Raw genomic sequence first — 144,179 nt, forward strand, 5'->3', positions numbered from 1 at the left:
AGCAAGAAATCGACCCACCCAAAAATCGTGGGATGCGTACCATGGCTGCCTAGCAGCACTTGGGAGATGCGGCTGCTTGTGCTAGGTGCTGGCATGCATGCCCAACAACGCATGCCACACTTGCTGGCACCAGCAGCTTGCTGCGCATGCTACGCATGCTGGCTGCTTGCTAGCGTTGGTAAGCGAGTGGCTGGCTTGCTGCCTCGCTGCCCAGCAGCACGCACAAGCATGGCCAGCAGCCATCCGCCATGCACCACGCACATAGCAGCACACACACGAGCCCAGCCACACAGCATCAACAACATTTTGAGGTGGAGCACACTTGTGCGCACCCAAGGCAGCCACATATGGGCTGCGTGAGCAGCCCGGCTAGCCTTGGTGGCGTTTGGGTGTTTTGCGTGCTTTTTCTCGGGATTTTAATCCCGTTATTCGTGTGACATAAAATTAATTCTAAATTTATTTTAGAATCAATTTAGGCCAAAAATGAAATTAAAACAAGTCCAACTTAATTAAATTCAATTTTTAATGGTGCACAAGCCTAAATTATTCAAGAACCATTCTTAAAACAATTTAGATCTTTCTTTATGCTACAAAAATTGAAGGGCTACACTCATAATTAATTTAATCAAATGTAAATTAATAATGAGAATTGACAAAATTAAAGGGGTTAGAAAATTAAACCCTTTCATCCAATGAAAAATTTTCCAACAATAACTTGTGTAAAATTGAAAAATTACATCTTCCAATATGAAAATTAATCAAAGTTCAACGACAAGTTTTGAACTTTAAGGACTTTAATCAATCATAAAAATAATTAAATCCAAAAATTAGTTCGACATGGAATTTAGCAATCAAAGTTCAAACCAAATAAACAATTAAAGACTGGATCTTTGAAATTTTAGGGGCTTCAAAATTGCAAGTACACCATAAACATTCACACTTGAAGCAATTTATTTGCAACAATGTGGAAAAATCAAGTTTATGTGAAAAATGAACACACCAAATTAAGCACCAATTATGACTTCATAAACATGCTTAATGAGGTTTATAATTGCAGTAGATTAGGGATGCAACCATACATTTAATCTACCTTCAACATGCAATAATTAAGCAAGGTTAAAAGATTTAAAAATTTTCGTCAAAAACGAAAAAAACCCTCGAAAAACATATTTCTGGGTGGATTTTGGCTTTTGGACAATTCTAAAAGGGTTAGAAACAACTTAGAACATCGATTCCACCCAAAAAATCACTATTTTGGAGTCGAAATCTGGGTTCGTTAGCCAAATTAGTAAAAATACGAGATTAAAACGAGCTTCTAATCCAATTAGAAAGCACAATCAGAAATATAAATCCATTTTAAATCACCTTAACTAATTATTAGTCACAATAATTAAAGTGAGCGCGACTCCGATATCGCTGTTGGGTTTCGTAGAGTCCGACTCTACGCAGAAGAGAAACCCGCCCAAGACCCGCACACTAATTAAAGCGACTAAGCATGCAATCACAAATTAAACAACAAATAAGAAAGAGAAGGAAAAGACATTCTTACCCTTGGCGCGTGCTTCGCTCGAACCCGAGCTCTTACTTCAAAACTTGAACCCCGCAAATGCGAAGGTCTCCGATGGCTCGTACCCACGAACCCGACCTGAACGATCCAAGTCCCGAAGGTTAGTCGGGACCCGACCAATAAAACTAGAGTTTTACGAACTTAAGGTTTTCTTACTTTTCTAAGGAGATGCCTTTTTAGTTCCACTCAAGTGTTCTTCCAAAATCCCAAAACCTTGGTATTTATAGGGAAATGAACCTTTAATTCCCACTCTCAATCAATGTGGGAGATTTGCAATTTTCCCATTTTATTTTAATAAAAACAAAAATAAAATTGCAATTCAATCAATAAGTTACAAGTGGCACAGAGAGGATGAGAGATTAGGTGAGGACCATTTCCGGGGGGGGGGGGGGACCATAGCCTTGCTCCCCAAGGCAAAGCTCACACCCTTGGTCCCACAAGCAAACCGGCTCCCCATCCAAGTGGCTGGCTGGCAGCCTGCCTTGGCTGCCAGCTGGCGCCTAGCACCAAGGCTGGGCAGCCTGGCCAGCCAACCAACACATCCAACCGCAAGCATACGCAGCCAGCCAGTGCATGCGTGCTGCTAGCGAGCCACGCATGCTGGGCGCTGCTATGCGAAGCACACGCACACACACGCACAACCAAGCACGCTGCTGGCTGGTGCGTGGTGCTGTGCGATGCTATGCGAGACACATGCACAACACACACATAGCCCAGCACGCTGCTGGCTGGTGCATGGTGTTGTGCGATGCTATGCTAGCAATGCGCCCGCGCCTAGCATGCTAGCAAGACCTAGCCTTGCGATGGCTGGGCACATGACATGCTAGCACACACGCAAGGCTGCGATGCTTGCGGTGGCTAGCTAGCATACATGGGCCTAGCACGCCTAGTATGCTAGGCTTGTGACTAGCATTGCGATGCACATGCTAGATCGAGATATCCTAGTCCTCGCATGGCTAGGCCAATGCGAGGCTACGACCTAACTCGAACTTGTAACTTGATTGATGTCATCTCTCGTCGATTTCTAAATTCGACTCGACTTGCGACGCTCGGTCTCGACGCTCTAATCTCGATATCTGACGTCTTTGTTCGTAAAACTCTGACGACTCATCAAATCCTTCGGATTGATTCATCGTCTCAGATCGGTTTTTCGATTGGGTTCGACCCGAAGGGTTTAGTCAAGATTAAGCTGTGATATTAATTGGACATTAATATTACTGATCGGAAGCTGCCTCCACCTAGGCATTCCGATCACTTGACCTTACTGAAAAATTAGCGTTGCAATAATTCTGAACCCTCTTTCGTAATACACTTGTTGGAAGGACACCATTCCTTTCAGATGCATGTAGCAAGTGGCAAGTGTCGGGCCTGACTTAAAATTGGAAAAATTGAGGGCGGCAAACAATGAGATGTTGCCGGCACGATGGAAACACCGGTGGTGATGATGAGAAAAGAAACACGATTATGAAATTTCATAGATCTAATCCCATAAAAACAAAAGATCTAAAAAAACTTTTGGCTAAACCCTTTTATGGAAAAAGGAGAAAGAACAAGGAGAGGCAAGGCAAGAAATATTTTAGATCTATTTCCATGAGAAGGAAAGAAAGAAAGAAGAAAGAGGCAAAAGAAGGGCGGTGGAAACGGATAGAGAAAACCTAGAGAGAAGGCAAAGCCTCTCTCTCTCTCTCGAAATTCATATTCTTATTTGTTATCTTTTTTTACTTTTTTACAATATTCATATACTAACGTTGATCATCAATTTTTAGAAGCGTATAAAAATCAAATTCTATCGTGAAATATATTGTTAAATACAAAGTATGTATTGATATAATGTTTCACCAAATAAAAGCCCGTGCGATGCACGGATTTTTAATACATAAATATCTAACCTTGGTATTGGTCTTTCGACTAAATTTTCGCAACGGATGCACCAAAAGTCTGTAATCTTGGAGTGATGCATCTTTTACAACCCGAACAGGAGATATAATACCAACCATTCTTATCATGATAACATGCACTTTAGCATTACAATAGAAGATTAAATCCTATATTTTCAAAATTACTAGGAAAAATTTGTATGATAAGAATTTAAATATTAAAAAATGCTTCAAAATTATAAAACGTATGTTTTTATATAATTACCTTTTCAACAGTATGTTTTTATATAATTACCTTTTCAACAATTTTTTTTTTTTTGATATGATTCATAAGGGTTGAGATATCAATCTTGTTGGAGATAATTTCTTCTGAGTCCACATAAGTACATTTTATCTCAAGTTTTCTAATAGTACTATTTCCCGATTATTCGCTACAACAAAAAAAAAAAACAAAAATTTATAAAAAAAGATGTACTCTATAATGGGTGTATATGTATATAAGAAAGATATCAGTCATAATTCCAAATGACTTTTACGTCTTGAAATTCTAAAAGTTCTACATTTGTATAGAGTTTGGTCGATGACGAATTGCGTAGATTAAAAGTACCTATATATGAGGTAATAATAAATAAATAGATAGACAAAATAAAATAAATAAGTGAAACAAAAGATAGCAATAAAGTCAACTTACCATTAAACTCTTTCACCATTGCGACGTAACTACAATAGGAATAATTTTAGTGAAATCATCAGTTGGTTATTCTGTTTCCTATACTCAACAAAAACATTCTTCCAAAGCTTAATTTGAACTCGTTTCCCCTCAATAAATATTTTGATAAGAGCACTAAAAAATACACATAAGCATATGTAACAAAAATTATTAGATACGTATAAATTTATGTAAGAAATATTATCACAAAAATCAAAGACATGCATACTATTTATCTTCTATTTCGATAGAATCACCAATTTCGTTCACAACCATACCTATTACATCTAATAAAGTGGATAAATAGAACACTAATATTTTAGTAAAAAAAAAATTGTTATAAAATAGTTTTTTACATTTATATTGCGAAATTGATCTAAATATTATAATTGTATAAAATCAAATCTATGCATTATAATTTTTTCATCATTCCCAATCGCTCAAACAATAGTTTTGTTGAAAAATTGAATCAATTATTTAGTTGTCACTAACAACAAGATACTGCTTCTTATTTAGAACGACTGAAATGTATCTAATGGAGTAAACTTTTCCTTCAATCAATTTTGGACGAAAGTTTTGAACAAAGGTGACTTTAATTGAGGCATGAACGTAATCACCCTGTAATTAAAAATAAGAAATCAAGTTAATTTTTTTTTGGAAACTAAAAATTAAGTTGATTTAAAAACTTGATTAAGCCACCTAAATTACAATATTATATTTGTTCAGAAAATTAATTAACAAAAAATAGAAACGGTTCATTAAAAATTTGATAAATATAAACGGTTTAAAAAACTACCTCCTCGTTCAATAGGACTATATCCAAACTTATTAAGCTATCTTGTTTGTGGAAGTTTGGTATGTCAAATAGGTAAGAAACTCGTGAAAGGAATGGTGTCTTTCGAACAAGTGTATTATTCCAATAGAGGTCAAGTGATCAGAATGCCTAGCTGGAGGCCTCTTCCGATTAGTAATATTAATGTATAATTAATATTACAGCTAGCTCTTGACTGAACCCTTCGAGTCACATCCAATCGTGTAACCGAACCAAGGCGAAAAATTAACCCGAAGGATAAAATGAGTCGATAGAGATTTTACGAGCTAAGACGTCGGTCTGAGCTTAGAGCGTCGAAGCCGAGCGTCGAATGTCGAGTCAATTTATGCAATGGACGAGACGACAAAATTAGTCAAACAACAACTCAAAGCGCGCAAAAGTCCTAGCCTCGCAATGGCCTAGCCATGCGAGGGCTAGGCAGGCTACGCAAGCTAGGCTAGCAAGGCTGTTAGCCATGTGCACGGCTTGGCCGCAAGCCCAGCAGCCACGCATGTGTGCTGCGAGGGCGAGCTAGCTGAGAGCACATGCTAGCAGCGCTAGCCCCGCAAGCATGCGTGCTGGCATGCTAGCAAGGCCAACACCAATCTGCATGCGCCAGCCATCCCAGCAAGCAAGGCCAGCACCAAGCGAAGCTCCCTAGGCCTTGCGCGGGATAGCAACAGCAGCGCGCAACACATGGAAAATTGATGATAACTCTTGGGAGCATTTCCCTATAAATACCCACCTTGGGTAATGGGATTTCTCACTTGGGTAGAAGTCAAAAGGTATCTCCCAAAGAGTGAGAAAGCCTTAAGTTTGTAAAGCTCTAGTTTATTTGATCTAGCCCCGTCTGAGCAACTGGGTAGGGGCCGGTTCGGGCACGAGCTCGTGATACGAGCGAAGCACGCATCAAAGGTGAGCTATTCTCATTCTTACGTTCTCTCTCTTCCCTTTATGTTTTTATGCTTCTAGAAGTCAAATGCCACCCAGAAAGTGGTTTTTCGAAGTGTTTTTCGTTTGTAATGAAAATTTCTAAATCTTTAAACCTTGATTAATTATGACATGCAATTGTTGGATTATGTGTTTGATTATACCATTAATATTTGCAATTTTTTCTCTTGTTAAGCATTTTTATAATGTATATTGGTTGCTTAATTTGGTTAGCTCTTAATTTCACATAAAGTAGGAATTTCTCATTCTTACAAATCAATTGCTTGTAGTGTGAAAGTTTATGGTGAATATGATTTTTGAAGCCATAAAAGAGTTAAAGATTCTATCTTTAATGGTTTAAATGGTTGAATTTTAACTTGCTAAAATCCACAATGAACAAATTTTGCTTTTAATCCATTTGGAAGTTGATTAAAATCTTAAATGTTCTTACTTGTGCTTGAAATATTATTATTCTTCATATTGGAAGGTTGTAATGTTTAAATGTGCATGAGTAAGTGTTGGATAAATTATTTCATTGGATGATTGTTTATTTATCAACTATTTTGTCAAATCTCATTATTAATTTATGTTGGTTAAATACATTATGAGACTAGCCCTCAATTGTTGTTGCATCAAGGTGAGCCAAAATAATTTAAAGAGTGGTTCTTGAATTAATTTTGGTTTGTGCACTAAAATGGAATTTAATTAAGTTAGACTTGTTTTAATTTCAAAATTTCTTAATTATTAGTTCTAAAATCCAATTTAGAATTAATTTAGAGTCAAACAAAAAAGTCGGAATAAAATTCCGAAGCAAGAGCACAGAAAATCAAAGCTTTAAGCTTCGAGCACCAAGCTCGGCTAGCATGGGCTGCTGGCACATCCCAACATGTTGTTGCCAAGGCTAGGTGTATGCGTGTGTGTGCATGAGAGTGTCGCTATGAGCATATTTGATGCAGTGAGGGCTAGCAAAGGTTGTACGTGTGCACGTTCCAGGTCGCGCGCAAACGCTGCTGGGCCTGCCTTGGCGGCGCCTAGCAGTGCGGTGGGTATGAGCTACTACCTGCCTAGCACCAAGCACCAAACCAGGGCTGCGGAGTAGGACATGGTTCCAGCGCTAGGACGCGCTAATGGCTGGGCAGTCGCAAGGCATGCACCTGCCTTGGTGCGCTGCTAGGGCCGTGTGACCAACGCTAGCCATGGTGCCTAGCAGCCCCTAGACATTGGCTTGGGAGCTAGGTACTTGGCTCGGTTTTTGCATTTTGCGTTTTTTTAAAACGACGCTAGGCGTCGGTTTTTCCATGTACTTGCAAATATTTTGACGAAATTTTATTTCATCGGCATAATTAATTTTAATTAAGTTGGATGTGGAATTTAGTGAGAGCTTCATTAATCGTTTTGAGCTTAATATAGTCTTGATTGTGCTTTTGTTATTGCATTAGTTCACATAATCAGATAAACACTTGACTTGTTTTAATTAGGCATGTTAATCAGATTAATCACCAAAGTTATTAACTAGTATGCGCTCGTTTTGATACAATGTTTTGTATTGTAGCTTGAATTATTTGTAAAATGCATGGGCCATTCACTTTAGAAGTGAATGGATGAATGGAATATTATAGATGTTCTAATGCAGGTTTTACAAAATGGCAACTAGTATGGCCCGACTAGAATAGTAAATACTGACTGCGTTCCGTTTTGTATTTTTGTAAATCTAAATACGGACTACGTGCCGTTAGATTAGTCATAGTTTTTCTAATAGTTGCATAATTGGTGGTGATGTCTCAAAGACGGCGTTTCTAAGAAGACGAAGCTAAGAAGATGCAATGAAAGCCCTTGAAGATTGGAAGCTTCAAGTTTCAAGGGGTCATGCTAATTTGCCAATGCATCTTTATTTCTGCCTTATATATTTTGCTTATATATAATTGCGATATTAGATGCATGTTTAGGATTTCGAATGTTGAATGATTAGTTTAGTTCACTTAAATAAACCAAACATAGAAACCCTAAGTCCCTATAAAATTGAGTTAAAATTTGCCATTCCAAAATGACACTTACCGAACTAATGAGAATAGTAATGTGCTATGCCAAAGAAAGAAATTAATACTTTCCTAGGGACATAAGGTACAATAAGTATACACGTTAGTTTTGGTTAAACTTAGCGATATCGGTAAGGAGTCCTTAGATGTCGTGGCAACAGAGATAAATGTCGACAATGTATTAGACGTGACGTTTTATCGAACTAACAATAGCTTAAAGCTATTAGCAATTGGATTGCTTACCTTAAAATATTAAGTGTTAAGACAAGCCAAAGCATGCTTAATCACTTTTTGATTTTTGGGCTCTTGGAATTGTTTTATTCTCGCCTAAAAGGGACAATTTTAAAAGTATGGATAAATGCTTAGTAAGATTGAAAGTTTGCATGTATGCTTTAAATTTCAAACCTATTGGTTTCATGAATGTTCTTTCATTGAAAATTCTTTCAAATTGAATTTGCAATGAAAACCCATTCATAAAACCAATTAGTGAAATTTCTGCAACTAATACTGACAACTACATGTGCCGAGAACTCCCGGAAAAGTTGGCATTTGGCCTAAACTTGGTTAACTTCAAAGAATGGGAGGAGGAACTCCGGAAAACTCTTCGGAATTGTTCCATGGAGTACATTTTGGATACTCCCATTCCAAGATTCTACTCGAAGGGACTCATGAGTGATGAATCTCATAAAGCATGGTTTTCCGATTGCAAGAAAGTCTCAAGACTAATGGCTAATTCCATTCCGGAAGATTGGAAAAAGAAATTCTCCTCTTATATTCTGGACATGTTCCTCCAAGCACTTAAGGACGTTGTCAATATGAGAGTCACCAAGAGTCTCCATAGCAACTATGATGGACTGGTGTTTGACGTGACTAGATCACTCTCAAACATGAAGATAAAGCCACCAGAAGAGGGTTTCCTAGCTAAAGAGAGGTACCAAGTGTGGACCAAAATCTACAATGCTAGACTCAAACCCGTCATACCCCTTTAACCTTATGTGCTTCAAATGACTAGGCTCTTCAAGAATATGGAGCTTCTTGGTATGCCATTTTTAGATGAAAGAGCAGGTCACTTGCTACTAATGAATTTAGAATGCACTTGATGGCCAGAAAGGAGAAACACTCATTAATTGAGGTGGTACAAGAGCTTCGTAAGGCTGACTCACGTGGGGCTACCAGGATTTCCTTGAGAGCTAAGAAGAAGGAGTTCAAGAATAAGGCAAAGATGCGATGCTTCTATTGTAGTGGGTAAGGCCACTACAAAAAGGAATGCAACGTCTTCCGAGAAGATGAGGAAAAGGGGAATGTTCCGTCCTCCTCAGGTATCTTCATTATAACCTAACAATTGGGTATTAGAAATTCATACGTATTGGATACCACATATGACTCACTTTAGAGGGATTTGAAAGTGGATGTGCAAACTACAACCAGACATTGAAGATGGTCCTTCCGTCGTGTTTGTAGGCACATTGTTTGTTTTTGGCTTATAATAGAACTATTTTTCATTTTATTATGTTTTGCTTACCATAGAACATATTTTGATCTTTGGCGTTGGACATCGAGTAGTTTTGATCACAAGACTATAACAATGGTTGTTTTTGAATGTCTTGCTTATATGTTTTACTACATTACACGTTTTTCCAAATGTGTTTTCATTAGACAAAAAAATTTATAATGTTATTGATACCACCAAAAGGGCTAAGACCATTGAGTCAAATAAAATCCACTTGTGGCATTGTCGTCTTGGCCACATAAACATCAAACGCATCAAGAAACTTCTTCAAGAAGGGATTATTGATTCATTCGACTTAGAGTCTTTTAAAAACTGTGAAGGATTCTTACTTAGCAAGAAGATAAAACAGCCATTCTCCAAGTTAGGAGAAAGGGTGGTGACTTGTTGGGACTCATTTAGGATTAAACTAAGCAAGCGAGAGTTGGAATCTGCGATCCGATGAAGCCATCAATAAGTTTGGTTTTATCAAGAATCTAGATGAGTCTTGTGTTAACAAGATGGTTAGTGGGAGTGACATCGCATTCCTTGTCTTATATGTCGATGACATATTTCTCATTGGAAACATCATTCCAATGTTGGAGTCTGTAAAGACTTGACTTGGAAAGAGTTTTTCATTGAAGGACTTGGGAGAGGCACAGTACATATTGGGCATCAAGATCTATAAGGAGAGATCTAATAGGATGATTGGATTGAGCCAAAGTACTTATATTTATAAGGTATTGGCACGTTTTAATATGGTGGAAGCCAAGAGAGGCCACATACCTTTCTCTCATGGCATAACTCTCAGCAAGAAACAGTGTCCGAAGACACCTGATGAGCGAGAGAGAATGAGTCAAATTCCATATGCTTCGCTTATTGGATCAACCTGTATGCCATGACATGTACAAGGCCAAATGTATTGTACACCTTGAGTGCTACGTGCCGATACCAATCAAACCTAGGAGAGGCGCATTGGACTACGACCTAAAATATCCTAAAGTACCTGAAAAGGAACAAGGATAAATTTCTGGTCTGTGGTGGAAGTAAGGATTTGGTTGTTGAAGGTTATACTGACGCAAGCTTCCAGACTGATAGTGACGACTTCAAGTCACTGTCAGGATATGTGTTTTGTCTTAATGGATGAGCGTTCAGTTGGAAGAGTGCTAAGAAAAGCATGAATGCAAATTCTACAATTGAAGCTGAATACTTGGCAGCTTCTAAAGCAGCTAAGGAGGCAGTTTGAATTTGTAAGGTCGTTGGTGAATTTGGTGTTATGCTCTCAACATAGAGACCGATAGACCTTTTTTGTGATAATAGTAGGGCTATTGCTCAGGCCAGGGAGCCACGGGAACAACAGAAAGTAAAACATGTCCTGAGGCGATTTCACATGTTAAGGGAATGGAAGACCGAGGGTGAAATCTGAACTTGCAAGATTGGAACGAACTACAATTAGCCAATCTACTCACTAAACCTTTGCCTCAAGTGAAACAACAAGCACATTGAGACAATGGGAATATGGTAAATCAGAGATTGGCGTAGATTTCCCAATTTATGTGTTTTAATTGAGTTTTGGAGAACTTAATGTAAAATACTAAGTGTAGGCATCATTCGAAGTGCACCTATTTTAAGCATGTTGTGAATATGCTTGGCACTCATAGGAAGTGGGAATGGACATATACGATTAGAGAAAACGACTAGGGACAAGGAAAGTAGGGAGCCACCAACAAGTTTTTAAGGAACTTGTAAACCGTTCACGGATCATTTAAGGTAACCACGAATATGGGACAATAAAAGGCAACAACGATTGACCCGTGAAGGTTACATCGCATTCATAATCCATGAGATTACTAACTCCATATGGCTCGGAACCACGAAAGGAGGATCGGGGATGATGGTACGAAGTGAGTCATGGAGCCACATTCGCCCGTATTGGCCTCTACTCGAATATTTTTTTTTGAAAAGTGATTCCTATGATCTCAAAGGCATGAAAACAAAGATTCAATTTGCTCAAAACTAATATTAAGCTAAATTGTTTTAATTTTAATGCAACATATGATTCTAAAATATCGTGATCACTTCGATTAAACAACAAAATTAAAAAGGAACCTAAACCGGTCGTCTAAATTATCTTATTAAGCATGAAATTCAATTACATATTCCCTTTAAACAAGCTATACGGTGATCAATAAATATAATGGAATCAACATCAACATTGGAAGCAATTTAACCATAATAACGTTAGCCAAATTAAATGATGATAAACCTAATCATGATACTAGCAACAAGAATAATAAAAAGAGTAATTAAGTGAATTAAATACTCACGTCCCGCATTTCCTTGAATTGCTACATCATGAATAAACTGTTAGTAACTTTAATAAATAATAAATCAAATTGAATTAAATTAAATGAAAAGTAGAGTTGATTTGGTCCAAACCCTCAGTTAATTCTACCTTTCGCGCCTTGGTTTAAATATAGAACTTCGGGTTAAGTATGGACTCCTTGGAGTGCTTAGGGGAAGTATTATGAGAGAATAGGGTGGCTAGTGTTTATGCTAAAGAAAGAAGAGAATGATTGTTGGTGCAGGGAGAAAGAGAATGATTGTTGGTGCCCCGAAATTGGAGAAATCTGTTTCGTCTTTATGGAGAAAATATGAGGGGTGAAATACGGAACCCTAGAAATGAAAAGGCGCTGCAGAGAAACCCTAGAAAAATGCCGCGCCACGGCATGTGTGCCGCGACACGGTGCAGAATACCATGACACGATGCAATATACCGCGACATGGCGCGGAATACCGTAACGCGGTGTGTCTGCCGTGACACGGTGCACATATTTTCCTGAAAACAGTTCAGATTCATTTATTCCTTGCTTAATGAATAAGAACGTGATATTTTATGCACCGTTTTAGCTATTCCGGATTAGTTTCATGCTTAGGGTTTTTATTATTTATTAATCGGGCTTAATTAATAAATAACACGAAATGAATTAATTGGGTTTGGGCTAAGATATGAGTTGGACTGAGTTTGAATAAATGGTTTGACTAATTTGTTGACTGAATATGTTTGACTGAACATGGGTTTTAAGCACTCCCAAGGTTAAATACTCGACCCGATCAATCATGGCGGTGAAAGGTTGTTCATCATCAGGTTTGGTTTTGGGGAGACATTTTCAGGTGTCTACACTAAGTTAAACCATTCATTTATGGAGTAATTAATTTTTCCTGAAATTATTATTCCATATTTATTTAATTGTGGTTTAGAATTAAATAATGAGTCCATTAAATTTGAAAATAATCAAAATAGGTATCAAGACAATGTCTTGGATAAAGAAACACCTATTAAGTGAACATTGAATATTATATCGAAACAATCCCTTATCGAGGTTATTTGAAAGTTGGACATCTAATGGCCATGCGAAGTGTGTAGTATGATTGATTAGAGCGGATTAGATTAGGTCGTTGGACTAACTATCCCTCTACCAAACAATATTTATATAATTAAACCTAAACTAGACAAGTCTAATGGTAAGTAAAGGGTCGAACCGCAGAGACGGCTAAACTATCGTCAACACTACCACCAACTAAGCTTGGTTAAAGGAGATATGAGGAGTGGATTAAAACAAAAGAGGGGAACTAACTAACTACGGAATCAGAACCTAAGAAATAAAGTCACTAGGAAAGGGGAATCAAGCATAATTAATGTGACGAGCACAAGCATATCAATAAGCATGGATATTCGCAATAAAATGCAAGGGGAAACTCTTAATCATCTAGGTCTCTCCCGAGCACGCTATACAATTAAACACCCAATCCCGGCCAAAGGCTCGTGATCAAGTCAAGGGGTTCTCCTCTACCTATATAGCTCTTTTCCAAGCAACTAAATAGGGTAGCAATTAAATCATGCATTTAATTAGGCAAAGTGAAAGCAAGTATTAACACACCTCAATGAGCACTTCCAAATAATCAAGAAATAACCATACACACCGATATACTAGCACTAATCAAACGCAAACAAACACTATTGATTATCTAATCGGTCAAGTAGTTGAAATTGGAGAATTGCCTAACAACCTAGGTCACTCTAGCACACACTAGGCCATTAGACTCTCAACCCTGCCTATGAGGTCGTGGTCAACCAAGCAACGAAATTCTTCTATTAAACTAGCTCACTCTTGCACAACTAGCATAATAACGATTAAATCATGATATCGATTGGCTAAAAAGACACCAAGCATTAAGCCCTTCATTCTTAGTTCAATACACCAACAATCCCCATGAATAAAGTGTTCATTTTGCACATTAATCAACAATCATCCCTAACCCTAGCTAGGAAACTAAACTAACATGACTAGATAAAAAAAAACAAAGAAACTAAATCCATCTAAACTAACAAGAATAAAGAAGAACAATCAAGAAACCAATTAAACCAAACTAACAAGAACAATTAAACCTAAACAATTAAACTAAGTAAAAAAGAAATTAGGGAAAACATTAAACTAAGAACAAAATCAATAACAAGAGCAACTTAATCAAAGCAATAATTAAAGAAAACAATAAATGAGATAGATTTTAGAATGCTCATTGAAGTATTGAAAAGGAATCCAAAACAATGTCACATTTTGCATCTTCAACCTCTTCAATCCACCATTGAAGCTCTTCACTTTCTATTTCTAAACTACTCTTAAACTAAATTACAAAACAAAGATAAAACTAAATCTAAGCCCTAATATAAGTGATAAAATGATGGAGAAGGCAAAGGGGTTTCATCCCCTCAAAGAGGAGAGAAGACCCCAAAAACTCCCCCCTTAGGAAGTCTAAGAAGTGCTCTATTTATATTACAAGAAGAGAAAGAAAGAAATTCGAAAATTAAGCTCGTAAAAGACCCAGAACTCCACGCCCGCGGTACCCAGAGTCGCGGCCGCGGCAAGGCATCTCCAGAAAATTGCAAAGTTGGGGAAAGCAGAGGGCCGCGCCCGCGGCACCATGGGCCGCGCCCGCGGAGCCTGGCAGCGTCTTGCAGATTCAAACGGCTATAACTTCTGTTTTAAGAAGCCTCTTGGGATGTGCGACCTACCGTTAGAAAGCTCTTCAAGTCTAGTTTGTAACGCAATTTGAATCGCCTCAATCCGATGAGTAGATCAAACGTTATGGCTGAAAGATTAAACAAGACTCGGTTTAAGGCCTTCTACGAGCTTCAAGCTTTCTTGTCTCAAGCTTCTTAGCTTCTTTCTTAGCTTCAAGCTTCTTCTATTGAACTTTCTTGCCTTTTCTCGGGTCATAAGAATCGAAGAAAGCGTCAAGCACCTACAAAAATATACCAAGAGAGAAAAGAGTGAAATAACACATAGAAAAACATGCAAATCAAGCTAGAAACCGAGCAAAAAGCATATTATTCACAACTAAGGCCTAAAACCATAAACTAAGAAAACGATAACTAAAACAAGACTAAAAGGAATAGAAGTAACAAAGGAACACCGAAATAAACCTAAAACTAAGGGAGAAAAACGCCCTAATATGTGTCATAAATGACACTTATCAATGATTTATAGCACCGTTTCTTGTGCTACAAGGACAAGAATGTCATGAATCATTTGCACATGTATTAGTATAGAACTATACCAGATCGACCTATGAGAATATTCAAGAGATTTATTTATCGTCAAAGTATATTACTCATTATGGCTATGGGAACCTATTTCCTTAACCATGAGTATTGTAAGTTCTCTTGTTTGAGTACTAGTCCATTTTGATGTTATCAAACGTCTTCCGTACTAGGGGATTATAAAGGCAACACTCAGGTGGCTAGGGCCTCTTAGTAAAGGAAGCTAACAATGCAAGACTGGGATTGTCCCCCTATTAATAGTAGGGAACATGTGTTTGTTGTTTACAAGGCCTCTTGAAGAGCGAAACTATGAAAATGCATGTCGTGCTCAGATGGATTTTAGAAATCATCTGCTTATTGACAATCGAACTCGGAAATCGAGAAACACTTCAAGACGTAATAAAAATGACTAAGAATCTTACCTAATAGTTCATGAAGAGACATTAAGTGACATAGGAAACAGACTATACACAAAAAGCACACTTGTCTGGAAGGACAAGTTGGAGATTGAAAGGAATGGTGTCCTTCGAATAAGTATATTATTCCGATAGAGGGTTCAAAACTAATTAGGAAAGTGAGGCAGCCTTGATGCCCAAGGCAGGCTACGCCAGCTGGCCTCTTGCTATTGGGGCCGGCTTTTGTGAGGTGGGTTGGCTTAGGGAGCAAGGGAGGAGTGGTCCTCCCCTTGTGCGCCTTACCTTCCCTCTTTCTCTCCTTGTGACACTTGTTGTTTGCTAATTGAATTGTAATTTAATTTTATTTAGAATTAAATTAATTCATTCATTTTCTCATTTCAACAACTCTCCCACATGGAAAGTTAATGGAAACTCTTGGGAGCATTTCCCTAAAAATACTTATAGGTGACATTCGAAGCGCACCACGTAAGCATGTTGTGAATATGCTTGGCACTCATAGAAATTAGGAATTGACATAATACAATTAGGGGTAAATCAAAGTAGGGAGCCGCCAACAAGTTTTTAAGGAACTTGTAAACCGTTCACGGTCCATTATAAGGAAACCACGATAAAGGGACAACGATAGGCAACAATGATTGACCCGTGAAGGTTACACCCCATTCATAATCCATGAGACTACTAACTCCATATGGTTTGGAACCACGTAAGGAGGATAGGGGATGATGGTAAGAAGTGAGTCATAGAGTCACATTCGCCCATATTGGCCTCTACTCGATTCTTATAGTGAAAAGTAATCCCTCCGATCTCAAAGGCACATAGACAAAGATTTAATTTACTCCAAACTAAAATTAGGCTAAATTGGTTGAATATTAATGCAACACACAATTTTAAAATATTGTGATCACTGGATTAAGCAAAAAGATTAATAAGGAACCTAAACCGGTCGTCCAAAATTATCTTATTAGGCGTTATATTCAATTACATATTCCATTTAAACAAGCAATATGGTGATCATAAATATAACAAATATCAGCATTAATATTGGAAGCAATTTAACCATAATAACAACGATTAATAATTGACAAACACAATAAAAAGCGTTAGAAATATAATAGGAACAAAAGGAACATGATTCCTTACTTTGATTGCGTCTGCTTGCAACTACAAAACAATAAACGCGTTCGTAACTTCACGGAAATTGAATAAACGCGTTAGTAAATTTTAATGAAAGTAAAGTTGATTTGGGGCTAAACCCTTAAACAGTTCTACCTTTTACGCCTTGGTTTAAGCGTAGAGCTGTTGTTAAAGTATGGACTCCAGGGAGTGCTTAAGGGATGTATTGTGAAAGAATAGGGAAGGCTAGTGTTTAGGCTAGAGCATGAGAGAGAATGATTTTGGTGCCCCAAAACTGAAAATTCAGCTCTGTATTTATAGAAAAAATATGGTGGGTGAGGTACAGAACCCAAGAATTCATGGTGCCGCGAAACAAAACCCTAGAAAATTGCCGTGTCACGACAAAAATTGCCATGTCGCGGCGAAATTTGACGTGGCACGGTGGAATTTGCTGTGGCGCGGCGGAATTTGCCGTGACGCGGTAGATTCCTTTTCTTGAATTACGTCTAAATTCATTCTTATCTTTTTATTTAGCGTTAAGTGCAGGATAATTAGGCGCCATTTCAGCGTTTGGAACTTATTTTAGGTTTAGGGTTTTATTATTTATTAATCGGGCTCAATTAATAAATGGAATGGATTAAAAAGGTTTGGGCTAGAATGTGGATTGGACAATGTTTGAATAAATGTTTGGACTGATTTGTTGACTGATTTGCAAAATGTATTTGACAGAACATGGATTTTAAGCACACTTGAATACTCGACCCGATCAATAATGGCGGTGAAAGGTTGTTCATCATCAGGTTTAGTTTTGGGGAGATATTTTTAGATGTCTACAGAATCCTCCACTTTGACTGAGTTTTGTAGAAACGTATGTTTCGAAAACGATATTCAAAGTAGTCGATAGGGACGGAGAATGATTTAAGATGTTCTGCGATCCTAAATCACTCTGTATACGCCAATACCTGTAGAAAAGTGTTAGTTCCACAGATAAACAAGTAATGGAATAGAATGGGTATCTGACACCATTGTGTTGGCAGGAAATACGTTTGGTAGCATTATTCGCCTTGAGAAATCTACCGGATGATAGTGATCCGCACCTTAGGAATTCTATCACAAAACAATGGGCCTCGAGTGATCCACTGAATGAAAAGTGACGAGTTTTCGCGCCTCGGGAAACATGACGTAGACTTCTACGCCTCAAGCAGCCTATTGAATGATGATCTTCTGTGCCTTGAGAAGATTGATCTGAGATAGTATCTGCGCCTCGGGAATCCTATCGTGAGCTCCTACGACTCGAGTAACTCACAAGTGAAATTCCATACTCTTGGAATAACACTAAGTGTCTGCGCCTCGGGACACAATTGCAGACCTCTATGCCTTGAGAATTATGAAACAACTGACCATTTTCCGCAAAAACATGCCTGTTGATAAAAAATTACAAGTCTCTGCGCCTTAAGAAACTTGAAACGTGAGTTGTCCGTGCCTCGGGATGATCATTGAGTGTTTGATAAATGATAATGGTTCGATTTTCCCCGAACATGGGCTGTAAATGACAATGGTTCGATTGTCCCCGAACGTGGGCTGATAATGGTTCGATTGTCCCCGAACGTGGGTTGTAGATGGTTTGATTATCCCCGAACGTGGTGAAAGGAATGGTGTCATTCCAACAAGTGTATTATTCAGAGGGTTCAGAATTATTACAGAGCTAATTCTTCAGTAAGGCCAAGTGATCAAAATGCCTAGGTGGAGGCCGCTTCCGATCAGTAATATTAAGGTTCAATTAATATTACAGCTTAATCTTAACTGAACCCTTTGGGTCGAACCTAATCGAACAACCGATCCGAGACGACGAATTAATCTGAAGGATTTAATGAGTCGACAGAGTTTTACGAATATAGACGTCGGATATCGAGCCTTGGGCATCGAGACCGAATGTCGCAAAATCACAAGCAACAAGTACGAGCATAGCCGTAGCTAGGTTAGGCTTGTTTATCGCAAGCCTAGGCGCACCATGGTGTGCTAGGCGCGCCATGCGTGTTAGGTGCACTAGGCTGCCCATCGCAGCACCACCTGCGTGTGTGCGTGCCTTCGCATGGCACTGCAGCATCGCAGCGTGCGTGCATGGGTGCCTAGGCACTATCGCAGCCCATCGCAGCACAAGCATAGCACCATCGCATGGCTAGGCCTGTGTGTGTGTGCGTGTGCTTATGCCTTAGCCTATCGCACCATCACAGCAGCATGGCTGCGTATATGCGTGCCTTCGCATGGCAATGCACCGCAGCATGCGTTCTAAGGTGCTAGGCACTATCGCAGGCCCCTCGCACAAGCACAGCACTATCGCATGGCTAGGCCAGTGCGTGTGTTCGTGTGCGTGGATGGCATCGCAGCAGCAGCACAAGCCTTGCTCAGTGCGTGTGCATACAAGCCATCGCAGCATCACAGCACCAAGCATCGCATGCTTGTGCGTGTGGCTGGCGAGGCGATGCCCAGCATGCGTGGCTCGCTAGCAGCACGCATGGTTGGAGTGCGAGGGCCTCGGTGTGCATGTGCGTGCAAGAGCCTGGTAGCCAGCAACACTTGCTAGCAGCGCCTAGAGCCTAGCAAGAAGCAGCGTAGGCATCACCCAGCAATAGCACACAGCACGCATGGGGCTGGCTGGGCTGATGCTTGCTGCCTTGTGCTGGCTGGCTTGGCTATGACGGTTTTCTGAGGGTGGGGACCAAGTCTTGGGGAAAGCCTTGGGGAGCAAGGCAATGGTCCCCCCCACCTCTCTTGGTCCTCACCTAACTCTCTCTCTCCCCTTGACACTTGTTGCATAGTGATTGCATTTGATTAATTATTTAATTTCGAATTAAATAAATTATCAAAATTGCACATGATCCCACATTGATCATGAAATGGGATCAAGTTACCATTCTCTATAAATACCCATTTGTTGGGATTTTGAGAAGTAGACTTGAGTGGAAAAGTAAAGGCAACTCCATTGTTGAGTAAACCTTGAAATTCGTAAAACTCCAATTTTATATTTGTCCGGGCCACGACTAACCTTCGAGGCTTAGGACGCTCGGGTCGGGTTCGAGGGTACCATCCCGTTGGCGACCTCGTATTTTCGGGGTTAAAGTAAGAGCTCATTGTTGAGCGAAGCACGCATCAAAGGTATAATCTTTTATCCTTTCTTGTGTTTAATAATGTTTTGCTTGTTAATTGCATTTATTATGGGGGCGGGTCTAGGCGGGTTTCTTTCCGCGTAGTGTGGGTCACTACGAAACCCAATAGCGGTATCGGAGCCACACTCCTTTTCATTTTTGCAATTATTGATTAATTAAGGTGTTTTAAAGTAATATTTTAATTTCTGGTTTTGCCTTTCTAATTAGATTAGAAGCTCATTTTAATTAATTTTAAAACTCGTATTTTTTATCGATTAGGCTGTTGAACCCAGATTTTTGCTCAAAAATAGTGATTTTTGGGTGGAATCGACATTCTAAAACAAATTCAACCCTTTTATAGGATTGTCCAGAAGCCAAATTCGAACCAAAAACCCAAGTTTTTGGGGTTTTTCGTTTTTTCAACGAAAATTTTAAATCTTTTTAAGCCTTGATTAATGCAAACATTACAAGGTTAGATTAAATGCATTATTGCATCCCTAATCTACTGCTATTTTAATTATCCATGAGCATAATTATGGAGTTATAATTAGTGCTTGAGTTGATATGCTATTTTTCACACAAACTTGTTTTTTCACAATTATGCAAATAAATGACATTAATGTGTGAAGGTTTGAAGTGAATGTGTAATTTTAAGTTCCTAAGTATGTTAAAGTTCTAATCTTTAAAGGTTTAAATGATTGGAACTCTAACCCTAAATTCCATATTGAACAAAGTTTGGATTTTTCATTTTGGTTGATTAAAATCCATGAAGTTCAAATACTTGTGAGTAAAATTTTGATTAATCTTCATATTGGAAGATGTAATCTTGGTATTTTACATAAGTATGAAAGTTGGAAAATTTTATCATTAGATGGTTAATTTATTTTTTTATTCCAACTCCCATTTGTCAAATCCATTATTAATTTTCATATTGGCTAAATTAATTATGGACATAGCTATTTCAATTTTAAGCATAAAGGAAGACCTAAATTGTTTCAAAAAATGAATTTTTGGATAATTTAAGCTTGTGCACCGTTAAAATTGAATTTAATTAAGTTGGACTTATTTTGTTTTCATTTTTTCCCTCAAATTAATTCTAAAATAAATTTAGATTAATTTTATGTCACAGGTAAATCGGGATTAAAATCCCGAGAAATGGCACGCAAATCAAGGCAAAAACACCAAAGGGCCACCAACGCTAGCCGGGCTGCCTAGCAGCCCACATGTGGCTGCCTATGGTGCGCACAGGGGTGTGCCTTGAGGGGCTGCTGTGTGGCAGTGGGAGCAGCGTGCTGCCGTAGTGCTAGGTGCATCGCAGGGCTGCTGGAGATGCTTGTGCGTGCTGCTGGGCAGCGAGGCAGCAAACCCCAGCCAGCCTGCCACACGCTGCCAGGCACCAGCTAGCAAGCTAGCATGCGCAGCATGCGTAGCGAGCTGCTAGTGCTGGCTGGCGCAGCATGCTACGCTGGGCGTGGATGCTGGCATACAACACAGCAAGCGCAGCACATGGGCTGCCTAGCAACCATGGTGCGCACTCACCAAGTGCTTGTGTGGGCTATTTTGCTTAATTTTTGAGCTATGCAATTTTGCAAAAATTTTGCCGTTTTAAATAATTTATGTGATTATTTTAACGAGGTTAGACCTCGATTTTTCCGGCTTTTGGAAAATTTTTGATTTTGACAAATCATGGGTTATGCCGACTTAATTAATCGGACTAATTAAGTGTGGATGCGGAATTTAGTGGGAGCTTAGTTAATTACGTGAGCATTTTGCTTTCAGAAATAATGGATTAAACAACTTTGACTAGTTTTAATTAGGCGCGTTAATTGGATTAACCACCTAGCAAGTTACTAGTTTTGCGTGTTTAATTATGTATTTCGTAATTTGCATGGGTCATTCACAAATAGTGAATGGGTGAATGGAAGATTGTTTTCAAAACAGGTTATTGAAAATGGCAACTAGTGGGGCCCGACTAGGATAAAAAATACGGACTGCGTTCCGTTATGTATTTTTGTAAATCTAAATACGGTCTGCAAATTGTTGAGTATTTTTGTACTATTAGATTAATCTTAGTCGTACTAGCTAGTTATTTTATTTTAGCCAAGATGTCTCAAGACGACGTTTCGATGAAGACGAGCCAAGATGAAGACCCATGGAAATTTAAGATTTCAAGGGGTCATGCTAGTTGCCAAATGCATCTATTTTATGCTTTATATATATTATTGTTATATATGAATGTTAGATGCATGTCTAGGATTTCATATGTTGCGACGATTAGTTAAGTTCACTTAAATAAAACCAACATAGAAACCCTAGGTCCCTTAATAATATTGAGCTAAAATTTGCCGTTCCAAGAACAACACTTATCGAACTAATGCGCGTATGTGATGGGCTACGCCAAAGCGAGGCATCACTACTTCCCTAGGAACGTAAGGTATACTAGGTATACATGTTGTCTTGGTTAAGCTCAACGATATCAGTAAGGAGTCCTTAGATGTCGTGGCAAAAGAGATAAAATGTCAAGGATGCATTAGATGCGACATTTTTTCAAACCGAGAGTAGCTTGGAGATATTAGCAATTGGATTGCTTACCTTAAGATATTTAATGATTAAGACAAGCCAAAGCATGCTTAAACATTTCTTGATCTTTGGGATCTCGTAATCATTTTATTCTCGCGCATAAGGGACAATTTATTTATGCGTGGATAAAATGCTCAATAAGATTGAAAATATGCATGATCGCTTTTAAATTTCAACTTATTGATTTATGAATGGTTTTTCATTTCAAATTCTTTTAGTTGTAGAACAATGTCTGCAAGTAACTCAAACAACAACCAATTCTCTTTACGCTCAATTCTTGACAAGGAGAAGTTGAGCGGGCCAAATTTTCTTGATTGGCAATGAAATTTGCGCATTGTACTAATGCAAGAGAAAAAGGAATACGTCCTTGATAAGGAAATGCCCGATGCTCCCAATGAGGAGGTCACTCAGGCTGCCCTTAACCGATGGCAAAGTGCCAATCTGGATGTCAAATGCACCATGTTGGCCACTATGTCTCCGGACTTTCAAAAGACTTTCTTTGAAAAGGAGACGACTTTTGAAATCATTTTTGAGCTTCAGAATATGTTTCAAGAGTAGGACCAAACTGAAAGGTTCGAAACCCATAGGCAGATCCTTGAGAGCAAGCTCAAGAAAGGAGAGCCAGTCAGCCCGCATGTCCTCAAAATGATTGGATTATTTGAGAACATGGAAAGGCTTGATGCTGGGTATTCAAACGAGATGGAAATTGACATCATTCTCCACTTGCTTCACAAAGGCTATGATTAGTTCAAGATGAACTATAATATGCATAGCATGGAGAAAACCCTCACCGACCTTCATGGTATGTTGAAGCAAGCCGAGCAAGCCCTCAAGGATGAGGGCAAGCATGACATGCTCATGGTGAGGAAGGCAAGCCATTCAAACGTCCGGGCAAGAAGAAGAGCTTTAAAGGGAAAAAGAGAAATTTTCCGCCTAAGTCAAACACTGCCAAGCGCAGCAAGGACAAGAAGGTAGCCTCTTCCAAGTCCGATTCCGAATGTTTCTACTGCAAGAAGAAGGGACATTGGAAACGGGACTGCCTCAAATTCATCAGGTATTTTGTTTATAGACTTAAACTTCGCTAGCAAAACATCATGAGTATTAGATACCGGATGTGGCTCACACCTTTGTTCCAATGCTCATGGACTAAGGATAAATAGGAGGCTAGAGAAGGGAGAGGTCGAGCTTCGGGTCGGCAATGGAGCAAGAATGTCTGCCGTCTCCATTGGAACTCTCAGTTTGTCATTGCCCTCTGGGATTATTTTAGAACTTCATAATTGTTATCATGTTCCTAGAGTTACCAAAAACATTATTTCAATATCGGCGTTGTACGCTAAAGGTTTTGAATTTTAAATTAAGAACAATAGTTGTTCATTTTATTTCGATAATGTTTTATATGGTAAAGCATATTCAGAAAATGGTCTTTATGTGCTTTCTCTTGACAAACAAGTCTATAACATTGATGATACCGCCAAAAAGGCTAAGACCATCGAGTCGAATAAAACCTACTTGTGGCATTGTCTTCTTGGCCATATTAACGTCAAACGCATCAAGAAACTTCTACAAGAAGGTGTTCTTGAATCATTCGACTTGGAGTCGTTGGAAAATTGCGAAGGATGTCTATTAGGCAAGATGTTAAAACAGCCGTTCTCCAAGTTGGGAGAAAGGGCAAGTGACTTATTAGGTCTAATACACACTGATGTATGTGGACCAATGAGTACACCCGCAAGACAAGGTTACCGATATTTCATCACTTTCACCGACGAATTTAGTAGATATGGTTATATCTACTTAATGTCGAATAAATCTGAATCCTTTGACAAATATAAAGAATTTCAGAAAGAAGTTGAAAATCAACTTAGCAAGAAAATTAAAGCACTTCGATCGGATCGAGGTGGCGAATATTTGAGCCATGAATTCGACGATCACTTGAAAGAAAATGGTATTCTTTCAGAGTTGACACCTCCTGGAACTCCTCAATGGAACGGAGGAATCGAACCTTGTTAGACATGGTTCGATCAATGATGGGTCTTAGTGAACTTCCTATCTCTTTCTGGGGACATGCGCTACAAACCGCGGTACTAACACTGAACCGCGCTCCGTTAAAAGCTGTTGAAAAGACTCCATATGAATTATGGACTACGAAACCTCCTTGGTTGTCTTTTCTCAAGATTTGGGGATGCGAAGAATATGTCAAGCGATTAATTTCGGACAAACTTCACCCCAAATCAAATAAGTGTTTCTTTGTGGGATATCCAAAAGAAACCAAAGGGTATTATTTCTACAATAAATCCGAGAACAAAGTGTTTGTTGCTCGTGATGGTGTCTTTTTGGAGAAGGAACACCTTTCCAAAATGACAAGTGGGAGGAAAATCGAACTCGACGAAGTTCGAGAGGACGAGCAACAATGTGAACCTAATAAAACTGACAATCTAAGTGCTTTGGAAGTAGCTGGGAAGATTGGTCAGAATCAAACAGACAATGTAAATGCTCAGCCTATTACCCTTCGTAGGTCGCAATGGCAAAGATCTCAACCAGACAGATACCTTGGCATTGTCTTAACCGATGATCAAGATATCCTATTTATGGATGGAGATAAGCCAGCGACATACAAGAAAGCTATGACGAGCCCCGACTCTGCTAAATTGCAAGAAGCCATGAAATCCGAGATGGACTCCATGTCTGAAAATCAAGTCTGGTAATTGGTGAATTTGCCCGAGGGTTACACACCCATTGGTTGCAAATGGATCTTGAAATCGAAGACAGACAAGGACGGAAATATATCGATATACAAGGCTAGACTGGTGGAAAAAGGTTATAAGCAAGTCCACGGGATTGACTATGATGAAACCTTTTCACCGGTTACAATGCTAAAGTCTGTCCGGATTATTCTAGCGATTGCTGCATATTACGATTATGAAATATGGCAGATGGATGTCAAAACCGCCTTTCTAAATGGGATTTTGGAAGAAATTGTGTACATGACACAGCCAAAAGGTTTTGTCGATCCGAGCAACGCTAGAAAGGTTTGCAAGCTTAAGAAGTCCATTTATGGACTAAAGCAAGCCAGCAGGAGTTGGAATCTGCGATTTGATGAAGCCATCAGCAAGTTTGGTTTTATCAAGAATCCAAATGAATCTTGTTTATACAAGAAGGTTAGTGGGAGTGACATCGTATTCCTAGTCCTATATGTCGATGACATACTGTTCATTGGAAAAAACACAAAATTACTGGAGTCTGTAAAGGGCTGGTTGGGAAAGTGCTTTTCAATGAAGGACTTAAGAGAGGCACAGTACATATTGGGCATCAAGATCTATAGGGATAGATCTAAGAGGATGATTGGATTGAGCCAGAGTACAAATTACTTGCACGATTCAACATGGTGAATGCCAAGAGAGGGCATCTACCCATGTCCCATGGCGTAATTCTCAGCAAGAAACAGTGTCCACAGACACCTGTTGAGCGAGAGAAAATGGATCAGATTCCATATGCTTCGCTAATTGGGTCGATCATGTATGCCATGATATGTACCAGGCTGGATGTCTCGTATGCCTTGAGTGCTATGAGTTGATACCAATCAAACCCAAGTGAGGCGCATTGGACTGCGACCAAGAACATCCTAAAGTACCTAAAAAGGAACAAGGATAAATTCCTGGTTTATGGTCGCCATAATGATCTGGTTGTTGAAGGTTACACTGACGCTAGCTTCCTGACTGACAGAGACGACTTCAAGTCACAGTCAGGGTACATATTTTGCCTAAATGGAGGAGCATTTAGCTGGAAGAGTGTCAAGCAGAGCACAACTGTAGACTATACAACTGAAGCCGAATACTTGGCTGCTTCAGAAGCTGCTAAGGAGGCTGTTTGGATTCGCAAGTTCATCAGTGAACTTGGTGTTGTACCCTCCATCAAGGGTCCGATAGATCTCTACTGTGATAACAATGGAGCTATCACTCAGGCTAGAGAGCCAAGAGAGCACCAGAAGGTCAAACATGTCCAAAGGCGATTTCACATGATAAGGTAATGGAAATCTGAAGGTGAAATCAAATTTAAAAGATCGGCACGGATGATAATGTAGCCGATCCTTTCACTAAACCTTTGACTCAAGTAAAACACAACAAACACGTTGAGGCAATGGGAATCAAGCACGTTGGAGACTGGCTTTGAAATTCCCTGTACATGTGTTTTAATTAAACTGGTTGTTTTAATGTAAAACACTGTATTGAAACCATTCATTAATGGAGTAATTAATTTTTTGTGCAAAATTATCATTCACTCCATTGCTATTTAATTGTGGTTTAGAATTAAGTAATGAGTCCATTCGATTTATGGAAATATTAAAAACAGGGTATCAAGACCATGTCTTGGATAAAAGAAACACCTGTTAAGTGAACATCAAATATTTAAATCGAAAATTATCCCTAATCGAGGTCATCTAACTGATGGACGATTGATGACCACCAGAGATTAGTGTGTAGTATGATTTACAACATTGGTTCTTGTGTTGCAAGGACATGATGGTCATAAATCATTTGCACGGGTGCCAGTTTGGAACTGCACTGGATTGACCTATGAGAGTACTTTAAAAGATTCAAAATTGTCATAAGTACATTTCTCATTATAGCTATCGAAACTCGTTTCCTCGACCATGAGTGTTGTGAAGTTTTCTTGTTTGAGAACTAGTCTCTTTGATGTTGCCTAACGTTTGCCGTAACTAGGGATCATAACGGGAACACTCGGGAGATTAGGTCCTCTTAGTAAGAGAAACTTACAGTACAAGACTGGGAATGTCCCCCTATCAAAAATAGGGAATATGTCTTTGTTGTTTAGAAGGCCGCTCGATGAGCGAGACTGTGAAAATGCATGGCCGTGCTCAGGTGGATTTTAGAAATCATTTGCTTATTGACACTCAAACTCGAAGATCGAGAAACACTTCTGAACGTAATAAGGATGACGATGAATCTTACCTTATAGTTCACGAAGAGACATTAAGCGACATAGGAAATGGGCTATACACTATATGCACACTTGTCTGGAAGGACAAGTGGGAGATTAAAAGGAATGGTGTCCTTCCAACAAGTGTATTATTCTCATAGAGGGTTCAGAATTATTATAGAGCTAATTCTTCAGTAAGGTCCAGTGATCAGATCGGAATGCCTAGGTGGAGGCCGCTTCCGATCAGTAATGTTAAGGTTCAATTAATATTACATCTTAATCTTAACTGAACCCTTTGGGTCGAACCCAATCGAACAACCGATCCGAGACGACGAATTAATCCGAAGGATTTAATGAGTCGACAGAGTTTTACAAATACGGACGGCGGATATCGAGCTTAGGGCGTCAAGACCGAGCGTCGCAAAATCACAAGCAACAAGTACGAGCATAGCCGTAGCTAGGCTAGGCTAGCTCATCGCAAGCCTAGGCGTACCATGTGTGTGCTAGGCGCACCATGATGTGCTAGGCGCGCCATGCGTGTTAGGTGCACTAGGCTGCCTATCGCAGCACCAACTACGTGTGTGCGTGCCTTCGCATGGCACTGCAGCACCGCAGCTTGCGTGCATAGGTGCTTAGGCACTATCGCAGCCCATCGCACCATCGCAGCACAAGCACAACACCATCGCATGGCTAGGCATGTGCTTATGCCTTAGCCTGTGCGTGTGTGTGTGCGTGTGCTTATGCCTGTGCGCGTGTGTGTGTGTGTGCTTATGACTGTGCGTGTGTGCATGTGCGTGGAGGGCATCGCATCAGCATCACGAGCCTCGCTCAGTGCGTGTGCATACAAGCCATCGCAGCATCACAACACCAAGATTTGCATGCTTGTGCGTGTGGTTGGCGAGGCGATGCCCAGTGTTTCGGGGTTTTCTGATGTCCTGCGGGAGAGTTACAATTCCGAGACTGGAACCGGGAGCCTGTACCTGCAAAACAAACGGATGCTCCGGATGATTGGAGATCCGCCTCCGACGGTCAAGTTAGTACTTGATTAAGGAGTAATTAATGGTGAAATTAAAGTGATTGGGTCTCTCTAGGTGAGAGAGTTTAATTTGTGTAATCTGCGCAATCTCCCTTAATGAGGATTAAGGGAGGTATTTATAACCTCGAGAAACGTGCCAATCTAGGTTTAGGTTAATCTTGGGCTGATTGGGCTTCCCACGGAAGTTGGGCCTAGGTGACCGGTTATCCTGGGTGTCATGGGAAGGACACATGTCGTGTCGTAATTGGTCCATAGTGGACAGATCATTGCTTGACACGTGGCAGGCTCCTATTGGCCCATTTGACAGACACATGGCGGAACCTGATTGGTCCACTTGTTAGATGGTGATTGGTGGGGAAAAATCCCCTAATCATTTACCCCTCACAGGTGGCACGTGACTGGTCACGTGTTACCTGTGACAGGTATCGCCCTGTAACAGGCGACGGCCTGCTACAGGTGTCACTCGGCGAGAGGCCGAGAGATTCTCCCGCCAAATTTTAAAATTCTGGAAGTGACCCTTCGCCTTCTTACTTTGCCTATATAAAGGAGTGTTGACTTCGGTCATTTTAACACTTGAAAACTTTGTGAGAGAACATTCGGACCCCTGAACTTGCTCTGACATTTTGGACCCTTTCTGCCTACCGCCTGCTCTAACAAGCCGACTGCAAAGGATTTTCAGAACTTTATCAATCGTCACTCGTTCAGGTAACCGTCAGTTCTCTTACTCTTAATTTTCTCATTACTTTATTCTTTTTTTGAAATGGCACCACGGAAGCACACGACACGACCTAGGTTAGTGATCAGCCGGTCACCGGGGACGGCTGAATCTAGGACTAGGAGTGTCGCCTGCCCTTTTCTGGACCCATCTTTGCCCTTTATACAAAGTCCGGCTGTATCTGTGTCTATGCAGAGCATGATGGCCAGAACGAAAAAGACTGCCAGGATCTCAAACTCAGACGGCTCCTCCCACATGGTGCCGATTAGTGAAACATCTGACCAGGCGCCAGATGTGGAAGTGAAACAAAGCGGCTTGAAAGCCGGCAGTTCTGAGGGAGGAGTTAAAGTGACCCCTTCCCATTTTACAGTTGACAATTCTACATTCTCTCCTGCTCCTTTTAAAGGAGAGGAGGCGGGCCCCTCCGGGAGAGGGGAGGAGTCGTCCTTTTCGGACTCGTCAGAGGACGATTCCGAGTCTAGCTCTTCTGGCCATGCTTCTCTGGACACAGAAGAGAAAAACAGTCGCCTACAAGAGGCGAGGCTTTCTCACGCAGTTGAGAAGAAGGACGATTGGGCGGAGCCATCCGCCTCTCACCGAGAGCAAAATACCCCCTACTACTGCACGGTACCTCGGCTTTTTAGTGTGGAGAGCTTTATCGCAAACCACACAATGGGCCCCGGCTTTTTAGTGTTCGTGCCGGATCCAGAAGACACAATCGTCTGGCCGGCTGGTACCAGTTATGATGGCGCCTGCTTTGGCCGCTACGAGGCGGCCATCAAGGCTGGGCTGCGCTTCCCACTACATCCGGCTGTTCAGCGGATCTTGGATGGGTATGAGTTGGGGTTATGGAAGTTAGCCCCGAACTCCTAGGTCAACGTACTTGGCTATGTGGCCGGGTGCGAACTGCACGGGGTGGAGCCGAACTTCTAGGCTTTTGCCCACATGAACTACCTCAGCCGGACCCCTAAGGCAGGCGGTACCGGCTGATATCAATTGACTAGCCACAGGGGCTACCTCATGACGAGAGGTAAAGCAAACAAATGGAAGGACTGGCGGAGCACCTTCCTTATCATTGAGAGTTCAGACACAGAGCTGAACAAGCGCTTCAACAGGTGGAACAGGAATCCGCCTCTTCTTGCAGGCGGCCGCAGCATGCCGCCTGTTCCCCCAAGGCTAAGAAAGAGATCCTAGTTAAAGGACTCTTCAAAGTAGAGTCAAAGGTGAACTCTACTTCAGGGGTACGTGAGCAAGTACCCCTGCACTGCGTCCCGAGCTTCAAATGGCTCTACGACGAGTACTTTTTGGCCGCATGTGGCCTCAGCAGTCGGTGCTCAAGAGGTAGCCGACCTGTCGAATACTCTGTTTTTCCATGCATTTCTTGTTATGAATTTTATTAACTTTGCTATTTGTTTTTGCAGCGGACGCCATGAGCAAAATTACCGCCTCCAAGACTGCGGCGGCCATGTTGCGGGCCTCCATCATGCAACAGTCTTCAACCGACTCCCCCAACAAGGGGGCACCCTTGGTGGGCTTCGAACCTTTCACCCTCTTTTTGGAGTTGTGTTTATGCATATACTGACTATTTTCTTCTTTTTTAGACGGGCGCTCCAAGAGCTTCTTCTTCCCAACAGCCGGACCGCAAGGCCCGGAAGACTATTGTTGCGAGCTCTCCTGGTTCTCTCGGGAAACATGTGGCGGCTGAGAAGCAGCCGGCCACTTCTTCTAAAACTCCAGCTAGGCCACCTAGAAGTATGAAATTATCCTTGTAAATTTTAGACTTGCTCTCTTCTTTACTAGGTCTAATCCGTTTGTTTATGCTTGATGCAGCCGGCCCTCAGGAGCCTGACTTGGTCGAGGTGGCCAAGTCTGTGATCAAGGTCGTTCCTCCAGCTGAAAGGGAGGTGGTCAGGGGTGTCGGCACCCTTGACCTAGACGGGATTGCAGGGGTCCTGGCTGAGGTATACTTAGCATATTTTTGAGTATTTAAATTCCAGGACGCCTGTTTTCTTTTTTGTTTGGAAACTGATGCCTGTTCCCCTTTTTACTTAGGCCCTGCTCCGAGTGAACGGCCTTCGCAAGCCGCTTGACCGGAAGAACAAAGAGGTAAAGGCTGCAAAAGCTATGGCCGCCTCTGACTGTGATAAGGCAATGTTTCAAATTGCCCAAAATGAAGTTCTGACCATTGATATTCTTTATTATCAGGCGCAGGCTACCGCCGCTATCCGGGCTCAGTTAGAGGCGGCCCAGAAGAGGAATAGCGAGCTGGAGGCGACCATCAACAACCTCAAGGCCGAGCTGAGACCTCTTCGCCAAAAGATGTCCTCATACGAAACCTTGGAGAAATCCTTGGCGAGCGTAAAGGTACGCCTGGTGACCCAGGAGAAGAGTCTTACTCAGGAGCTCTCGGAAAAGGCCGAGCAAGAAAAGAAAGAGCTGGTCCGGGAGATGATGGAAGACTCTGCTCAAATCCAGCGCATGACTTGGGGCCGCCTCTTCCTCAATGCCGACTTTGCCTCATGGGAAAAAAACATACCGCCAGTGTTCTGATAGATATAATCAAGAGATCCTGGCGGCTGCTGAGGAAGAGGCGTTGGAGGAGGAGGAGCAGCCGGTAGTGGCGCTTGTGCCGCTTGGGAGTCCAGCAAGAAGAGTGCTGACCAGGCGGCAGCTGCTAATATTGAAGATCTGCCCCCTTCTTAAGCTTTATGTCTTCTTTCCACGGCCTGCGTGTCGTTTGTTTGTATTTACCCGGCCAGGGGGCTGGGACTCTGAATATTTTGCCGGTCTTTAATGACCGGCTTCTTTTTAATGAATTTTTTTGTTTTGCTTCAAATTTGTTCAAGTATTGAATTATTCTGATATCCAATTGTACACTATACCGACTGTTTTACATGGCCGATAGTTGCAGACAGGTACGGATAGTTAGTCACGCTGCCTATGCCCCTGAACGACAGGTTGTCTGTTTCCAGGCTAGACGATCAGTCGGCCATTTATCCAATCGGTATTCGAACCATTTTAAAGACTGGATCCCCTTTAGGCAGGCGGTCCTGTCATTTGTAAAATTAACCAAGTAGGAAAGTTGTTTCCTACTTGTCATGCTTTTAGGCTAGAGACTTTAGGCCGTCTAGGCCGACTGTTTCCCGCCATATTAAATCTAGTGTGAACAGGTGCTTTATGAACACCTTTTTAGTTTCATACTAAAATTTTTAAGGAGTGACCAAGTAAACATGATTGTTACCTAGTCGCCAAGTAACTGAGTAGTAGAGGTATCAAGCGGTGGGTACCGGTTGTTCCCCTTTATTCGCCAATGTTTGTTGGCTTTTAACTGATAGGTTGTTAACCTAGCAGGAGTAGTGGTTGAGAGCCCCTGTTTGCTAAAAATAGGCGGACGACTCATACCTTTTAGGCTCCATACTAAGTTTGAGAGAGTGACTATAAGTTAACTTTGGTGTTACTCAGTCGCCGTCACTCCTGCTTGAGTAGTAAAGGTACCAGGCGGCGGAGGCCGGCTGAACCTTTTGATTCGCCAATGTTTGTTGGCTATTAACTCAAGAGGTACCCCCTGCATTTATCCCAAGTAATACAGGCGGTCATCTGACTCAGATGCCAACTGCTACCACTGGTTTGGTTAGTGATAGAGTTATCCTTGTCCCAAAAACGGCTATGTGGTTGCCCTTGGGGACATTCGTATAGGTGCCGTGTAATTAGTTTATAGAGCAATGTTCCACCCAAAAGGGAGCTGCTCTCTGCGACGAATTTCATCCGGAGGGATGCCGCCAACGCCTGCTATGATGTTGGGACAGGTCGTATTAGTTTAAAGATTGGATCAGTTGGCTTGGCGCTTGGACTGATCATTCGGCTTGTGGAATTGGTTAGTTCTTGGTGAACGTAGGTGCTAAGTAAGAGGAGGGTAGCCGATAAGAATTAAACATGGAGAGTAGCCGACTGTTTGTCAATAGGTATGCCCCTCTTAAGTAAAAATGAAAACTGAGTATGGAGAGTAGCCGACTGTTTGTTAGTAGGCGTGCCCCTCTTAGTACAAAATTGAATATTAAGTATGCAAACTTTTATTAAGTAGCCCTTGACTATTTACATCATTCAAAAGAAATATTTCTTAAGATTATCTACATTCCAAGTTCGAGGCAACGGTTGTCCGTCTGGTGTTCCCAGACGGTAGGTACCGTCTTTGACCTCTTCACAGATTCGGTAGGGTCCTTCCCAGTTGGGAGTTAGTTTGCCAGACTCATTATCCCTACCAACTGCTTCCATATTTTCTAAGTACAAAGTCCCCCACTTTGAGTGGACGCCTGTGTACTTTTTTGTTGTATGATCTAGTCATTCTCAGGCGGTAAATTTCATGGCGCAAGACAGCATTGCCTCTCCTTTCAGGAAGTGAGTCTAATGCCAGGCGCATGGCTTCCCAGTTTGTCTCTTCGTCATATAGCATTACTCGAAGAGTCGGCTCGTAGTGTTCTATTGGAAGAACAGCTTCCGCACCATAAGTTAGGAGGAATGGAGTTTCTCCAGTCGCCCCTTTCTCAGTCGTCCTAATGGCCCAGAGAACATGTGGTAATTCATCCGCCCATAGGCCGCCTGCTTCGTTCAATCTTTTTCTTGAGACCGTCTGAGATGATTTTATTAAAGGCTTCTACCTGGCCGTTTGCTTGTGGACGGCCGACAGATGCAAAGTAGTGTGCAATTCCTTGCTCAACCAACCAGCTTTTGAGAACAGGCGTCTCAAATTGGGGACCATTATCAAAAACCATAGACATGGGAACCCTGAACCGAGTGATGACATTTTTCCAAATGAATGAAATTACATCCTTCGTCTTGATTCCCTTTACAGCCTCCGCCTCTACCCATTTAGTGAAGTAGTCGACGGCAACAAGTATGTACCTCCTTCCGCCTGTAGCAGGCGTATATGGACCAGAATATCCATGCCCCACTTAGCAAACGGTAGTGGGCTATGAATGGTAGTGAGGTCAGTAGCCGGACGGTGAATTAGCTTGCCAAACCTTTGGCACTTGTCACATTTTTTCACCATCTCCATTGCATCTGCTTCTAAAGTAGGCCAAAACTAGCCCTGCCGCCTTGCCCGTTGAGCAAGCGTCCTACCGCCTATATGGGAAGCACAGTAACTAGAGTGAAGATCGTCTAGTATCTCTCGTCCCTTTTCTGGAGTAACACACTTTAAGAAGGGTTGAAGGTACCCCCTTTTGTGAAGTTCTCCCTTTATTATTTCAAAACTGGTTGCTCGTTTTTTCAGTGCTGCCGCCTGTTGATGATCATCTGGCAGGGTACCGTTTGTCAGATATGCCCTGATTGGATCCATCCAGGTTGAGCTTCTGTCTAGGATTCCAATAGGGTCTTCCTCGATGCTTCTCTTCTCCATTACTTCCCAAAAAACAGTTCGAGGAGTATCACAGGAGGCGGATGATGCTAATTTTGACAGTGCATCCGCCTGGTTGTTTTCTGATCTCGGCACTTGGGTCAGATGGAAATCCTCAAGGGAGCCGACTGCTTGTCGGACCGCCTGTAAATACTTGATCATGGCCGGATGGGTTGCTTCGTATTCGCCATTGTACTGACTCACTATCAATTGTGAATCGGAACAGGCGTCTATTTTTCTTGCCCCTGCCGCCTTGCACATGCGGATTCCAGCTAGTAAAGCTTCATATTCTGCCTCATTGTTTGAGGCCTGAAAACTGAAGCGTAGAGCATACTCGTACCTGTCGCCCTCTGGCGACTGACATATGACGCCTGCTCCACAACCATTTGAAGTAGAGCTTCCGTCCACATATACCTTCCAGACTTGGTCTGTAACTTGAGAGTCAGGAGGACGAGTCATCTCAACAATAAAGTCAGCAAAGGCTTGCCCCTTCACTGCTTTTCTAGGCTCGAAAGTAACTTCGAGGCTCTGTATTTCTATGGCCCATTTGATCATTCGGCCTGACGACTCCATGATGGTCAGTGGCCGCTTGATAGGTTGGTCTGTATACACGACGACTGCATGTGCCAAAAAGTAGGGCTTCAATTTTTTAACAGCCATGAAGAGTGCAAGACCAAATTTCTCCACTAAGGGATACCTCAACTCGGCATTTTTCAGTACATGACTGACAAAGTAGACCGGGAGCTGACAGCCGTCTCTTTCAGCAAGGAGAACAGCGCTTAACGCATGATCAGAGACGGCCAGGTACATGTAGAGTACTTCTTTGGGCAAAGGGCTGACCAGCTTCGGCAAGGAATGCAAGTGAACTTTCAATTTCTGGAAGGCCGCCTCAGCATCCGGCCCCCATTCAAACCTTGCCTTTTTCTTAATTGCCTGGAAAAAGTATAGGCATTTGTCGCCTGATCGGCTTAGAAATCTTCCCAAGGCCGCCAGACAACCTGTTAACTTCTGAACCTCTCGGATGGTACGAGGCGACTGCATGTCGATGACCGCCTGCACCTTCTCAGGGTTCGCCTCTATTCCTCTCTGATTGATAAGGAATCCGAGAAATTTCCCAGACTCAACTCCAAAGACACATTTATTGGGATTGAGCATGACATGGTGCCGCCTGAGTGTGGCGAAAGTTTCTCGGAGGTCCGACAGATGATCTTTCTGAAGTTTAGACTTGACAATCATATCATCAATATATGCCTCGACATTTCTCCCAATCTGATCAAAGAACACAGTGTTTATCATTCGCTGGAAAGTGGCCGGGGCATTCTTAAGACCAAACGGCATGACCGTGTAACAGTATAACCCCTGATCAGTGACGAAGGCCGTCTTCTCCTGATCTTTCTCCCATAAAGGAATTTGATGGAAACTAGAGTAGGCGTCCATAAAGCTCATCAAAGCATGGCCGGCTGTTGAGTCGACCAGGTTATCAATTTTAGGCAGAGGGTAACTGTCTTTGGGGCACGCCTTGTTTAAGTCTGTGTAGTCTACACACATTCGCCAGGTGCCATTCGGCTTTTTAACAAGCACCACATTTGCAACCCAGTCTGGGAAGTAACATTGCCGAATGAACCCTGCATCAAGTAATTTTTTAACTTCGGCGGCTGCCGCCTGACTTCTTTCTTCGCCATGGTTCCGCTTCTTCTGCCGTACCGGCTTCTTTTTCGGATCCACGACCAGTTTATGTACCGCCAGATCAGGACTAATGCCTGGCATTTCATGGACTTCGAATGCAAAGATGTCCTTGTATTCTTTCAATAGTTTTGTGAAAGTCGTCACCCAGGTCCCTTAGAGCAGTCGTCCCAACCTTGATTGTTCTGTCAGGACGCGAGTCATCTAACATCAGGTCCGTATGCTCACCAGCTGGCTGAGGGCGGAATTCATCCGACCGCTCCTCTGCCAATGATTGCTATTTTCTGTCTTTTCTTGCGGCCCCTGTCTGGGATGCCTTTCTCTTCTTGCCGCCTGCTTCTTGAACAGGCGCACTCTCCTTGACATTGTCAAGGTCTATTTTTCCACCGCTCGACATAGTGGCCATAACAGTGGGCTTGACATCCGAGAGATAGCACTCTCGGGCCATCCTCTGATCTCCCCTTAGGGACCCGACTGTTCCATTATCCCTCTCAAACTTGAACAACATAAGAGATGGGATTATAACAGCCTTGGAATTATTCAGGGTTGGTCGTCCCAGAATCATGTTGTAGGCCGAGAGTTCTTCTACTACCAGGAACCGGACTACCATGTGTCGTCCTTCCCCTTTTTCACCCAGGCGGATGGGTAAATCCACTCGTCCCACTGGGTGGACGACTCCTCCTCCAAACCCTACAAAAGGGTGGGATGCCGGATGTATGCAATCAGTATGATATTTTAGTTTCGACAGACATTTGCTACTGATGAGATCTGAGGAGCTTCCGGTATCTATGAGGATTCGGCCAACTCTCTGGTTGGCCACTTTACATTCAATAACGATAGGGTCGTCATGCGGCCCTCTTACCCCTCCTAGATCTTCTTCAGTGATGACAATCTCAGGAAATGAATATTTGGAGGGCCGTTCTTGGTGAACGGAATTTACATCTAACCGTCTGATATTGTCTTTGTTGCCCCTAATAGTGGGGCCGCCTCCTGAGAAGCCGCCTGCAATGGTGTAGACGACTGCATCATCTGTATCGGAACTGTCGGCCTGTTGATTCTTTTTGGCCGACTGCTTTTTCGAGGAAGTGTTCCCCGTAGATTTCTTGACATAAGTGTCAAGATCACCTTGCTCAGCCAGGCGGTCCAGATACCGCATGAGACTGATGCATTCATTGGTGTGATGACCAACATCTTCATGATAATCACAGAATTTTTCTTGGTTCCGGTTGTTTGCAGAACCCTTCATGGGGACCGGCTTCTCAATTGAGATCCGTCCCTTGATTTCCTTTAGGATAAATTGGCTATCCTTGTTAAACGCATACTTTGGGGAGTATGGTTTGAATTCTTTTTTCTTTTTCTGGGCCGGCTGTTTAGAGGAATCAGCCGCCCAGACCTCTTTTCTCTTCTCGTCTTTGTTTGACGACTGTTTCTGTCGTCCTTCTCTTTTGTCGGACCTTCTCCCGTCTGACTGTTTTACCGTACTACAAAGATCAGTCGCCTGTATATAAGCTTCCGCTTCAATCAAGGCCTCTTGAAGAGTCGCCACCCTCTTTCGGACCAAATCAAATTTGAAGGTCGACCCGTCTTTGAGACCTCTGAAAAAGTCAGTATAGGCTACTTCATCCGGTAACCCTTGAATCTGTATTCTCATCAGGTTAAACCGCCTGATGTAAGAACGAAGCCCCTCCTTCTCGCCCTGCTGAATTGTTCCTAAATCAAGGGTCGTCTTCTTCGCAGGGATGTTCATGGCGAAGTTGGAGGTGAATAAGTAAGCAAGCGTCTTGAAGTTATTTACACAACCAGTCGGCAGGTTGCCGAACCATTGTTGTGCGATTCCTTTGAGAGTCGCTGGGAAACACTTGCACCAAGTGGGATCATCCAACCCTTGAAGGTACATCAGGTTGGTGAATGCCATCAGATGGTCTTCTGGGTTAGTAGTGCCGTCATAGGCGCCTACTAATACATTTTTCACTTTGGCCGGCTGAGCGGCTTCAGTAATTTCCTTGGAGAAGGCCGACGGCTGTTCACCAAGTCTAAGCAACCGTAGCTGCCATTCCTTAGGTTGGACATTTTTTGCTGCATGTCCACCAAACGGAGGTGGCTGTAAAAAATACTGTTGTTGCGGTACAAACGGTAAGTTTGGTACCGCCTGGTCGCTATGAAAGCCGGACTGACGGGAGGTGCCGCCTGACTAACTCTCATGATACGACTGAGTATGCCTCATCGAGGTATTTCGCAGACTGTCTAAGAAGTTTGAAGTAGAGGCCGACTCTGACAATCGGTCACTCTTCTTCTGCTCTAGCAGTAGCCGAGCGTCTTTGTATGTTTTCCTCGACCCGTCCGCCTGAATATGACGAACAGGTTTCCTATTTCCTGGGTAGGAAAACGGTATTTTGTGAAATCAAGGGCAGGTGGCTCCCACTTCCTAGATTTAGGATGAGGGGTCGCCTCTCGCCCTTGAACTGGCTTCCTCTTCCGTGAAGTGGAGGGTTTCTTAGCCGACTGCTCCTTGTCCAGAGCAGGCGGCTTCTTGTTGATCAACTCTTGAATTTCTCCCTTGAAGTCCCTCATGAAGGTCATGAGTTCGTTCCTTGTGATGGGAGCAGACCAATCAGTCGGCTGCTGCCGAACAGGCGGTGCGCCTGCTGGCTCGCTTCCAGTTTGAAGATGTTCCCGTTCCCTCCTTTCGGTATGACGGGTACGTCGGGCCCTTAGGGTCCCGTCTGAAGCTGTGTGAGCTTCAACTTCAAATTCCTTCTCAGTATCGTGGTCCGACTGAACTAGAGGGTCGTCCAGGGGACGTCTCTCTTCAGGAGCCGGTACAAACGTGGATGCCATCTCAGAAGTACTCTCCCCACAGACGGCGCCAAGATGTTTCGGGGTTTTCTGATGTCCTGCGGGAGAGTTACAATTCCGAGACTGGAACCGGACGTCTGTACCTGCAAAACAAACGGATGCTCCGGATGATTGGAGATCCGCCTCCGACGGTCAAGTTAGTACTTGATTAAGGAGTAATTAATGCGGAAATTAAAGTGATTGGGTCTCTCTAGGTGAGAGAGTTTAATGTGTGTAATCTGCGTAATCTCCCTTAATGAAGATTAAGGGAGGTATTTATAACCTCGGGAAACGTGCCAATCTAGGTTTAGGTTAACCTTGGGCTGATTGGGCTTCCCACGGAAGTTGGGCCTAGGTGACTGGTTATCCCAAGTGTCATGGGAAGGACACGTGTCGTGTCGTAATTGGTCCATAGTGGACGAATCATTGCTTGACACGTGGCAGGCTCCTATTGGCCCATGTGACGGACACATGGCGGAACCTGATTGGTCCACTTGTCAGATGGTGATTGGTGGGGAAAAATCCCCTAATCAATACTATTAAAGAAAACAATACTGCAACAAGCCAAGATAAGGCTAAAGCTATGATATTCCTTCGCCATCACCTTCATGAAGGCCTTAAGACTGAGTACTTGACTGTTAAAGACCCACAAGTCCTTTGGAGTAATCTAAAGGAAAGGTATGACCACCAGAAAACTGTGATATTACCAAAGGCTCGTTATGACTGGTTACATTTAAGATTACAAGACTTTAAGTCTGTGAATGAATACAACTCAGCCATGTTTAGAATTACATCACAATTGAAATTATGTGGAGAGAAAATCACGGATGCGGAAATGTTAGAAAAAACATATTCTTTTTTTCATGCAAACAATGTTGTCCTGCAGACACAATACCGTGAAAAGGGTTTTACAAAATATTCTGATTTGATATCTTGTCTCCTTGTGGCTGAGCAAAATAATGAACTATTAATGAAAAATCATGAATCACGCCCAACTGGCTCTACTCCATTCCCTGAAGCGAATGCGACATCCCATAGTGGGAAAGGGCAAAAGGCTAGAGATCACGCCAGCAGTCGTGGTCGAGGTCGTGGTCGCGGCCGCGGCCGCGGACGTGGACATGATCGTGGTCGAGGAGGTCATTTTAAGAACTCATACTCTCACCAGAAGTGGGACAATAAAAATAGAAATAAGAATGAGAAGGATAAATATGAAAATATATGCTACCGTTGTGGAGGAAAAGGCCATTGGTCTCGTGTGTGTCGTACACCAAAACATCTAGTAGACCTTTATCAACAATCAATCAAACAGAAAGGAAAGAAAGTGGAAACAAATTTGGTGTACGAGGATGGCGAAGGTGATTTTGATTACGGTGATACAACTCACCTGGAAGCGGCTGATTTCTTTCCTAATCCTGAAGAAAATAATTGAATAAATTATGTCCCATTGGCGAATAAACTCTGTTAATTAGCTTGCATTTATTATAGAATTTTATCGCAGTACTATGACTTTTATGGAACATTTGTTTTTGGACAATTTTATGTTTTTGGACATTTTATGTTTCGCATATTTTATTATTTAATTTAAGTTATTTGATTTAGTGAATCTTATTTTAGTTCCTTTAATTCTATTAGAATATGAATCCCTTTGGAGCTCAATCATCGACCAATGGTGAAGATTTATGTCTAGTTGATAGTGCTACCACTCACACCATACTTAAAGAAAAGAAATATTTTTCACAATTGGTGATGAAAGAGATTAATGTGAGTACTATATCAGGTAGTACAAGAATTATAGAAGGCTCCAGAAGAGCAAATGTATTATTGCCAGGGGGAACAAAATTGGAAATTATTGATGCATTATACTCCCCTAAGTCTCAAAGAAATTTACTAAGTTTTAAAGATATTCGAAAAAATGGATATCATATTGAGACAATTAGTGAAGGAAATAATGAATTCCTTCAAATCACAAGTATAACTCAAGGCAATAAACTTATTGTGGAGAAATTACCTACATTCTCTACTGGTTTGTACTATACAAAAATCGATACAATTGAATCACATGCTATAGTAAACCAGAAGTTTACTGATGACTTCAAAGTTTGGCATGACCGGTTAGGCCATCCCGGTTTAATAATGATGCGAAAAATAATCGAAAATTCATGTGGACACTCATTGAAGAGCCAGCAGATTCTTCATAATAATTTTTCATGTGCTGCTTGCTCAATAGGCAAGTTAATACTCCGGCCATCACCAGCTAAAATAAATTCCGAATCAATTACTTTTCTAGAACGTATACAAGGGGATATATGTGGACCAATTCATCCCCCGTGTGGGCCATTTAGATATTTCATGGTTTTGATAGATGCATCAACTAGATGGTCACACGTATCATTGTTATCAACTCGCAACCTGCCGTTTGCGAGACTACTTGCTCAGTTGATCATATTACGAGCACATTTTCCAGACTTTCCTATTAAAGCTATTCGTCTTGATAACGCTGGTGAATTCACATCCCAGGCCTTTGATGAATATTGCATGTCAATCGGGATTAGTGTTGAACATCCTGTAGCACATGTTCACACACAAAATGGTCTTGCGGAATCGTTAATTAAACGTTTACAATTGATTCCTAGACCATTACTTATGAAATCTAAACTCCCAATCTCTGCTTGGGGGCATGCTATATTACATGCAGCAGTACTAATTCGCATCAGGCCGACAAGTCATCATAAGTTCTCCCCATCACAACTGGTTTTTGGTCAGGAACCAAATGTATCCCATTTGAGAATATTTGGATGTGCAGTATATGTTCCAATTGCTCCACCACAACACACTAAAATGGGCCCTCAAAGAAGACTAGGGATATATGTTGGATATGAATCTCCATCGATAATTAAGTACCTAGAGCCAACGACAGGAGATTTATTTACGGCTCGTTTTGCAGATTGCCGTTTTGATGAATCAGTTTTTCCAACATTAGGGGGAGAAAATAAACAGCTGCAAAAGGAGATTAGTTGGAATGAATTATCATTATCTCATCTAGATCCTCGTACCAAACAATGTGAATTGGAAGTCCAAAAGATAATTCATTTACAAAACTTAGCAAATCAATTGCCAGACTCATTTGCTGACCCAAAGAAAGTGACAAAATCACATATACCAGCTGAAAATACTCCGATTAAAATTGATGTCCCAGAAGGACAAGTCCAAGTTACAAATGATTTTAAAACACGCCTGAAGCGTGGTAGACCCATCGGTTCCAAAGATAAAAACCCTCGGAAGAGAAAAGGAGCAACCATTGACAATGGCCAGACCGAGGAAGCTATAAATTTTGAAGGATCTCCAGAAGAGACCTTAGACATGATGGAAAAGGATATTCAGGTACCTGACAATGAAGAAATTTCAACAAATTTCATCATGTCTGGAATTACATGGAACCGAAACCAAATCGACGTCGATGATGTTTTTGCATGCAATGTAGCATTAGATGTCATAAATGATGATGAGGATCATGAGCCAAAATCCATTGATGAATGTAGACAAAGAAGTGATTGGCAAAAATGGAAAGAAGCAATTGAAATTGAATTGAAATCTCTCGAAAAAAGAGTAGTATTCGGACCTGTAGTCCGTACACCTGAAGGTGTAATACCAGTGGGATATAAATGGGTCTTTGTACGAAAAAGAAATGAAAATGGTGATATTGTAAGATACAAGGCCCGATTAGTTGCACAAGGATTCTCACAAAGACCCGGTATTGATTATGAGGAGACATACTCTCCCGTGGTGGATGCAACTACTTTTAGATTTCTAATCAGTCTGGCAATAAGAGAAGGACTTGATTTACGCTTGATGGATGTAGTCACAGTTTACTTATATGGCCCACTGGATAATGACATATACATGAAACTCCCAGAAGGATTTAAACTGCCAAAAGTAGCAAATGGAAGTTCTCGAGAACAGTACTCAATAAAATTGAATAGATCTCTATATGGATTGAAACAATCAGGGCGCATGTGGTATAATCGACTAAGTGAGTACTTGTTGAAAGAAGGGTATAAGAATGACTCTATATGCCCATGCATTTTTATAAAGAGATTTGTATCAGGATATGTCATAATTGCAGTATATGTTGATTATTTAAATATTATTGGAACTCCTGAAGAGATTTCAATAACAATGGAGTGCTTAAAGAAAGAATTTGAAATGAAAGATCTTGGAAAAACTAAATTTTGCTTAGGGTTACAAATTGAACATCTAAAGAATGGAATCCTTGTGCACCAGTCAACATACATAGAAAAGGTTCTTAAAAGATTTTCTATGGATACAACACATCCACTGAGTAGCCTTATGGTTGTTAGAGCACTTGATGTAGAAAAAGATCCCTTCCGACCTCGGGAGAATGACGAAGAAATTCTTGGTCCTGAAGTACCATATTTAAGTGCAATAGGGGCATTAATGTATCTTGCTAGTCATACACGACCCGACATATCATTTTCAGTAAATTTGTTAGCAAGATTTAGCTCATGTCCCACCCGAAGGCATTGGAATGGGGTTAAACATGTACTTCGTTACCTTCAAGGTACGAAAGATATGGGTTTATTTTTCTCTAACCTATCCAAAGAAGTTTTGATTGGTTTTGCAGATGCAAGGTATATGTCTGATCCTCATAATGTTAGATCACAAACTGGATATGTGTTTATGTGTGGAGGTACTTCTATTTCTTGGCGTTCTATGAAACAAACAATTGCAGCTACTTCTTCTAATCATGCAGAAATTTTGGCAATCCATGAGGCTAGTCGTGAATGTGTATGGTTAAGGTCTGTAATTCAACATATACAGACAGATTGTGGCATAAACTCCGAGAATGAAGTTCCAACAACTTTATATGAGGATAATGCAGCATGCATCACCCAGCTTAAGGAAGGGTATATCAAAGGTGATCGAACAAAGCACATTTTACCAAAATTCTTCTACACTCATGATCTACAGAAGAATGGTGATATAAAAGTCCTTAAGATTCGCTCGAGTGAAAACTTGGCAGATTTGTTTACTAAGGCGCTCCCAACCGCCACATTCAAAAAGTTAGCTTACGGCATTGGATTGCGCCGTCTTAAAGATCTCAAGTGATGTAGTCATGAGGGGGAGTTAATAAGCGCTGCACTCTTTTTTCCTTAACCATGGTTTTTTCCCACTGGGTTTTCCTGGTAAGGTTTTTAACGAGGCAGCATCCTATGCGCATTACAAATTATTTTGTACGGGTTTTTTTTTAGTAAATTTTAGTTATCGTTTTATAGTCATCCAAGGGGGAGTGTTATGAAAATATTAAATGTTTATGACTATTATCCCATGTATTATCTAGAATATTCTAGAGTTGGGTATTTGATTTTATCCGATGATGGAACCCTAGATAATATACATGTATATATATCCCCACTCTATGGAATAATAAACTGATCTATTTTCTCTCCATCTCTCATATTTTCTCCTTATTTTTATAACAATTTTCTGTTTTTTTTTTTTTTTAAATAATTTTCTGTTTTTTAAAAGACCCATTTTCTGTTTTTTTTTTTTTTTATAAAAAAATTAATTTTCTGTTTTTTTTTTTTTTTAAAAAAAAAAAATTCTGTTTTTTTAAAAGACCCATTTTCTGTTTTATTTTTTAATTTTCTGTTTTTTTTTTTAAAAAAAATAATTTTCTGTTTTTTTTTTTAAAAAAAAATAATTTTCTGTTTTTTTAAAAAAAAAATTTAAAAAAAAAATTTTAAAAAAAAATAATTTTCTGTTTTTTTTTTTAAAAAAATAATTTTCTGTTTTTTTAAAAGACCCATTTTCTGTTTTTTTTTTTTTAAAAAAAAATAATTTTCTGTTTTTTTTATTTAAAAAATAAATTAATTTTCTATTTTTTTTTTAAAAAAAAGAAGGACCACTCATGTGGCGACACGTGTCCAGCAACCTACAATAGAAGGTTGTTAACTTTTATTGACCGGTTTGGGTATGAAGAATGAAAACACACCTCAAAGTTGGGATTATTGCAGAATATTCCAAAGTTGGGATTAATAAAATGAAATCGTGCAAAGTTGGGATTAATAAATGCAATTTTTCCTTAAATAAATAGATAGATAAATAAATAAAGTTGAATTTGCATTATGTAACTATTTTTATTCCGTATATACATGTATACGTGGACAAAGTTGAGGGACTACACGTGGCGAAGTTATTGTTCTTATAAGTTGAATTTGCATGAGGAATGAGGATGGGGGAGTGAAGGTCAAACACGGTCGCTAAACTAACGTATTTGTAGCATTTTAGTCTCTCAATTATTGAGTGAGGCAATTTGGTCCTTTAGCCACCAATGAGTACTATTTCTGGCTAAATAGTTTAGGGATCTTGCTTAGTCATCAATAGTTTATTAAGGACCTGCAATGTATACTTAGCAATAGTTTAGGGACTTTATCTACTTAGTCATCAATAGTTTAGGGACTTCCCTAAAAAATGCATATAATTACATGAAAAAAAAAATGCTGACAAACTAAATTAGTCAATAGTTTATGGACTTTGCATTTAATGTATCAACATATTTCTTGTACTGCAATCCAAAAATTTATTTAGTTAAAAAAAAAATAGTTGTTACAAATTAAAATTTGGCTACATATAGTTGTATGTTCTTCAGATTGTTGTTGATCATCCACAAATTTCATATGCTCAAAAAATTTGTTAAAAAAATTTGTTATGGGTGCATTAGGAACTCAAATACCTACACATATAATTATCTCAATTAGAAACTGTAATATGAATGGACTATTTTTGCAATTGTAGCAGTTTCATTTGTTCTGTATGTTATTAAAAAGCATGAAGAGTAATTATATTTGCATTTACAATTGATGGTGTCAACTAATTAATCAATAATCAATAATAAAAAAAAATTCACATCAAAACTCTAAAAAATTCAAATCATACCTCACAAAAGTTCATACGATTATCAAGAACATCATAGATAAGCATAATTTAAGTAAATCAACAGCCAATTAAAAAATTTCACATCAAAACTCTAAAAAATTAAAACCCAAGAGCTCGTATTAGCTTCGCGATTTTCGGATCCTCTCCTTCTAATAAAATGATTCACCAAATTTCCACCCAAACATAATAATTAATGGAGCTCGTGTTTTTTTTTTTTTCTTTGAGTTTTTGAAGATGAAAAGGCACTTTCAATATTCTTTTTTTTTTTTTTTTTTGTGTTTTTTTTTTTTTTTAAAGAAACTCATTTTCCAAAGTCTTCTAGAGTACGAGTAAATTAAAAGGTGCCTAAACTATATTTGTTATGACTGCTTTTGCCAAGTCAGTCGTGTACTCCCTAAACTATTCTCTTAATTAATTAATTTGGCAAGCCCCTAAACTATTGTAATAAAATAATAATTAAATTTTGCCATATAATTTTAAATGGTCCTTAAACTATTGATGACTAGGCGAGATCCCTAAACTATTAGACCGGAAATAGCACTCCTTGATTATTGAGGAACCAATTTGCCTCACTCAATAGTTGAGGGACTAAAATGCTACAGATACGTTAGTTTATGGACCGTATTTGACCTCAACTCGAGGTTGGGGGTTCGATTCTTCACAGCCCCCAAACCTGTGATAGGGTGGGGGACTAGGGGCCTTGTAGTTTACTCTTTAAATATATAATAAAAAAATAATTTAAAAAAAAAAAGTTAAAAGTTAAAATTGCATATTCTGCATTATGTAACTATTTTAATTCCGTATATACATGTATACGTGGACAAAGTTGAGGGACTACACGTGACGAAGTTATTTTTCTATGTGATTAATCTTGCTACTCAAAAATATAATTTACTCTCTATCACATTAATCTACGTATAAAATCATGTTGCAAGCATATGGTTTTTGAATTCCACTAATTTTTGACGAAAAAATTCCACTAATTAAATGAATACGTAACACCCAAATCCTACTGAAACATCATTTGATACGGAGTATGATGTTTCACATAATTTATGCAAGTATAACTTTTGACTAATAACTTTTATGTAATAAATTAATAAATAATGATAATTAACAAGTCATTACTCATAAAGTCATAAGTCATAACTCATAAGTGTAGGCCGGCCATTCTGACCATGACCAAAAAAATGTAATACAATGCTTGGCAAGACCTTAATGAAGCAACCTGCTAGAAATTTTTATGTTATTTTTTTTTTTTTTTTTTTTTGACAATCAAGTATACATTTTTTCGAAGAAAGCAATTGCAAGCATTGATACTTTGATAGAGATATGGATCCATGTGATAAGGAGAGATTGAAAAAAAAACAAGTGCAAATAGAGTAATGTTGCAATTTTTGTGAAACTTCCTAAAATGATAATTGTTGCAACATTAAGGGAACAATTAAAATAATGTCTAAGGTATAAGTAATATAATATATGCATTGTTTCACAATTATTACTCGTAGTAAAGTAATTAAGCAATACAACTACTACGTATTAAAAATAGGGTTGTTCAGAGTGTGGTCTAGATCGTACTAACCACAATTTTGCGGTTTGAAAATTGCAGTGCGGTTTTCGAAAATGATCAATCGTGGTTTGATGCGGTTTCTAAAAAAATTTAGACTAAACCGCACCGCAAACCGCACTTTGATGCGGTTTGCGATTTAGACCGTCAAACCGCAAACAGTTAAACCATTTTTATACTATTTCTATTATTAATATATAAAATAAGTTTAAAATATGATGTAATTTTTTACTATAAGTTGATTAAAAGTATATTTGAATTATAAGTTAATAATCACAAAATAAAATAGAAATTTATAATTTTAAAAAATGTGGCTAAACCGCACTACACCAAACCACATTTTACGGTGCGGTTTGGTTATAAGTGAGGTTTCAAAAAAAATGCACACCACACCGCAAACACCACTAATTAAAAACAAAAGGCAAGATTTGACTTACTTGGTATGAGACTTATCTTAGGTCCTAGAGATTTAATTAGTGTTCGAATTTCACCAAATGCGGGTATGTGGAGATATGGATCCCCAATCTTAGCATCTACTTTAAATTATTAAATGGCTAACCCCATTGTAATTTTGGTGGTTGATGTATTTTTAAGGTAAGATACATGGAGAAAATTAGAAATGTCTTCTCATAAGAACGTGTCTTTTTATCAAGGAAATTATAATAAGAAAATTTACTATCAATAATAAGGTCGATATCTCGATAAGTCGGAGTAGAATAGCCGAACATAATCTACTATATTTCCTTCGCGAAAAGTATGTCGGGACTTGAAATACGTGAAAGATTCTAGAATGAAAAATGATGGGGTCATTTATGTATAAGAAGACAATCACGAAGTAGCATGGTGGAAGATTGATTTGGGCAGCAATGGTGCCTTGCAATCAACGTAAACAGTAGCCTTTTGAAAAGTGAGTACCACAACCATATTATGTGGCATGATTTGATTGAATGTACTATGCCATGTAATTAATCTTTGACTTTTCAAAGCATATATTAATTAAAATTCATTTTTGTAATTTATGAAATTCTCTTTTTATTTTCGAAAATTATATTTCATAATTTCTGAAATTCTTTTTATAATTTCAAAAAATCAAAATTAAATTTAAAATAAAAAAAATTAAAAAAAAATGTTCATCTTGTTCTTCATCCAAAATCATAATTTTTCAAAGATTTGTCACTTTTTATTCAACAATTCGTTTTATTATTTAATGTTAGGCTCGATCCATTCATGTCGTTCATCAATTCGTGCGGTAGCGTTTTGTGTTTTTCAATTTTTTATTATTAGGTTTTTCTTATTAAAAAATCTCAACAACAATTGCATTTTTAAATACTTGTTAAGGAAGAATTACCTACATAGGTGTTTGACAATATCGCGGTGGCCGACGACAAAGTGATTAAGGCTGAACGATTGGTGTTCTTCCGATTGTGTTATCAAAGAAGACGTTCGTTAGTTTGTTCTTCCGACTATGTCCCAACTTGTTTGTGCCTAAGGTGATGACCTAAATTGTCTTAGGTGACCTAAAGTAGTTTATGTCATTACCTAAGACACAAACAGGTTCACGATAAATTAGTTACATGTTTATGGGTCAAAGTGGGACTCGAAAAAAAAAAAGAATGAACATTTTCTCCGATTACACAGCCGGGAGAACACTATTCATTCGGCCTAAATCACTTTGTCGTCGGCCACCACGATATTGCCAAATACCTATGCAGGTAATTCTTCCTTAACAAATACTATAAAATGTGATTGTTGTTGAGATTTTTTTAAGAACAAAAACCTAAAAATCAAAAACTGAAAAAAACGAAGCGCTACAAGTCTACAATGAACATGAATTGATGAACGACATGGATGGATCGAACCTTATAACATTGAAACATTGAACAAATTGCCAAATAAAAGTGACAAATTTTCGAAAAGTTTTGATTTTGGATGAAGAACAATGAAGAACAGTTTTTTAACTTTAATTTTTTAATTTTGATTTTTAGTTTGATTTTGATGAACGATTTCCATCAATATAGCTTAAATTAAAATTTAATCCCTGTTTGCTTCGGTTTAAAAAATAATTTACAAAGTATTGTCCACCTAGGATCGGATAGTATTTTAGTTTTTTTTTTTTTAAATTTTTTTAAAGTAGTAAAACCGCAATCACTAACAGTGGTTCTTATTCTTTTAATAATTACACTTAATTCTTCTTTTCCAGTTCATTTCATTCTATTGACACAAGTAGTGCTTTTTAAAAATAAAAATAAATAAATAAATAAAATAGCAACGTTAAAAAAAATCGACCACCATTGTCCTCTCCTCCATTACGTTTCACGGCGACCACCAGCTTCTCACCATCATAAACGCGTTGCGTTGTGGCCTGGATTCCTTCCCCACCACCTTTTCCGACCTTCAATTATGTTTACTATGTTATTTGGTTTACTTGGAGCATTATACTTTGAATTTTTTATTTTGAGTAATTAAATTTGCCTTGGGGAAATTAGGTTTAGATTTTTGAGTAATTAAAGTTGCTATGTTATTTGGTGTACTTGGAGCATTATCAAGATGTGTTGTATGCCTTTTTCTTTTTGCAAAGTAATATAATAAGCATCAGTGGGTAGGGAATACTAGTTAATATAAGTGACAGGGAGTACAGGCTGAAATCGCAAACTACATCAGGGCTTCCATTGAAGATAATATCGCAATCTGTGATAGCGGTTATAAACTATAAAACCGCTATCGTCGATTACGGTTCTTGGTTGAAGTAGGATTAAAAAAAGAAAAAGGGTAGTTAACAGATCTACGTGCACAATACTCTGGGAATTAGTTTATAAACCAATGCAAAGTGGGAAATAATTTTGGATTGAGCCATTTATAGGGAAATTGTTCGATTTTGATTACAAAAATGAATTTTAATTAAAATATGCTTTGAAAAGACAAAGATTACATGGCAAAGTACATCGAATCAAATTATGCCACATAATAAGGCTTGTGATAGTCAATTCTCAAAGAGCTATGTAAAATTTTCAAAACAAAAATGCCTTTGAAGTTTGAACTAGATCTTAGGCTTTACTTTAGGTAGATGAACATTGGCACCTTATATGCTTTTTATGGGGAAAAAAAAACGGATCATAGCACTTGCTACATGTCAGAAACTCCATTGCTACAAGGACATCCTCCATTGCTCCTCAAATAGCTTGAGAACTCGACACTTCGATTGGATTCTATCCAAAGCACAACTGTACTTTGGTCAAGCTAAAGTCTCCCATCACATGATCGATGTGTCTATCAAAAGCACGGTTATACTTGCCTTGTTTATACTTAATACAGTTAGTCTATGTTACACGTTCAAGTGTCCGATCCGGCAAGTTCCAAAATTTTAGGACACGGGTACGGGAACACGTCAATACGTCACTTAATTTATATAAATAAATGCCTTTTGGCCCGTGCAATGCACGGGTTGTTTATAGGTGTACAATATAAATTTGGAATAATAGAAATAAATAATCCCACCTTTTTGTGGTCTAACAATAACAATCCCACCTTTTGGTTATTACGAGGCAATCCCACCTTTATATGTCATCTTCATTTAACAGACCTTTTTACCTACAACCTGTTAAACAGGTTAAAATATTTTTTTTTTTTTTTTAAAGCCACGTGTCACTGAATAATTGGTCAAAATAAACAAATCACAGGTAAAAAAAATTAAAATAAAAAAGAAAATAACCAACCACCCACCCTTACCACCGTGAAACCCTAACCTTTACCCTAGCAAAGCGAAAACCGGCCGGCCGCCACCCTAAACCCTCGAAAACGGCCGGCCAGAACCCCCTAATACCAAAGCCACCCCCAAAATCACCCCCTAACCCAAATCCCACCCACAAATCCACCATAACCACCACAGCCACTGTTGAATATATAGAGTATATGTGGAAAGCCGGATAGCCGCGCCCGCGGTACAGGGTGCCGCGCCCGCGGCATGGGCGCGGCCTGGCATCTCCAGAAAGTTAGGTGAAATCCATTTTCACCTTTTCCGTGCTCGCGGCCCTTTAGCGGTTGCGATTTTCGTTCTTTTATTTCAAAAGAAACGAAGGAAAGAGGATATACAATATCAGCTTTTGTTTTTCTTCCCAAAGAGATTCTCCACACTTTTCTCTCAAATTTCTTGCAAACTTTTGTGAGCAAAACACTTGAAATTTAATCAATCTTTGTTAATTATTCATTGCATTTCGATTCTAGTGCTAAGAATGAAACTTGCTGTCAATTGTATCTCAAAGAGGATTTCCGGTTTAACCCCAGCACCGTGTGGGGGAAATTAACCTCTTTAGGAAAGTGTTTACACGCCTTTGACAGTGTATCTTTGTCTTACGGCACACCGGTTTTTCTCATGTTCATGCTTGGAATTAACGGCTTGGAGGAAAGGCAAGTTTGATCATCTTCACACTAGTGTAATCTTTGTAATTTTCAGTAATTTCTTAGATATATTTAATACTCGATTGTGATACATTGAATTGTATTTGACATTTACAATTATATTGTAATCATATTTAAGGATTTGTTCCCACACATTGTTTTAAGTGTTTTCTTGATTGAAACCACTGAAATCCTAACAGCCACCACCCTTAAAACCACAACAACCGCTGAAAACCCCCTTCTAATTGCTGAAAACCCCCGAAACCTCTATCCCAACACCGAAAAACCACACCCAACCTCCCTAACCACCCCGAAAATCCTGATCTCAGCCCCGATAACCTCCTTAAACACCCTAAAAATCGTTTCCCTAATGGGGGGTGCCGGTCGGCCGTTTTCGGAGATTAAGGAGGGCGGCCGACAGGTTTTGGTGGTGGCTGGGGTAGGGGCTATGGTTTCACAGTGCGGGGTTGGTAGCTGGAGTTTTTTTTTTTCTTTTTGTATTTTTGTACTTTTTGTTTCTTTTATTATTACAAAAATGAAAGAACCATAAACTTAGACACGTGGCATATAACCTACAAAAATCGGTCACCAACAAGTCAAGGTCTGTTAAAAGAAGATGACATTATGACATACGAAGGCGGGATTGCCTCGTAATAACAAAAAGGTGGGATTGTTATTGTCATACAATGCAAAGGTGGGATTATTTATTCCATTTTTCCTATAAAGTTTTAATTTATATTACTCTATATGTTTTAATTGGAAAATGAATAATTTATAAAGGAGAGAAAGGGGTGAAAATTGAATGCATAATTGATAGGTGTGTCGTGTACCTAACAAAAATAACCTAACAAGACCACTAATATGTAGATAGGCAAGTAAGGATCGAATCCCAAGAGACTATGGTTTGACTAATTAAACAGACTCAAATAAATACTAAGCAAGTAACCAATATAATAGTGAGAACTAATAACTAAAGAGCTAAATAAAGCGATTAAATCTAAATAATATAATAAATCAAATGCTAATAACATCCAAGATCAAGCATCACCACGAATACAATTAACGCAATAGTCGTTCTACCCCTAACATATAATTCAATTGATTAACGAGGAAAAGTAATCCCTAAATGGTACCAATGGTCTCTCCTGAGTTATCAATGGCTTCTCTAATCACAATCAAGCCTACTTCCATGGAATCATGTAAATTAAAGACTTTGAGCACATTACTCTAACTTCCTAATCATCCATTCAACTGCTCCCGTGATGAACTTCAAACCCTTAATTGATTTATTCAAACCCGTTAAAACTCAAATCCCGTTGCGATTAAAACAATGGATTAATAACAATACTAATTATCCCTAATCTAGTATTGGCATGAGCACAATCAATTAAGCATATCAATTGCAATTATCATTAGAGAATTTAAAGAATTAAATCATGCATTAACCATATTCGAGTTCCGCTAGATCTTGGAATAAAGAAACTACTCACACATAGTCATGAAATCAAGAATGATATTCAACAAAGAAAACATAATTAACAATAATAAAATAAGAGAATTGAGAAAAGAAATCAATACTTGTAATTATTTATGAGATCTTGAATCTTGAAAGTAAAACCCTAGAAAATATTGTAGAAGAACGTAATACCAAAAACTCTAAAATAATGTATGTAAGTGATAAATAAAAGAGTATTTAAAACCTATTTATATCCTAGCATAAAACTAGGTATTTTTATCTTAATAGGATTCCTATATGCTGCCAAAACGAAACCGCCACAACCAGGCTGTGGCCGACAGGTTGCACGCCACAACCAAGCTGTGGAGTAAGCTTCTATGACGCTTCTTGGATGCTTGAAACACTCCATATGAAAAAGTATCTCGCGACCAAAACAAATTCCATGCAAATCGATCCCTATTCCTACAAATACAAAAACAAACAACCGAGAAGAGCAATATTGAAATAGGAAGAATAATAGCTCTAAAAGATTAAGAGAATGAAGAAAACACTATAAAATATTATCAAATATAACATATAAATCGTGTATAATATCGTGTTATCAAATTCCCCCACACTTAACCTTTGCTCGTCCTCGAGTAAACAAAACAAAAACTAGCCTACAAAGCATTGTCGTGCAACAAGCCCTTTAAACCCCTAGGTTACCCTAGTGGACGAGTTTGGTCTCGTAAAGGTTTTTAGAGAGAGATGTAAATTTGGGAATGTGGTGCTTAAAATCAATCCAACAAATAAACTCATACATAACATCTTTAAATATGATATGCACGAAATCAAGAAATATCAACCATGAGATTACAAACAACAAATTGCCAACAATAAATGCATTGCTCTTTCTTATCAACTCCAATGATTCAACAATAACATTCGCCCTTCTTTATTTTCTTTTTCATTTCAACATTTTTTTCCATCATTTTATCATTTTTCTTTTTCTTTTTATTCTTTTTTTAATATCATTTTTTTGATCCCAACTTAGACCAATTTATTTTTATTAATCCCAATTTTGGATTATTCCTCAATAATCCCAACTTTAAGGTGGATTATCATTCTTCATACCCAAACCGGTCAACAAAAGTCAACAACCTTCTATTGTAGGTTGTTGGACACGTGTCGCCAGTTGAGTGGTCCAATTTGTTTGTTTGTTTGTTTTTTTTTTTTAAGAAAAAAACAAAAAAAAAATTTCCTTTTATTTTTTCATAATTTTTTTTTATTTCCTCCTCCACCTCCATTAATGGCGGCCACCTCCAATCCACATTCCCCTTCTCCCTTTCCCGACCAACCCTCACCTCTTTCCCTTTTAGTAGCCTGGGTTTCAATGGGTTTAGGGGTTGAATGGGGTTTTGATCTAGCACGGGTTTCGATGTATGTGGCCAGTCTGGTTTTAGGGGGTATGGTTCCGATCCAACGCGAGCTTCAGTGTGGCTGGGTGTGGTTTTATGGCAGCGTTTGTGTTTCGAAGTGGTAGTGGGGTTTTCGGTGTAAGGGTGGTGTTTTAGGGGCGGCTAGGTGATATTTCATGGTGGGGTGTGGTTTTAGAGGTGGCTCGGTGGGGTTTCAGGGTGGGGATAGGAATTCCAATGTGAGGGTGGGGGCGGGTTCACAGGTTAGGCTAGTTTGAGGTGAAGGTGGTGGTTTTCGGTTGGGTTTATACGGTGGGGGAAGCGATGGTGGTTTGATGGTTTAGGGGGAAGGGAGTCGCCGGCGTGGGGAGGGGGATTAGGGTGCGGCAGGGGTGGCGGGATGAAGACAGGGCCGTGGGTGGTGGTGGGTTGGGTGGCTGGGATTGAAGCAAATTTGTATTTCTGATTTTTTTTTTTTTATTTTGTTGTTTTTTTTTTTATTAAATTTTCATTAACCAATTAATTTATGACACGTGTCACTTTTAAAAAAAAAAAAAACAACCCATTCAACCGGTCACCGGTTTTTGGGATTGAAGAATGATAATCCACCTTAAAGTTGGGATTATTGCATAATAATCCAAAGTTGGGATTATTGCATAATAATCCAAAGTTGGGATTAATAAAATGAAATGGGTGAAAGTTGGGATTATAAAATGGTATTAATCCTTTTTTTTATATTACATCTTTATTCATCTTTTCTCTTTTTTTTTTTTTTGTTTTTTTCTTTTCTTTTTCATACCATCTTCCTTCAAATAGCTCATCATACAAATCATCATGCCTTATCAAAAGACTCTTCTTATCCAAACAATGCATTACAAAACCATAATCTTGTAACACAAGGTAGTCAAGAAAGAAATAAGGCTCAAAGTGGCTATCAAGAGAAAGATGTCACATATTATAAAGAAAAAAATCCTAAAGATGACTCTGAAAGCTATAAATAACAAAAATATGCCTCAATCATAATTTCCAAATAATTCGGTAATCGATCTTAGGAAGCTAAAATGCAAGTCTCAATTGGGGCGATCAAGAAGGAGGGTATTTGAATTGAGTTTTATGAGGTTTGTGGCCCTCCAATAGGTACTTATCGCACAAGAGGAAAGCGAAACCATCTTACCACAAACAATTGTCATCAAAAGGATTTATGCTACTTATCGAATTACTCAATCCAATGCCAATCAATTCATGAAAAATAGTGGAAAATGTTTTTTTTTTTCTTTCGAAAATCACGTGTTTCACATTTTGGAATAAAAATTCAAGATGACACTGACAATAGAGCCTAAAATGTCCAAAGAATAATAACCCACCCCCCCCCCCCCCACACACACACACACACTTGAAATTTGCAATGTCCACAGTGCAACAATATGGCATGAATAAATAAAATAGGGGAAAGAGTACTCACAAAGCATCAGGGAAGCGAGGAGAGCTTGAGAATCCTTGACCTTTGGCACCGTAGATGTAATTAGCCATGGATAATAAGATGTAATTGATAGAATAATTCCTCAAATTCACCCCAATTTCTCACAATATTGTATACAACCACGATTACCATAATACTGAGTATTTACCATAATACTAATTATCCCTAATCTAGTATTGGCATGAGCACAATCATTAAGCATATCAATTGCAATTATCATTAGAGATTTTAAAGAATTAAATCATGCATTAACCATATTCGAGTTCCGCTAGATCTTGGAATAAAGAAACTACTCACACATAGTCATGAAATCAAGAATGATAATTCAATAAAGAAAACATAATTAACAATAATAAAATAAGAGAATTGAGAAAAGAAATCAATACTTGTAATTATTTATGAGATCTTGAATCTTGAAAGTAAAACCCTAGAAAATATTGTAGAAGAACGTAATACCAAAAACTCTAAAATAATGTATGTAAGTGATAAATAAAAGAGTATTTAAAACCTATTTATATCCTAGCATAAAACTAGGTATTTTTATCTTAATAGGATTCCTATATGCTGCCAAAACGAAACCGCCACAACCAGGCTGTGGAGTAGCCTGTCTTCAACTCTCCTTTGCGCCAATAATAAACGCCCACAACCAGGCTGTGGCCGACAGGTTGCACGCCACAACCAAGCTGTGGAGTAAGCTTCTATGACGCTTCTTGGATGCTTGAAACACTCCATATGAAAAAGTATCTCGCGACCAAAACAAATTCCATGCAAATCGAGCCCTATTCCTACAAATACAAAAACAAACAACCGAGAAGAGCAATATTGAAATAGGAAGAATAATAGCTCTAAAAGATTTGGAGAATAAAGAAAACACTATAAAATATGATCAAATATAACATATAAATCCTGTATAATATCGTGTTATCAGTAATTGTAGAAGATATTAAGTTGGGGGAAAGTGAATCAAATAACATTCACACATGTATATTGAATTAAAGCTAGTGCTTTAAAAAAAAATAAATAAATAAATGAGAAAGGGGATTAATTAATGAAAAGGTGAGGTCACATGTGGGCATTAATTGGTGAAAAATAAAGTTTACATGTGGCATGAAGGCCGTGATGGTTTGTGCTTTTAAATACTAAGTATAGAAGTATAAATTATATATTACAAAAGGTTTAAATTTTTCATGTCCACCCCTAGTTTTTTTTATTTTAATTATTTTCTCGGTAAATTCTCCTAATAAATGACAATCTCCTCTCTCCAACTTCTCTATATTAATGGTGGTCTTCGAACAAGATATGTTTTTCTTTCATATTTCTCCTCTTTTTTCCTCTCCACTCGTAATAGAAGTGTCCGAGTGCACAGTGAAGGGTCGGACACGTGTCCCATGTCCGTGTCCTTGTCATGTCGACACGGACACTTACCGATTTTAGCCGTGTCTGATTAACATAGCAGTTAGTACACTTATTTCAAAGAGTTAACAAGCACAATTGCTTTGTCCAAATTCTGAAGAATGTCAACTTGTCAAGTAGTTCATCTTAACACGAAGTATTTATCTTAAACCATTTCAATCTTCAGAATGGTACAACCTATTCTTCACAAAACAGTCTGATCATCAAGAAAAACAAAATACAGAAAAAAGGGAGCGAAAATTTGAGTATTTCAGCCCAGAATTTACAAAATGGTAATAACCATTATGAACATAAAGAATAGAAGATTAGCAGCAGCTTTTACAGAACCATAACTTGAACCAGAACCAGAACCGGCACTACTGCTTGCCCCTGCACTTGGATCACTCTTGATCTGAACAATAAATCGACATGTCCCAGCAGACGGATCTTTTGTTGTGACAGCAGAGATACCGCCAGGGAACTGGCATGCCTTATCCTGCTGGTTTTGTTCCTGATAATACATGTTAAACGCGTAAGATATATTCCCTGGTGCATCCAGATTGCTGCATGACGTTCCATACCCAAGGCTGGTACAATCAGCATGTCCACAGGCGTAGCTCACACTCGAGACTACTTGAGGATCACTTATATTGGCTGTGGAAGACAAAACACACCATTTTTTTGCCAGATATTCAACCCCTTTTGCTGGAATCAGAGTCCCAGTCTTTGTCAATCCAAGGTTAAGCTGGTACTTTGGGGTCCCGTCATAGTTGAAGATCCCCCAATGCCTCTCAAAGTTTCCTGGTAGGATACTTTTGTTATCTTCGTCAATGAGGCTAAACAGGTAAACATCGATAGGACCACTTGGCCTCATAGGCGTGCCTGTCAAGAGTAAAACAATAACATTATGGAAATACACTAATATTATGCAATGAAAGTGTTCTTATAACAATATACTCTTGATATTACCTTTGCCTCCTGAGAGGTGAGTAATTAACCCTTGGTTGAACTTCCGAGCACTGGTAGGGGTAGCATTCTTGTCTCCATCAGTAGGCCACCCAATCTCTCCTACTATGATTGTCATGTTTGAAAATCCATTCTTCTGAAGGGACCAAACGAGTGTGTCGTAGTTAGCATCGAAAACATTGGTATATGTCTTTCCATTGTCATCCAGGGGAGATGAAAATCCATCAAAGAAGGCGTAGTCTACAGGGAAATTGGGGTCATTGTAGAGGCTTATGAAGGGATATATGTTTATGGTGACAGGACACGCATTGTCATTCAAGAATTTAATGATTTTCAACATGAGATCACTGATGTCAGAACGAAAGTCCCCTCCAGAAGGGACATTGGATGCAGTTTCATATACATCGGCATTTAGAGGGATAGTGACTTTCACTTGATTGGCTAGGCCAGCTTTTATTAGTGCTGATTGGATGTTCTGAAGGGCAGGAAGTGTCATGGCATCATAGGTTCCATTCAGTGTCTTCAAAAATGGTTCATTGCCAACCGCAACATATCTGATGGAAGCAACAAAACACAAGGTACAACAATACTACATCATTAGAACTCAGAATAGAGCAGTCTAACCACATAAAGTCATAAACTATTTGTTAGTGCCTGTGTGTTTCTGAGAGACATTACTGCATAATCTAAGTTCATCCTTCCCTCTTAGGAAATGCGCGTTGAACTAGTTGGTGCCTTTGTGAAAAAAATCAGATTCACCATCACACATTGAGCTGAGTGAACATTAAAGAAATGTACAAGCATTGAGAAGCTTGATCATGTTATGACTGATTAACTGTTATCAAAATTACAGTTTTAGAAAAATTGGCATAACTTCAATCCTAAAAATAAAATACATATAGGGAATGCTGCTTTAGCATATGGTCTTCTTACCAAAAGGAAAAAAAGAAAATAGAACTACAGCTAGTTTGCAGAATTGATGAACTCTTGGACAACTAGTAGCTCTGATTTGGAAGATGAATTATAAGAAATCGAAAGTCAAAATAAATTCTAACTGCTAATGATCACAAGCTCACAACATAAGACAGGCTCATCAATCAGCTCTTTCCCCACAAAGATATTCTTTCTTTCTTTCGAGTAAAGAAATGATCTTCCACCTAGAGATAGTCATTAGCTGATAAATAAAATGGTTTCAAAAGCTCAAGTAAATTTGGCAAACTTTTGGTAAGCCACTTCTAGTCTAGTGTCAAATGAGCAAGAACGCAAGATATATAAGTGGAAGTAGCATAGCATCAAAGACCAATACAGACTACTTTCTTCTGCCCACCACTTTTATAAGACAAACAAGAGAGACTAATACTATTGCACAACATATTAAAACTCTCATTCCCATATCTGCCACTTTGTTACTCCAAATTCTCACTTTCAAAAGATAATGAAAGGAGATGGAGCAGATTATGTTCATCTCATAAGACCTTCCTTCTGTATAAACATTGAGCAAGCTAGTAAACGCCTTCCCCCTCTTCAGACGGCTAGACGAGCTTGCTGGCTGTTTCGGTTTCTGCTTTGGGGGGCAGGCTAGCACAGCATTTGCACTTGGAATTGATATCTTTGATTTTTCCAACTACTTCGGAATATATCGTAACATTACCCTGGCACACTAGGACCTAGGGGTGTATATTACTGGCACACTAACAATTATTCCATTAGACCTTAGTCTAGCTTGCAAATACATACATGCTTTGTCAATACATCTCTACTACAAGGCAACAGCCAATAACCAATAAGGCACTCGTTATGTAAAGACAAAACTTGAGGTCACTCACCTAGGGAGCCAACTCAGCCAAGCTCAAATACAGTATAAACAATAATCTATATAGAAAGCATTACTTCATTGAAACTACCACAAAAACACCCCAAGAAAATGTTTTTTAAACACTTAAGTATTACATCTAAAATGAAAACCATAACTACATCACTCTGTATGCTCATTTGCTCAACTTGAAACCAAACATAAAACTTTTGGTTTATTATAATTACGTAGACATAATTTAATATCAGGTCTTAAGTATTACCCCGAACTTTACCAACTACGGAGTACAAACAATAGACATAAATTTAATGATCTTTACCAACACAAATCATCAACAATATAAAATCAATAGAAAAAAAATAATTAATAGTACCTGACATTAACTCCATTGGAAGAAACATAAGAAGACAAATTTTTGGCAACCCAATTTTCAGCAGCTTTCATATCACTTGACAAAGGAGCCAACAAATCATTTGGAATACCAATCATAACCTCAATTCCTGATTTTCCCAAAGCTTTCAAAGCATAAGGATCTGGCTCAAATAATTTCACCTTTGTAATTCCATTATCTTTTAACAATTGAACCAATATATTTCCTGGTAATGGATGTGTTGCTTGTGTTCCCAAATTTACCCCTATACTATTTCCATTTACACCCATCACCATTAAAATCAACCCCATCATAACTACCATGCACCTTACTTCACTATATACAAACCCTCCCATCTTCTTCATTTTTTTTTTTTATTTTTTTTTTTTTTTTTTGTGGGAAAGTTTAAAACTTTTTTTTCACTAACCCAGTAGAATTTAAACACTTGGGTTTTTCTTACAAAAAATGGGTTTTTTACAAAATATTGTGGGAAGTTCTAGAAATTAAAATTTCAATACTTGTGGATTTTATTTTTTTGGAATTAATGAAACCCACAAAAGGGTTTTCCACAAAAAGAATAAAAATTTGTGGGAAGATGGAAATATGGCAATTAATTGCTGGTTAAGTATTATGAGGAGTATCACAAACAGGGGAAAGGTGAATTATTGTTGGAAAAAGAGAGAAAAAGGAATCAAGAATGAATATTTTTGTAGAAAATGGATTATTATGATGAAATTATTGTAGGAAAAAATAGGAAGTGGGGGGCTGGGGGCAGTAGTAAAGCTAAGTAATGGTATGTATATATGTATATAAAGAGGAGCAAAACAAAGAAAAGTAAAGGCAAAGTTGATACAATAATAAAGTGAGGAGAAAGCAGGGGAAGGACAGAGGAATGAAGTGATGAAACAGAGGAAGAATGTTGAGCTTAGCAAGTTATCATAGTTGTGCACCTACCAAAAAGTTGGATTTTTCAAGTCTCAATCAATTTGAGAAAAATATTTTTTTAACATCAAGTTTACCTTTTTTTTGAAGAAACATAAGTTTACCTTTTTTTTTTGAAGAAACATAAGTTTACCTTAGCATAGTGGTAAAGGTTTTAATTTTGGTAAATGTTTTGTGTAGTAGCTTTATATTTCAATCACCAAAATTAAATTCCTCTACAGGATACTCGTCTAATAGTAGTACAATAGTTGGATTATGGTCCGCTGTAATATATCCCTACTTAACTAATCTTAGAAAAAAAATTATAATTACTAGGGTAGTACGCGTGCGTATATAGCTAGTTATGCTTAGGAATCTCTTTTAATTTGGGGTCACAATGATAAGGATTGAATCTCACCAATCCTTGAGTTACGGTGTAGTACAACAAGCATAGGATAATTATTGTTAGCTTAAGAATATTATCCAAGATATTGTACATATCTTTTGTTTCTTGTGCATATCCTATTTCTCTTGTACTCCTATAAATATATCTTTGTACGATACTTTGAAATTAATGAAAAAAACATTATCAAATTATTTCTCCTTATATGGTATCAGACTTGCCTAGATCCCTCCTCCCTCAACCATAGCAACCATGGCCTCCACCCCTGACTCCTCCAACTCCTACTCTTACTCTCATCTATCCAACTCCCCCGAGTCTTCCAAACCTCTAGTTGTCATTAATATGCACAATGTTCTTAAGCTTTCCCCCACCAACTACCTATCTTGGAAGCTTCAGGTTGAAGCTCTTCTCGTTGGCCATGACCTTTTTACCTACGTTGATGGTAGCACCACCACCTGTCATCATCACTGATGGTGCTGAACTTCCCAACCCCGAGTACACTTTCTGGATTAGACAAGACCGTCTCTTATTTGGTGCTTTCATTGGTGCCATCTCCCAAAACCTTGTTCCCCTCATCTCCCAAGCCAAGACCACAGCCCAACTCTGGGCTATTCTGCACAAAACCTATGCACTTCCTTCTCGTGGACACATTAAACAACTTAAAGACAAATTTAACCGTGTTGTCAAAGGCCCTTCTTCAATCTCTGACTACATGAGACAATTGAAGGAGTGCTCTGATCATCTAGCTGTACTTGGTAAACCTATCGATCATGAAGATCTTGTAGACAAAGTCCTAGCCGGCCTAGATGACTCCTACAAATCCGTCATCGACTCTGTGAATGGATGGGATACTCCCATTTCATTCGAAGAGTTGCATGAAAAATTAATCAATAAAGAGCTTTCTCTTCACCAAGCCCAAACAAGCTCTGAATCTTCACTTCCAGCCACGGCTTTTCCTGCCTACACCAAGTCAATTTCTCGACCTCAGCCCCCCCAGTCCACCAAAGGGCTGCTGCCCACTCCGTCATCTCGCTCATCTAAGCCCTCATGCCCTTTCCTTGGCAAATTCCAATGGTGTCGTGAACAAGGCCATGTCGTAGCTCGCTGCCCTCTTTTCACTAAGCAGTTCCCTACGGCATCTCCACCTCCCCCACGCTTCACTGCCTCCTCTCAATCCAACCCCTCCTCACAACCTCAAGCTAATACCTCTATGATATCTTCCACTCCCTCAACTCCATGGCTCCTAGATAGTGGGGCATCTCATCACGTCACGAATGACTTAAACAATCTTGCCCTTCATGCCCCATATGATGGCACAGAAGAATTAATAGTGGGTGATGGTAAGGGTCTACCCATTACTCACATTGGTTCTTGCTCTTTCTCCTCTCTTAAACTCTCTAATGTCTTAGTTGTTCCTTCAATTACTAAAAATATCATCTCTTTGTCTCAACTTTGTCTTGACAATAATATTGCTATCTCATTCTCATCTAACTCATTTTTCTTGAAGGACCTTTCAACGGCGAAAGTGCTATTTCAAGGGACAACTAATCGTGGCATCTATGAGTTTTCCTCATCTTCTCCTTCAGTATACACAAGCACAATCTCCTCAATAGCGTGGCATCATAGATTAGGGCATCCATCTAGAAAAGTTTTTAATCTTCTTATTTCGGAAAATAAATTAAATGTATCAAGTCTTTCCATTCTAGATTGTAATTCATGTGCTTGTAATAAAAGTCATAAACTTCCTTTCTCTAGCTCTTCTATTACTTCCAATGCTCCACTTGAATTTGTTTACACAGACTTGTGGACATCACCTGTCTATTCACATGATAATTTCAAATATTACCTAATCTTTGTTGATCACTATTCTAAGTATATCTGGCTTTACAACCTAAAACAAAAGTCAGATACAAAAGCTATCTTTCTTCGCTTCAAGGCACTTGTTGAAAAATATTTTCAACTTCCGCTTAAAACTCTCTATTCTGATAATGGTGGAGAGTATCTCACTCTTCGCAATTTTCTCACTATCGATGGTGTATCCCAACTCACTACACCACCACATACACCTGAACATAATGGCCTATCTGAGCGTCGCCATCGGCACATTGTCGAGACCTTTCTTTCCCTCCTCTCCCACGCCAGCATGCCCTTCCAATTTTGGTCTAATGCTGCGACTACCGCAGCCTATCTCATCAATAGGCTGCCTACTCCCTCTCTTGGAAATGTCTCCCCCTACTTCAAGCTTTTCGGCCAAGCACCAAATTACATAAAATTACGTAGCTTTGGGTGTCTTTGCTACCCTTGGCTCAAACCTTATAATACTCACAAACTCCAACCAAAATCCAAGCCATTTATCTTCATTGGCTACTCCCCTCGCAGAGTGCTTACTATTACCTCGAGCCAACCACAAAGCGTATCTATGTCTCTCGCCATGTGCAATTTAATGAATCAATTTTTCCCTACACCACTCTCGGCCACAACACTTATGATCTTTCATCCACACTTGATCAATGGGCACCTCTCTCCGTTCCCACTCTAATCCCGCAACCTACCCCTCCCCCTGTTTCTTCCTCTTCTCCTTTACACCCCTCCACGCACTCAACCCCAACCCCATCCACACCACCTTCTCATGTCTCGAACCCTCCTTCATCCACCTCATCCCCTCCAAACTCATCTCCTCAACCAACTCACAACCCTCCACAAACTACCACAAGAATGGCTACGCGCCTACAACATGGCATAACTAAACCCATCCACAAACTTAATCTCAATGTCGAGGTGCATGATACCTCAATTCCGAAGAACATTACTCAAGCGCTCAAGAGGTCGGTTTGGCGAAAGGCCATGGAAACCGAAATCCACGCACTGTTGAAAAACAATACGTGGTCCCTTGGTGCCTTCCTCCCCCTCCCAAAATGTAGTAGGGTGTAAATGGGTGTTTCGCATTAAACATGACAAACATGGTGCCATCACCCAACACAAAGCTCGCCTAGTGGCTCGTGGCTTCACGCAGCGTGTAGGCATTGACTACGATGAAACGTTCAGCCCCGTAATCAAACCCACCACAGTTCGTCTTGTCCTGTCCCTAGCCGTCTCTCACGGTTGGCCGTTACGCCAACTAGACATCAACAATGCCTTTCTCCAAGGCACCCTTACTGATGACGTCTACACTGTTCAACCACCAGGCTTTGTCAACCCTAAATCTCCCACTCATGTTTGTAAGCTCAACAAAGCCCTATACGGTTTAAAACAAGCTCCACGAGCTTGGTACACCGAACTCCGTCATCATCTTCTTCAAATAGGCTTCCGCAATGCCATCTCAGACTCATCCCTATTCACCCTCTTTACAGAAAATGCCACAGTATATCTTCTTGTGTATGTCGATGATATAATCCTCACTAGCAATAACCCTCAATTTCTTGAAACCTTCATCACCACCTTGTCATCTCGCTTCTCCCTAAAAGATCTTGGAGTCTTATCTTACTTCCTAGGTGTCGAGGTTCTCCCTCACACCCAAGGCCTCTTCTTGAGCTAAACCTGTTACATAAACGACATATTGTCCAAAGCAAACATGGAACACTCCAAACCCACCTCCACACCTTTGGTTGTTCACCCTCCACTCACTACCACAGGAAAACCACTCTCGGATCCTGTTCAATATCGTGCGCTAATTGGGAGTCTTCAATATCTAAGTCTCACTCGCCCCGATGTTGCCTTCTCAGTAAATAAATTAGCCCAATATATGCACGCCCCTACTGCTTTACACATGCAATCGCTTCATCGTCTTCTTCGTTACCTCAATGGCACTTCTCACATGGGAATTGTCATACACAAAAATTCACCGCAAACACTCCATGCATTCTCTGATGCTGACTGGGCAAGAGATGTAGATGACTATATTTCTACTACGGCCTACATTGTCTATCTTGGAAAGAATCCAATCTCATGGTCGTCAAGGAAACAGAAAACACGTGCAAAATCATCTACAGAGGCTGAGTATAGGGCCGTAGCTGCTGCATCTGCTGAGATACTATGGATTCGAAACTTGCTCTATGAGCTTCGGCATCCCCTAACATCCACTCCGGTTGTTTACTGTGACAATGCAGGTGCTACATATGTCTGTGCTAATCCTGTTTTCCATTCTCGTATGAAACACCTCGCCTTAGACTATCATTTTGTCCGAGAGAATGTACAAGCTGACAAGCTGCGTGTAGCATACATTTCCACGAAAGATCAATTGGCTGATGTCCTAACCAAACCACTGCCAAGGTTGACATTCACAACTCTAGTCAACAAAATCGGTCTATCCTTTCTACAGCCCGTTTTGAGGGGGCGTGATAAGAATTGAATCTCACCAATCCTTGAGTTACGGTGTAGTACAGCAAGCATAGGATAATTATTGTTAGCTTAAGAATATTATCCAAGATCTTGTACATATCTTTTGTTTCTTGTGCATATCCTATTTCTCTTGTACTCCTATAAATATATCTTTGTACGATACTTTGAAATTAATGAAAAAAACATTATCAAATTATTTCTCCTTATACACAACTTTAATTTTAAAGGGTATAATTATCAAAACACTATTTATAAGAGTTATCTCAAACTTTTTAAAAGGTAGGGAAGAAAAAACCAAAAAAAAAAAAAAAAAAAAAAAAGCCAAAAAGCTATGATGGTTAAAACAAAAGGAAAAAAAAATGTTACACATGTGATTTGCATATATATATATATATATATATATATATATATATATATATATATATATATATATATATATATATATATAGTTAGACATTTTAAAGGATATAGTTGGCACAACACTATTAATAAAAGTTTGGTTAAACTTTTAACAAGGTAAGGATAGGGAAATCAATCACAAATTGTAAGAGTAATTAGGACTTTAAGAGAATGGAACTCACCTCAATTAAGAATGTCGCTCATATATAATGAATAATTAGTGTGTCGTCCGGGCGTTGCACCGGTTGTACTTTAATTAAACCTTGTGATTATATGTTTTTAATATTTTTGGTGTTTTTTTTTTACCTTTTTTTAATAATCATTGTGATGTGCAATTATATACATTTACTTTTATATTTATAACATGGTTGCTAATTTGCTTAGATGGTTAAATTACCATCTTTCCTATAAGAGGTTGGATGTTTGAATCTCTTTATCCTTATTTTTAATAGGGAGTAATAGTGATGTGGCATAATGATTAAAGTTGATTGGGTGGTGATGTGGCATAAGGAGAGATTTAGTAGGTGTGGCATAATGAGAGATTTAGTAGGTGACATGGCATAATGAGAGATTGAATAGGTGATTTGGAGTTCTACGTGACACATAAACTTTGTTAGGAACGTCTTTTAATCTATAATAATAAATAAATAAATAAACTAGTGTTTAACTCGGGCAATCCCCGGGTCATACGTTATATATTATTGTTTTATAGTTTTCTTGGATTATACTTATATAGATGAATTTGTCAGGCCTTTCGTCCCCAGGAGGTATGAGGTAATAGTTACATTGAATACTTATTGAGTTTATTCTTTGAGTATCTTAAATTTTTTTTAAATTGAACCCTATGCTTTTCACTTATATACTTTTATTTTTTACATATTGATAATATGGTTGGTAATTGGTTTAGATGGTTAAATAGTCATACTTCTTATAAGAGGTTGGGTGTTCAAATCTCTTTAACCTTATTAAATAACAACCTCTAACATCATACTTTCTCTAAATTGTACACATGTCAACTTGTGGTAAAAATTTCTCGTCTAAATCAATTGCTGACATCATATCCTTAGTAGTATTTTTTTTATCATTATTTTAACCTTAGATTATTATATTATATATAATCTAATACTCCATATACTAAATTGGATTTTTTTTTTAAGGGAATTTTCCCTCCTAAAATTCTTTTTTTTTTTTTTTTTTTTTTTTGTGAAAGCATTAATTTGCCTAGGAAATTCATAATATTTATTTATCAATATAATTTTTTTTAATACTATTATTACAATTGACTATTGTATTATACTTTATATTTCTCTATAAACTTCTATATTTCAAGTATCAATAATTTAAAAAAACCGAGCATGACTCGAGTATTATCTAGTATGTTAGTATAGATATACGACCTAGTTAATGACATGACGTCCAAAAATGTGAAGGGGGTCGTATTAGGTATTACTATCAATTACTATTAGTTTTAAGTCTAGCACCTACCAGACCAGGCTACCAGTCAGCAACCATGCACGTGTGACATGATAGATATGCATAGGATTAATCCTTCATTAACCTTGAAAATATTTAATTAAGGATTTTAATCAAACAATTAAACAGAATTTGAGGACTAATATGTTGGCATGTAGTGGGGACACTTGCCACCTCTCAGTGACGGATCATCACAACTTTCTTATGAGGGGCCAAATAAACCAATATCTAAACTTTATATAGAGATAGACAACAAGTACTAATAAATTAATAACCTTACTAATTCTAACTTTTGTTAATAATTAATTAAAAAATTATAAATAGTTAAAGCAATGTATTTATTGATAAAAAAGGAGCTAATAATTAACTATCCCAAATTTAAAAAAGTAAAATCAATACTTGCATAATATACATAATTAGCATTAATTTTTTTTAACTATAAAAAAATAAACAATTTGATATAGATAATAACAAATACTTTTAACAAAAAAAAAAAAAAAAAAAAAAAAAAAAAAAAAAAAAAACTAATAGGAGTACTTGTATCTCGTACTACAATACTCTAGTATTTACAAGTCTAGAGAGATGTTGGGCACTATACAATGAAATACACTGATGTGATATATTGTGAAAGTAGTGTGAAACAATCAATTAAAATAATAGACACTGAAATTTGTGCCAAATAAAAAATAATAATAAAGTAAATAAATAAGAACTAAATCAAGTAAGTTTGGATTTTGATGTAAAAAGCTACATTCTAATTAAGTGGGTCTTCCTTTCCTTCTTGCCTATAAAAAATAATGGGTCTTTCTTTAAATTTACTGAATAAAAAAAAAAATTGGGCCAAATTCTAAGGGGGCAGACTCCTACCCGCCCCTTAGAAGGTCCGCCCCTGCCACCTCTACATTGCACATGTTAATAAAATGGATAAAGAGGCTTCTAGTTCTAACTTTGTTTGTAGAGAAGGGAAGGGATTTTGGTTTTTTTTTTTTTTTTTTATTATTTTTTTTGGTCTTTTAATTAAATTTAAATGTGGAGTATTAAAAATGAGTTTAGAGACAAGTGTCATGTAAAATTCCTAGGGTAAGCTTTGTCTTGTAGATTTGTTTAACTCCATAATCATAGTTCCTTAGTTTCGTATTGATCTTCCTAGGGAATTTTGGCTTTTTTTTTTTTTTTGGCCTTTTAATTAAATCTAAATGTAGGACTCATGCTATATCTACACTTCAAGTCTAACGGGCTCTTGTGTGAGAGGGAGGATAGAATATATTAAAACATATTCCTGGGTCTCAATCATAAGTTTAAGCTTTTGATTGAGACGGTCCACTAATATTGACAACATAACTAATCTCTATCCACTACTAATTGACATTTACTAGCTCCGAGCTCGCTACTCTAAAAGATACTTGCTACTCGATCACTACAAGGTATCGCTACCGTTAGTTTTGCCAAATATAGCCCTAATCAGAGTCCTTGTTACTAAAAAAATAAAGTTGAGTACTCTGCATGCAAATAATGACATAGGACAGGACATTTCATTAAAACAAAGGCAATGTCTCTTGGTTGAGGAAGTGATAAAGTGGTATAGTTATATACGTCATAGCATGTAATATCGTAAGGTACCAATGAGTTGCGAAATGTACCATCGATAGTGGAATAGTATTATAAACGGTTATAATAGTGTTAAAGATTGTTACAATGGTATACTTTTGAAACTAATATATATACTATTACTTTTATTAGGTTGTGAAATCGTGCCATTGATAGTATAATGATATTAACCTGTTATAATGGTACTAAAATAACTAATAAATTTATAAAATATGATCCCATCACCTATTACTATTTTAATAAATTACCATTATACCCTTATTATATACCAACAAATAATAGTAATACTCCCTTGAGAATTCCACCCGTTCTATTTCATTGTATTATACCAAGCAAAGCTTGGTGGAGTTAGTGGGGAACTCACTTTGTAATTTTGAGGTCACACGTTCGAGTTCCACTAACTACAAAATGCTTGGGAGTAGGGGGATTTCCTTACTTCCCCTCTACTCTCAAGCGTTGACCTGCGGAGTTGGACTGGTTAAACCTGTGAGAGGTGTCGATTCACTAGGGTCCTTTATCTTACTTTTTTTTTTTTTTTAGTTTACTTTATGTTGAAGGGCCCTATGTGTGTTGGAGCTGTGATGCGGTGGCTAATTCAAATACCTTTTAGTTACAATTGACAAATTGATAAGATAATCACCTGAAAGTTCTTTTAGGGTACACTTGTAAAGTACATATTCCAAGCAATCAATTATAAGTGCATCCAAAATACGTGTTTATAGCTAACCATTCATACAAGAATTTGTGAGTGTGCTGTGTGACAACTATTTTTACAATCTTCAGGATTACACCCAACAATATGGAGTATTTTAATTTTGTCAAAAATAGTTTTTAGTAAGAAAGTGGACAATTTGTGCTAAATGTCATATTGTCAAGTTCGTGTCAATAGTATAAACAGTTTAAAGCTTAAATAATTTTCTCAATAATCATTTGACAACTAAATTTTTGAGAAAGTTAAATTTTTTATGGTGTATTCAAGGATAAGATTCACCTTTAAGAAAAAAATATTATTAGAGTAAATAAATAAGTGGTTAAGTTAAGTCTTTGTATACGTTTCATGAAATCTTAAAGCTCATATCATTTTTTTGTAATTTGCTCAATAATCATTTGTCTACTAAATTCTGTATTTTATTGAAAAATACTTGTTGTGTACTTAAGGATAAGATGCATCCTTAGCTCTCACGTTTAACAAAAACAATTAAATAATTGTGGTATGCTGGATTGCTTTAAGCCTTTGTGGGTGTTTCATGAAAGTGCAAATTATCTCAAATTAATGTTTAAAGGGAATTGTTTTTGAATAATATTAGAAATTATTATTCATATATGGTTTATTTTATAAATAATAAGACTAATTATGTTCGATGTCTATTTGGAACTGTTTAGTTTATACTACTCTGTATTTATTATTTATAATCCCCAACAAACCTCATTTTTATGATACTGTTTAAAATTATCTGCTGATTAAACTGATACACTTAAAAAAAAAAGGAGGGAGTAATACATATATAAGTGAACTTGGTTGTAACATAATTTGGTTAGAAATCTCGTTGACGAACATTTTCTTTTGATTTCACATACACATACAACTTTTTAGGCATGATGCAGATTGTTCATATAGGACATGAATGCATCACGCACACTGTACACTCCACACAATTAAATTGTTCATCTCGAGGATTTCCAAAAAAAATCCCAAATTGAAAAGAAAAAAAAATCTTTATCACAAATCCTAACTTGTTCAAAACCTGGCCATAAATTAGATATTCTAGATTATATATACTCGTAGAATGTATTAAAAACTTACTACCACAACAAAGAAATGGAGTTATATCGTTTACACTCATTAATCTATTAAAAAATTTTGTATTACTCGTTATGTTTTAGATCACTTCGAATTTTTTTACTTAAGGTCAATTATTGTCGTGAATATGATGAATTATTAGAGCTCTACCAATGGTGGGCTAAAAATATGCTCATCGGCATATTTGTGAGCAAGAAAGGAGAAATAAGGGTTACAATGGTGGGCTGAAATGACAAAGCCCGTGGGCAAGTGTTAAAATGCCCAAGTCTTGGGCAGAATTTATGATGAACAGTGCAAGCGTGGGCCTTACTTAAATCAGAATAAAAAAAAAAGTATTTCTGGACTGACGCGCAGAGCTTCGGCGAATGGGAAAGCAACACGTGGCAGGCTGCAGCGAATTAACCAATCAGAAAATAGAGTCGTTACACAACGGTTATATATATTAAATCTGATTTTCTGAAAATTCTATTTATTAAAAAAAAAATTACCAATGGTCATAAAATTTAATTCTCTATAAATAGACATGCATTTTGGTATATTTTGGCATAATTTCATACATAACAAAAATCCTCCATATTCTTTATTTTTCTAAATATTCCGAAATTAGAAGAAGATTTTTGCTGTATTTTACCGATGTTCAGATAAATATTAATTTTTTTTTACAAGTTGTATTCTGATTTTCCAATATTGAATGACAAGTTGTTTAACAAGTTGATTTCAATTGTCATCGTTACCGACATAATTGCATTCACTTTTTTCATTGTGTAGTCACTTTTTTCTGAATTCACTTTGTCAGAATACTTTAACTTTTTGTCATTGTTACCGACATAATTGCACTCAAGATTTGTCATTGTCAACTAGCATAGTATACCTATTCCGTGGCTGAAAATTTGATTCCTTCAATTGGTGTGGTCATTCAGATTTGCAACCACATATTCATTTGATATATTTGCTATATATAGTAAGCATGACACATATCCACAACCACACCAATTCAGAAAGTTACATTATTAATACAAGATGTATTCCAAACCATCATCAAGTTCAAGTTCAAGTTCATCTTCTTCAAATATTGAAGAATATGATCAACTCGTTGATGAACTCTTCACATTCCAACCCCCAACTTTCCTCATGCCCCAAACACAATCCCAACCCACTACGGAAACACCCAGATGGGTTACAAATAGAAGAGATAGGGAAATGGGACATGCCAGACTGTTTAATGATTATTTTTCCGATAATCCTGTGTACAACACCAACCAATTTAGAAGAAGATTTCGAATGCAACGACCTTTGTTTTTACGTATAATGAACAAGGTCGTTGAAGGTGATGTTTACTTCCAGCAGCGTAGGGATGCAGCTGGAAGGTTAGGCTTATCACCTCTGCAAAAATGCATAGTCGCGATAAGAATGTTAGCCTACGGCTTGGTTGCAGACGCCGTGGATGAATACGTTCAAATCAGTCAGTCAACCGCTCGAGTTGCCCTTCAACGTTTTTGTGCTGGGGTCATTGATCAGTTCGGAACCGAGTACCTGCGAAACCCTACAACTGATGATTTGGCCCGAATACTGCATCAAAATGAACTGCGTGGTTTTCCAGGCATGATAGGCAGCATTGATTACATGCATTGGGAATGGAAGAACTGTCCAACGACTTGGAAAGCGCAGTACGCCGGTAGAAATAAGAAAGCAAAGCTAATACTAGAAGCTGTTGCGGATTAGGATTTATGGATCTGGCATTCCTTCTTTGGTATTTCCGGATCTTGTAATGATCTTAAAGTGTTGTACCGTTCACCAGTGTTCGATGAGGTTCTGCATGGTCGAGCTCCTCCGGTAAACTTTACAGTTAACGGCCATGAATACAACATGGCTTATTACTTAGCCGACGACATTTATCCAAAGTGGGCAACTTTTATTCAAGGTATCACACACCCTCAAGTTCAGAAGGATAAAATGTTCGCTGACCACCAGGCTGCTGCTCGGAAGGACGTTGAAAGAGCTTTCGGTGTTTTGCAAGCTCGATTTGCAATAATACGAAAACCGTCACTGGCGTACGATGAGGACATACTGCGGGACATAATGAAAGCATGTATCATTATGCACAACATGATTGTTGAAGATGAGCGCCACAACTACACTCGAGCCGAAGTTCTGAGAAGCTTCTACGAAGAAGATCAACAAGATTTACCAACAGCATCAATGTCTACAACGCCACCGTTTGAATTCAACATAGGCCGACCTACCAACTTTGACTTTAACTCATTTCTACAACGAAATGCTTCCCTCCGTGATAGAGAAACTCATCTATCTCTGAAAAGTGATTTAGTCGAACATATTTGGTTACAATACGGGCCAACTAATTAGGGAAAAATTAGCACGACTTAAATAAGGCCAACTACTATGGCCTACCTACTTTTCCGTTCGCAGTCGTATTTTTTTTAATGTTTTGTTTATTTTATTCCCTAACTTTAATTATGCATGACGTTTCAAATGTAATCGGTTTTTAGTACTGCACCGCTTTTTAAAATAAATAAAAACATTTACGAAATTTTTAGCGTTTTGTTACAATTATTTCATCTAACGTACATAATTTAACGACATATATTACCGATAAAAATGACACAAATAAAAAAAATAAGTTACACAAATTTAGACTAGTTTTTATTTATTTGGAGTAATATTGTTAAAATATAAATGAAATTAATAAATAAAAAAGTGTTGTGTAGAAGAGAGAAAGTAATGGTGGGGTATTGAAAAAGTAAGAGAGAAAGAGTGGTGGACAAGCATTATTTTTGCTCACCAGTGGGAGAGAAATTGTGAAAAAAATTGCCAATGGACAAAACTGATTTGTTAAGAGAGAAAGTGGGTAGAGAAATATTCCACCACGAAAATGGTGTTAGTGATAATTTTTCCGCCCGCCGATAGTTTCAATGACTTGACATTGTTCAGACGGTCCCACTCAACAACCCAAGCAATTGTCTGAACCATAACCCATGTGCTCTTAACTCCAAAACCCTAAATCATTCTCATTTCATCTTCATTTAAACCCTAACCCCTCCCAAAACCCTACTTTCTTCCCCCCTTTCTTCTTCTCCTCTCTCTACTTTCTCTCTCTTCCCCAATCGGCAGAAGAAGATGCCGCTTGGTGAAAGAAATGGCGACAAAGAATCCCGCTATTGCGGCGTTGAAACTGACTTCAGCAATGACATGCCGCAGCTTCTTGAGTATAGCATTAAAGGCGGATTCGACTTCGTTCTTGCTACTTTGGTTCGTATGAATTTCCCACATTTTTTCGTTTTATATTCATCCATTTTGATTTTTGAATTGTGGGTTTTATTTGATTTGATTGTTTTTTTGATTTGGTGACTAAATTAGCTGTTCACATTTTAATCTATATGTGTATAGTCAGTCAGTCACCTAAATTGATTTGATTTATGGCAGCTAAGAAGTTATTATACTTTTAATCATCAATGTGGGGTTTTATTTCACTTTGGTGGGCTGTTATATAGCTATATTTTGATGTACATTGCTGGGATTGAATCTCGGTTATTGCTGATTTGTTGTTGTTCAATGTAATGACAATTAATGGGTTATCATGAACGAAATGTTCGGTAATCTTAAATTGTTGAGTAGTAGACTAGGGTGCACACCGGTTCTTGCGTAACTACTTAGCTGCCGGGCTGCTATTACTTTGTATCTAAACCGACCTTGTATATTGTTAGTAGCAAATTACACTGGTATATGGGTTATTCGAACGTAGGAAGTATATATTATATTGAGAGTTCAGTGTGATTGGTGGAGGAGGATTGATTTAGTTTTGTGCCCTTTAACAAGTTAGTAAATGGCGTATATTGGAAAAATGTTACGTTATGTTGAGATTATTATGACATTATCCCACAATTCCCATCAAAGGATACCATCGGTGAATAGGAGCTTTTGGGCTGTCTTAGCTACTCAGTGTGGTTTCTGATGAGAACCTTGCTTTAAATGGCATTTGGCAGATGTTAAGAAATTTTAAACGATTGGAGATAATTAGTCAAGATAATGGCAAATTTCATAAGCTCATTTACCCTGTTCTCACAAATTCTTATAGATTCAAAATAAAAAGTCTTTTTGCTTTATGCAACCCCTTGTTTTAGCTCCTTTATCTTCATGAGGCTGTTTCTGCTTTTGAAGGATTATTCAAGTTCTAGCCTTGAGGTAGTCATTATTAGTGGTTGTTCTTTGGGCATAAGGCTTCAAAAGTTGGTATTAAAGGATGGTTAAAGATGTTTGTGGTGAATGATCAGCTAGCCACATCTGGATGTGTGAATATTCAGTAAGTCACTTAAATGGACATGGTTATGGCAGAAATCTGTGCTGAATTATTTGGGTGTTACATTTTACATTCACCTATCTATTTCCTTGAGCTACATTTTCTTAGTACTGCTAATAAGGGTTGAATAGGCTTGAGGTACATTGACAAAGGTGAAAGTCAATATGGAACAATGTATAAAAAAAGCTCAAGGCGTGCTGAAGCGATAAGGGTTATGCAGAGGCGCGCCTCAGTGCTCCTCTTTGAAGTGAGGCGCACTATATAAACAGTTAAAAAAATTGGCAGAAATTTGCTTCAGGTGTGCCTCGTGTGCCTAATTAAAAACGCCTCGCCCATGCCAAAATAAGCGCTTACCCCCTACTGCCTTGCGCCTCAGCGCCTAGGCGCGCTTTTTCAAACACTGATATGGAACAATTAAAAAGAAATGGGAAGTCTTAGTGTATACTGTCAAGGTATATTTCTTATTAGTCTTAACTTGAAGATGATTAAAGATTTTAATGATAAAAAAGAAGATAAAGACTGTATACTAATTCGTCAGATGAAAAATAAGATCTAGTAATTTAAAGTGTAGACCTTGCTAATCTGATCCCACCCTAAAACCCAAACTCTGCTCGAAATCACTTGTCTTGACTTGGCCCAACTTGATAGGACAATAATTGTGTATAATAAAGATTAAATTATCACAATAAGCCTAATGCAATAGAATTGATATGACCTGATTGACTCAAGCCCCCCAAAAAAGAAAATCACCTTATTATGACCCGAAATCTGATTTCACTTAAGTGGAATAAAATTCTATAAGTGGATTCCAATTTCAGATTATTCAGCTCGTTATGTCATATATACTCTCCTTTAGCATATATTTTATACTGTTGTAGGGTATTGTTACCTTCTTTTGTCTGTTATAGACTATACAAGTAAATCAAGTTTGACTGTTTGCTTTCTTATGGAGGCATATAGTCAAACTTTTATATGGTGACTAATTAGCCAGTCACATGTCAGCTGAATGGTTGATTTTGTGTGGTTGGTCAGTAAGCTCACCGATAGCATCAAGATGATAAAGCCAATATAGTGAAGTTGGTATAAGCAAAGCTTCACTTTCTGCCTATCATCAACATTTGTATTTTGCCTTTTCTTTTGAAAAATTAATTGAATTCTAAACATTGAAAAAGATTGCCGCACATGTTTGTGTCATTAGATCTTCTTGTAAAATTTGTCTCATGAGCTTAATTACTTGATTTCATCTTGACTATTTAAAGCATTTAAAAAACATGTGTGAGTGTGCGCTTTTCTATTATTGCACTCTTAGTTAGTACAGTAAATGAAGTCTGACTGTTTGCATTCTTATAAAAGCTTATAGTTATTCTTGGATGTGGTGGCTAATTAGCCAGCCACATATCAACTAAATGGTTGTTTTCATGTGTGGTTGGTCAGTAAGCTCACCAATAGTATCTAGTTGATAAAGCCAAAATAGTGAAGTTGGAATAAGCTAAGCTTCACTTTCTGCCTATCATTAACATTATTAATATTTTTAAAAATAAAAATCAATTGAACTCTAAACCATTAAAATTAATGTTGCACATGTTTGTGTCGTTAGTCTCTTGTGTAATTGTCTCATGTATTTTATCACTTGATTTCACCTATTTAATTTTTTAAAGCATTAGGATAAAAACGCATATAACTAGCCCGATTGTAGGAAATTCTATTGCTGCTCTTGTAGCACAAGTAAATGAAGTATGACAATATGCTTTTTTACGATCTGGTGGCTAATTAGTCAGTCACATATCAACTGAATGGTTGTTTTCATGCGTGTTCGGTCAGTAAGCTCACCAATAGCATCAAGATGATATAGCCAATATAGTGAAGCTGTTGGTATAAGCTAAACTTCACTTTCTGCCTATCGTTGACATTATTATTATTATTGTTTTTTGAAAAATCAGTTCAGCTCTAAACCTTGAAAATTAACGTTGCTCATGTTTGTGTCATTATTCTCTTGTGTACATATGTTTCATGAGCTTTATCACTCGATTTCATCTATTTTATTGTTTAAAGCGTCAAGGAGTAAATATGTATGAGTTTATGGATTTCTATTGGATCTGGTGGCTAATTAGCCAGTCACATATCAGCGGAATGGTTGTTTTCATGTGTGGTTGGTCAGTAAGCTCACCAATAGTATCTAGATGATGATGTAAGCAGTACAGTGAAGCTGTTATAACTTTTTAAGCAAAGCTTCGCTTCCTTTCTATCAACAACATTAATATTTGTTTTTCTTTTGAAAAGTCAATTGAGTTCTAAACCTTGAAAAAATAAAGATGCTGCACATGTTTGTTATTAGTTTCTCTTGTATATATGTCACTCACTTGATCTAATCTGCTTCCCCAACCCCCCCCCCCCCCCCCCCACCCCCTTTTCTTTCAATTTTTTTTTTGAAACATTAGGGAAAACATGTACGACTCTCTAACGTTGATTTAACAGTATGTTAAAATAATTTGTTGCATTTTCCTTGAGGGGAAATTTACTTAAGACGCCTTTAAATTTTATTATAATTACACAGCAAAGTATATAATCAGATCTGGCTTTGATTGGTATTCTGTTTACTTTCTTGCTCATTTTGTTTGAAAAGTAACCCTCTAATTTGATTCTGTAGGTTGATCCTGCATACCGGCCAAGCCTGGAAAGTAGTAACAATCTGAAATCTGGTGCCCTGCCAGTAGCTGGGTCAGACTTGGTTTTAAGCCCTGCTAAGTGGAGTAGTCATGTTGTTGGTATGAATCTTTTTTTTTTTTTTTTTATTATCATAATGATTGTGTTTGCATTATTTTCTGTAATTTTATTTGTAAATTCACTCACGTTTATGAGGTTTATCTTAAGTCAATAGCAAAGTTGTTTATGGAGAAACTTAGGCATATAGGTTAAGCATCATTCTAAGTGTCTTCTCTTATTTGCTTGATTTTCATATGAAGCTATTCTTTTGTTGGCTTCATATTGAATTTGGAGGAAGGCAGAATGGGTATAAGATTTTATTAATGTTTCAAATATTCTATGATATGGATCTATGCCTGCAGCATTTGTCATCTAGATGTTAATCTTTATTTCAGAGTCACATTTAAGTTATTTCTCCCTCTGTTTCAGGATTTCATAATTGAAAACAGTACCCTAATTAGAGATTTCTATATTTGAGTAGTAATAGTGTATTTTTAGCAGAGTAGTACATTTAGTGCATAGTTTGATTATAAGCATTTGAGGTACTTTTGAAACATCAATAATAATTTAGCTAAATTATGGGGTCCAATTGATAGTTTGATACATCATTTGAAAGTGATGATTACATCAACTATGTTGCAATGTCAGGAAATAATCATTATTTTCCTGAATAGCAGTAGATTATGAGTGAATATCTGATGGTAGGGAATGAGGATGGACCCATTGACTTTATAGTGTGGGGATGTTAGTCATGGGACATAGTGATTTTTTTACTGTAGATGATTAAGGGCTAGCATAATAATTTGTTAAGGGGTTTCTTTGTATGCATCTAATGTTCACATACCCTATCGGTTGTGGGAACCTCTTTATTGGAAGTGTGGTAATGTTGAATTTGTTAGAAAAATGTTACTATTATTTCCAATTGGATGGGTTATAATATTAATATCTGCTATTAAATCATTGTCACTTCAACATTTTATTCTGTGGAGATTATCTGTTTTTTGTATTGGACTGTGATTAGATTTCTAAATAGTTCTGATTACTTATTTCGATTTAGAAAATCTTGCCATGTTATTTTAACAAGATGTCAATTCAGTAATGTGATATTGCTGTTTTCAAGTCTTCATGTTCAATCTTGTATTGAAGCCAATGTTGTCTGTTGTTGTGGATCTGCTTAAAAATCATAAATACCTAAATCTGTCTTTATGATAGGAAAAATCAGCTCATGGATTGACTTGGATTCCGATGATGAAATTCTTAGGAGAGATTCTGAGATCTGTCTGAAGCAAGAAGTTGCTTGGGCTTCCCATCTCTCGCTACAGGTTTGTGAATGTGCCCCAATCCTTTGTGCGTGCATGTGTGTATGTATTTCAGATGCCTGAGTTTGACCTAAATGTCTTCTGATTCATGTCTGCGTATTATTATGGAAAAGCTCCCTTCTGTAAAAAAAATTACATGCTGCAATTTTTTCCCTAATTATCATTTGTCTATCATGATTGTCGAAGCTGCACAGCATATTTGATATATGCTACTAGCAGTACTGAGATCTGAAATGATAAAAATAGTGGATGTCTTTACGTCTTAAAAAGAATTGATCTTTTTTTACTCTAGAGAATTTTCCAGACATTCAGTACCTCGCTATATAAGCATAAAGTTGTGGCATTGATTTGTTCACTAAGCTGTTGTCTATTAACGTAGGATGAATTTGATCACACACTTCGTTCTAAAGGTTTGCTCATGACTTCTTGAGTATAAATGGTCAAACAATTGTTTTGAATGTCAATTGTTTATTACCAAGACGAGAAAAGATTCTACATTCTTTTACTGTGTTCTGTCTTTGTTTGCTTGTTATTTCTTCCCTGTTTGCTTTTTCTAGGACAAGAAGCTCATTATATGATCTAGCCTTTCCCTTCATCAATCAAATCTCTTTTGTTGTCTTACTAAACAGGCTTTGACAAAGTAGTAATGATTGTTGATTCGAAATTTGTTTATTATGATGTTTATTTCCCTTACAAAAGGAAAACTTTTGGTGTTGAATCTTTACACGTTTAACAGGCATGCCTTCTTCCAGTCCCTAAGGGTCAGTCATGTGCCAATTATTCAAGATGTGTGAATCAGATTCTGCAAAGCTCAAACAACATGCAGGTAACTTTTTGAAGATCTTTCTGTTGTGAAATATCATCTACATATCTTATTTAACCTTCTTATCAATGTTTTACTACAGTTGTGGCTCAGAATTCCTTTGAGAAAGCACGAAGACGGTGACCCTATGGATGATCAATCATTAGTAAGTGATGCCCTATATTCTCCTCCATTTTATTGCACTGCATTGGAGAGGAGTGTTTGGTAGTAAGTAGATGGAGATATAAGTGTTGGTTGGATCTAATTTGTAAATCTGATTAGTCAATTTACTCATTTGTAGGAGGAGTGTATTGAAGCACTTTTGATGAAAAGATAAAATTATAGAACTCATATACCCCTTAGAATATTGATTATTTACCTTACTCAACATTGAAAGAAGATACACTCATGCCCTTAGGTTTTAGTTTTTCTTTCCACAACTGACTTTTCAGCTGGGTTGTCAAAGATTGATGGAATGAAGACTAGAGGATAGGCTGAAAAGGAAATATGAATTTCTATTTTTGACATTCGGTGGGAAGTTTGAAGATAATTTGGAACAAAGAGACTCAAGAGAGTATTAAATTTACAGAATCTGCTATAATGCTGGTCAAATCTCCTATAATAATATGCTATCTGCTAATTGCCAAGACCCAACAGGTCAAGGTCGGAATTGACTGGTTTATAAATTAGTGTGTAACTTAAAAAAGGCATTGGATGTAATTGTTAATTCAACAGTCTGAAAATGTTGCATACTTCATGTGAAGACTCAAAACCTTCTTTTCTTGAATAAGAGTACAAGAGAGTGTTGACAAAGCTGTATGTGCGCTGAAATTTATATTAGGTTTGAGTAGTTGTTGTCGATTTGTCGTAACGTAACTGACGTTAGACTTCCTCACATGCAAATTGTTGAGTTGAGTGTGCCATAGCTTGTTTTCGACTTATCGTTACCAAGGTTGGACTTTCTCATATGCAAATTGAGTTTGATGTGTCTGAGCTGAGCGTACCTGGAAACTAATTAGATGAAAAATGAGTTCCCAGTGAAGTATTGAAATATCTTTTTGATTCTTTTGAGAAGACTTAGTGTCCTTACTACTGTTACTAGTGCAATTGTAGAACTTTTCACTTAGCCCTTGTCTTACCTCCAATACAGGGCGGAGATCCTATTGATTCTTGGGAGACATGGAATTCATTTCGTCTTCTTTGTGAACATAACAGCCAACTCTCAGTTGCGCTTGATGTCCTGTAAGTTACATGCCCCATTTTGACCGAGTGTCATGATTGATAAATGATGCACTAGAATTTTGTTGAGCTTTTTTTTTTTTTTTTTTTTTTTTATTTGTCACATCAGGGGTTCCCTTCCATCTACAAATTCTTTGGGTCGCTGGATTGGAGAGCCGGTACGAGCAGCTATTATTCATACTAATGTAAGTTTAGTGGATTTCTTCTTAACTGTTTTACCTGTGTATTGTTTGCATTTTCACTGTGATGTTTGCTTGTTGACAGTCTTTTCTTACAAATGCTCGTGGGCACCCTTGCTTATCAAAGCGTCATCAGAAGCTACTCACACAGTTCTTCAACCATTCAGTACAGGTAGTTCCCTGAATTCATTTGAGTGATTCTGGTTATATAGCCTTCAATTCTTGTGGCATCTCTTTTAATGGTTGCTTTTACCCATTTCTGGCTGTATTTGAAACTTATGACCAGGTAGTCATTTCTGGAGGATTGGCACACCCTGTTTCTATAAAATCACTGGAATCAGCTACTAATGATGTTAACAGTGAGTTTCTGAATTTGGTTGCAGATGGTTTAGCCTTTTGCTTTATAACACATTGTGCTTGTGAGGCATAGGGCAAAACATAAAAATGGTTGTAATTGTCAATGTATTTTATGCAATGGTTTCAAAAACTGACATCTTTCTAATCTTCAAAGGTCTCAGATTTTGGAGAGCCAAATAATCAGGTTTTTTTTTTTTTCTTTTTTTTTTTGAGAGTTGATTAATCAGGATACTTTTTCAAATTCAACTAGTATATGGAACCGGGCAATGCCTTGGGTCATTACATCGGGTTGACATTAAAATACTACATAAGTTTTAATTCATGACAATATTTTGTAATTAAATTTGTTATTCATATTGTCATTCACTAAATATTAATATTTTGCACACAAAAAATAATCTAAAGTATGACATAGTTCGGTGGTAAGACACTTAGTTTTACAATTAGAGATTGCATGTTCGAATCTTGTGGGAAACTTTTTTGTTAAAAATTGATGACATTTGACATGCAATGAAAAACATATGGAGGAGAGCGTCATGTGGCACGTATACTTTTTTTAGAACGCCTTTTAATATATAGTATAGATTGTGAACGACTTTCTCTTCTCTTAAGAAAAGAGACTTCTAAGCATTTCTGAATATAAGGGTTAGTGAATTTTTTTTAATTTTTTTTTTATTCATTCCATTTGGTGGTATAGGTATGTCCTAATTTAGTGATGGATTGTGGTGGGTCTCATCACTCGTATAATGACCATTGTTATAGCTTTTTTCTGATAATCTTGTTTTTGTTTCTGACGAGTCAATCGCCTTATTTACTTAGCAATAGCTCTTTGTGTGGATTTAATATAAAAGCCTTTGCTATTTTCTTTGTTTTTGATCCAATTCTGTATGAATTTCCCATGACACTGAAACTGATGCTTTGGGTGTACATTGAAATCTAATAATTCACTTCTAACTTTTATTTCTTGGTTTTAATATTTTTCGTCTTGACTTATGATAGCTTTCTCTTAGGTGATGTAGGGCATCCTTTGAGAGCATACTTGTACTATATTGGTTATCTTTACCAAAAGATGGATCCACTCCCTGAACAGGAGCTCTATGAGGTAGTGCATCAGTTTGATTCAGTGTCTGAATGTTAGTTCTCAAAATTGTGAAGGTTTAAGTGCTCTAATCTGTTCTTTCTCTTTCTTATTGCAGCTTAGCTACAGGGACTTTTTGCAGAGTCCATTGCAGGTAACTTCTGCGCATTCCGTGTTGCATTTTAAGTTGGTTAACATAACATCTCTGATTTCATATAGGTTAGAGGCCTTAGAGCAATCATTACTTGTTTCTTTTTTTTTTCTTTGCATGGCTGTATTACTCATGTTGCTGTTTGCAGCCTCTCATGGATAACTTGGAGGCGCAAACATACGAGACATTTGAAAAGGATACAGTAAAGTATCTTCAGGTGATACTTTGTTGTCGTTGTTTACGTTATAGTCTATAATCTACATGTATAAGCTTCCGTTATTGTTGATAAGTTTGTTGCTGTAGTCGCTGCCCATTTATTGATCCAGTAGCCGCTTTGCTTGATGACTATCATTCTTGCCAAGCAATGCTATCATTCTTGATGACAATCATTTGGCACTGATATATGAGAAGTAACCAGTTTTGTAATTTCATTCTGTCTATACTTTGCTAATTTTTTATTTGGGAACCCTTTGGCTGACTAGATTTGGAAACTTATATATTTTATTTTCAATTGGAGTCTTCAAATTTAGATTTTGTAGGGAATTTTGAGTTTCTGGCTGGTATGTGTTGAGGTTGCCCAAATCAATGTATGATGTTTGCTTAACAAAATTTAGATGTTGATACCATTGAGTCCCAATCCTAGAAAACCCATTTGATGTGTGCTCAATAAGATTAGGAAATTGATCCGGTGAGGCCCCCACTCCTAGGAAGCCCGGGCATTTGTTTTTCATACCATATGAACAACATGTCTTTCTTAAACTTTATAAAGGATGATAACAATGACTATCTCATCACCCACAACCATCAGCATTGTCGCTATTGCCTCCTCTTCTCCCCCTAGTTGCCGCTTCCTCTATCCAGCATTTCCATACTTGTTGCTCTCTTTCTCCCACCATAATCGCCACTGTGCATTGCAATAATCACTACCGTGACTGATGGAAAGGTGCATCAACTTTTATTCTTTTCAATCTGTATCAATAATTGTTTTTCACCACATAATATCTAGTCTGGAAGTTAAGTAGGAAAAAGCCAAAGAGCAGCTTTCCAATGGTTCATGATCAGGAGGACAAAAAGGTGATGTGGGGGGGGGGGGGAGTGTGATTGATTTTAAGGGAGTATAGAAGAGAAAAACGTACGATAGAGGGAGGAGGATGAAAAGAGATAATAATGGAGGGAAGATTTGGAGGAGAAAGGTGAGAGAGATGAAAGGTGGGTTGCCGCGCGGGGGGGGGGGGGGGTAATGAGGAGAGTGAAGATTGCTTTGGAGGAATAATAGGAGAGAAAGAAGTGTAATTAAAGGATGGAGGGGTTGGAGGAGAAAGAGGAGAGAGATGAATGGTAAATTTTGGTAGAAAAGAGAGTGAAAAATGGAAGCTAAGAGGCCACGATGAAGGTGGGGAGAGAGAGGCTGTTTTGGGGAGTAGGAGTGTGTCTAAGAGGAAAAAGGTTGGTTGAAGGAAGGGGATTATAGGTGTTGAGGTGGGGATGGAGGGGGGTTTTACTAAATTTTTGGTATTGAGCAGTGTATAAGAAACCTCAATGTGCACTAAGGTGATGGGGGTCCTGTTGCACGACTAAAGTGTGGAGGCGCTAGGCGCCTAGTTTTTTTTTTTTTTTTTAAAAGGGGCTCCATCCCAATTGCCTAGCGCCTCCACGCCTTAGTCGTGCTTTTTCATACACTGGTATTGAGTTTAAAAATTATCCATTTAACACATGGGTTTGACTTCTATCCCCGGAGGCAAACTAAGAAGGCCTTAGTTTATGCTTTACTTTTATACAAATTATATACTTGTATTATATTTGACAACTCTATTTGGGCCGAGGGAGTATGTATACTCATGTGCTGATGACTTTTCTTGGGCAGTACCAAAGGGCGGTCGGTAAAGCTTTGCTGGACAGGATTCCTGATGAGAAAGCATCGAGTGTAACCTCTGTAAGTGATCATGTTTCAGTGACTTGTTAATGACATTACCTTCTCACTTTGTGTGATATACGAAGTATAGTTTATCACCAAAAAAAAAAAAAAAAAAAAAAAAAAATTAAAAATATGTATGTGTAATATCTTTGCTTTCTGTGCTGGATGCTAGCATTCTGAATTACTTATGTGCTCATGTGCCATTTTTTTCCTCTCTATCATGCATCCAGTTGGACTGTGACATTATTTATGGTTATCTAAATTTATTGTTGGCAGGTTTTGATGGTCGTTGGAGCTGGAAGGGGGCCTCTTGTCAGAGCATCTTTAGAGGTTTGTCTGGATATGTTTCTAGTTGATAGTTTATTTATGTTCTGATTGCAGAAGGGGTATGTTTTTTTGTAATATTCAAACTTATTTTCCGCAAACTCCGAGCTCGACATATGCTTTAATGTGATATTAAAGATAGCAATGATATCACAAACTGTTAGTGTTTTTATTCACAATTCTTTTAATCTGTGCATCAAAGTTATAGAGGTAGTTATCTTCCTCCGTTCTTTTTTTAGTTGACATGTTTTGACTTTTGACACTATTCACATTCTCTACTTTGACTAGCTTTTGTAATTTATAGTTATGATAAAACATATTCATGTGGGATCTTGTTATAGTTGCCTCGATGTATGTTTTTTATAATATCAACTGAAAATTTTAATTATTGATGGTTAGAGATATTAATCATTGAACTTATGCGCTAGCAAACGTGACAAAATAAACGCGTCAACTAAAAAATGGACGAAGCATATTAGAGATATATATGGGTGGACATACATTATCATTGAGGAATTTAGAGGGACAAACGATATCACAATCAGGAAGTATTTTTATTCACCATTCTTCTACCCTGTGCATCACGGGTATAAAGATAGATTATAAATCAGAGTTAATTGTTTTGGACAAAGCGTTATCACTTGATGTGACTTTCCTAGTAACATTCGTGAGTATAGATGCTTTAGAGTGCACTCTGGCTACAATTGTGCTTATAAATGATTCACATTTACTTTTTCTTAAAAAGTATTACATGCAAAAAAAAATCGTGAGCTACTGTATCCAGTCATTTATGACAAATGCTTCAAAACTTGCCTAGCTATTTCAGATAGCCTGTTAAATTTGGTGTCTACTGAACATATGGGTTCCTTAATTCTAATATTGGTCAGTAGTTCTTGATATGCCTTGATTTTAGATTTTTTTTTATAATTTTTTACATTAAGATTATTCTGTACCACTTTATTAATTTTTCTTATTTGTTTTGAACATAGGCAGCTAAAGAAACAGGCAGAACTTTAAAAGTTTATGCTGTGGAGAAAAATCCTAATGCTGTGATAACTCTTCATGTAAGTTGCATTTAGTTGTTCAAGCTTGTTACAGTCATCTGCCTAATTTTATCTGTTGTTTTTGTAAATAATCTTCTCTGTTTTGGAATTTTTGATCGGAGGTAGGACTCAACCATTTAACAAGTTTCTTCTGTTTTCTTAAAAGTTGATATACTGGGATTTGATAACTGAAATAAGGTGTATGTGATTCTTGCTGTCTACCTTGTTGCTTAGCTTTGTAAAGTTGGACTTCATCATACCACTTAGCTTCATAGATACCACTTAACATGTTGCAACTTATGAGAGCTGTGCCATCCTACATGTGGTGTTCTATGCTTTTTCTTTACAAAGAGAATTTCATATAATTTAACTTTGATGTATATGAGGCTATTTGCTACTCCTACCTTAGATTAATTGCAGTGCTGCACTGGTTTGACCAGTGCCATATCTTATGTTCAAAATTGTGATTCAACTAGAGGCATATTCCTACTGAGATTACATGTAAATTAAGTGCCATTGTAGTTTTTGTAGACATATTTTTTCTGCTGCAGAGAGTGTATTGGACTTTTATATTATTGCATCAATGTCTATCTCTATTCTTCGTTCAACTGTACATTGAATTTGCTTGTAGGAAATAGCAAGTTGAGAACAGCTCTGAATGATTATTGTTATTTGTTTTCTTTTTTTAATCCAGAGCCTGATTAAACTTGAAGGATGGGAGAATATTGTTACCATAGTGTCTAGTGACATGCGTCATTGGGATGCCCCTGAGAAAGCTGACATTTTGGTAAGTTTTCTGTCTAAATGTCATTCAAAATTCTGTTCATGTATTCTTGTTATTTACTCTGCTCTACTATGTTGGTTTTAGGTTAGTGAGCTGCTGGGTTCTTTTGGTGATAATGAACTTTCTCCTGAGTGTCTTGATGGGGCTCTAAGATTTCTGAAGCCAGATGGCATCTCTATCCCATCATCGTATGTATCAGATACTAAATTTTGCCTCGCTTGATTTGGCAACTGATTTTGTTTAGTTTTAAATTGTCATCAAATTGTTGCTGCTAAAATTTAAGGTGTAGCTAGGATTTTAACATTTGTTGATTGCATTCCTTTTTCACTCAGGTACACGAGCTTTTTCCAACCCATCACAAGCACCAAGTTGTATAATGATGTATGTACCTTTGGCATACTAGTCTGACTTTGTCAATTTCCTTCCCATCATCTAACTTGACTTCCCTTTTGTTTCTGTTGTAGGTTAAAGCACATAAAGATCTAGTGCACTTTGAAACTCCTTATGTGGTAAAATTACACAAAGTAGCAAGGCTTGCTCCATGTCAGCCAGTAAGTCCCTTCCCTCAAATCCACTTACCCACTCCCCTGGGCCGAAAAAAAAGGATGAAAATGATATAGATTCCCACCGGGGGAAAAAAAAAAAAAAAAGCCCTTACCTTTTTGTGAGCTTGGATCCTTTCTGTCCTGTCTTTATTTTGCTAGTGAAATTCTTTTAATTAACTCTCTTGATATCCATAGCTGTGCTGGTAGATTGATTGTTCTTGAGTAACAATATTTACTTGTTTGTCACTTACAGGTCTTTACTTTTGTCCATCCCGAGTACTCTCCAAGCAATGATAATCAACGTTATACGAAACTGAAGTTCGAGATACCTGAAGACACTGGGTCAACATTGGTTCATGGTATGCCTAATTGCCAATTTACAGTTATGGTGAATGAAATAGTAGAATCAAGAGTTTAAAATTGTAATCTGGAAGATTAGCTAGCTCTGTTGTTAATTTACCTAATAAGATTGTTTTGAATACTAGGTTTATGTTGGTGCTTGATATAGTTACCATTTTACGTCTAATTAATTTGTATCTGTTTTCATCAAGGGACCAGAAAAATAGTTATTCTATTATAATTTTTTTAAAAAATGTATATATATAAAAAAAAAAAAAAAAAAAAAAAAAAAGCTTTACAGATTTGTTTGTAAGCTGAGATTTGATTTTTAATTTGTATAGTTAGTAGTTACAAGTACGGTCTCAATCCTCATTTTCAGTAGATGACAACTATGTTCAGAATGCATATGTAACCATGTGGACACCATTAAATTTACATGTTGGATTCTTCAGTGCTTTCTTTTCCATTCAATATTCATTTCTTTGTTTTATTCAAAGGAAATTTTATTAAAGAGCTTTGCTGTCTATTTTGCTTGCCAGGGTTCGCTGGGTACTTTGATGCTACTCTCTACAAAGATGTACATCTTGGTATAGAACCAACAATGCCAACACCAAATATGTTTAGCTGGTATGTGCTGTAGCTCTCTTTCCAGTTATGTTCCGAGTTTTGCTCTTAAGCATCGACCCCCTCTCCCACTTCTCCCCCAACTAAAAGAGGAAATACAAGTTTATCTCCATGATAAACAAATTTTGTTTAACACGGGCACAAAAGTGTAATTTTTGCGATGAAAATGGGTAAAACCGCTACTTGAGGTAGCGGTTTTGCCTTAAAACTGCTTATACCAAAACCGCTACTTGAGCAAAACTGCTACTTGAGGTAGCGGTTTTACTCCGTGATAAACGAAATTTGTTTATCACGGAGATTAACTGGGGCAACCTCCAACTAAAAATACTGTCATTGTCAGACAATAATGCTAGGTCAGGATTTGTGTGGCAAAATATTGATGGCCTAAATATAGCTAGGGATTTCATTGGGGTCTTTAAATATTCTATTTCTTGTACTCCATATGGTATTCTAATTTAGAAAAGGTTTTAAGTTGGAGACAGCCGATGTTCAATGTAGTATTTCACAAGGGAGTAAGAAAATACAATGTAGTATTACTTGCTGTTATGCTAAAGTAATGTGAAGTATATGGTGCCGTTTTAAATTTTTCTTTGGCTTTTATGGTCAACTGTTGCAGTTTTATACTTCCTCCGTTCTTTTAATATCGCATCACTTGCCTTTTAGGGAAGTTTCGCAAATATGCATCACTTCCGTTTTGATAATATGATTCAGAGGGGGTGCTTGCCTCTTTACGACCTCTGATTGCTATGTTTCAATGTGATTTATGTGTTTTAGTTTCCATTGTCTTATTAAAGTGGGAGACTTTCTGTGTTGTGTGCGTGATTTGGGTACGGTTGCATGATAAAAAGAGATGAGGTGCTGGGTGTAGGTTTTAAAATAAAATGAATGGATAAACTGCTTAACCATTTGTCTCAGACTTTGTCTCTCTGTTGGCCTTTTCCATTTCCACCCCCTTGCCCATTTAGATTGTCTAGTTACTGACTGAATTTCCTATCGTTTCAAAATTAACTTCACTTTTTATATTGTAGTATCTCAAGAACTTCATTTTGTATTTTCATGATCTTCCCTTGTCTTTAATATACCCTCTTGCAATTTTTATTTTACGAGTTGAATCTATTCCTAATTTTTGTGCCAATCTTAAAGTGGGAATTCATGGGAATATGGGACAGGACACAGGAGTAGTATTTGCATGTATTATGCATCAGTCGTTCCAGCACCACGAGTTTCAAGTTTTGTAACTACTGTAGCCAAAGTTCGGCATTGAAGTCTGCTTAATGATGTTCTGCTTCTCTCTTGTCTAGGTTTCCTATCTTCTTCCCATTAAGGGCACCAGTGTGCGTGCGTCCAGGAGTCCCTCTAGAAGTTCATATTTGGCGATGTTCGGGCTCAACAAAGGTACCCCCCCTCCCCCTCTTCCCTCCCTTCCCCCTGACATCACTAAATTTCAACTGAGCTGAGCTGAGTTGGCTTTCAATTGGATGCAGGTTTGGTATGAGTGGTGTGTTGCTTCTCCTTCCTCATCACCCATCCATAATAGCAAAGGGCGTTCATACTGGGTTGGTCTTTGATTTGTCAACCCTGTAAATCTAGCTTTCAAAAGGGCACAAGCTTTCTGGAGCGAAACATTGAAAGCATGTACCATTTCATCAGAAAGGCAGTGACTTGCAGCTAACTCTAGTCTTCCAAGATGTGATCTAGTTGTCAGGCACCAAGCACCTGATTTGATTCATGTAGGAAGAAACCATCTTATATCTGCAGTGAAAGAGACGTATAAAGGTCAAAAGCTTTCGCCACAAGTCTTACATGAGCAGAGGTGGAATTTGTGTTCCTGCAAACCACACTAGGATGTGTTAGGTTTTCATGAGCAGATAAGTTGCGGTTGTACTCAGAAAGCTTTATACATATAATTTTCTTTATATTTTGTGCTACATTGAAAGCATTGTGCATTCATTCTTTCAAGTTTTTGTAGCATATTAGTGTTGTATTATAGAAACATAGGGAGTAATGGTAAAATTCCTATTAGATCTCGTTAATCATTTCATCCTATTTCAATGTTCATCTTTGCAAAGGAAATTTGACTGTGTTTATTAAATGTTGGTGATCATAAAGTGCTAGAATGCTGGGAACTTAGGATTGATATCAAAATATTCATCCAGTCATTTGGCTTCCGTGACTTCTCGAAAACAATTTACCTGATTATCAAGCTGAGAAGTAAATGGTGACAATATCTTAAATTAAAACTATAATGCCCGTGCGATGCATAAGTTTATAAATCAAAATATCAATTCCGTAGGAAAAAAAACAAAGATAGTTTAGTTAGTAATAAAAGGCTCATTTACTAATGGTCGTCGATACAAAAAGAAAGGATTGTATTTGAATAGTATTTTATGTTATTTGTATCTCTTTTATTTTTTATAATATTATTTTATTAATTGAAAAATAAACGAATAATGCTTCACATAAATATAAATATGAGAGAAGTAAACTATTTTATTTTCTATCTCCCGTAAAGAAATAACTAAAATTTTATTTTCTTGTTATACCATCCGCTTTAGTAGCTACAATCTAATACATGTTTTTACCCATTGCATTCACCGAGTCTATAGACACAATAATAACCTAATATCGACCCATTAGTATTGTATATGATATACAGAGTAATATCTATAGTATACGAATTAATAGATATGAAAAAAATTTAATATAGATTTGGGAAATATGTGAATCAAAACTATCATAATTATGTGATTTGGTGAATATTTTGTGTAAATTTTATAGTAGGTAGTTGATGACATTGACAATAATAATAAAATCGAAAAAAAGGGTGGGGGAATTTTGGAGGGTAAGTACAGCACCCGAATGTGACACGTGTCATTCCTGGTGTCAGTTTTAGTATATTATAGTACTTTGCCCGAGCAACGCTCGGATATTCACAGGAAAAAAATTATATTTATATGTTACTATAAATTTGTAATTGTTTATAGATTATGTATACATTTAATATTTTATTTGCCCCTCGAAAAAAAATATATTATTTATTTAGAGTAGTTGTTATTGTTCTACTCCCTCCGTTTCATAATTAGAAGCATGTTTTCCTTTTTTGGGTGTTCAAAATTAGAAGCCTATTTCTATTTATCGAAGTACTTTTTCACAATAATGCCCTCTTTTTGATGATTTGTCATCCTTTTCTTTTTTGTACTTTTGACATCAATTTTCAATACTTTGTCTCTCCATCTCTTCAATAATTCTCAACCACTTTTTCTTTCTCTCTCTAACCCCACATACATATTTGTACTCCCAATCAACTTCCTTAATTCCTGTGAAAATTGGGAAATAGGCTTCTAATTATGAAATGGAGGGAGTATAATTTAGGCTTTATATTCTCTCTCTCTCTTTATTTATATATATATATATATATATATATATATATATATATATATATATATATATATATATATATATATATATATATATCAATTATCTTATTATATTTCAAGGAAAAAAAAAGAAAGAAAAGTTTTTGGCGGGAAAATTTTTATCGTGGACGCGACACGTGTACTTTTAGGATAATCCTGGTGATTATTTTAGTATATAGTATTGATTGATAATAGCCTTTTGGCCTGTGCCATGCACGGGTTATATATATGGAAATTAGAAAAGAAAATTTGTCCTTTGGAATCTCAATGAATATTTTAGGAAAAATCTTGTAACCGTCACATGGGTGATTGAATAACTATCAATCAATTCAATGAAAGTTAAAAAGTAAGGGAAGAAAAGAATTACTTGTATGTGAATTGAATAGGGAAATGAATAATACAAAGAAAAGAATTGCTTGTATGTGGATTGAATAGGGAAATGATAATACAATTGATGAAGAATGTTGAAAGGCATTTAAATGTTGGAGACACTAGTGGAAAAAAGGTCATTTGTAACGCCCTATTTGTAACGGACAAAAGTTTGCCCGTTACAATAAACCTATTCATAACGGGCAAATTAATAGTCCGTTACAATTAAGCAGCGTAATGGGTAGGACAAATAGTATTTGTAACGGGCAAAGTTTGCCCGTTACAAATACTTTGTTTTTTGTAACAGACACCTTTTGCCCGATATAAATAACTTTGTGAAGAAAATTAAAAACCCTGCTAGATAAGCCGTGTTAGTTTTCAGATTAATTCCTATCGTTTGTTTCAGCTTATGTCGTCTAATTATTGATCAGCTATTTTTGTAGCTTATTGACTGGTTTAAGGTACTCAGTTTATGGTTATGTATCGTATGTTTTGTTTGTATGTTTGTTTGGCCTTCTCTTTATCTTGGCCCTACGACGACCCATTTCTAATGGCGCGTAGTAGGGACAAAGTAAAGAGAAGCTTTTCAGGTGATGAAACATGTTCATGATGGGCATGAGTGAACAACGAATCATGCTTACTTTCTATAAGAATATGATGTGGTTTATTGTTTTGATTATCATATATTTTGCTTGTGAGACTAACACAAAGGTTTTTAAAATTCGTTTTGGGTTTTGATAAGGGCCTACAATGGTTCCTGAAAGGAATGGTGTCCTTCCAACAAGTGTATTATTTTGATAGAGGGTTCGGAATTATTAGAAAACTAATTCTTCAGTAAGGTCAAGTGATCGGAATGCCTAGTTGGACGCCGTTTCCGATCAGTAATATTAATGCATAATTAATATTACGGCTTAATCTTGACTGAACCCTTCGGGTCGCACCCCTATCGAATAACCGATCCGATACGACGAATCAATCCGAGAGGATTAGATGAGCCATTAGAGTATTACGAACAAAGACGTTGGATATCGAGCTTAGAGCGTCGAAACCGAGCGTCGTAAGTCGAGTCGAATTCGGAATTCGGCGAGACGTGGAATCAAGCAAGCGAAAAGTACGAGCCAAGCCGTAGCATCGCATTGGTCTAGCCATGCGAGTGCTAGGCTAGGTGAGGTCCCAAACCGCATGCGTGCTAACGTGCCTAGCATTTCCTAGCACACGCACATTGCACAACACGAGCATCGCAAGATGCGTGCCATGCGTGTGTGTGATGTGGCTGGGCGTGCTTTGCGTGCTTGCTAGCATAGCGGCACTAGCCGCATCATCGCTAGCATCGCAGCATGCTTGGGCATCGCACAGCTGACAGGCTAAAGTCGTATCACCTAATCAAAAGTAATTCCTAAAACCACTAACTAAAATAGATAGGGAAGTAGGGTCAAATCCACAGGGAAACAAGTCTTTCTATTCCTAATTAATTAATATAATCTAAATTATCAAGTAACCAAATTGTTTTTGTGAGAATTAAACTAATAACTAAACTAAAGCAAATTAAATAAGGGAGGAAAACAATAATAAAAGACCTAGGGTATAGGTTCACCAATAAATAATATTACAGGGTAAAACATAATAATCAATCATCAATGCATAGATTAATCAGAGCATATAGGGCTTTCGCTACGTATTATGACCATAGAATTAATCTATCGCTATTAAATTGCATCTCTCGAATCTTGACTTAACCATTTATAAATTAACCTGCCTATTGAAACTAAGCCTAAACATCAATTCTCAGCTCTCGAATCTCGAATCAATATTGCATAACTCATACAATTAAACCTGTGCAAATCTAATTGCATAGCATTAAATCAATCAATAGGAAATCAATCTAAAACATCAACAATCAACATTAATAAATTACTCCTTCATATTATTCATGGGTCCCCACAAACCCTAGAAAATAAACTACTCGCACATATGTAAATCTAAACTAACCAAAGCAATTAGAGGAAGCACATTAAATCAAAGCAATTAAATTACCGAAATTAAAAGGGGAAGAAATCGTTACTAAATTAAACGGAAGTAAAGAATTGCATAATTCAAAGTGTTGAGAGGGATCAAGAGTATTAACTAAGAGCTTAAAACTAAAAACTAAGAAATTAAACTAATGAGAAAAGTAGAGAGAGAGAGAGAGAGAGAGAGAGAGAGAGAGAGAGAAGTTCCCAAACTCACTGAACAAAAGCGTATTTATATTAAACTAAGAAAACCTAAGCTAAAACGAAGATTAAAAGTGCTAAACGAACTCAGAAACACGTGCCCGGTCGGGCGCCATCTTGCCCTGCCGGGCGAGCTCCCGAGCAAACTTAGATTTCTTCAATTGGGCCGTTTCTTAGCCCAATTCACATTTCCTCTTTGGGTTCTGAATACATGGTCCATTGCCCCGGACTCTTCTTCTTCGCCGAGCCTTTAATCACCGATTTGACGACTCCAATCGGTCTTGGGCTATGAAAAATGGTCATAATTCTCCAATGCTCGTAGTGGCTTATCATAAGTCCGGGAAAATACTCCAAATCTGCAATTTCCTATAAACAGTACCAAAACTACGAAAACACTAAAAACGCATATTAGTAATAAAAGTAGCTCCGTAGAGCTCAAATAAACACAATTATGACCACTGGGACGGGGAATAAATATATATATAAAATAGACTTATCAATAGCACAACACGCAGTATCACAAGTCATGCGTGCATGTGTGTGGCTGTGCGTGCTTGCTAGCGAGCAGCACCAAGTGATTAGGGGATTTTTATCCTCCAATCACCGTCTGACAAGTGGACCAACCAGGTTCCGCCACGTGTCCTTCACGTAGGCCAATAGGAGCCTGCCACGTGTCAATCACAGATTCGTCCTTTGCGGACTAATTGAGACACGCCACGTGTCCACCCATGCCAGATGGGAAAACCGGCCACCAAGGCCCAATCCTGTTTAGAGGCCCGGTCAGCCCTAGGTTTACCCTAAACCTAGAGAGTGGCACGCTTCTCAAGACTATAAATACTCCTCTTAATCCCCATTAAGAGAGAGAACTCTAATAACACACGGATTATACATTAAACACTCTCACCTAGAGAGACTAAACCACTTTAATTTCCGCACTCATTACTCCTTAATCAGGTACTAACTTGACCGTTGGAGGCGGAGCTCTCAGGAGTCTCCGTTATTTTGCAGGTACAGGCGTCCGGTTCCAGTCTCGGTGTTGTAACTCTCCCGCAGGACATCAGAAAACCCCGAAACATTTGGCGCCGTCTGTGGGGAGAGTACTTCTGAGATGGCATCCAAGTCTGTACCGACTCCTGAAGAGAGGCGTCCCCTAAACGACCCTCAAGTTCAGTCGGACCATGACACCGAAAGTGAATTTGAAGTGGAAACTCATACAGCTCCAGACGGGACCCTAAGGGCCCGACGTACCCGTCATACCGAAAGGAGGGAACGGGAGCATCTTCAAACAGGAAGCGAGCCAGCAGGCGCACCGCCTGCTCGGCAACAGCCGACTGATGGGTCTGCTCCCATCACAAGGAACGAACTCATGACCTTCATGAGGGACTTCAAGGGAGAGATTCAAGAATTGATCAACAAAAAGCCGCCTGCTTCAGTCAGAGAGCAGTCGGCCAAAAAACCTTCCACTTCACTGAAGAGGAAGCCAGTTCAAGGGCGAGAGGCGACTCCTCATCCTAAATCCAAGAAGCGGGAGCCACTTGCTCTTGATTTCACAAAATTCAGATATCCTACGGGAAATAGGAAACCTGTTCGTCACATTCAGGCGGACGGGTCGAAGAAAACATACACAGACGCTCGTCTGCTGTTAGAACAGAAGAAGAGTGACCGACTGTCAGAGTCGGCCTCTACTTCAAATTTTCAAGAAAGTTTACAAAATACCTCGATGAGGCATACTCAGTCGTACCATGAGAGTCAGTCAGGCGGTACCTCCCGTCAGTCCGGCTTTCATAGTGCCCAGGCGGTACCAAACTTACCATTTGTGCCGCAACAACAGTATTTTATGCAGCCACCTCCATTTGGTGGACCTGCAGCAAAAAACGTCCAACCTATGGACTGGCAGCTACGGTTGCTTAGACTTGGTGAACAGCCGTCGGCCTTCTCCAAGGAAATTACTGAAGCCGCTCAGCCGGCCAAAGTAAAAAATGTACTAGTAGGCGCCTATGACGGCACTACTAACCCAGAAGACCATCTGATGGCATTCACCAACCTAATGTACCTTCAAGGGTTGGATGATCCCACTTGGTGCAAGTGTTTCCCAGCGACTCTCAAGGGAATTGCACAGCAATGGTTCGGCAACCTGCCGATTGGTTGTGTAAACAGTTTCAGGACGCTTGCTTACTTATTTGCCTCCAACTTCGCCATGAACATCCCTGCGAAGAAAACGACCCTTGATTTGGGAACAATTCAGCAGGGCGAGAAGGAGGGGCTTCGTTCTTACATCAGGCGGTTCAACCTGATGAGAATACAGATTCAAGGGTTACCGGATGAGGTAGCTTATACTGACTTTTTTAGAGGTCTCAAAGACGGGTCTACCTTCAAATTTGACTTAGTTCGAAAAAGGGTGGCGACTCTTCAAGAGGCCTTGATTGAAGCAGAAGCCTATATACAGGCGACTGATCTGTGTACGATAAAACAGTCGGACGGGAAAAGGTTCGACAAAAGAGAAGGACGACAGAAACAGTCGTCTAACAAAGAGGAGAAAAGAAAAGAGGTCTGGGCGGCCGATTCCTCTAAACAGCCGGCCCAGAAGAAGAAAAAAGAATTCAAACCATACTCCCCAAAGTATGTGTTTAACAAGGATAACCAGTTTATCCTAAAAGAAATAAATGGACGGTTCTCAATTGAGAAGCCGGTCCCCATGAAGGGTTCTGCAAACAACCGGAACCAAGACAAAATCTGTGCTTATCATGATGACGTTGGTCATCACACCAATGACTGCATCAGTCTCATGCGGTACCTAGACCGCTTGGCTGAGCAAGGTGATCTTGACACTTATGTCAAGAAATCTACGGGGAACACTTCCTCAAAAAAGCAGTCGGCCAAAAAGAATCAACAGGCCGACAGTTCCGATACAGATGATGCAGTCGTCTACACCATTGCAGGCGGCTTCTCAGGAGGCGGCCCCACTATTAGGGGCAACAAAGATAATATAAGGCGGTTAGATGTAAATTCCGTTCACCAAGAACGGCCGTCCAAATATACATTTCCTGAGATTGTCATCACTGAAGAGGATCTAGGAGGGGTAAGGGGGCCGCATGACGACCCTCTCGTTATTGAATGTAAAGTGGCCAACCAGAGAGTTGGTCGAATCCTCATAGATACCGGGAGCTCCTCAGATCTCATCAGCAGCAAATGTCTGTCAAAACTGAAATATCAGACGGACTGCATACATCCGGCCTCCCACCCTTTAATAGGGTTTGGAGGAGGAGTCGTCCACCCACTGGGACGAGTAGATTTACCCATTCTCCTGGGCGAAAAAGGGGAAGGACAACACATGGTAGTCCGGTTCCTAGTAGTAGAGGAACTCTCGGCCTACAACATGATTCTGGGTCGACCAACCCTGAATAATTCCAAGGCTGTTATAATCCCGTCTCTTATGCTGCTTAAGTTTGAGAGGGATAATGGAACAGTCGGCTCCCTAAGGGGAGATCAGAGAATGGCCCGAGAGTGCTATCTCTCGGATGTCAAACCCACTGTTATGGCCACTGGGTCAAGTAAAGAAAAAGCAGACCTTGACAATGTCAAGTCGAGTGCGCCTGTTCAAGACACAGGCGACAAAAAGAGAAAGGCGTCCCAGACAGAATCCGCAAGAAAAGCAAGAAAATAGCAATCATTGGCAGAGGAGCGGCCGGATGAGTTCCGCCCTCAGCCGGCTGGTGAGCATGCGAACCTGATCTTAGACGATTCACGTCCTGACCGAACAGTCAAAGTTGGGACGACTGCTCTGAGAAACCTTGGTAACGACTTTCACAACCTATTGAAAGAATACAAGGACATCTTTGCATTTGAAGTCCATGAAATGCCAGGCATTAGTCCTGATCTGGCAGTACATAAACTCGCTGTGGATCCGAAAAAGAAGCCGGTACGGCAAAAGAAGCGGAACCATGGCGAAGAAAGAAGTCAGGCGGCAGCCGCCGAAGTTAAAAAATTACTTGACGCAGGGTTTATTCGGCAATGTTACTTCCCAGACTGGGTTGCAAATGTGGTGCTTGTTAAAAAGCCGAATGGTACCTGGCGAATTTGTGTCGACTACACAGACTTGAATAAGGCGTGCCCCAAAGACAGTTACCCTCTGCCTAAAATTGATAGCCTGGTCGACTCAACAGCCGGCCATGCTTTGATGAGCTTTATGGACGCCTACTCTGGTTTCCATCAAATTCCTTTGTGGAAGAAAGATCAGGAGAAGACGGCCTTCGTCACTGATCAGGGGTTATACTGTTACACTGTCATGCCGTTTGGTCTTAAGAATGCCCCGGCTACCTTCCAACGAATGATAAACACAGTGTTCTTTGATCAAATTGGGAGAAATGTCGAGGCATATATTGATGATATGATTGTCAAGACTAAACTTCAGAAAGATCATCTGACGGACCTCCGAGAAACTTTCGCCACACTCAGGCGGCACCATGTCATGCTCAATCCCAAGAAATGTGTATTTGGAGTTGAGTCTGGGAAATTTCTCGGATTCCTTATCAATCAGAGAGGAATAGAGGCGAACCCTGAGAAGGTGCAGGCGGTCATCGACATGCAGTCGCCCCGTACCGTCCGAGAGGTTCAGAAATTAACAGGTTGTCTGGCGGCCTTGGGGAGATTCCTAAGCCGATCAGGCGACAAATGCCTATACTTTTTCCAGGCAATTAAGAAAAAGGCAAGGTTTGAATGGGGGCCGGATGCTGAGGCCGCCTTCCAGAAATTGAAAGTTCACTTGCATTCCTTGCCGAGGCTGGTCAGCCCTTTGCCCAAAGAAGTACTTTACATGTATTTGGCCGTCTCTGATCATGCGTTAAGCGCTGTGCTCCTTGCTGAAAGGGACGGCTGTCAGCTCCCGGTCTACTTTGCCAGTCACGTACTGAAAAATGCCGAGTTGAGGTATCCCCTAGTGGAGAAATTTGGTCTTGCACTCTTCATGGCTGTAAAAAAATTGAAGCCCTACTTTTTGGCACATGCAGTCGTCGTGTATACCGACCAACCAATCAAGCGGCCCCTTACCGTCATGGAGTCGTCAGGACGAATGATCAAATGGGCCATAGAAATTCAGAGCCTCGAAGTTACTTTCGAGCCTAGAAAAGCAGTGAAGGGGCAAGCCTTTGCTGACTTTATTGTAGAGATGACTCGTCCTCCTGACTCTCAAGTTCCAGACCAAGTCTGGAAGGTATATGTGGACGGAAGTTCTACTTCAAATGGTTGTGGAGCAGGCGTCGTATGTCAATCTCCAGAAGGCGACAGGTTCGAGTATGCTCTACGCTTCAGTTTTCAGGCTTCAAACAATGAGGCAGAATATGAAGCTTTACTAGCCGGGATCCGCATGTGCAAGGCGGCAGGGGCAAGAAAAATAGACGCCTGTTCTGATTCACAATTGATAGTAAGTCAGTACAATGGCGAATACGAAGCAACCCATCCGGCCATGATCAAGTATTTACAGGCGGTCCGACAAGCAGTCGGCTCCCTTGAGGATTTCCATCTGATCCAAGTGCCGAGATCAGAAAACAACCAGGCAGATGCACTGTCAAAATTAGCATCATCCGCCTCCTCCGATACTCCCCGAACTGTTTTTTGGGAAGTAATGGAGAAGAGAAGCATCGAGGAAAACCCTATTGGAATCCTAGACAGAAGCTCAACCTGGATGGATTCAATCAGGGCATATCTGACAAACGGTACACTGCCGGATGATCCTCAACAGGCGGCAGCACTGAAAAGACGAGCCACCAATTTTGAAATTATAAAGGGAGAACTTCACAAAAGGGGGTACCTACAACCCTTCTTAACCTGAAAAGGGACGAGAGATACTAGACGATCTCCACTCTGGTTACTGTGCTTCACATATAGGTGGAAGGACGCTTGCTCAACGGGCAAGGCGCCAGGGCTACTTCTGGCCTACCTTAGAAGCGGATGCAATGGAGATGGTGAAAAAATGTGACAAGTGCCAAAGGTTTGGCAAATTAATTCACCGTCCGGCTACTGACCTCACTACCATTCATAGCCCACTACCGTTTGCTAAGTGGGGCATGGACATTCTGGGTCCATATACGCCTGCTACAGGCGGCAGAAGGTATATACTTGTTGCCGTTGACTACTTCACTAAATGGGTAGAGGCGGAGGCTGTAAAGGGAATAAAGACGAAAGATGTAATTTCATTCATTTGGAAAAACGTCATCACTCGGTTTGGGGTTCCCATGTCTATGGTTTTTGATAATGGTCCCCAATTTGAGACGCCTGTTCTCAAAAGCTGGTTGGGTGACCAAGGAATTGCAAACTACTTTGCATCTGTCGGCCGTCCACAAGCAAACGGCCAGGTAGAAGCCTTTAATAAAATCATCTCAGACGGTCTCAAGAAAAAGATTGAACGAGCAGGCGGCCTATGGGCGGATGAACTACCACATGTTCTCTGGGCCATTAGGACGACTGAAAAAGGGGCGACTGGAGAAACTCCATTCCTCCTAACTTATGGTGCGGAAGCTGTCCTTCCAATAGAACACTACTAACCAACTCTTCGAGTAATGCTATATGACGAAGAGGCAAACTGGGAAGCCATGCGCCTGGCATTAGATTCACTTCCTGAAAAGAGGGGCAATGCTGTTTTGCGCCATGAGATCTATCGCCTGAGAATGACTAGATCATACAACAAAAAGGTACACAGGCGTCCACTCAAAGTAGGGGACTTTGTACTTAGAAAAATGGAAGCAGTTGGTAGGGCTAATGAGTCTGGCAAACTAACTCCCAACTGGGAAGGACCCTACCGAATCTATGAGGAAGTCAGGGACGGTACCTACCGTCTGGAAACACCAGACGGACAACCGTTGCCTCGAACTTGGAATGTAGATAACCTTAAAAAATATTTCTTCTGAATGATGTAAAGTAAAGAGCTACTTAATAAAGTTTGCACTTACTATTCAATTTTGTATTACGAGGGGCATGCCGTCTGTAGCTTTACAGTCGGCTACTCTCCATTGAGTTCTTTTCACTCTATCTTCAGAAGGGCATGCCGTCTGTTCCTTTACAGTCGGCTACTCTCCATTGAGTATTTTACTCACAATACTTAGCTAAAAAGATTAGGGCCTGGCCGACCCTGTGCCTACAGGCGGCTACCCTTCTTTTACTTAGCACCTACGTTCACCAAGAACTTACCAAGGCAACCGGCCGAATGATCAGACCAGGCGCCAAGCCACCTGATCAATTTACAAAACTAATACGACCTGTCCCAAAATCATAGCAGGCGTCCGACGGCATCCCTCCGGATGAAATTCGTCGCAGAGAGCAGCTCCCTTTTGGGTGGAACATTGTTCTATAAACTAATTACACGGCACCTATACGACTGTCCCCAAGGGCAACCACGTAGCCGTTTTCGAGACAAGGATAACTCTATCACTAACCAAACCAGTGGCAGCAGTTGACATCTGAGTCAGATGACCGCCTGTTTTACTTGGGATAAATGCAGGGGGTACCTATTGAGTTAATAGCCAACAAACATTGGCGAATCAAGGGGTCTAGCCGGCCTACGCCGCCTGGTACCTCTACTTCTCAAACAAAAGTGGCGGCGACTGAGTAACTCCAACGTTAACTCATAGTCACTCCTTCAAACTTGGTATGGAACCTAAAAAGTTTGAGTCGTCCGCCTGTTTTAAACAAACAAGGGCACTCAAACCCCTATTCCTACTAGGTAACCTATTGAGTTAATAGCCAACAAACATTGGCAAACCAAGAGGATCAGCCGGCCTCCGTCGCCTGGTACCTCTACTACTCAATCTAGATTGTGACGAAGACTAAGTAACTCTTATGTTAACTTAATAGTCACTCAAACTTAGTATGGAGCCTAAAAGGTATGAGTCGTCCGCCTGTTTTTAACAAACAGGGGCTCTCAACCACTACTCTTGCTAGGTTAACAAATTACGAGTTAAAAGCCAACATTGGCAATAAAGGGAAACAACCGGTACCCGCCGCTTGTTATCCAACTTAATTCCTTGGCGACTAGGTAATACTATTTACTTGGTAGGACCGATTGAATAAATGGCCGACTGATCGCCCAGCTTGGAAACAGACAACCAGTCGTCCAGGGGCATAGGCGGACCATCCGTACCTGTCTACAATCGGCCATGCAAAACAGTCGATATAGTGTACAATGCAATATCAAATATTCAACACTTAGACAAATTTCAAGCAAAAAATGATTTCATTAATGAAGATAAAAATATTCAGAACCCCGGCCCCCTGGCCGGGTAAATACAATCAAACGGCACGCAGGCCGTGGAAAGAATACATAAAGCTTAAGAAGGGGGCAGTTAAGTATTAGCAGTTGCCGCCTGGTCAGCACTCTTCTTGCTGGACTCGGCTTCAGCTGCATCCTTTTTCGATGCCTTGCCCCCAAGTGGCACAAGCGCCACAACCGGCTCTTCCTCCTCCTCCAACGTATCTCCCAACGCCTCTTCTTCAGCAGCCGCCAGGATCTCTTGATTATATGTTTCCGAACACTGGCGGTACGTTCTTTCCCATGAGGCAAAGTCGGCATTGGGGAACAGGCGGCTCCAGGTCATGCGCTGGATCTGGGAAGAGTCTTCAACCATCTCTCGGACGAGCTCTCTCTTCTCTTGCTCAGCCTTCTCCGAGAGCTCTCTCTTCTCTTGCTCAGCCTTCTCCGAGAGCTCCTTGGTTAGACTCTTCTCCTGGGTCACCAGGCGTTCTTTTACGTTAGCCAAGGATTTTTCCATGGCATCGTATGAGAGTATCTTTTGGCGGAGAGGTTTAAGCTCGGCCTTGAGGTTGGAGACGGTCGCCTCCAGCTCGCTGTTCCGCTTCTGGGCCGCCTCTAATTGAGCCCGGATAGCGGCGGCAGCCTGCGCCTGATAATAAAGAATATCAATTGTCAGAACTTCATTTTGGGCAATTTGAAACATTGCCTTATCACAGTTAGAGGCGGCCATAGCTTTTGCAGCCTTTACCTCTTTGTTTTTCCGATCAAGCGGCTTGCGAAGGCCGTTCACTCGGAGCAGGGCCTAAGTAAAAAGGGAACAGACGTCAGTTTCCAAACAAGATAACAGGCGTCCTGGAACTCAAATACAAAAAATGCTAAGTATACCTCAGCAAGGACCCCTGCAATCCCATCAAGGTCAAGGGTGCCGACACCCCTGACCGCCTCCCTTTCAGATGGAGGAACTGCTTTGATCATGGACTTGGCTACCTCTACCAAGTCAGGTTCCTGAGGGCCGGCTGCATCAAGCGTAAAAAAGCAAGTTAGACCTAGTCAAGAAGAAAGCAAGTGAAAGTTTTTACAAGTAATTGTCCATACTTCTAGGCGGCCCCGCCGGAGTTTTAGAAGAAGTGGCCGGCTGCTTTTCAGCCGCCACTGTTTTCCTGGAAGACCCAGGAGAGCTTGCAACAGTCGTCCTCCGGGCCTTGGGGTCCAGCTGTTGCGAAGAAGAAGCTCTTGGAGTGCCCGACTGAAAAAAAAAAAAAAAAAGTTAGTATATGCATAAGCCAACTCCTAAAAGAGGAAGAGTTTCGAGGCCTACCAAGGGTGCCCCCTTGTTGGGGGAGTCGGTACAAGACTGTTGCATGAGAGAGGCCCGCAACATGGCCGCCGCAGTCTTGGATGCTGTTATTTTGCTCATGGCGTCAGCTGCAAAAAAAATAAACAGCAAAGTTAGTAAAAATCCCAAGTAAACAAGGCGTGAAAAAACAAAGTATTTGACAGGCCGGCTACCTCTAGAGCACCGACTGCTGAGGCCGCAGGCGGCCAAAAAGTACTCGTCATAGAGCCACTTGAAGCTCGGGACGCAGTTTAGGGGTACTTGCTCTCGTACCCCTGAAGTAGAGTTCACCCTAGTCTCTACTTTGAAGAGTCCTTTGTCTAGGATCTCTCTTTTAGCCTTTGGGGGAACAGGCGGCATGCTGCGGCCACCTGCGAGAAGAGGCGGATCCCTATTCCACTTGTTAAAACGTTGGTTCAGCTCCGTGTCTGAACCCTCAATGATAAGGAAGGTGTTCCGCCAATCCTTCCATTTGTTCGCTTTACCTCTCGTCATGAGGTAACCCCTATGGCTTGTTAATTGATACCAGCCGGTACCTCCCGACTTAGGAGTCCGGCTGAGATAGTTCATGTGGGCGAAAGCCTCAAAGCTTGGCTCCACCCCGTACATTTCGCACCCGGCCACATAGCCGAGTACGTTTACCCAAGAGTTGGGGGCTAACTGCCATAACCCCAAATCATACCCATCTAAAATCCGCTGAACAGCCGGATGTAATGGGAAGCGCAGTCCAGCTTTGATGGCCGCCTCATAGCAGCCAAAGCAGCCGCTATCATAGCTGGTACCAGCCGGCCAGACGACAGTGTCTTCTGGATCCGGCACGAACAGTAAAAATCCGGGGCCCATTCTATGGTTAGCTATAAAGCTCTCCACTTTGTCTTTCATGGCCGCGATCCGGCCCCGGGGTACCGTGCAGTAGTAGGGGGTGTTTTCCTCTCTTTAAGAGGCGGACGGCTCCGCCCAATTGCTCCCCTTCTCAACTGCATGAGAAAGCCTCACCTCTTGTAGGCGGCTGTTTCTTTCTTCTGAGCCTGGAGAATCGTGGCCAGAAGAGCTGGACTCGGACTCGTCCTCTGACGAGTCCGAAGAGGACGACTCCTCCCCTCTCCTAGAGGGGCCCGCCTCCTCCCCCTTAGAAGGAGCAGGAGAGAAGTTGGACTTATCAACGGTAAGATGGGAAGGGACCACCTTGCCCCCTCTCTCAGAACTGTCGGCTTGGCAGCCGCCTCGTTTCAATTCTACATCTGGCGCCTGGTCAGATGTTTCACTAAGGAGCACCCTTTGGGAGGAGCCGTCTGAGTTTGATATCATAGCAGTCTTTTTTGTTCTGGCCATCACGTTCTGCATAGACACAGATACAGTCGGACTTTGTATAAGGGGCAAAGATGGGTCCAGAAAAGGGCAGGCGGCACTCCTAGTCCTAGATTCAGCCGTCCCCGGTGACCGGCTGATCACTAACTTAGGTCGTGTCGTGTGCTTCCGTGGTGCCATTTCAAAAAAATAAAAAGAAAATTAAGAGTAAGAGAGCTGAGTTACCTGAACGAGTGACGGTTGATGAAGTTCTGGAAATCCGGGTCAGTCGGCTTGTCAGAACAGGCGGTAGGCAGAAAAGGTCCGAAATGTCAGAGCAAGTTCAGGGGTCCGAATGTTCTCGCAAAGTTCTCAAATGTGAAAATGACCGAAGTCAGCACTTCCTTATATAGGCAAAGTGAGGGCGAAGGGTCGCTTCCAAATTCAAAATTTGGGCGGGAAAATCTCTCGGCCGTTTGCAAGGTGACACCTGTAGCAGGCCGTCGCCTGTCACCGTGCGACACCTGTCACAGGCGACACGTGACCAGTCACGTGCCACCTGTGAGGGGCAAATGATTAGGGGATTTTTATCCTCCAATCACCGTCTGACAAGTGGACCAACCAGGTTCCGCCACGTGTCCTTCACGTAGGCCAATAGGAGCCTGCCACGTGTCAATCACAGATTCGTCCTTTGCGGACTAATTGAGACACGCCACGTGTCCACCCATGCCAGATGGGAAAACCGGCCACCAAGGCCCAATCCTGTTTAGAGGCCCGGTCAGCCCTAGGTTTACCCTAAACCTAGAGAGTGGCACGCTTCTCAAGACTATAAATACTCCTCTTAATCCCCATTAAGAGAGAGAACTCTAATAACACACGGATTATACATTAAACACTCTCACCTAGAGAGACTAAACCACTTTAATTTCCGCACTCATTACTCCTTAATCAGGTACTAACTTGACCGTTGGAGGCGGAGCTCTCAGGAGTCTCCGTTATTTTGCAGGTACAGGCGTCCAGTTCCAGTCTCGGTGTTGTAACTCTCCCGCAGGACATCAGAAAACCCCGAAACACCAAGCACTCGCCACTCGCATAGCAGCACGCACCAAGCAGCAGCAGCAGCGCATGCGTGTGCTGGCTGGTTGCGTGCTAGCTGGATGCGCGCGTGTTGCGAGCTGGCTGGCTGGGCTGCCCAGCCTTGGTGCTAGGCGCCAGCTGGAAGCCTTGGCAGCCAAGGCAGGCTGCCAGCCAGCTAAGTGGCGAGGTGGTGCGGTTTTTGTGTGGGGACCGAAATTGAGGGGTTACTTGGTGAGCAAGGGGATTTGTCCCCCCCCCCCTAATGGTCCTCACCTACTCTCTCCCTCCATGTGACACTTGGAGCTTGTTGATTGCCTTGCATTTTTATTTTGTTTTTAATTAAAATAAAATAGAGGAAAATGCAAATCTCCCACATTGATGGGAGAAGGGAGATCAAGGCTCCCTTCCCTATAAATACCCAAATTTTGGGTTTGGACAAAATCACTTGAGTTGAACTCAATAAGGCATCTCATCATTAGTGAGAAAACCTTTAAGTTCGTAATACTCTAGTTTTATTTGGTCAAGTCCCGACTAACCTTTGGGATTAAGATCGCTCGGTTCGGGTTGAGGGTGCGAGTCGTAGGAGGCCGTCGCACTTGCGGGGCTCAAGCTTTGAAGCAAGAGCTCGTGAATCGATCGAGCGAAGCACGTGTCAACGGTAAGAATGTCTTTTCTCTTTCTCTCTCTTATGTTATTAATTATGTAATTTCATGTTTAGTTGCTCTAATTAGTGGGCGGGTCTTTGGCGGGTTTCTCTTTTGCGTAGCGTTGGACGCTACAAAACCCAACAGTTCCAAGTTGTAGGTTGACTTCGTTTGACTTTACTTTCGTTTGGTTTGACTTTTAAGTTAACTTGGTTTGAATGATTTTTGAAGTGAGTCTTCCGCTGTGAGTCTTTAATAATTGCCTTAGCTGTTTTCACGGTGGCGGTAATGTCTTAAAATTTCCTAATTCGTATTTTAAAAAGAACAAAATAGGCATTTTAAGGGAAAGGGATTTCTAGGGTGTTACACCTGCCATCGACGATCCTCCTCTTCCCCTTAAACCACCACCTTAAACCCACTCCCCTAAAAACCTGAAACCCCTAAAAAGCCCCACCCCCACCCCTGGAAAACCCCGATCGGTCCTCCCCCACCCTCGAAAACCTTAGAGGGATTTTTCAGGGGTGGGGGTGGAATTTTTTAGGGGTTTCGGGTATTTCGGGGGGGAGGGGGGGAGTGTTCGGGGGTGGCCGGGGTTGCTTTGAGGGTTAGAGAAAGGGAGGGTGTGGATTTAGGGTTTTGGGGAAACAGCAGGGGTGGGAAGCTAGGAACGGCGGGCGGCGACGCCGGAAGCGGGGGAGGGGGCTTAGGTGGTCGGGGGATGTTCCGGCGCTGGAATCGGCGGAAGGGGCTGGGTTCTTGCGCAACAATGTGTGAGTTTGGGGGAAGGTGGGGGTCTTGGGTGTGGGTGGGGCTGACAGGGTGGTGGTCACCGACAAGGGGGAGGCCGGGTGCCGGCGGGATGAGGTGGTACGGGCGCTGACGATGGGACGGGGACTGGCTGGGGTGGGCAATGGTGGCTGGGGTGTGGGGTTTTTTTTTTTTTCCCTTTTATTAATTTTTTTTTTTAATAATTAATTAAATAATTAAAAGGAAGCCAATAAAAAGATGCCACGTGGCATACTTAACCCTTAATAACTAACGGAGTTAACGTCCGTTAGTCATTAAGGGCATATGGTGAAATATCGAAATACTCAGGGTTACATGGTGTATTTATAAAGTTTCATGGGTATATGGTGAATTATCAAAGTACTCAGTGATATTTGGTGAAATAACCGTTAGATTAATCTTAAAGGTTAAAATCGTAGATGAACTTACAAAGGAAGAAAAACTCATATATTTCCTAAAAAAAAAAAAGGTATTAGTATAGTCGTATAATAGATTAGTCCCGTGCGGTGCACGATTTTAATTAAAAAAAAAAAGAAAATAAAAAAAAATTGTAGTATAGAACTCCAAATATAAATAATCTTTTCAAATTTGTCATAAATTCATTGTTGGAAGGTGAAAATCCTAACACAATATTTTTATACTCATATTTCATAAGTATGTATAAATAAATAGCTTTAATTTCTTGTTGAATGATCAAACATCTAAGATAAATTAATAGATAAAATCATAAGCCTATGTAGTTAATGATATACTTATAATACATTCAATAATGCTTTCTATATAATTGACCTCTAGTAGCCAACTTTAACTTAATTTACACAACATCCAAATTGATGAATAACCAAAACCCTTTGATGTAGGAGTTGTAATGACCTTGCAAAATCAATATACTAAGTCAAAATTTCATAACTATCAATCATCCTACTGTTGGAATAAGAAGTAAAAGAGAACATAAATAAACGTTGAAAATAATACTGATACTTTTTTTTTTTAAATAGAAAATAATATTGATACTTCATTCAATCATGAAATACATAGATGCCTCTTATATAGGCCCTACAATAACAAACTTAAACTAAAAAATAGATAATGCTAGTATTGGATAAACATGGGCCATGATTTACTCCACCAAAAAAACTGATTTCTAATACTCCTAAAAATCTACTTTATTTGAGGAGATTAATATGCTCTAATATCCATTAACTCCTAGCTTTTAGGCACATAAAATAACTTAATTACAAATTATTTTGAAGGAATAATATCAACACCTACAGGAATTTTACACTTCATATTTAACAATGCATAATATAAGATATTGAAAATAAAATTGGGTTTACAAATTTGGTCAAAGAAACTCAATTAATAAGAAGAAATGCTAAAGTAAGGTTGATTGTACTCCATAATTTAGAAGAAAATACGTATCACTAAAAATAAATTATATTTAAATATTATCATTAAATATAATAAATTATAACTTAACATAGTCTAGCATTATAATCAAGTGCAATGCATAATCCCAACCTCAAAATATCCATTTTTTATAAGAAACTTAGAGCGAATGCAAAGACAAATTAGATAATTGAAAATAAATAGTTGAAAATCAAATTGAAGAGTTGTATTCCAATTTTCTAGAATAAATTTGTTGAAAGATTTTACTTAGCTTGTTATAAAATATCACAAAAAAATGACATCATCAAAGCTTTTATGCGGGGAAAAATTTAATAGAATAGCGACACGTATACAATTTTAAAGAGAGATGATGTCAACTGTGATGTCAGCGGTTGCTACTTAGTTTTTTTTTTTTTTTTTTTTTTTTTTTTTTTTTTTTTTTTTTTTTTTGAAGCAACTTAGTATTAGTTATAAATATATATTTCCTACCATCTTTAATCTACTAGTTAAGAAAAAAAAAAAATAAAATAAAAAAGAAAAAATAAAAATCTACTAGTAGTACGATATTTTTGCACCTTTTTTTAGGTTTAGTGAGGTTTAGTTCTTATCATCTAAACATAGATTTGTCCTCTTTCTCTCTCAGATTCCCTTTCAACCGCACTCCATTCATATTTCTCTCTTCCATTCAAGCAGCTTTTAAGGTAAAATGTTTCTTTCTTTTTGTAATTATCGATTTTCAATTTCACAATTTAGGGTTTCTCGTTGATTTTATACTCGTTATACTCAATCTTTTTTTTTCCCCCCTGAAATCGATTACTTACTAAACGAGAGTCAAATTTTCCTGATTGAACTATGGCCCTAATTTGATAATTGAGTTAAATTTGGTTGCTAAAGTGTTGTAGAACCCTTTAATGTTAACATCGAACCATGAAATTGGGATTTAATTGCTGTTGGATTTGCTAAAGTTTGGGATTTTTTTAAAATTGTTGCAGTGGTTTGAATCAAGATGTATAATGGGATAGGGTTACAGACGCCAAGGGGTTCTGGAACAAATGGGTATGTTCAAACCAACAAGTTTTTGATTCGTGGGAAAACCTCGAAAGTGGTTGTGGATGGAAACCTGGGGTTTGGCCCTGATCAGGGTATGGGTGGTATTAGCAAGAAGGCCAACAAGGAGATTTTGGAGCACGATCGAAAGCGTCAAATCGAGCTTAAGCTTGTGATCTTGGAGGACAAGCTTAGTGAACAGGGTTACACTGATGCTGAGATTGCTGAGAAGTGTGAGGAGCTTCGGCATAAGCTCGAAGCGGAGGCTTCTGCTATGGCTGAGGATGGTTATGGCGGTGGCGCTATTGTTTCCGATAAGAAGTAAGTTGTATTGGGTTTTTTTGTTTAGATTTGATATTACAGGGAATTTGTTGGTCAACAATAACATGAATGTTTTGTGACTTGTGTGTTGCTTGTTGGAATGTGAGGTTAGCATAGGGCATCCAAGATCTTGTTTTGTTTTGTGTACATGTTTGATTGATAACAATGGATGGAGAGTTTAGAGCTTTAGACAATGAAATTGCTGAATGTTGGTGTTTATTGCATGTTTCTTGTACTTTTACGAGTATGGATTAAAAGTAATTTTGATGATGATATTATTATATTATGAACTGCTTAACTCTTAGTCCGGAGATGATTATGAAAAGGATGCACTGGGATTTCCCCTAATTTACTTGTTTTTTTTAATGTGGTTCTTGTTTACATTTCTTGATACTTTACAAGTACCATTAAAGTTAAAGTGATGTTAAGGTTGAAATTAAAGTATAGAGGTTGAGAAGTTGTTATGATTGAAATTTTGGGTTTACGCTGGAACGGATTTTTGTGATACTCATACTGCAATTAGATTTTTAGATGGTGATTGATATTATTGACAGGATTTTAACTCTGAAAATTATGTTACCCTAATGCAATAGAGACTAAGACGCTTAATCATTCAATTGAATTTGGGCGGTTCCTATCTGCTGATAACAACATTTAACATTTCATTTTTACTCCATATCAGAATTCAATTCCATGGTCTCCCCGTCTCTGTCTCGTTGTTTTCATATTTGAAAATTCCCAGGTCTTAAATTTGCATGATCTGTAACTAATGAAACAACTAGCAATGAGCATTATCCGATGTAGAGGATTTTTCATTCTTCCTATTGAACTGTCCATAGACACATAAATTCCATATATGGTCATAGGGAGTGTCGATAAAATCATTCTGTTAAAATTTTATTTTAAAAATTTTCGTTCCTTGCCCAGGGTATCAGATACAGAAACTCACCAAATTGCAGCTAGGAAAGAGAAGCAAATGGAAAAATTAAGAGCAGCTCTTGGGATTGAGGATAAACCTGCTGATTTAGATATTGATGACAGCAACGAAAGGGAAGAGGGTGAAATTTTGCATGATGACGAGTTTGTGAAGACTGAGAAGAATTATCAAGATGATGATGGAATTAAGAATCAAGAGGGGAAACCTAAAAAGAATGAAAACAGGAAAAGGCATGGCAGTGAGTCTTCTGATCCAGAAAGTACAGATAACAGCAGTGATTCGGAAACTGATTATGATCGGAAAACAAAGAGAAAGCAAACATCTACCAGGAAGTCCAAGAAAAATGTCTCTGACGATAGTGACTCTGATTCTGATAGGGATCAGTCTTACAGAGGGCGAACAAAGGATGGAGACAGATATGCTAGAGTGTCAAAAAGGCGTGATTCGAGCAGTGACTCTGATGATAGCAGTAGGTCTCCTGTTCACAAAACCATGAAATCTGAGCAACATTTGCCAAAAAATAGACATAATTCTGGCAATGAGCTTACTGATACTTATAAGAAGAGAGCTGCATCTGATAGAGAGTTGAACAGGGGCAAGAGACATGATTTAGATAGGGATGATAAAGGCAGGAGACATGAGGATGATTACTATAAGAGCTCTGATGATTCTGGTCATGGTACAAAGGCACTAGAACCTGAAAGAAGTAAAAAAAGTAGGAGGTATGATCCCGATGAAGATGCTGTTGATTCAGGTCAAGAAGAAATAAAGGATAAGAGTCGTAGAAGAGGAAGGCACGATTCTGAGGATGATGATTCTGATGTTGAAACAGAAGAAATTGAAAATGTGAACAATAAAGAGAAGCAATCAAGGTATCTAAGAAGCCAAACTGACTCAATGATGAAAGGAAGTTTGAAGGAGCCTGGTAATCATGCAGAACGAAGTAAGCATGAGCGCGGTGACAGCAAGAGGACGAATAAGAGGTTTGAAGATGAACAAATTTATAGGAAGCACGAGAGACACGAGGCAGAAGATGGAATTAGGAAGCGTGATAAGAGATCAGAAGGTGAGCATGTTAGTAGTAGAAGACATGACGTTAGGGAGGAAGACTTGCAGGGAGGCAGAAAGCATTCAAAGAAGGAAAATATTGACCTAGATAGGAGAAAGTGGGAGAAGATGGAAGATGATCCTGAAAGGAGAAAGTCAGATGGGGACAAAGATGACTACAATCGGAGAAAGATAGAAAGGGAGGAAATTGATGTGCATGAAATAAGAGAGGAGGACGAGTCACTAAAGAGAAAGCTGGAAAGGAGGAAGGATGATGAGGAGGAAAAGGAGGCGGATGAATATAGAAGTAAAAAGCATAGCAGACGAGATGAAGATGAACAGTTTGGAAGAAAACGGGAAAGTAGGGAAGATGATGGGAAGTTAGGGAGGAATCTGGAGAAGAGAGAGGAAGATGAGCGTGCTAGCAGAAAGTTAGAAAAGGAGGTGGATGAATACAGAAGTAAAAGACGTGAAAGAGAGGAGAGTGAGCTGGGAAGAAGAAAGAGGGAAAGTAGGGAAGAAGATGGGAAGCTAGGAAGGAGTTTGGAGAGGAGGGAGGAAGATGATCATGCTAGCAGAAAGCATGGGAGAGGGGAAGAAGAACAGGAAAGCAGTAAGCGGGAGAGGCAGGATGAAGACCATGGAGGTAAATATCGGGAAAAAAGAGATCAAGAGCAAAAGAGTAGATATGAAAGGAAGGAGCATGATAGGTATGAACGCAAAGGCAGGGAGAGGCTGGATGACGAAGATCGCAGAAAGAAAAGGCATGAAAAGGAAGAAGATTCTCCAAGGAAGCATGAGTCAAACCGACGTGATGATGGTCATAGGAGGCGTTGATTTTGCTGGAGCTGGTAGGTAATATATACGTCCATCTAATAATCACTTTGTAGTTTTATATATCTATAATTTCGAATAGTAGTGGACACAATTTTGTTAAAAAAAGCAATGAATTGCGTGAGTAGATGGTCCATTATGTGGCTTTCAACGCTAACTGATGGGCATTATAGATAAAATCTAAGCAAATTTTTAGGTTTGCTCTAGCCTGTCTCTGATGTGTTGTTTGCACTTCGTATCACTTACTTTATTTTCAAGCACTTTCAAAGCAAGCTACATAAAGTGCAAACAAACATGTACTTTATTTGGTCGTGGATCATGTTTCCTTTGCTGATATAGTTTGTGGTAATCACATGGTGGAGTTGAGTTACTCGAGTATCTTGGAGTAAGACCAGGGCTTGCTTTATCTTAGTTTAATTACAGTTCAGTTTCCATTATAATTACTGAGAATGCCCGATTGCCCGTGTAAGGCTAAGCTAGTTTAGTGTGTGTAGAAAAATAGATCACTTATGAAACTAGTCCTTGTCTTGGCAGGAGGAACAGTACAACATGCTGGAAGCTTGTAGATCTGCTGGTGGTTTTTTTTTTTTTTTTTTTTTAATTTTTTTTTTATGCAATTTTAATGTTTAACAGATACATCCAGAATCTTGCACGCTTAATGTTGTTATGCTCTCTTTCACTTCTTTTTTTTTTTTTTTTTTGGTTGTAAGATCATCCTTTCAGGCTATTTGTATATGTTGCCTACTTTTGTAATGCTTATTTTGAGCTCTGGCAATTTGTTGATGGCTAAGACATCTGCTGTACTGGTTTATCCAACAACTTTTGCTTTACATTTTGAGCAGATTTTTTTGTATTATTTCACTTATGAGCAGAATTTCTGATATGTTGGTGCAAAAAAAAAAAAAGGTGAAGATTTTAGGTTTTTACTCTGGTATGTTCCCTTCTTTCTTTCTAGTCTTAGCTTTCTCTCATATGCAGATATGCTAGTGACAAAAGTTGCTTATACTCTAAATTAACCTCATAAATGAAAGGGATACCTAACTCATTTTTTCATATGATAAAAACAGAACAAATCACTATAAAATTTAAGCAAATAAAGCATAGAGGGGTGATTATAGTCGAAATTATTAGCTATGAAATTCATTGTCCGATTTCTCTCCAGAAGTAAGTGGTGAAGAGAGATTTATTGGACTTCAAAATTTTCTCCCCTACTATTACAAATGCTGCAATCGTCGACCTTTCATTGCTACTTGATAGTGTTAGTGACTTAGTGGCACAAATTGTCGCTAGATATAGAATTGGATGTGATAGATTTGGCCTATATAATTATGGCTACTATGATGATTTCTTATGAAGAAACTCAATTATCTATTTACAAAGTATAAAAGTAAATAGCCATTAAAGTTAAACTTAGAATGGCAAATAGAGGGAAGAGTTAATGTAGCTCGTAATTTTATTTTAGTTTATTTTATTTTTTTTTTATTATCCGAGACACATATGTCTTTTTAACTAGACAAATAAAATGGGTATGATAAGGATTACAATCATAACATAATTATCAAGTTCTTTTATGGACAAGAAGAATAATTTAACAAAATTTTAAGTATTTTGCTAACGAGCACCCCTAAGGGTGTTAGATAACTAATATTACTTAAAATAGGAGTATTAAACTTGAAATGTATGACAAAATTATGCATTAATCAGTGTAATTAATGTTGATTTTACTTTAATATTTCAACTTTAACTTATCCTATGTAACACCCCGGTGCTTTTACCAATTTTTAATAGGCAAAAGCTAACGAATGCCGCGGGGCGTTGGATAAGATAACTAAACGTAGAAATATTAAATTAAAGTGAACATTAATTATACCGATCGATGCGTGATTTTGTCCACTAACGCTCGGGACGTTCGTTAGCAACATCCTTTTTAATATTACCCTCATTAATATATATATATATATATACTTCCTCCGCTCTTTTATATCGCATCACTTGCCTTTTAGGTAAGTTTCAAAAATATTGCATCACTTTCATTTTAGGACAAAAAATATCTATGTTCACACTGCAAATACCCAACATACCCACTCCCCAACCTGACCGAAAACCACCACCTCCACCTCTATGTCCGGCCACCCAAGGATTTCGGCACCTCCCTTTCCCTGTTTTCTTTCTCTCTCCCTTCCTCACCCTTAATCTAATGGTCCTCTATCACTAGGGAGGTTTCGAGGTGAGTTTAGGGCGGTTTCAGGGTGAGGGTTCGATTTTGAGGTATTTTCCAAGTGGGTTTAGGGTAGTTTTGGGGTTGGGGTTTGATTTTGGGTGGTTTCCGATTGGTTTAGGGTGATGTGGGTTTCGTTTTAGGGTGGTTTTCGAGTGGGTTTACGGTGGTTTGGGGTGGTTTCGGGGGCGGGGCTGGGGAAAGGGGATATTCCGGTCAAGTTCATGTGGAAGGACCGAGTGTTCTAACACCGTCAAACACCGTACCCCCTCCCTTTTTGCTTTTCTCTCTCCACCCTTTACTGTCAAACACCATACCTCGCCTTCGTTCTCGCAGATTGGGCGGTTTTGAGGGATGGGAGTGGTTTCAAGGGAAAGGGTTTGGGCTTTTGGCCGATTTCGACGGTGGAGCTGGGGAGAGGGGGTCGTTTCTGGTTGGTTGGTCGGGAAAGGAGGTGGTTTAGGTGGGTAGCAGCTGTGCGGCGACAGGTTAGGGTGGCTGTATGGCTGAGTCAGATTTTCTTTTTTTTTTTTTTTTTTTTTTTCCTGTTTTTTTCTTTTTTTTAAAAAAAATTTGGTTCAGTAAAAAAAAAATAAAAAAAAATTAGACCACTCACATGGCGACACGTGTCCAACAACCTACAATAGAAGGTTGTTGACTTTTGTTGACCGGTTTGGGTATGAAGAATGAAAATTCACCTTAAAGTTGGGATTATTGAGGAATAATCCAAAGTTGGGATTAATAAAAATAAATTGGTAAAAGTTGGGATTAAAAAATGGTATTAATCCTATTAATTATTATCTATTGAGGAAATAGGATATATTTTCCGGAAATCTTAGGATATCTTTGATAGCATATTTTTGGTAGTTTATAATATCTTTTGATACTTCCCTAATTCTATCTTGTTAGGGTTGTTTTAACTTGTATTATATATGGTTGAACATTGATTAATGGGATTCAAGCTTTTGCCTTCATAAATTCTACATGGTATAAGAGCCAAGGTTTTTTTTTTTTTTTTTTTTTTTTTTTTTTTTTTTTTTTTCAATCACAAATTTCAGTCATGGCTGGCGATGATACACCACCACCTCCACCACTAAAAATCGAAACAAATTCACCGTTTTATCTAGGGGCGCATGATAGGCCTGGCGATTTTATCACTCCGATTTGATTAAAGCTTGACAATATTGATGCTTGGTCTCATGCGATCTATGTAGCGCTTTCTTCTCGGAGAAAGTTTGGGTTTTTAGATGGTACTATCACCGATTGTGTGCCGCCCGCGACCAAGGAGGATTGGGTTGTGGTACATTGTATGCTTGTTTCGTGGCTCATGAACATGATCGATCCGGAGGTAAAATGGGATGATTTGCATGAAAGATTTTGTGTGGTTAATGGTCCACGTATTCAGAATTCAAAGGCTCAAATTAATAGGTGTGAACAATCTAAGAATATGACAGTGGCTATTTACTTTGGCAAATTAAAGGTTTGTGGGATGTACTTGCTAAACTTGAACCTTTAATTAATTGCGAGTGTGGGAAGTGTACATGTCATGTGGGTAGGCAACATGAAAAAAGGCGTGAAGATGACAGACTCCAACAATTTTTACTAGGCCTTTGTTCCGAGTATTGCGCTCAAACTAGGTCTAATATTTTGGCACAAGACCCATTGCCCATGTTAAATAAGGCTTATCAGTAGGTTTCACAAGATGAGCTTGTGAGAGGACTTGATCGAGTCCGAGAGGAACCGGTGCAAGCAGCCGGTTTTGCTGTCCGTACAGGTAGTGCTCGAGGCCGTGAGGGGTCTGATCATAGTGCTAGTAGCTCGGTGTGTGCCAAGTGCAAAAAGGGTGGTCATGAGACTTCACGATGTTGGTCCGACAAAGTATTCAATCATTGCAAGAAACGGGGACATATAGAAAGCAAGTGTTTTGAACTACATGGGTATCCACCTAGTTCGGGTGACGGCAGCCAGGGGGGGTCACTCTCGGCTGGCCGTGGCCAAGGATCGGCGCGCGCAAATGCAGCCATGGGTTCGGGTGCTCCTTCTCATGGCCAAGTGTTCTTAAGCGAGCAATGGATGGCAATTACGAGTTTGTTTGGTAATGCCAATGTTCCTGAAAATCGCTTGAGTAGTAAGTTTGATGTTACTTCATGGATTATTGACACCGGAGCCACTCACCATGTTACCGGAGATGACTCTTGGTTGTTTGATACACGAAATTTTGAGTGTCCCGTTGGTTTACCTAACGGGGACACGGTGGTGGCCTCTTTAGTTAGTTCTGTTCGTTTATCGGACAAGATCACCCTCATCGGGGTTCTTTATGTCTCTCATTTGAGTTGTAATTTGCTTCCAGTGTCACAACTTTCTGATGCGCTTAATTGTACTGTCTAATTTAATCCTTATATGTGTGCTATACAGGACCAAGCAAAGTAGCTGATTGGAACGAGGGCTAGGAGAGACAGACTATATTATTTTAGCAATTCGGATTCGATACATCATGTTGGCGTTGTTGAAGCAACCTCAAGCTTGGAGTTGTGGCATCGTCGAATGGGTCATCCTTCCGAGAAAGTAGTTAAGTTGCTTCCTCATGTTAGTAGCAATAAAGATTGTTTAGTTAAGGGGTGTGAAGTATGAGATTGTTTAGTTAAGGGGTGTGAAGTATGTATGCGTGCTAAACATCCTAGAAATAAATTTCCTCTAAGTGATAGTAGAGCTTCTAGGATTTTTGAGAAAATACATTGTGATTTGTGGGGTCCATATTGACATGTTTTGTCGTATGGAGTTCGTTATTTTTTGACTTTTGTGGATGATTATTCCTGAGCAATTTGGATTTATTTGTTGGTTGATAAAACTGAGGTTTTTCGAATGTTTTTGGCATTTGTTGCAACGGTTGATAGACAATTTTCCCAAACCATTAAAATTGTGCAGAGTGACAATAATACTGAATTTAATTGTTTGTTTGATTATTTTAGTACCACTAGAATTATATTTCAAACCTCGTGTGTGGGGACTCCTCAACAAAATGGGAGGGTTGAGCGTAAACACAAACACATTCTTGAAGTTGGGAGAGCTTTGAGGTTTCAAGCCAAATTACCTATCTATTTTTGGGGGGAGTGTGTCCTTGCCGCAGCTCACCTAATTAACCGTACTCCTACTCCATTGCTACAAAACAAAACACCCTTCGAAACATTGTTTGATAAACCACCCTCGTTTGATGCAATTCGTACTTTTGATTGTTGGAAGATTTAGAGTGTTGATGGTTGCGCGCTCGCGAACCATGAGTAGCGCCCGCGCTGGGTAAGCGCGACCGCGCTGAGGTCGCGCCTAAACCGCGGACCTCACTGGAATCTAAAGGTTTGGAAGGAGAAAGTTGGCGCGCCCGCGCGTCATTTGGTGCGCCCGCGCGTCCAAGTGGCGCGCCCGCGCTTGGGTCGCGCCTAAACCGCGACCCTCTCTGACTTTCTGCATGAATATTCGCAGGTTTTGGGAGGAGCGCCCTCTCCTAATATAGGAGCGCCCGCTCCTTCTGGTTGGCGCGCCCGCGCTTGGGTCGCGCCTAAACCGCGCCCCCTTCTGCCTCCTTTGTTGAATTTCGGAAGTACAGGAGAGGCGCGCCCGCTCCTGATTAGGAGTGCCCGCGCCACTTTAGGGCGCGCCCGCGCCTCCTGGTGGAGCGCCCGCGCCAGTCCTGATTTCGCGAAATTCTGACGGTTATTACGTCTTTAATAAAAGGCTTAATGAAGAGATTCGAGAGATAGAGGATTATTCTTCTTCTCTCCCAAAAAGTATTCTTCACAATTCCTCACAAACTTCTTGCAAACTTTTGTGAGAAATCTCTTACATTTAATCCTTTCTTGTGAATTGTTCATCTTTCATTGATTCTTAGTGCTAAGAACATTGGGCTGTCTTTTGTATCTCAAAGAGTATTTCCGGATTAAACCCAAGCACCGTTGTGGGGGAAATTAAACTCTTTAGGAAAGTATTCATACGCCTAAGACAAAGTATCAAGGAATTAGACTCAAGTGGTCACCGATTTCTCATGTTCATATAGATTGTTAAAGCTTGGAGTAGAGGCATGTACATTATCTTTCACACTAGTGTTTTTCATTGTAATTTCTAAAATACTTTGATATTTTGGTGTTTGGTTGTAATACATTGAATTGTATTTGGATAATTGTATAATTTAATATTAATTATACATGTTTTAGGTTTTGTTCCCACACTTGTTAAAGTTGTTCTAGTTGTTGAATTACTTGAAAACCTAACATTGATTGTCTTTGTTTTGCCCATAACCAGAAAACTAATGGAGAAAAATTTACGAGTCGAAGTAGAAAATGTGTTTTGTAGGTTATCCTTTTAGCAAGAAGGGATGGAAATTATATGATCTTGAGTCGGAAGTTTTTTTTTCTCTCCCGAGATGTGAGGTTTGTTGATGGCGTGTTTCCTTTTGGTACTCCGGAGGATGCGAATATTGTGTCACATGGTGACATAAATGGTGATGTGGATGAGGATTTTTTAGAGTATGAGTGGTTTGATGATGATCATGGGAATTTGGGTGTTGAAAATGCTGGGGTAAATGAAGATGTGTAGGGAGCCACGAGCATGGAGCAAGCAGACCCAAACTCGGAGCTACCTGTGGGCGCAGCTAATCCCGCGGCTGGGCAGAATGTTCGTCCAGTTTCTGCTCCACCCGAGGAAATCCTGCAGGCGCAGGATCAGCAGCAACGCAGCAGCAGCACAACACTGCCGAGCTTGCTGATGCTGGGTCTGCCGCGCCACAAAACAGCAGCAGTGCAGATGCCGAGCAGCCCCAGCCTACCTCCGAGCCTGAGCCGAAACAACCGGAGGCTTTGGGTAGAGGTTTTCGTGAGAAAATTCCATCGGTGAAGCTTTGAGATTATGTCACTCATTCCGTTTTTGCTAATTGTCCGTCTCAGTCCACTCCGTCCTCCAATACTCCTTCAGGTACTCCCTATCCTTTAGCACATTATATAAATTGTGACAAATTTTCTGTGAATTATCGCAAGTTTCTTGCTGCCATTGTTCATGAAAAAGATCCGAAATCATTCAAAGAGGCTATGAAGTATGAGGGTTGGCAACAATCCATGAAAGAAGAGATAAAAGCCTTAGAAGACAATGGGACATGGACTTTAGAGCATCTTCCTCCCGACAAGAAAGCTCTAGGAAGTCAATGGGTGTATGTACAAGACGAAATTTTTGTCTAATGGTAACATTGAGCGCCTCAAGTCTCGCTTAGTTGTTTTTGGTAATCATCAGTAGGAAGGCATAGATTATGGTGAAACATTTGCTCCGGTTGCTATGATGACTACAGTTCGGGCTTTTCTTGCAATAACGACTTCTAAAAATTGGGAATTATTTTAGATGGATGTTCACAATGCCTTCTTACATGGTGATCTAGATGAGGAGGTGTACATGAAATTTCCCCCCCAGGTTTGAGAGCTCTAATCCGTCCTTGGTGTGCCGCTTGAGAAAGTCATTGTACGAGTTAAAACAGGCCCCGAGATGTTGGTTTGCAAAGCTAGTTACAGCTTTGAAAGGGTATGGTTTTCTTCAATCTTACTCTGATTACTCTCTTCTCACATACACTAAAGGCAATGTTCAGATTAATGTCTTAGTTTATGTCGATGATCTTATTATTTCTGGGAACAATTCCACTGCATTGATTGTGTTTAAGGCTTATCTCAGTGACTGTTTCAAAATGAAGGACCTTGGTCCTTTAAAGTATTTTTTGGGCATAGAAGTTGCTCGTAGTTCATCTGGTTTGTTTTTGTGCCAACGAAAGTATACGTCGGATATTATCTCTGAAGCAGGTTTGTTAGGGGCGAAGCCGAGTGGTTTTCCTATTCAGCAAAACCATAAGCTTGGCCTTGCTGATGGAGAGTTGCTTGTGAACCCTGAGTCCTATAGCAGATTAGTAGGACGGTTGATTTATCTTTCGGTCACACGACCGGATTTGGCTTATTCAGTGCATATTCTTTCCCAATTTATGCAAGAGTCGCGTTCTGAGCACTGGGAAGCGGCCTTGCGTGTGGTTAGATATTTGAAGGGTACCCCGGGTCAGGGTATACTGTTGAGTGCAACTAGAGATCTAACCCTGCATGGTTGGTGTAATTCAGATTAGGCGGCGTGTCCTCTCACCCGTCGTTCATTGACAGGATGACTTGTATTTCTTGGTCATTCCCCTATTTCTTGGAAGACCAAGAAACAACATACAGTATCAACATCATCGTCTGAGGCCGAGTATAGATCCATGTCTTCCATCACATGTGAGTTGAAATGGTTAAAGGCCTTGTTGCTGAGTTTGGGGATTCAACATCCTAAGGAGATTAAGTTGTTTTGTGATAGTCAATCTGCTCTTCATATGGCTAAAAATCAGGGTTTCATGAACGCACTAAGTGTTGTAAAATAGGTGTCTAAAACCAAGAGCAATAACAAAACAAGAACAAAGATAAGAGAGGGAAATACGGTGTGGCGTGAATAATCAATGCCTTTGAAAACGAATTCCGGTGCAACCGCAGTGCTCAATTGTATTCACCGGATCATTCCCTAAGGTTACACACCACTCTCACGCTAAGGAATTCTAGAATGAGAGGTGGAGCCTACGCAAACTTATGCCCAAACGAGAAAAAGGTGTTTAGCTTAATGTGTTTATTTAAGAGTAATTTTCCATGTGTTTTTTCTGGAAATCTGATCATGAAATATGTAGAACAAATGAGGGAAGATCAAAGATCAAGGAAGTGAAAAGGTGGGAAAAATAAGCAACAAACATGTGTTTTAATTATCATAAAATACCTCTTAAGTGAGGGGTTGCAAGAGATTGAAGAAGAAAAGAATCCAAGGAAGCTAAGCAACCCAACAGCCGAACCCGCGCCTGGTCGGGCGAGCATCAGCCAAAAGATTAGTTGCTCTCGCGCCCGGTCGGGCGAACAATCCTTCATTTTCTAAGCGTCCTCTCGCGCCCGGTCAGGCGGTGCTCGCCTAGTTGGCCGCCCGGGTCAGGCTATTTGGATTCCTTCCTTTACTCCAACAATCCCCCACTAAAGGAAGGAAGGAAAAACAACAAAGAAGAGAATGAACAACATATTAGGCATAAGAGGAGTTTAATACACAACACTTAAATATTACATAAGTAATTTGAAATCTTAGTGCTTAGTGAAATGAGGCAATGAGCTACAAGTACAGGGGTGGATAAAACCTTGAAACCCTTAGACTCTTGATCATGGAGTGGATTGACCTTGAAACTCCAAGACTAACTTAAAAACCTCACAACACATACATCACTCCAAAATTTACATGGACTCCGCGAAGAGATATGCTCTTTTATAGCCAAGCATATTCACCTTAGGTCTAGTGGAGGCTCTAGAAAACCGACCAAGTTTTCATAGAAGATGGCTAGACTTCACAACCACATAGGTGAGTCCTTAACAGTGCGTCTCAATAGCACAAGGACCCATTAAGAGTTCAAACAACTCAACCTCACAAATCAACATGCATTACAAACACCATCACCATAGGAACTATGACAAAGTAATGCATCTCATGGCCTTAAATCCTATTCCCCTCGATGATTCTTCAACTTGTTTTCTTGCTAACCCTTTCGTCAAAGGATCCCCCAAGTTCTTTTCGGACCTTACATAGTCCAATGCAATGACTCCATTTTTGAGAAATTGCCTCACAACTTTGTGTCTCATACGCATATGTCTCTTTTTGCTGTTGTAGTTATTATTATTGGCAACTCCAATGGCCGCTTGAGAATCACAATGTATGGACACCGGAGAAGAAGACTTTCCCCACAAAGGAATGTCGGCTAGGAGACTCCTAAGCCACTCCGCTTCATGACCTTCCAACTCAAGAGCAATGAATTCAGGTTCCATGGTGGAGCGAGCTAGACATGGTTGTTTTGAGGACTTCCATGAAATAACTCCTCCACCCAAAACAAAAACATACCCACTAGTAGAGACAACCTCATCATTATCGGTTACCCAATTATCATCACAATAGCCTTCTAAGACATTAGGAAAGCGATTAAAATTCAAGCATACCTCCATGGTACCTTTGAGATACCTTAGAAGCCGACGAAGAGCAACCCAATGATCTTCACTTGGATTGTGGGTATATCTACTAAGTCTACTCACTGCATAGGCAATGTCGGGTCGAGTACAATTCATCAAGAACATAACACTACCAATCACCCTTGCATAGAGCTCTTGAGACACACTAGAACCCTTGTTCTTTGCTAATTTGGCGTTAACATCATATGACACCTTGCTAGGAACAACATCAAAAGAATCAAACTTATTTAAGATCTTTTCTACATAGTGAGATTGACTCATGGAAAAACCATTATCTATTTTCTTTAAACGATTCCAAGAATAACATCGGCTTCTCCCATGTCCTTCATTTCAAACTTAGTAGAAAGCATAGCCTTGGCATCATTCACAATAGCAAGGTTAGTACCAACAACTAGCATATCATCAACATACAAGCAAATTATACCACAAGATGACCCAAACTCTTTAGAGTACAAGCACGAATCCGATGAATTAGCAACATAGCCACAACTCTTAAGAGTACTATCAAACTTCTCAAACCATTGCTTAGGAGCTTGCTTAAGACCATAAAGGGACTTTCTAAGCTTACACACCTTATGCTCTTGCCCTTTCACCACAAACCCTTCCGGTTGAGACATATAGATCTCTTCATCAAGATCTCCATTAAGGAAAGCCGTCTTAACATCCATTTGGTGAACCACTAAGTTATGAATCGCTGCAAGGGCTACCAAGGTTCTAATGGTGGCAATCTTAGTCACGAGAGAATAGGTGTCAAAGAAATCTATAACTTCCTTTTGGGTGAAACCTCTAATGACAAGTCTAGCCTTAAACTTATCTATGGTCCCATCTGGTCTAAGTTTCTTCTTGAAAATCCACTTACAACTTATAGGTTTAGAACCCTTAGGCAAGTCACAAATATCCCAAGTATGGTTGGACATAATAGAATCAAGTTCACTTTTAATGGCCTCTTTCCAAAAACTAGCATCTATAGACCTCATTGCCTCATCATAAGTCTTAGGGTCTTCTTCCAAGAGAAACAAAGACACAACATGCTCATTCAAACAATTCACATCAAAGTCTTCTACCACAAAAGAAGTCAAAAAGTCCGGTCCAAAGGAAGACTCTACTGTAGGTCTCTTACTTTTCCTAGGTACAACTTCTACCACTTTGGTAGAAGAAGAGGGGAGACTAGAACTAGGCAAAGAATCAACCAACGGCACATGCACACTTGACTCATTAGCATGCATACCAACATTAGAAGACAAAGACTTGTTCAACGGAAAAATATGCTAAAAAAATACCGCATCTCTAGCTTCACAAATCGATCTATCATTTAAAAGCATGAACCTATAGGCCGCACTATTATGAGCATATCCAATGAACACACAATCAAAAGTTTTAGACCCGATGGTGGACCTTTTAAAATCCGGAAGGGCCACCTTAGCCAAACACCCCCATACTTTCAAAATTTTTAAATTTGGACTATAGCCCTTCCAAAGCTCATAAGGGGTTTTATCCAATTTTTTATGGGGCACTCTATTGAGAACATAACAAGTGGAAAGAACCGCCTCTCCCCATAAATTATCGGATAAATCGGAACTAAGAAGCATGGCATTCATAGTCTCTTTTAAAGACTTATTTTTCCTTTCGGCAATACCATTTGATTGGGGTGTGTAAGGTGGACTTGTTTCATGTATGATGCCATTGGCTTCACAAAAATATTTTAAAGAATCTTTACCATATTCACCACCTCTATCGGTCCTAACTCTTTTGATTTTTAAGTCCAATTGATTTTCAACTTCGGCTTTGTACTTTAAAAATGCACTTTCGGCTTCATCTTTTGTTTTAAGTAAATAAACTTTGGTACAGCGAGAAAAATCATCAACAAAGGTAATATAATAATTTTTCCCACCCCTACTAGTGCAATTTTTAAAGTCCGCTAAATCCGAATGAATCAATTCAAGTAATTTTGTACTTCTTGAGACCACTTGCTTAAATGGTTTCTTAGTATGTTTGGCCTCAACACAAATTTGGCATTTGTCAAGTTTATCATCCATTGAAAAATGAATCAAATTCATGTCCTTTAACTTTTTCAAATAAGAAGAATTTAAATGTCCCAAACGATTGTGCCAAACATCCAAAGACTCAACAATATAAGCAAAAGAAGTACTTCCATTCTCATTCATGATATTCAAAACAAACAAACCATTATTGAGGTAACCTTTCCCAACAAAGTCTCCATTTTTAGACATTACAACCTTGTCGGCCTCAAAGACAAGTTTTAGGCCGGCTTTGTTGAGAAGGGCTCCCGAAACAAGATTTCTCCTAAGAGAGGGAACATACAACACATTATTCAAAAATAAAGTTTTTCCGGAGGTAAGTTTGAGATGGACCTTTCCTTTGCCAAGGACTCCGGCGGTACTACTATTGCCCATGTAGACATGATCGTCGTGAGACATCTTCAAACTCAGTCATCAAGGCTGTGTTTGCACAAAAATGCCTCGATGCTCCGGTGTCCAAAATCCACTCAGCTTTATTCTCCACCAAGTTGGCATCAACCACCACTGCTACAATGATGTCCTCCTTCTCTACAAGATTAACTTGGGAGGTTGAACCATCTTTCTTGGCTCCATGCCTACGGGTGCATTGGTAGGCTTTGTGACATATGACTCCACACACGTAGCATGTCACCTTCGCCTTTTGGATTTTGTTGCTATGAGTAGAATTGACTTTGGACTTATTGTTTCCCTTTTTCTTGAAGAATTTCCTGTTTTCAGAAACATTCAAAGAAGACTCAACAAGGTTAGCCTTGGAAGAATTAAGAGACAAAGTTTCAAACTTATCCTTAAGGCGATTGGCCTCTTCGGTTCTCATATGGCTAATAAGTTCTTGAAGGGTCATATCCTTTTTTTTGTGCTTCAAGGAATTGCGGTAGTTATTCCAAGAAGGAGGGAATTTCTCTAAGAGAACGTTGGCTTGAAGAGTCTTACACAACTTCATGCCTTCACCAAGAATTTCAGTTACCAAATTTTCATAGTCATGGACTTGAGACATGATCGGCTTCTCATCATCCATCTTAAAATTGATCCACTTGTCCACCACGTACTTCTTTTTACCGGCATCATCCGATCCATATTTCTTTTTCCAAGGAATCCCATATAATCTTGCTTGACCTGAAATTAACAAACAAATCAAACAATGTATTATTCATGTGATTGAGGAGATGGCCACGAACAAGCTTGTTATCCTTCTCCTTCTTCTTCAAAGCTTCCGTTATGGCCGCTGGGATTGCCTCAGTAGCGGTCTTGGCAGCATCCTCTGTATTCTTGAGGGTCTCAATGACATCTTCAACCAACACATAGTCAACTTCCAACTGCTAAAAAATGATTAGAAGCTTTTGTGACCATCTCTTATAATTGTTACCATCGAGTGGTTCCAACTTAGAGAGGTCGGGAAGAGTCTTACTCAAAATACTATTAGTAATAGACATAATTTCGTTTTCAAAATTGTTGTAAAATAGGTGTCTAAAACCAAAAGCAATAATAAAACAAGAACAAAGATAAGAGAGGGAAATTCGGTGTGGTGTGAATAATCACTGCCTTTGAAAACGAATTCCGGTGCAACCGGGGTGCTCAATTGTATTCACCGGATCGTTCCCTAAGGTTACACACCACTCTCACGCTAAGGCACTTTAGAATGAGAGGTGGAGCCTATACTACGCAAACTTATGCCCAAAAGAGGAAAAGTTGTTTAGCTTAATGTGTTTATTCAAGAGTAATTTTCCATGTGTTTTTCTGGAAATCTGATCATGAAATATATAGAACAAATGATGGAAGATCAAAGATCAAGGAAGGGAAAAGGTGGGAAAAATAAGCAACAAACATGTGTTTTAATTATCATAAAACACCTCTTAAGTGAGGGGTTACAAGAGATTGAAGAAGAAAAGAATCCAAGGAAGCTAAGCAACCCAACAGCCGAACCCGCGCCCGGTCAGACGGAGCTTCGCCCAGTCGGGCGAACAATCCTTCATTTTCTAAGGGTCCTCTCGCGCCCGGTTGGGCGAACAACACTTGTTTTCATAAGTGTCCTCTCGCGCCCGGTCGGGCGACGGAACCTTAGAATTTACGACTCTTCTCGCGCCCGGTCAGGCGATGCTCGCCCGGTCGGACGCCCGGGTCAGGCTATTTGGATTCCTTCCTTTACTCCAACACTAAGCACATTGAGGTTGACTGTCATTTTGTCCGTGATGCTATTAATGAAGGGTTAATATCTCCATCCTATGTTCCTACTTCTTTCCAATTAGCAGATATTTTCACAAAGGGGCTTGGGAAGTCGCAGGTTGATTTTCTCCTTTCCAAGTTGGGCATCTTTGATCCTAATGCTCCAACTTTGGGGGGGGGGGGAGTATTGAGGAAATAGGATATATTTTCCGGAAATCTTAGGATATCTTTGATAGCATATTTTTGGTAGTTTATAATATCTTTTGATACTTCCCTAATTCTATCTTGTTAGGGTTGTTTTAGCTTGTATTATATTATATATGGTTGAACATTGATTAATGGGATTCAAGCTTTTGCCTTCATAAATTCTACATTATCAAATAAAGATCCTCTTTTTTTTTCCCCTTTCCTAACGAACTTAATTCTAAACCTCTAAAGCTTACTATTGTACGGAGTAGTAGCATGCATGTTTATCGAAACTTCTTAAAATCATTGTAGGCTAAATCTTACAAATAAACTACATTAAAACTCATCGAAAGTTCGAGCTTATTTATTCTCAAGATTCGGCTGAAGTACCATTGCATAGTACTATTGGTGTAGAAAAACAAATTAAATACTTCATCTGTTTTTTTAGATGCAATCCTTTTTATAATCCCCGATTTTTCTTTTTAGTATAATGCTTTTTTAAATAGAAAAGTTATACACTTCTTTAATATTACATCCGTTAATTATTATGTGCAATTTTAGAGTATTATTTTTGCGATATATTATATTAAATTTCAAAGTTACACATAATAATTAACGGAGGTAGTATAATTTCACTTCTTACATGGTCTTCAGTTCTATTTTTTCAATATATTTTTCTCTTACATCTTTTACTTATACAGTTTTTAGTTCATCAAACCCCAGTTAAACAATATTACCAAATTCAACTCAAACCACATAAAACCCCGTGTGCGAGTCAAAATGTTGCATTTAATTAAAATAAACGGAGAGAGTATATCGTATAAAGAACAATATATATATATCAATTAATGTCTATTAGCCTCGTCACAATAAAACTTTGTGGGAAAAGTGGTATATTATATCACCATCAATGGAAGTAGTCTTACGTAATTACATCATTTTATGAATTGTATCAATCGGTGAAGCATTAAACTATTAACCTACCATTATCAAGCTTATTAAACGTCAATAACGTTCAAAAAGAATAATTTTATCAATCAACTATACTCTTACTAATTAAACATCAAACAATAAACATAAATTGGGTGTGATAATTTTATCTAGTGAAGTGAATTATTTATTTATTTAATCATCTTAGTATATATTGACTTTTTGGTTGGCACGTACTTGATTTTGTTTGTTCATAAATTTCAACTGTACACGAGATTATTAGATTCTCAACGGTTGATAGAGATTAATAATTGTATAGAATATGAACAAATAATTTCCCTAAAATAATTGAATAAATATAATGTACAATTAAGTACGAATAATTGTACCAATGAAAATAGGCTGCCCATGTACAGCAGTGTTCAATCCGTGTATGCAAAAATTCAACTCCTGGCAGCCGTGGCAAATTGATATTACTCAATTAGTGCTTCTCCAAATGCATAATTTCATTAAAATATATCAAAATAAAGGTCAAATTTTGTTGTTTTGCTCCAATCTAATAGAGATATCATTCTCTCAGATCTTAAATAATACGAAGTACTTTGTATTTTCTTAGTCCGAGATTTATACTTTATACGTTTATTTTTAATTAACATGTTTCGTTCAATACATAACTTCAACAAGTATTGATTATAAAAAGTGAAGGTTAACTTGGCAAGTTTAAAGTCAAATAACCAAATAATAACATTTCGAGCTAAACTATTTGTTTTAGAGTCCTAGACATAACCCGAGGCATTGACTCTTAGAAATACAATACTAAAATAATATATAAATCAGTGCGTCTTGTATGCGGCTGGCCACACTATGTGACCACTTGTAAAGAACAAAGTAGCCCCTATAAGATTGATCGAATGACCCTTGTAATATTGACCAAGTAACCCCTATAACAACACTGACCGAGTAACCCATATAACACTGACGAAGTAATCCCTGTAAAAATGGCCGATCAACCCCTATAACACTAACGAGTAGCCCCCATGATGGCTGGTCACACCATTTGGCCAGCCACATATAAGAATTTGTGTATAGCAGCAAATTACAAACAACTTACAATGAAAAAATCACTACTACAAAATTGGCCTAAGAGACCGGACAAAAATGGTCTAAGAAACCCGAAAAGGTGTGGTGCCTAGGTAGTAGGTCTCTTAGCCAAAGAGACCAGTGTTTTTTTGCCTGGTATCTTAGAAGAAGCAAACAGACCGGTTATGACATACAACTGGTGTCTAATATCTTTCTAGTTTTGGGTGAAATTTTCGCATTTTCGCGACCATAATTTACTTTTTACGAGGAGATTTTTGTCTTGTCGTAAAAAGTTTCCAATATTTACAACCAATTTAAAAATCCGTTCGTTGTTCTAGTTAATTACGACCAGAAATGCGTATGGTCGTAATTTTTGGTTGTAAATGAACCACTTCCTTGTAGTGAATGTTTTATATATATATATATATATATATATATATATATATATATATATATATATATATATATATATATATATATATATATATATATATATATATATATATATATATATATTTTAGTAAAATTTATTGTCATTATAATCATTTAAAAATCGTGCATAGCACTGGATTTAATCTAGTTTTAATAAAAAAAATGAAATGAAATGTGCAAAAAAGTTACTTATGTTTTTGTTGCAAATTAATTTATCCAAACAATACGTTGTTATGGTTTCCTTTCATTAATAAAAAAAAATATTGTATAAATAACCATAAATTAGAGTTTATCTAGATTTTTTTTTTTCACTTTAAATAATCATCTATTAGTCATCTGATCCACCAGTTTCATCCGCGGATGACGAACGGACGGATTCAGATGAATGGTGAAGCGGGTGGAGGATGGATTTGGATGGAGCGATTGAAATAATGGATGGATGCGGGTGAAGCTCCACCCAATCCGAATCTGAACTTTTGCCATCTCTATGAAGGGAGCACCCTGTAGCAAGAATCAATGATTTTTCTTGGCTCTTTGCAAACTAATAATACTTAATGTGGCTTCAAAAAAAAAAAAAATAATAATAATACTCTTATGGATTCTCTAACTAATAATGGAAAATACTTAATAAAATAATCATTGTCAATGAGAACAAGGCGAGTACTAAAGTGTTCTACCCCCTGCTAGCTCCTCGATTGCATCAGCTCCTACATGGTCTTGGCCCCCGAGTGGTGTTGTCAATTGTGATGCGCACGTTGGTAGAGTTACTGGCCTAGGGGTGGTGATACGTGATGACGGTGGGAAGATTGTTGCTGCTGCTGTTCGCCAGGAGCACGCTGGTTGGACCCCTGAGCTTGCCGAGGCTGCAGCTTGTAGATATGGGCTGCTGCTTGCTCTCGTAGGCTTGGCTACTCCAAAAATTCTAGTGGAGTGTGATGCTATTTCGGTAGTGGCGAGTGTTAAGAAGCATGTGCTGGGTTTTGATACGTTTAGCTTGCTGATTGAAGATAATATCTGTACTTCCTTGTCTTTTAATGTTTTCTCTATTTCTCATGTAAAGAGAGCTGGAAATACTCTGGCTTATCTCATTGCTAGGTGGGATTCAAAGGATTGTAATGAGTTAGTTCAATTTGCTTGGGTCGTTTCTCTCAAAGTCTCCAAACTTTGACGGAAATTAACCTCCTTTAATAAAATTTCAGATTTTTATTATATATATATATATAAAAAAAAAAAAAAAGATCAATGCAAGTAATTATTTACAATTACTTGCATTCTTAAAGCATGTTTAATTTAGAAAATAAGAGCAATTTCCCGGCCACAATATTGCTAAAATAAAAATAAATTCCCTTAGTGCGTCAATTTAGAAACTAATTCCCCAAAAACCGTCCACGTAGGATCGGTGTTGGTGTCAATTTTTTTTTATTTGGTTCAGCTAAAACCGCTAATGCCAATAGCGGTTATAGCTTTAAAACCGCTACTGTTATTAACGGTTTCAGAAAAGAGACCTTTTCTATTAACAGGTCTCTTTGCCTCCTTATTTTTCTGACAAAAGAAAAAAAGTAAGGAGGCAAAGAGACCTGTTAATAGAAAGGCGGTCTCTAGTCTGAACCAATGCCTAAGTCAACGAGACCTGCACTAGTAGAAAAAGGAAATGCGCACCGGTTCAAAACCGGCTTTTCACACCGATTTTGAACCGGTTTAGATTTGAGGGATGCCAAAACGTGAGATTTTTCGCACCGATTCAGAACCGGTGCGAATAATAGTTATTAGCACCGGTTAATCGGTGCGAATAATGCCTACAATTTTTTTAAAAAAAAAAAGTTATTCGCACCGGTTAACCGGTGCGAATAATGCCCAAAAAAATTGTTTTTTGCATTTTTTCACCAATATGACAACACACAATTGTTTATAATCATATTATACCTAAAACACATATCTTTTTATTAATAACTTGTAGTTTTACACTTTTCATCCAAAAAATAAATGAAAAATTACAAATTTAGAATGACCAAAATAGCATAACAGCAGTAGCCCAGTAGCAGAGCTACAGTAGCTGTAGAGCAGAACAAATACCTATACAAAGAAAACAATGAACTAGTTAGTACTAACCCAACAAAATCAAGAAAATCTTTGAAATATCTCGAAGATTATTATAGAAATCCCCACACTTTATTCCAATACTAACAAGTCAGTATTTTCCTTGACGAAACTAGATTCTTGCTGATATGAAATCCACACACAAATTTCACAATTTACAAAGCTTAAAAACCCAAAGACAATAATCAGTATAATCTGAAATGAAACAATGACAATAAGGATCAAGAATTAGTTGAGCCAAAAACCCCAAAGCTAGACATGCTTGTGCTGTTTATTTATTTATTTATTTATTTTTTAAAATCAATCCACCCTAAAGTATCAAATAAACTAAAACAACACATAAAAGTATGCCTAATTGATAAGGATAATGGTACAGATAATTGTACCAAAGTTTCAACCATTTCATTCTGAGATACATATGACAAGCTTGTGAAGATTAAAATAGGAAGTGATTAATTACCCATTGCCCCTTTTAATCTTCACATTCTAATGGGACAATTTAGGAAGTGATTAATTACCCATTGCCCCATCTAATCATTCACATTCTAATCATATAAATAACATAAACAATAATCAAATTCACAATAAAACCAACTCTATATAATTCAAGAAACTAAACAACAAGACTAAAATAGGAGCTAAAGCAAAGGAAACAAAGAGCAACTCTAAAAATTCATCCTAATACACAGAACCTCAATTAACACACCAAGAACAAAGAGCAATCAATTATTATACCAATCAATCCACCAACTCTATATAATCAAATTAATTTCACCATGTATGAAATTAGTTTAAAACAAGCAGAGAGCCAATATTGGCTTAGCTACCTTGATAGATTAGTTGGGCTATCTTTGATATCAAACTCTTATGAGTATGGTATGTTCGATGGTTTCAAATTTAATGTGTTGCTGTTACAAAATTAGTTTTCTTTTTTTGAACTATCATAGTCCAAGAAATATTATTAGACAGGCCAAACATAAAACAAGTAATTTTCAGTAAAGGCTACACCCATTTCAAAGATAGCATCAGCATCAAAACAGGGCGCTTTCATCCCTTGTGGTAGTGACACTACCACTTCACTAAAGTTACAATCTGTCCATGATGACACATATTTTAAATTTACAGCTATTTCATGTATAGTATAATAGATTTTTACATACATGCTACATCAAACGAGAGTTGCTGACAAGGATCCATGGAGTGGGGGTGTTTGAGCTTAGGTACATATTTACAATCAAGGAAACCATCTCAAAAAAAAACTTCCAAATTATGTGGGTTATACTAGATACAAATCAAAGGATGAAACAAGAGAAAACTAGATAATTCAGCTTATATGCTTTACAGAGATCTCCTCCAAAGCTCTCCCTAAGCCCCCGGCCCCCGCCTCAGCTAGAGCAACCTAAGAAATGTTGAAAGGACTATTATCTTCCTTCATAAGTCAATGTTTTAGTAGCATCATTTTGACATGGCTAACTATTTATCAGAGAACATATGACATTCATACACTCTGCAACCATACACACAAGCTGATCAACCATCAAATACTGGGTGTGACTCCATATATACTAGTAGCGGATGTTAAAATATTAGAAGCTAATAAAATTAAGCAAATAAAAAAATTAATCAATTAACAACATGTTCACCACATTCATCGAGCTCATCACATCATAACCACAAGTCCGAGCAGCAAAATCATCAATACAACCAAAACAATCAAAAATTGCATCTTCATCACTATAACCACAATCAAACAATACCCTAATTTCAAATCAAAACAACCAAATCTCAACCAAATAAAAAAATTAACCTCTTCAAATCAAACAAGGGGTAAATCTAGACTCATGTTCATCACGAGAAAGAGGGGATTTGGAGACGACTGACGATGAGGCGGCGAGACGCAGTGAAGAAGAGGAGAATTCCAAGCATCGACCACCGTCACCATAATAAAAAATAAAAAAAAAAAGAAAGAAAATCAGAAATCCTATCATATCACCATTAAATTCAATCAAAATTTCAATTGTTCATCATTAATCACAAAAAAAATTATTTAAAAATCAAAAACCCTAGATTTCAAATCGAACAGCACATACCTTCGTGAAGAGATCAACCACCACTGCAAAGATCCGGCGCCGGTGAAGAAATAGACCCGTCACCATCGCCGCCGTGATGCATGGTTAGTGCGAGGGTAAATGAAAGAGATTAAAAAGATAGAGAGCTGAGAGGAGAGTGAATGCGAGGTGGAATGGATAAAAGATAGAGAGCTGGGAGGAGAGTGCGCCGGCGGGGTGGAATGGACGGCGGTATGGTGGAGAGAGGAAAGAGAGAGAGAAGAGAGAGAGAGAGAGAGAGAGAGAACGAGAGATCGAGGAAAGAGAAAGAAAGAAGAGGGAAAGAGAAAGAAAATAGAGGGGCGGGTTTTTTTTTTTACATTCGCATCGGTTCGAACCGGTGCGATTAACTCAAGTTCGCACCGGTTCGGTTTGAACCGATGCGATTACTCTTTAATTAACTCCCGCCTTGTTTTTTTCACACCGATTTTTAATAATTGGTGCTCATTTCTCGGTGCCCATTTATGTTTTTGTACTAGTGCTGATTTCAGTAATAACGGGTCTCTCTAATTTTCTTTTTTTTTTTAAAAAGAAAAATACAAAACCGCTAATGTCGATAGCTTTTAACATAAAACCGCTTATAAGCCAAACCAAATACCAACCCTACATGGAAGGTACTTTTGGAATTGGTTTTAAATGGATGCATAATGGGAATTTATTTTTGTTTCATCATTATTGAGGGAAATTGCTCAGAAAATAATGTTATAGTGTTATACAAGTATATTTTTGTTTTTCAAGTTTAATAGCGATACCAATGAGGTCTTGCCTTAGTAACAAAAAATTGATCAGAGCGTATGTACGATATTTGGCATGTTCATTTCGAATCCCCTCTCTCATACATAACCAGCTCTATATGCACTCGATGCATGCGCTGATATATTAAAGACTTTTTCCGCACAACTGATTCTACAACTGATATTTTCAACACAATTGTTGTTACACCTCCGTTGTACGTCTTTACAACTAACTTTCATAATTTTTTTCAAGTTTAGAAGCTTCTCAATTATTTGTAATCTATCTATCTATCTATAACTATACTAAAACCGAGGGCACTCCAGGTAGAAGCTCCACGTGTCACTCTAATAATAAAAATTTTCTCGCTCTTTTTCCGCTATCCTAAATAAAGCAATTATTCACTAAATTTTTTAAGACCTTCTATTTTCTATAAAAATTACGCATAATATAAGAAAAATGTCACAGTCTGTATATACTAGAATAGTATTAATTGATCTTATATAATATTTTTTACCAAAAAAATACATTAAATTTATTGATCCTATGTAGAAACTATTTTCATTATTTTCTTAAAGTATAAAATTTCACAAAATATTTCCTGTATATATCATATAATTGACGAATTGTTTAGTATTTATTTTCCTTAAAGTAGAAAATTTCACAAAATATATCCACACTATATATCATACAGTAGTTATTTGGTGAGTATCACAAAATGTTTCCACTATATATCATATCATTGACGAATTGTTTAGTAGTTATTTTCCTTAAAGTAGAAAATTTCACAAAATATTTCAACTATATTTCATACAGATAAAATTTCACAAAATATTTCCACTATATTTCATACAATAGAAAATTTTACAAAATATTTCCACTATATATCATACTATACAAATTATTTCCACTATATATCATACACTATAAAATATTTCCACTATATATCATACACTATAAAATATTTCCACTTTATATACGGTAGTTATTTAACGAGTATCACAAAATTTTCCACTATACATCACAAAATATTGATCTTTTATAATATTTTTTGCCAAAAAAAATATTTTGTGAAATTTAGTATTTATTTTCCTTAAAGTAGAAAATTGCACGAATATAGTATTTATTTAGTAAAAAAAAGTCACAAAATCTATCTATCTATCTATCTATAACTATACTAAAACAGAGGGCATTACGATCAATAGCTCCACTTGTCACCTTGTCATTAAAAATATTCCCGCCCTTTTTCACTATCCTAAATAAAGAAATTTATTATACTTTTTCATTCTTGATATCGATCTGACCGCAAAAATGCAATTTATGATTAAAATGTATAAGCAAAAATGCAATTTAATTTAATAACGAAGTATTAAATATGTAATATGTACTATATCAATTTTTTATAGATATATTAGCAAAGTTGAACGCATTGTAATCTAATTTATACAAGTAGAATTCATGAAATTTTGTTGGATATCCTTTTACTAAAAAACATGTGATCGGACAATCACTAGGCCACAATGATAACAATACGAAATTAAATATGTATACAAAATAATTAGGAAAATAGGAACAAGCTAAGTAAGGAAATCAAACATAGTTTAGAAAAAAAAGTTAATAGCTAATGATATTCTGACGTGTATTAACCATATTTGAATACTAGCAATTTAAGTTCAAATATTAAATCTCACAAAATTTAAGTTATAGTTAATTTAACGCACAATAGTGAAAGCTATAATTTCCATAATCCATCTGTATATTTGTTTTGATTCATATCAAAAGAACAGTCCGTCTTGCGTGTGGCCACTTATAAAATAAAAAAGTAACACCTATAACACTGACCAAGTAATTTAACTCCTGTAATACTGATCGGGTAATACCTATAACACTGACCGAGTTACCCTATAATACTGACAAGATAACCCCTTTAACACCGACCAAGTAACCCCTATTACACTAACAAAGTAACTAAGTAGTTAAAAGATAATGTACAAAGTCCAAACATGTCAACTTAAAAGAAATGTATGGAGGAAGTTAGAAGTATATACCTATATTAAACACAAGTGCCTAAATTCTAAATTGGCATGTGACAACATCTCTAGAATGAAATTTTTTTCGCTCTTTTAATCACTCATAATAAAAAAAAAAATAATAAAAAAAAAGTATGTACTACTGTGTAATACTTGTATATCTTTATTGATTTTTATTCTTATTGATACTAAATAAAATAATAGACCTATTTTGATTAGTTTTATTAAATAAGATGATTACATTTAGTCATGAAAATGGTAATTTAAAATATGTTTATAAACACAAATTTTGAAAAAGAATTTGGCGACAAGGGAATGACATGTGTTTCACTTTTAGTATAGGTTTATGACCTGGAAAATGGGTCATTCGGGTCGGGTCTAGGTCGGGTCACTTTCGGGTCAGCTAATATTCGGGTCGGGTACGGGTCGAGTCTGGTCAATTCGGATTTCGGGTATGACTCTGGTTAGGTATCAGGACGAGTTTGGGTCTGGTCAATTTTGGGTCGGGCTTGTTCGGGTCATACCATTTTCAGGCCGAATATGTTCGGGTCAGGTCAGAATTGGGTCGGGTCATGTTCGGATTGTTCCATTTGTGGATCAAGCTCAAATCTTTAATTTTATATTTTGTTATTATTATAATAAGAACTATCAATTCAGTTTATGAGCTTGGCTACGGTTGGAGATGACCAATTTGAGTCATTTTTGGCACTAGACATTTTTAGTTCAGTTATTATAAGGTAACTTTAGTTGAGGACATTTCGGGTATCGGGTTTGTTCGGGTAAAACACTCCGAGTCAACTTTAGGTCGGGTCAATTTCAGGTCGGGTCATTTCGGATATCAGGTCAACTTCGGGTCTAGTATAATTGGGTCGGGTCAGTTCGGTGTCGGGTCAACTCCATTTTCAGGTCGGGTCAAGTTTGGGTTTCAGATCGATGTTTTTGGGTCGATTTTGGGTCACGGGTCAGGTCATTCGGGTCGAGTCATTGGGTCCGGGTCAGGATTGCCAGGTCTACTTTATAGATGTATTCGTTATTTAAAAGTACTTTATTGTATACTTTCTTAGACTTGATAAAATTTATCAATAAATAAGTCAACGTCAACTATATTATAAACACTTTTGTGTACATCTGATTTACAATAATAGTAGTGTACATCGAATATGGCTCTCGAAAAACTAAAAAAAACAATGATAGGATAATGTACTTTTAAGTTATTTTGGGTAATGTTTAACCTGATTTGATTTTGAAGTAGATAGACAATGGGATAATAAGTTTTTTTAAGGGTAATGTAGTTACTTTTACTAACTCATATTTTGGTTTTAATAATTTAAATATTGTATCTTTATCACTAAAGCATATATAACTTTTATATATGTCAGAATGACTCTGATTTATTTTGCATAAATTTTGATACATCATTGTAGGGCGAATTTTCAACCAATATAAATGTTGTAAACCTAATTTTTTATTTTTAAAAAGTCTGTGACTATATTAGGGGATGATAGAGTATGTTTTATTATATTAATTAAAACAAAAGTGCACATGAAGGGTATTATATGAGATATGTGAATGTGCATGACTTGATTTAAATAGGTAAAACATGACCAAGATATTTGTAAAGGTTGTAAACCTCTATCATATAGCTGTTTCTAAACCATTTTATTCAACATCGAATTGAAAATATGATATGGAGGACCGCGATAGATGATTACATGGGTACACGTTATTGTGACATAAATTATTATACACTAAAAGCTTTCAGTATAATAAGTAATAATTTAAAATGTGTGAGAGTTTATATTTAAATTGAACTATTTAAACCGTGTAATTACACGGGTACTATACTAGTACTTGTACTATATATGTATTATTTTTTGAGGTCTTGTATGATGCATATGAAAATGCTTGACTGTTACCGGAGTAAATTTGATATTATTCTACTATGGAATTTTGTTGATTTTATTCTTGGAATAATGTAAATATGGTGACTAAAATGTTTATATTATTATTTTTTATAAGGTAAGAAAAATAATCATTATGAAGTCCTACTGACGAGGGAAATTCCTAATGTAAGTGGCTAATGTTTATTATATTTTAATTTAAAATTTTTGAGGGTTTTTTTGTTTTTTTTTTTCCTTTAAAGCATGTTATGTTTTTGGAAGATTCTAAATTAAAGCAAAATTTTGGAAACTAATGTTATTATGTAGAATATTGTTTTTTTTTTTTTTTTTTTTGGCAGGCTCTTAGGGGTAATTTGGCTAGTTTAAAAGTTTGGCACTAACTTTTCACTATATGTCCTCCCTTTTGAAAATAATTATATACATCCGGGTGCATGTTGCACCAAAGATTATTTTTTATTCATCAATATTATATTATTAAAACTCATGGCAAGACATGCTATTTTGCCATGTGTCACCAATTTTTCCATTTGGCATATGATGTGTCGCCAAATCATACCATACCATTAATAATTAAAAAACTCCATGCATTAATTAACCTCCATGTATTAATGTTTAGTTTAATTGATAAATTCTTCATATGCATAACAATTTCAATTGGAATGTAACTCCTTAATAATTATACAATAATAAAGTATGTAAGAAATTAAACATTACTCCATTTTTATTTTGTGCATTAATTCATAAAATTATTGTAATTATAGAGTAAAAGATTTTTGTGCATTATGGAGTATATATATTTTGGCATCAAATTTACAAATATTTGATTTATCATTTTTTTTTTTAACGAGTTGATTTTAATGCAAAATAACTATTTTTATAGTCAAACTAGCTCATACAAACAATAAACTACTTAAGCTATCATCTTAAAAAAAAAAAAAAAATACCACTTAAGCTCTCAGGGACAAACAAGCCAAAATATATATAATTCGATTAAAGTAATAAATTTATAATGATCCGGGGCATCGCCCACCCCAATAACTAGTTAATGATTAAATGAACAATAATCATCAAAATAAGCAAACAATATATATCCTTAATTAGATGCACCGTGTATACAACGATCTCTCCCCTCCTTTCACCTTGACTTTTATTATAGAGATTGTAATTAATGCTCCTATAGACTTGTAAAGTTTTTTTTTTTTTTTTTTTTTTTTTTTTTTTTTTACGAAATGTAGACTTGTAAAGTTGTAGCTCATGGGAAAAATAAATAAATAAATAGCGGTGGAAGTTTGTTTTATGTGATATTGTGATTTAGGCTTTTTTTTTTTTTTTTTTTTTTTTTTTTTTTGAAGAAGTTCTATTATACCTTAGTTTTAAGATAATTTAAATAAATGTATACACTTGTATACATTTGTATTATTGTTTCCTAAGCTATGTATGTTGACATGATTTTAGATTTGAAATGCTCAACTGGTTTTTTTGTACTATAATAATCTTAATTACGATTTCATAAATAAATTTGCCAACCTATAAACGATTCTTTGACTCTATATGACCTATAGTTTTGTACAAGTAATGTGTATACATACCATTTACTGTCGGACTTAGTTTCGCTCATGAAATTTGTACGATTATTAATGAAATTTGTACGATTAAGTCAATCCTTCGTACATCAAAAGTGACAAGAAAGTTTTTTTGGAAAAAAAAAAAAAAAAAAAAAAAAACAATTTGTTTTTCTTTACAAGAGGCATATTGTATAATCCCTTAGGTGTCTGGTGTTATCGACCTCTTAGGAGAATGTGGTCCATTGTAAGGGAATTTTTGTAGCAAGTAATCAAGTATTACTCCGTATTAATATATGGGTAATGTTATATGTATTATGTAGCATTTAGGGCTATAAATAATAAGTATTAAATATCTTTCTTTGTTTGGTATTAGTTTAGGAATACATGATAAAATTACGCGTAAATCAGTGTAATTAATTAATATATATTTCATTAATACTTTTCACTTTTAATTTCTTATACATAGTCCTTAGGGCTATAATAGCATTTTCCTTTATATATTAGAGTTTTGGACAGTTTTATCATGAAAATTTTAATGTATTCCTATGACTTTTGACTACCACAATTTTTTTTAAAATGGACGGCTGAGATTATTTGTTTTTTGATTTATTTTTAATTAATAATTTTAATTAAAAATTTTGTTTTAATTATTTTATATATATATATATATATTTATTTCCAAAATTTCAAAAAATATTAGAAGTTAATTTATGGAAGATAAAAATATATTTAAAATAGTTAAAAAATTATTTTTCATTAAAATTACTAATTAAAAATAAATCAAAAACAAATAATCTCAGCCATCCATTTTAAAAAATTGTGGTAGTCAAAAGTCATAATACTACATTAGAATCATCTATTTTATCAAGGTGTACAACTTTGTTTTTAGGCAACATATAAAATACTAACTGAGTCCATTTTTAATTGCACTCGGTCCATTATTAGTTGCAACATTTTAGTTAAAGACCTTAAAGTGTGTCATTTCAGTCCGCAAAAAGATCATAATATGCTAGGGGTATTCATAAATTGGTTTGGACCTAAAAAATGGACTAGACCAGACCGGACCAGACCAAATTAATTGGTCCGGTCTTCGGGTCTAGAAATTTATTATTTTGGTCCGGTTCGGTTCTATAAAAACTGGTCTTGGACCGAACCGATTTTTTTGCTTAAAATTATGCATGAAACCTTAAATAATGGTTAAGATTATCCTTAATAAGCTTAGAAAACTTTAATTTTATGAGATTTTTTGTACTAAACATATAAAAAAGACGTTAAAATATAGTTTTTCCTTTACTTTTTTTGACTTTTTCATAAAATTATTAAAAATTTAGATTTTTTTTAAAAATATTCTTAAATCGGTCCAAAGCGGTCCGGTCCGGAGTTTGGACCGTTTCTTTTGGTCCGGTCCAAATGCAGTCCCAGCTTAATCGGTCCAGTCTTCGGTTTCTTGGACCGAATAACCGCCCTAATAATTGCTACCTCCCTTTTCTAAGTTCTACTCAGACACTCTACTGTAGCAAAATAAAAATAAAAATGAGAAGAACTCAACAAAAGTGGATCACTCATGGAAGTATTTTTGCTTTTAGGAAGAGAGATAAAGAATAAGAGAAGTATTAGATAATTGAACTAAAAAAAGTGAAATGGATGATGATAACACATGAACAAAAATTAAAGGTTGACATAAAAGGAATGAACTACTCCGTAAAAGTATGTAGAATTTATAAAAATGGATAAAAACTGAAAGTTGGTAGAATTTAGGAAAATGGAGGAAGAAAGTTCGATGATATTATCATAACACAATTTATCAATGATTTTTTTTAGGGCGATTGTATATCATTTATCAAACATTCTTAGCTTAACAAATATTTAACTTATTTTGAGTTAATCGGAAAAAATTAGTTTATTTTTTTTACGTAGTAGTTCAAAATTTTAATTGTCAAATTATTCATTTATAAATGTGAAAATGAAAATGTAACATTCAATAGAGAACATAGAAGACAAACTGATATGCATAATTTATTTCATATCGTAGTAATCTAAAAAAGGCAGTTAAGTTTACTTTAAAAATGCTCAATAATTGTATTAAAACAACCTTAAAAATTACTACGGCTCGTGAAATCTGCCAAAAGGCCAAGAAAACTCCGCATCTAGTGGAATCATTAAGCATTTATAATTAATTACGTTTAGGCCCCACATTTCTTTTCTTTATAAACCCCTTCATCACCCTTCTTCCTTTACTTCTTCCTAGTTTGTAAGTACTAAGTAGCTTCCCATGTTTTAGTGTTTAACACCGAAACCCTGAAAAAAAAAAATACAAACTAAAAATTATTGTAAATGCCAAAGAGTA

At 38.2% G+C, this 144,179-nt stretch overlaps 6 protein-coding genes across 8 annotated transcripts in view; 5 read left to right on the plus strand and 1 right to left on the minus strand.

Annotated features, from left to right (window-relative positions):
* The first annotated feature begins 39,452 nt into the window (after positions 1-39,452).
* On the plus strand, positions 39,453-40,298 carry LOC110710241. Its single transcript, XM_021888515.1, has one exon. It carries the CDS (start codon positions 39,453-39,455, stop codon positions 40,296-40,298), a length of 846 nt encoding a protein of 281 aa, XP_021744207.1.
* Positions 40,299-57,629: 17,331 nt separating this feature from the next.
* On the minus strand, positions 57,630-61,778 carry LOC110710477 (glucan endo-1,3-beta-glucosidase 5-like). The gene is made up of 3 exons (XM_021888785.1): positions 60,666-61,778; positions 58,483-59,033; positions 57,630-58,395 (listed from the first exon to the last, which is right to left on the minus strand). The coding sequence occupies exons 1-3, from the start codon at positions 61,025-61,027 to the stop codon at positions 57,797-57,799; spliced, it is 1,512 nt and encodes a 503-aa protein (XP_021744477.1). The 5' UTR covers positions 61,028-61,778; the 3' UTR covers positions 57,630-57,796.
* Positions 61,779-72,625: 10,847 nt separating this feature from the next.
* On the plus strand, positions 72,626-73,969 carry LOC110710242. Its single transcript, XM_021888516.1, has 2 exons — positions 72,626-73,267; positions 73,364-73,969. Exons 1-2 carry the CDS (start codon positions 72,626-72,628, stop codon positions 73,967-73,969), a joined length of 1,248 nt encoding a protein of 415 aa, XP_021744208.1.
* Positions 73,970-74,591: 622 nt separating this feature from the next.
* LOC110710133 (protein arginine N-methyltransferase 1.5-like) lies at positions 74,592-91,414 on the plus strand. The gene is made up of 23 exons (XM_021888387.1): positions 74,592-74,872; positions 78,568-78,685; positions 79,836-79,945; positions 80,679-80,768; positions 80,848-80,910; positions 81,895-81,986; positions 82,093-82,168; positions 82,248-82,334; positions 82,449-82,521; positions 83,530-83,621; positions 83,716-83,751; positions 83,897-83,965; positions 85,613-85,681; positions 85,940-85,993; positions 86,977-87,051; positions 87,725-87,817; positions 87,899-88,002; positions 88,147-88,195; positions 88,279-88,365; positions 88,613-88,718; positions 89,238-89,325; positions 90,624-90,717; positions 90,807-91,414. The coding sequence occupies exons 1-23, from the start codon at positions 74,741-74,743 to the stop codon at positions 90,888-90,890; spliced, it is 1,941 nt and encodes a 646-aa protein (XP_021744079.1). The 5' UTR covers positions 74,592-74,740; the 3' UTR covers positions 90,891-91,414.
* A 19,175-nt stretch (positions 91,415-110,589) lies between these two features.
* LOC110710393 (trichohyalin-like) lies at positions 110,590-115,120 on the plus strand. 3 transcript variants are annotated; one of them, XM_021888684.1, is made up of 4 exons: positions 110,590-110,779; positions 111,071-111,446; positions 112,374-114,285; positions 114,799-115,120. In XM_021888684.1, exons 2-3 carry the CDS (start codon positions 111,085-111,087, stop codon positions 114,265-114,267), a joined length of 2,256 nt encoding a protein of 751 aa, XP_021744376.1. In that variant the 5' UTR covers positions 110,590-110,779; positions 111,071-111,084; the 3' UTR covers positions 114,268-114,285; positions 114,799-115,120. The 3 variants fall into 3 exon arrangements, with proteins under 3 accessions (XP_021744376.1, XP_021744378.1, XP_021744377.1); XM_021888686.1 differs by having other exon boundaries at positions 112,374-114,281; positions 114,784-115,120; XM_021888685.1 differs by having other exon boundaries at positions 112,374-114,281.
* A 28,543-nt stretch (positions 115,121-143,663) lies between these two features.
* Positions 143,664-144,179, plus strand: part of LOC110710365 (potassium transporter 5-like) — an 8,967-nt gene continuing 8,451 nt past the window's right edge. Inside the window, exon 1 of the mRNA XM_021888654.1 lies at positions 143,664-144,179. This exon is cut by the window's right edge and continues 125 nt beyond it. Within this exon, the coding sequence (XP_021744346.1) occupies positions 144,167-144,179 (13 nt within the window). The 5' untranslated portion in view covers positions 143,664-144,166.

The sequence above is a fragment of the Chenopodium quinoa genome, unplaced genomic scaffold (genome assembly GCF_001683475.1).
Source record: "Chenopodium quinoa cultivar QQ74 unplaced genomic scaffold, ASM168347v1, whole genome shotgun sequence".
NCBI classification, from domain to species: Eukaryota; Viridiplantae; Streptophyta; class Magnoliopsida; order Caryophyllales; family Amaranthaceae; genus Chenopodium; species Chenopodium quinoa.

What these genes read in the sequence shown, in the direction of transcription:
- LOC110710241 (XM_021888515.1), top strand. Translation starts at nt 39,453, where the DNA reads ATGATATTCCTTCGCCATCACCTTCATGAAGGCCTTAAGACTGAGTAC.
- LOC110710477 (XM_021888785.1), bottom strand. Translation starts at nt 61,027, where the DNA reads ATGAAGAAGATGGGAGGGTTTGTATATAGTGAAGTAAGGTGCATGGTA. An exon ending in TCCAATGGAGTTAATGTCAG is followed by an intron (nt 59,034 to 60,665) that starts GTACTATTAATT and finishes TGCTTCCATCAG; the next exon opens with ATATGTTGCGGTTGGCAATG. An exon ending in TCACCTCTCAGGAGGCAAAG is followed by an intron (nt 58,396 to 58,482) that starts GTAATATCAAGA and finishes TACTCTTGACAG; the next exon opens with GCACGCCTATGAGGCCAAGT.
- LOC110710242 (XM_021888516.1), top strand. Translation starts at nt 72,626, where the DNA reads ATGTATTCCAAACCATCATCAAGTTCAAGTTCAAGTTCATCTTCTTCA. An exon ending in ACTGTCCAACGACTTGGAAA is followed by an intron (nt 73,268 to 73,363) that starts GCGCAGTACGCC and finishes TTTGGTATTTCC; the next exon opens with GGATCTTGTAATGATCTTAA.
- LOC110710133 (XM_021888387.1), top strand. Translation starts at nt 74,741, where the DNA reads ATGCCGCTTGGTGAAAGAAATGGCGACAAAGAATCCCGCTATTGCGGC. An exon ending in CTGAACAGGAGCTCTATGAG is followed by an intron (nt 83,622 to 83,715) that starts GTAGTGCATCAG and finishes TTCTTATTGCAG; the next exon opens with CTTAGCTACAGGGACTTTTT. An exon ending in CTGAGAAAGCTGACATTTTG is followed by an intron (nt 87,818 to 87,898) that starts GTAAGTTTTCTG and finishes TGTTGGTTTTAG; the next exon opens with GTTAGTGAGCTGCTGGGTTC.
- LOC110710393 (XM_021888684.1), top strand. Translation starts at nt 111,085, where the DNA reads ATGTATAATGGGATAGGGTTACAGACGCCAAGGGGTTCTGGAACAAAT. An exon ending in GCTATTGTTTCCGATAAGAA is followed by an intron (nt 111,447 to 112,373) that starts GTAAGTTGTATT and finishes TTCCTTGCCCAG; the next exon opens with GGTATCAGATACAGAAACTC.